The sequence below is a fragment of the Triturus cristatus genome, chromosome 3_2 (assembly GCF_964204655.1).
Source record: "Triturus cristatus chromosome 3_2, aTriCri1.1, whole genome shotgun sequence".
Classification (NCBI taxonomy): Eukaryota; Metazoa; Chordata; class Amphibia; order Caudata; family Salamandridae; genus Triturus; species Triturus cristatus.
The window spans coordinates 757,469,099-757,613,277 of record NC_140584.1 but is presented as its reverse complement, the minus strand read 5'-3'; positions in this window follow the sequence as shown (position 1 = coordinate 757,613,277).

The window sequence follows — 144,179 nt, the reverse complement described above, 5'->3', positions numbered from 1 at the left end:
AGAAATGATAAAAATTAGGATGAGGTTTGCCAATTGATTTGTTGAAGGAGTTGTGCCATCCCTCTATGGCATTGTTTGTTTTTGCTCCTCCCTCTTAGCAGGTCGAGTAACAGTTCCATCACTCCACATGGAAACGTGGTCTCCTCCTGTGACCCGACCTGCTTAGATGACCAATCCATGTGTCTTCAAAATAATTTAGTATAGGTGCCAATTTTTCTTCATTTGTTGTAAAATATTCAGATTCTGTAATTGAAGTGTAGTATTCGTCTACACTGTCAGGAGGCACAAAGCAAAGGGCAGTTAGTTTTTTAATTTCAAACTGTAGCTTGCTATCTGATATATAATCCTCAATTAGGGATGTTTTTTGTAGTTTTCGCCAATATGCCTGAGAAAAGTGAAAGAAACATCCTTGAATTTGGGTATCTGGGTATGTTTTTGTTATTGGACCTGCACAACACCACCGGCACCACCAGAAACTCGCCTGCATCACGGGGTGGACTACAGCCCCAGACTACTCCCTGCTGCCGGCGCGCACGGAGGCGCTGACATCACTTTGCGTGCCAGAAGGTGCATAAATTTCCTCGCGGCTCCCGCTTCTCGGGAACCGCACAACACCACCGGTACCACCAGAAACTCACCTGCATCACGTGGGGGACTACAGCCCCCAGACTGGTCCCTGCTGCTGCCACGCCCAAGGGTGCTGACTTCACCTTGCGCGCCAGGAGGCGCATAAATTTCCTCGCGGCTCCCGCTTTGCGGGATCCGCACAACACCACCGGCACCACCAGAAACTCGCCTGCATCATGGGGGGGGACTACAGCCCACAGACTGCTCCCTGCTGCCGCCGTGCCCGGAGGCGCTGACATCACCTTGTGCGCCAGGAGGCGCATACATTTCCTCGCGCTTCCTGCTTCGCGGGACCCGCACAACACCACCAGCACCACCAGAAACTTGCCTGCATCATGGGGGGACTACAGCCCCCACACTGCTCCCTGCTGCCCCCGCGCCCAGAGGCGCTGATGCTGGAGCAGGGTTTTCTGTTAAAACCCGAACATTAGCTTATATTTTTATATGTCATAATTAAAATTACTAATAATTAATTTCTAGATATTAATTATGTCGAGTTTCTGACTAATCAATCTTACTAATGAAGGAATTACACGTGGGAATGCATTTGCATGGCTTAATTAATACGTGAACTAAGTTGGTGAGCAGATTAATTAAATAGGTGTTGCTAAAGTGCTATTTGTTATGTGTTTGCGCTTTAAAATAATATGCTTTAACGCTTCTTTATGACGCAAATGGCTAGAAAAATACATACACATAAGGGTATTAATGGGAATTAACACTGTATAATCAATACGATGTAGTAACGTTGTTTTGTGTTTCTTTTAATTAAGATTGTCCATTTTGGCCTATTGAAAGACGGCCGACATTTACAGCCTGCATTTTAGTAGATGAAATACGAAGAGAGGCCTCGCTGAATATGGTTGAAAACCTGACCTCGGCCTCTGTCTGTATTAAAAGTTTCCGTGAGGACAGCAGCTCCGGGCTCGACGCCAGCTATACTTGGGAGAGAATAAGAGCCACAATGAACATTTGATAAACTTGCGGTGGCTTCACTATGATTCCGGAGAAGAGCATCCATGAATGTTGCAGATTTAGTTTGTGCCTCCTTCTTCCGTGTTTTTATTTTTGTGATATTCGAGAGCGGAGGTTTTTCTAAATGTTGCGAGTCAACATCCTTTCCTGCTCGCTCTGCTCAACGGACGCTTGGAGCTTGTTTGTAACTTTTAATGTGTAAGTTTTGCTATAAATATTGTTAGACTAGAGAGGGTCTAAGGCCACTTCTTCTTGAACCTATGCTCGAGAGGATCGATGCTGATTGAGAGGACGGCGACTCGGGAGACTTTACTGAGAGACCTGTCCTGACCTAAAACGACATTAGCTAGAATAGGTAACTATGAGAATAATGATTTTGCTATTGAATGACTTTCATTTGAATTAATTTAGATAAAATAACCTTTTGTTTGAATTCCAGTGTCGGGTGGTTATTTCCTTGTCGATTTATTGAGATTTCAGATGTGTTCTTATTGTTCAAATCATGACTCGAGACAAATCAATTAGGTTACATTGACCTCAGTTTAGATGCAGATTGTTTAGGGTTTTCTCTCGTATATTCAGTGTGGATAGAGCAATAGAAGGAATGTTGGTGTGATGGGCCCTAGCGTATGATGAGTGTATGTGTGTATGACTGTGGAATTACTCTGTCCGTGGAAGTAGAGAGAATTTATAAGCTCCGATCTGCAGCAGTTTCCTGGTAGCAGTATGATGGTTTTGATTATTGTCTTGATCTGATAGATTGCTTGTACATAGGCTTCGGATTTATTGATTCATTGATTGATGTTGATACATGTACTAATACTAAATGTTGAGGTCGTCGCATTGGTATTGAGTTCTGTGTAGTGTGTACGGCTTCTGGGACGTAGGGAGTCGGTGACGGTTCCGTAGTAGGGCAGAGGGAAGTGAGTGCTGCTCTCGGGAAAGACGGGATTTTTTGGCCTTGTACGTATGCAGGGAAAGCGTGTGACAATAGAAGTTGCGCGTCGCATTGTCTGGGTTCGGAATCAGTGACATCGCCGTGTGTTACTACAAGACATATTTTCTGTATAAGAGGAGTGTGTATGGTAGGGAAGGTTATCTGTGAAACTCTGGTCTTAAGTCCCAGGGATCCATAAGGTTTGCCGTTAAAGCTTACTGCCGGAGAAGTAATAGGTATTCTCTGAGCTTGTTTGAAGGACTAGGCAGAGGTAAGCGCTGCTTGGTTAACGTGTGTTATAATTCTGTAGTGGGACAGATTGTTCGCTGTTCTCGGGAAAGGCAGGATTCTGTGTGGATGTGTTACATTTTCTAGTATGAAAATGCGTGAATGTACGAGCATTTAATTAATTGTGAGACTCTTTGGAGCATTCCGGGAGGAAGCGGTTAATGAATGCATGTTAGAAGGGCAGAGTAGAGGGATGTGCTACTGTGTCAGCGAGAGTAATAATTCCGTAGGGGAGCAGAGGTAAGCGCTGTTCTAGAGAGAAGCGGGATTCTTGTGAGAAAGACCTTTCTTTACTATTCTATGGTTAGCGAAGCAGACAATGGAGATGTTTATATGTTGTAACTAATAGATTTTGTAGAATCTGAAACAGAGTCTATCGAGAAGTCTTTGTAAAGGAGGGGTAGACGGGTGACAGGAGACAGGCCGATGATCATTTGACTCTGGCTGAGACTTCCATCAGGTCTCCTGACCCACCCCAAAACAGTGATCTGATCTCCCAGATTGAGAAAATGGTGCGCTCCCTATTATTGCCACTACTGGAAAGGGTAAAAATTGTTAACGAAAAAGTAGAACGACTCGAACAAACAGTTTTAGACAACTTTTGCTCTTTGAAAAATGTCATCAAATTAACTACCAAGGATAGAGAAAATCCCCCTAGGATAAATCCCTCCTATTCTGACCTGCCATCTTTGTCCACTGACCATGACGTTTTGCCCAAGGCCATCTTCGAGACTGTTCTTCCCAAGGCCTTGGCCATGGATAATCCCACTAAACAAGGCACTGGCCATAAAAGGGATAATCCCATGAGTAATTCTGACATTCATACTACAAAAATGAGCAGAAGTAATGGAGCTAATATGGAGTCTGGGGCAAAAATTAGTTTATTGCCTAGGGCCCATATTCATCTTCCTCCTGAATCTACACCTTATGTAGCTGTACTGACTGGTGTCCCCGAACTAAAAGAAGGTACTTTGGAACCCTACCAACAACTCAAAAATAAAGTCACATTCTGGCTAAATAGGAATAGACCTATCCCAAATCATCTGGACGGGAAGATCCTTTTTGCTAGAAGGGTTAATTGGGTGGGTCCCAGACCTAAGGACGTCCCTGGGGACTCCATTATCATCAACTTCGGTGATAGACACATAGTGCGCTATATTTGTGACCATCCATCGGGTTACGTTCAGTCTAAAATTGGGGTTCAAGATCTAAGGTATTTTTATAATCTTAATGCCCATACATCCGCGAGATCTAGTGTAGAACAGACATATTGGGGAACTAACGAATTACGTTATTCTCTAGCTCTGGACTGACCGGCGCCTGGGACATCATTCCTCACTACCTCTTCAAACTTAAGTAACTCCAAAGGTAATATAATGGGGGGAGGAAAGGCAGCCCACCTTGTAGTTAATGGGGAGTCTAAAGTAACTGAGTCATCTTCCCCCATATCGGATGTCGAAATCCATAGGGGACCCGAGCAGAGCTATGATAGTCAATTTTATGCATCTAGCCATGGAGTGGCGAGGGGATCACTGATCTCATGGAATGTTGCTGGCCTAAAGTCAAAAATGGAATCTCCAGAATGGTTAGCTTTTATTGGGGGCTTTGATGTTGTATTTTCCAGGAGACTTGGTCCTGCGAACCCCAGTTTATGCAGGGCTTTTTGAATTTCTGTGTCCCTGCAGTTCGGGGATCCAAGGGACGCCAGATGGGAGGTCTGACGACCTGGGTTCGTCAGGACATATTTCCAGGAGCTAATGCAGTTCCAACCAATTCTGACGACATCCAACATGTCAGATTATCACTTGGCTCCTTGGGCGATCTGGATATCTACAATATGTATATGAGAGGCCCCAATAAATCGGGCTCACAGGTTCTGGCACACTTGGCTTCCCTTATAGATCAGCACTCAGTTGGGAGGAGACTGCTTGTCGCTGGTGATCTGAACGTCACCTTCGAACCACTCTTGGATCCCGAATTTGGGTGGAGCGTTGATCCTGTGGAAGACCAACTCTGGGGAGTGCCTGAGCTTGACCTCAAACCCATAAAAAGATGGTCCGAGACAATATTGCAGGTCAACGCCTTCTGTTACGAGTTTGGTTTGAGGGCTTTGAATGGTAGGACGCTGGGTGATAAACTTGGGGCCAATACATTTGACAATGGTCGCCACTCCAGTAGGATTGACTACATTTTATGTAGCCTGAAACTATGGCGTTTTGTCCTAGATATGCTGGTCGAGGGTAGAGTTGAGAGTGACCACAACCCTATTTGTGTCACCCATCAATGGTGGACTCGTAATCGCCCAGTAGTTGAGGCCATGGACCTATGGACGCCGGAAGTTGTCCTTACAAACGATATGCGCAGACTCAAGTGGCGCGAGCTTAAGCTAAACCACTTGGCCACTGCCGACATAGACAACAAATTAGCTGATGCCATATTGGTGCTCGAGGGTATGTCGCCCTCTGAGCCATGTTACATAGCAACCATAGAACTCCATGACAAGCTGTTTGATGACATAGGCTCGTATTTTATGAAGCCTAGGAGGAAACCTAACAAGATCCCACCCAAGAGTCTTGGGTGGTACGACGATGCTTGTAGGCTATCTAGGGCCAATTTGGCTACCGCTCTCCCTAGTGGATCTAATGATTCGGTTCGCCTAGCTAGATCACTATATAAAAAAGCTGTAAGAACGGCCAAAAGGAACTGGGACGAACAACACTGGCTTGATCTAAAAGGCGCATGCAGCATCAAAGACTCCCGGACATTTTGGAACATCATCAAGTGGGGTAGTGGTGCGCGACCTGATAGCCCCTCGAATTATGTTTCCCAGGAGGAGTGGGTCAAATACCTCAAACCCCAATACGCCTGTAATCCCCTGTTTAATTTTGCTTGGGTTCCAATTTAAGTTCCCTTCTCCCTAGATCCCTTTTGTATCCAAGATGCCTTGAAGGCTCTGGGCTCTGTCACCAGTGGCCGTGCCTCTGGGCCAGATAGGGTTCCTCCCGACGTCTTCCTACATGTTAAAGACAGTTGGAGCAAGTATGTTACCTTCTTGGCCAATGCTGTGGCCAAGGGTGCTCCGGTCCCAAAATCTTGGAGGGGGGCTGTCATAATTCCTGTATTTAAGAAGGGCGACAAGGCACTTCCATGCAACTACAGGCCGATCAGCTTGATAGACTCTATACAGAAGGTGATTGGGAGGATGGTCCTGAACCAGATCCAGGAGTGGATTGATGACAACAACATTTTGTCACCCTTCCAAGCAGGTTTTCGAAAATCAATCAGCACAGTGGACCAGGTCTTCCGCTTTGTCCAACTCCACTGGCGGGTGGTGACGCTGGGCAAAGGCAGCCTCTACGCAGCTTTTGTGGATCTGAGAGCTGCCTTTGACCTCGTGCCTCGTATTCGGTTGTGGGCAGTTCTGGAAGAGCTTGGTCTCCCTAGTGAAATCCTGACTTTGGTTATGCGATTGCATGAGTCTAACTATGCTAGGATCCAATGGGGCGGGCCAGGTCAGGTTACCCCTGAGTTCCCGGTTGAGCATGGTGTGCGCCAAGGTTGCACTATGGCACCCACGCTCTTCTCATTATATATCAATGGAATAGTTGATCTCATGCTTTCTGCAAATATTGACGCCCCAAGGTTGGCTGGAGTCCCTATCCCTATACTAATGTTTGCAGACGATACGCTTATCGTATCCAAAACGTCAAGTGGTCTGCAAAAAGCCCTGTGCTTGTTTGACAACTTTTGCCTTGACTACGGTCTGGAGGTTAACGTGACAAAAACAACATTTATGGCCTTTAACCCCCACGTGAGTTTTCGAGGAAAAAAGTTGTTTATGAATGGGCAACCTTTGGAGATGGTAACTAATTTCACGTACCTTGGTATCCAAATATCAAATGATAACAAATGGCGTAAACACATTGAACTAGCCACCCTGCGATTTAAACAACTGACTGGCGCTCTAAGTAGGGAATTCAGTAAGTCATTTACAAAACCAATAAGCCCAGTACTACAAGTCTATGAAGCCAAGGCTTTAAGTTCTGCGCTATATGGGGCGGAGCTTTGGTGTTTTGACCAGTTATCCCCTTTATCTAGTGTTGAAAGCACATTTCTTTGGAGTACAACTGGTCTCCCCCAGAGTACTCCATTGATTCCACTTAGACACGATTTAGGCAGGAGGTCCATCTTGGACATTGCAAAGCTTCGGCCGGTTCTATACTGGCGGAGGCTCTGGACTACTCCCGAGCTCTCCCACTACGCCAATGGTCTTATGGACATTATAAAAACTGATGTTTTCCATAAAATCGTACGGTTAAAGAGCTTACACGAGACACTGAAAGGAATGGGTATGGAGGTGTTATGGCATGACCCGTCGACAGCCCTGTTTCCATCAAAGAGCTCCCTCAAAAAGACATATTGGGATAGGGTAGACCTCCAGGTATTGAATAGAGCCTCAGGGATGTCTGCTAACTTTCTGGAGGCCAAAATTGTCCCTGCTCTAGAGTCATACTGGGACCTGGTTACTAATACGGGGGACATTTCCTGTTTGCTTGTCCGACACTTATTACCCCAAGACGCGTCTGGCTTTCCCCTTTGTGTAAGACACTTGGTACCAGGAGCAGTGCTGTGGCATTTCGAATTCTGCGCACTAGCTCTCTAACAATTGTCTCAGTGGCCCTAGCTAAATATCTGGGTTGGGCATGGTCTTTACGGAGAAAAGCGATCAGGAATACCCCAGGAGCTCTGTTAGGGAACATGGGAACTGGGTTATCAATGTGTGTCGAGCCTGGTCTTTCAGCCTAGTGATTTAGAATGTGTAACTGATAGTGTGTTTTTCTTACTATTTCAAGATCTATTCATCAGCATACTACTTATTTAATGTTTCTCTTAATAGTCTTTTTAATGTATTTATTGGTGTCCGGTATCATTGTGGGCACAATAATTGTGCTCTTGCTTTTATGTTTGTGTCTTTTATGATTCATTAATAAAGACTGATGATGATGACAGGAGTAGAAGCGACTGCAGCGACTACTGACGTCAGAAAGACCGCGCTGTGATTGGACAGTGTATTAGAACAGTGCTCGCGCTGTGATTGGTGCGTTGGTGTGAGCCGCGCAGGGATTGGAAGGAGTACAGGGTGACGTAGACGCTCCGGGATTGGTGCGTTGGTGTGAGTCGCGCTGTTATTGGACAAAAGATCGCACAGTTGCGGAAAGGACTAGAGGGTTGTGGTAGACGCGAAAATGTATTACCAAACGGAGGAAAAGAAAAGGAAATCCTTGTTCGGTAAAATTAAAAAGTGGTTCGACAAGGATAAGGACATAATAACTAGAGAATGTGAATTACTACCTCCGACAAGAACCCCTGCATCCTTCATGGTTGCAAAATATGGGTATCATACCTGTATTTGGTTAGACAATTGGGCTAAGTACACTAGAGAAGATGGTGTTCTTGCGTTCCCGGAACATGGTTCATTTAATCTGGCTGTGTTGAGAAATTTACGGGAAAAAATGATGTGTCTAGAGCCTAGACCAAGGCCGACACAGTTTGAGGCATTGGTAGAATGGGAAGATGAGGTGCATGAGCGAGAAAAATAGAGGAGTGGAGGTAATTATAGGTACATTTTTGGGAGGAAATATGATCGTGAAACTCATCATGATCGAATGAGGAGATGGCGAGATGCTAGTATGTCAGAGGGACTGTATCCTATGAGAACTGTTGAGGAAGCAGAAGGGAGGAAAGGTACGGAAAAGGTACCTGATGCAGAATTAAGGAGGTATGGGGCTAATGATTATGAGGATGAAGTCTTAGATGACATGATTTACAAAAGACCACCTCCATATAGACCAGAACCAGAAGTGAGAACACCAGTTGCTACTCCAATAAGAGATACTTTGCAGATCATTAAAACAGAAGTTGCGACACTTGATTTGAAAAGTGGTAGCTCTTTCACGGAAAGGGAGAGAGAGAGAGAGCGAGAGAGAGAAAATCAAATCGGGAATGAGAAAACAAGAGAATTAGCCAGAACCACATCTGAGTTGACTGAGAGAATTAGAGAATTAACAAAGAATCTAGAAGCTGTTACAGTGCCTGTAACCATAGGTCCGGTTATGCCTATTTTTGATAAGCAAAGAATGGGTGAAAATGGTTTGACAGTTCCATACGTAGGAAATGGTTTGGTTGGTTCTTCGGGAGAGTCAGGAATAAGGACAGAAGAAAATCATTTGAGACAGATGAGACATGACACATGTGGTGGAGGGTCAGATGTACAGCCTAATTCGGGATCGAATACTGGTTGTGTAGGAGGATCAATTTTGGAACCACAGAGGATGGCAGAACGAGTGAGTACAGTGAAAAAGTCTACAGAAATAACGGCTGAGGATTTGAATGATTGGTTGAAAGTTCTCCAAAAGAAGGATAAAGATTCACAGGCAGTTGATGTAGCCAGGTTGCGTATAGAACTGGAGGAACTTATAGCAGGAACAATTCCTACAGAGATGTTGAAAAATCATCATGATGGAGAGTTGTTATTCATGTGCAAGAGTATTACATGGAGGGCTAAGAATACACATGACAGGTTGAAAGGAATAGCGAGTGAAATGGGAGTTGATATGGATAAGGTGAAAGCTTTGCAGAAGCCTTACAGGGTGGATTTTTCTGACAAGGACATCGAGAATCTAAATGATGTTGGAAGAACAGGGCAGATTAAGGAAATGATTTCCTTATTGCGAAAATGGGGTGATGTGGAAAAGTGGAAGGATAGGTGGTACAAGAAAAGGGAAGATTCAGTGGACAGGACTTACTCAGCATTTCCCATGAGAGAAAAAGAAAAAACAATGGATGCCTATCCTATGAGAGAGATTCCTGGAGGAGGATATGTACATGTCCCATGGACTAGACAGGATATTTTGTCATTTACGAATGATTTCCCTCGACTGAGAGAAAACCCGTCGAGTGGTATAGGCAGGTAGACAGGTTTGTGAAATTGTCAAAAGTGCTGTGGATTGACCTGAATAGTCTGTTTGATATAATTGTTCCAGCAGACTTGTGGGCAGAGTGTAAAATAGTCGTAGATTGGCCTGCTAAGGAGTATCCAAGAGATCAGAGAACGGGAGCTCCAGACCCGGAGGTAATGAAGAAGTACGAGCAGGTTATTGTGTTCCTGAAGAATAAGGTACCCCCTAAAGAAACAGACTGGGTTAAGATAGATCGAACACATCAGGAAGCAAAAGAATCAGTTCATGCTTTTTATGAAAGGCTGATACTGGCATTTAAAAAGTTCAGTGGGGATGAACACCTGGGTGATAAGGATTTGAATCATTTTGTATACAGATTTGTATATGGCTTGAGACCTGAAATCAGTGAAAGAATTCGTGAACACACAGTTGATTGGCAGAGTAAAAAGACTGATGAAATCTTGAGACATGCGAAATACTTTAATGATGAAATTGAGGCAAAACAAAGAAAGCTGAAGGAGAAAGCAATGTGGGCTCAAGTGAAGATGGCAGAAAGACAAGAAGCACAGCTGGTTGAACAAGCAAATAATCCAGGGAATAGGCCTAGATATGGAACAGGAAAAGGAAAGGGGAATCTAGAAGAGGCCAAAAAGAAGTTCCCATGTCACAACTGTGGACAATTGGGGCATTGGAGATCCGAGTGTACGAATCCACCATTAGTGAGTAATGAGAATAAATCCTTGAATCAACAGGTGCAGAACGAGGGGTGTAATCATCAGCAGCAACAGCAGAAGGTTGTCAGACAGCAGAATCAAGAGCCAAAACCGCCCTTGCCGCAGAATAGAGGGTCCCAGAAATATAGCCAGGACTCAGGATTCTACAATGATGAGCAGGTAAACAAACCGAGACGTTCAAACCCGGTACAGCAGTACTGGTTAAAGAATGAAGGGAGTGAGTCTGAAGGGGACTATTGACGGTGCCGAAGAGAGGAGGAAGAGTGCATACTTGGAGCAACTCTAGAAATAGACCAGGCAGGACCATTTGTAGATGGGAAAATACATGGGGAAAGTGTTACTTTTTTGGTAGACACAGGAGCGAGAAGATCAACTGTCAGGTCAGCAGATATAAGAAATCTTCCTCTCTCGGACGAAGCAATCCAAGTGGTTGGTGTAGCTAATACACAGATTAAGACTCGTCTTACTGAACCAGTAAGGGTAAGAATAGGGAAATTCTCAGATATGTACAGGTTTGTGGTCTGCGACACTAGTCCAGTGAACTTGTTAGGTAGGGACCTATTGTGTAAAATGAATTGCACAATTTTTTGTACTCCGGATGGAATAGCTTTTGAGACACCGGATGAGGATGTCTTATACAGGATGACTCTAGATAATAGAGAGAGTGAGATTGTAGGAACATATGCTGTATTTAATCCAGATGACTTGCCTCAAGAGTTGAGGAATACAGTAAAAGCAGCAGTTTGGGATTTTACTGGAGAAGACGTGGGATTGATGAATAATGTAGATCCAGTAAAGATTACAGTGAAAGAGGGAATCACTTATCCTAATATCCCACAATACAGATTGACACCAGAGATAATTGAGGGAATAACCCCTATAATTGATAAGATGATTCAACAGGGTGTTTTGAGAGAGTTACTGAGTAGCCCATGTAATTCACCGATAATGGGGCTGAAGAAACCTAATGGGAAGTTCAGGATTGTACAAGATTTGAGAAAAGTTAACAAAATTGTGGTATCATGCTGTCCCATTGTGCCAAATCCGTCAGTGATTTTGTATCAGATTCCTCATGATGCTGAATGGTACACAGTGATTGATTTGTGTCATGCTTTCTTTTCAATTCCATTGCATCATGACAGCCAGCCGATTTTTGCATTTCGGTTTGGGCAGCGTATTTTGGCATGGTGCCGTATCCCACAGGGGTATACAGAAAGTCCATCAATATTCAATCAGTTGTTAAAGAAGTCTTTGGAAAGTTTGATCATGCCTGAAAGTTCAGTACTAGTACAGTATATCGATGACCTGCTTGTGGCATCGAAGACACGTGAAGCTTGTGAAGTAGATACCATAGCTTTACTGAATAATCTGGCAGATGGAGGGTTAAAGGTATCTCCAGCCAAGTTGCAGTTTTGCAAGAAAGAAGTACATTATCTTGGACACAATATTGAAAAAGGTCTGAGAAAAGTGACTAATGACAGAATCAAAATTATCAGAGGAATGAGAGCCCCAATGACCCAGAGAGAAGTGAGGATGTTTCTGGGAATGGTGGGTTATTGTCGTCAGTGGATAAGTAATTTCTCCTTGATAGCAAAGCCACTGATTAAATTGACAAAGAGTGAGGTGAAAGACCCATTGGAATTGGATGCAGAACAAATGGCAGCATTTGAAGAATTGAAAAGCAGATTGTGTGAAGCTCCTGCTTTGGGGATGCCAGACTATGAGAAGGAGTTTGAGTTGTACTGTAGTGAGAGAAATGGATGTGCACTTTCAGTGTTAATCCAGAAACATGGACGTCTGAGAAGGCCAATTGCGTACTTCTCATCAACACTTGATCCAGTAGCTGTGGGTTTACCAGGTTGCCTGAAAGCAGTAGCTGCTACATGCAGAAGCTTGGAACAGAGTCAGGGTATAATAATGGGATATCCTGTAAGGGTATTCGTACCTCATGGTGTGGCAATTCTTTTGACAAGAAGCAGAACTCAATATATGTCACATAGTCGGCTGACTAAATATGAGAAAATCATTCTGGGAGCATCAAATGTGACTCTTGAGAGATGTGTGAATGTGAATCCAGCAACACTCTTGCCAGATGCTGAAAATGTGACTGTGAGAGATGATTTTGATCATGATTGCTTGGATGTGCTTGATTATTGTACAAAACCAAGACCAGACATAAGAGATCTGCCACTGCCTGAGAGTGATCATGTGTTGTTTGTGGATGGATCATGTCTGAGAACGGAGGATGGTGTGCTGAGTGCAGCATATGCGGTGTGCAAAGTCTCAGAAGTTATGGAAGCTTCATCTTTGAAAGGAGTTAGATCTGCTCAAGTAGCTGAATTGGTGACATTGACAAAAGCTTGCAAGATTGGGAAGAATTTGAGAGTGACTGTGATGACTGATAGTCAGTATGGATTTGGAGTGGTTCATGATTTTGGCCAACTTTGGCTACAGATAGGTTTCTTGACGTCGAGTGGAACTCCTATAAAGAATGCTGAAGTGATTGGGAAGTTGCTTGAGACGATACAGCTGCCTAAAGAACTAGCAGTTGTGAAATGTGCTGCTCATGGACAAGGTGATGATTTTGTTACTCTTGGTAATCGCTTTGCAAATGACATAGCACAGTATTGTGCAAAGAACGATCATTCGATTAACAAGGGAAGAGAGAAGGAAATGTCTTTTTGTTCTGTGATGTTTACTAATTTCCTGGAAACATGGGATGAGGTTAAACAGTTGCAGGATGAAGCAGGAGATGAGGAAATGAGAGATTGGATCAAGGCAGGTTGTGCTCCAAGAGAGAAAGATCATGTTTGGATCTATAGAGATGGTAGACCAGTTATGCCTAACTCCATGTTGTCAACAATGGCAAGAATGTATCATGGCCAGGGACACCTGGGGAGGGACGCTATGATTAGGCCTTTTAAACAAACCTGGTACAATGCAAAGTTCAGGCTGATTGCAGAGAGCATCTGTCAAAGATGTTTGATTTGTCAGCAGTTCAATACTGAAAAGAAAACAGTGGTGAGCCTAGGAACAATAGGCAGAGAAGGAGGTCCTTTTACCAGAATGCAAATAGATTTCATTGAAATGCCGCAAGTCAATAGATTGAGGTATGTTCTAGTGGTAGTCTGTTTGTTTTCAAGGTGGGTGGAAGCATATCCGACTAGGAGAAATGATGGAATAACAGTGGCCAAGTTGCTGTTAAGAGAGTTGATTCCTAGGTACGGGTTCCCAGTGACAATTGAGTCGGACAGAGGGGGACACTTCTACAATGAGCTCATGGGTTTAATTTGTGAAGCATTGAGCATACAGCAGAAGCTACATTGTGCATACAGGCCAGAGGCTTCTGGCATTGTTGAACAGATGAATGGCACAATTAAAAACAGAATTGGTAAGATGTGTTTAGCCACTGGAATGAAATGGCCTGATGCCTTGCCTCTAGTGCTAATGACTATTAGATCTACTCCAGATAGAACTACAGGGTTGAGTCCACATGAAATATTGATGGGACGAGCAATGAGACATGCATTCGTGCCTGTCAACAAGTTGATGACAATAACTGATGACATGATTTTGGATTACTGTAGGAGGAGGAGACGCCACCACACTTGAAAAGAAGCAAGACCATGATCTGAGTCCAGGGGACTGGGTGAGAATAAAAGTGCACAGAAGAAGAAATTGCTTAGTTCCAAGGTGGGGAAGGCCAAGACAAGTCATTCTGACTACGACAACTGCTGTAAAGTGTGCTGGTGTGAAGAACTGGGTTCATGCAAGTCATACTCTGAGAGTTCCAAATCCAAAGGATGGGACTGGGAAAGAGTACTTTGAAGAGTCAGATTCCAGTGATGATGCGGACACTGAAACAGTGAGAAGAAAAAAGAATCCAAAAAGGGGGGAAGGAGAGTTGGAAAGAGAGTCAGGTGATTCTTTTTTCTTACCAAGAGAAGCTTCAAGAGAAACATTGAGAGCCTCAGAGGAGAGTTCGGATTCTGTAAGGGTGCCTGAAGTTGTTCCAACAAGCAGTGGAGGAAATAAAGGGGGAAAGAGGAAAGAAAAGAGCAATTCTACAGAGACTACACCTGAGTCGGATGAAGAGATTGAGAATCCACCTGAGATTACTCCTGAAGAAGTAGGGTCAGAAGAAGATAGAGAGGGACAGATTGTGGAAGACCCCCGAGGAGGTGTAGGGAGCATTCCTGATAAGCTAGGTGAAGGAACAAGTAGACAGCAAGAAGATTGCGTGTCGGAGACCCGAGGAGGGACAGTAGTAGGGAAATCTCAATCGGTGGAAAAGAAGACTGCGGAGCAAAAGAAAATTGTTGATGAACAAGAGGCAAATGAAAGAGAATCAGATGAGAGTGAGAATGAGAAATCAGAAGGTCGAGTTCTGAGAAAGAGAACTTGGATCGGAGAAAGAAACAATAGAGAAGTGAGACCGAAAAGGAGTGTAAAAGGAGATCTTTGGCCTAACAAGATAAAGAGGCTGAGATATCGACTGACACGAGCGAGTTCATCGAAAGCAGAACAGGTGAACGAGGTGTCGAGTCAGAATCAGACAAAAGGTGAAAAACAAAAGGAATCGAAAGAACCAGAAGAGATCAAGAGAATAAGAAAACATAACCAGAAGTACAGGTCACCGGAATGGACGTATGTGGCACTGTCTGAAGAAGAAGAGGCAGAGAGTCAAGGAAATCCAGAGGAGACCTTACGGGAAGTGGTTGAGGAGGAGAAAACTGTTGGAGTCCTGAAAGTTATCTTGACTGACATTGGAGAAGAGTCAGATGCTCAGGATATTGAAGATCTGATACAATTTGATGTTGCTGAAGAAGAAGTAAAAAGTGATGAAAATCCAAATTGAGTGAAATAAAGGGGTGACTTGGAGAAGAGTGAAGAAGAAGAGATCTAAGATTAACAGTGTTCTAGAGATTCAGTAGTGGAGTAGTAGAGGCTAAGTCAAAAGACACAGCCAAAGTAGTAAAATGGCTAACACAGAGAATAATCAAAGTAGATGTACCTTTCTGAAAAGATGGTGTAGAATGTGCTGCTGCTGTACAGGATTATTAATGCTATTATGGAGTATACTTGCTTTATTAGTTACTTTTAGAGTTACAATAGATACTTTTGGAATACATACTGAGAATATGACTAACATAGGGAAGAGTTCACAGAAAGTAGTGCCAACTAGAATTAGTAACATATACATACATGAGGATAGGTCAATTAATGATTTTTCTAGCAATGTTTTTTTAAAATTGTTGTATGAATACGTAAAGACAATGGAAGTAAGGGATTGCTACGTCTGTATGCAATTGCCTGCATCCGTTTCAGAGGGAGTTACTTATCATCATCTTCCAGCTACGTATGGGATTTCATGTAGTGTGTTGAGTAGTGTTTTTTACCTGTTAGGGAAAATAGATTATGAGATGTCTAATAAGGATAACATTTTTGGGCAATTGCCTATGAATAAGAAATTGAATCCTGCTAAAGAAGCTAACATTTTTGGTGAGATTTTTATTGAAACAGAAGAATTAACATTAGATTACATTTTTAGAAACAATTTAACTTGTAGTTTGAAGGAAGAAGAAAAGGCTTTCCTGGATATGGTAGAGAAAAGGAGAGTGAGCATGCATGAAAAGGCAGGAGGATATAAAACGAGTGAGACAATATGGGACATTGAGATGGGAAAGGAGTTGAAGAATGGGGCCAGACCAACTTTGGCTTTAGATGCACCACAGAAGGGTAAATTATGCATTACCAGAAGGAAATCCCAATATGATAGCTATTTTGTTGGGACTAGTGAGTGTCATGATACATACTTTATTGCAACAGGATGGGGATTTAAAGGTGGAGAAGATCCGGTTTTCCCGGGAGTGTATTATATTTGTGGGAACAAAGCTTATTACAGGTTGCCTGACCATTGGTATGGCACATGTTATGTAGGCCTGGTCTTTCCAAAGATTTTTCATATGGATAGAATAGAAGATGCAGAACAGATTAATCTACTAACACGCTTTAAGAGAGAAACTTGGTCAGAGATTGTAGGAGATATTTTTGGAGCTTTGATTCCAGCAGTGGGAATTTCCTTGAATGCATATGGAATTAGGAAGCTGTCAACAGTGGTGGATCGCTTATCGACAAGCACCGCTGGTGGGTTTCTATTGGTAAATACGGAGATGGTTGCTTTACGCGCCATGTCTATGCAAAATCGACTTGCCCTTGATATTCTATTGGCCAAAGAGGGTGGAGTCTGTGGAATGCTGAAAGTTCAACATTGTTGCACTTACATTCCGGACGAAAGCAGAGACCTAAAGGTTTATATCAAAAAATATTACTGATTTGCATGAAGAATTAGTACCACTGGAAGCTGAAAGTATCTGGACTAAAATGGCTAATAAAATGATTGCTGTTAAGAATTTTATTGCTAAGATAGGTAGTACCATTTTTGGTAAGATATTATTTCCATTGACATGTGTGATTGTTGCTTTATTGATACTTAGATTAGGGTGTTTGTGTTGTAAAAACAGAAGAGGGAAAAAGAAAATAATAAGGGAAAATACTGAAAAGAAACAAAAGAGGTCAAAGAGATACCCACAAGAAATAGAATTAGAAGAATTTAGGGAGAGTGTGTACCTAGAATCAAAAAGAGTTGATGAAAGAGAGACTGGTGTGTAATGTTACCCAAAAAGACATTTGAATTTCTCCTAGAAAATGGGAGCAACATTTTTTTTTTGGGTTGGTTTTTGTGGTGATATCACCAAAGGGGGGATTGCTGGAGCAGGTTTTTCTGTTAAAACCAGAAACATCAGCCTATATTTTTATATGTCATAATTAAAATTACTAATAATTAATTTCTAGATATAGTCGAGATTCTGACTAATCAATCTTACTAATGAAGGAATTACACGTGGGAATGCATTTCCATGGCTTAATTAATACGTGAACTAAGTTGGTGAGCAGATTAATTAAATAGGTGTTGCTAAAGTGCTATTTGTTATGTGTTTGCGCTTTAAAATAATATGCTTTAACGCTTCTTTATGACGCAAATGGCTAGATAAATACATACACATAAGGGTATTAATGGGAATTAACACTGTATAATCAATACGATGTAGTAACGTTGTTTTGTGTTTCTTTTAATTAAGATTGTCCATTTTGGCCTATTGAAAGATGGCCGACATTTACAGCCTGCATTTGAGTAGATGAAATACGAAGAGAGGCCTCGCTGAATATGGTTGAAAACCTGACCTCGGCCTCTGTCTGTATTAAAAGTTTCCGTGAGGACAGCAGCTCCGGGCTCGACGCCAGCTATCCTTGGGAGAGAATAAGAGCCACAATGAACATTTGATAAACTTGCGGTGGCTTCACTATGATTCCGGAGAAGAGCATCCATGAATGTTGCAGATTTAGTTTGTGCCTCCTTCTTCCGTGTTTTTATTTTTGTGATATTCGAGAGCGGAGGTTTTTCTAAATGTTGCGAGTCAACATCCTTTCCTGCTCGCTCTGCTCAACGGACGCTTGGAGCTTGTTTGTAACTTTTAATGTGTAAGTTTTGCTATAAATATTGTTAGACTAGAGAGGGTCTAAGGCCACTTCTTCTTGAACCTATGCTCGAGAGGTTCGATGCTGATTGAGAGGACGGCGACTCGGGAGACTTTACTGAGAGACCTGTCCTGACCTAAAACGACATTAGCTAGAATAGGTTACTATGAGAATAATGATTTTGCTATTGAATGACTTTCATTTGAATTAATTTAGATAAAATAACCTTTTGTTTGAATTCCAGTGTCGGGTGGTTATTTCCTTGTCGATTTATTGAGATTTCAGATGTGTTCTTATTGTTCAAATCATGACTCGAGACAAATCAATTAGGTTACATTGACCTCAGTTTAGATGCAGATTGTTTAGGGTTTTCTCTCGTATATTCAGTGTGGATAGAGTAATAGAATGAATGTTGGTGTGATGGGCCCTAGCGTATGATGAGTGTATGTGTGTATGACTGTGGAATTACTCTGTCCGTGGAAGTAGGGAGAATTTATAAGCTCCGATCTGCAGCACTGACATCAACTTGCGCGGCAGGAGGCACATACATTTCCTCGCAGCTCCCGCTTCACGGGACCTGCACAACACCACCGGCACCACCAGAAACTCATCTGTATCATGGGGGGGACTACAGCCCCCAGACTGATCCCTGCTGCCGCCGTGTCTGGGGGCGCTGACATCATCTTGCGCGGCAGGAGGTGCGCGGGATGCGCACGGGCATGCCCCGGCCAAGGGCGGGCCCGTCCTTAGCCGTCATTGCCAGGAACAGGCAGGGCAGGGCCACCCCCCTTGTTCACTGTCCAGCACAAGCCTACCCGGGAGGTTGCAATCTTAACAAGGTACTGTTTTGGTGAAAATCCCCATTCCCCTCCTTTAAATTGTGGAAATACCTGATAACTGTCTACTGCCTATCAGAGTTGAATTGTGCAGATCTCTCTAGGGTTCAACATTATTCTGCAGCGAAGGGGAAAAGAAAGACCATGGAAGGGGGAGCGGGGGCAGACGGTGGTACGGGTGGTAAGACTCGTAAAGGGAAAAAGGCTAGGAAGGCACCAAAACATCCAGCAAGTAATTGTTTTTTAGACCGCATTGACACACTCATAGAGAGAATGTGGGGATTTACTAGTAAGTGAGCCAAACTTGCATGTGACGGATAAGTCCCTGAATAGCATAGCACTCCCCACCAGGGATAGCCCAAACAACTGCTCCGTGATCCCCAATATGCTCCTCAAGCTCAAAAAGGGTCTTAAGGTGAGCAAGGATGAGAGCCAAACAAATTCCGGCAGGAAGTCAGTTCCCACTGTTATTGTCCCAAATTTCCTTAAAACTGTTGGTACTCAATCCCTATTATTCGATCCTTTAGTCACCTGTGCTAATAGATACACCATACTGTCTAACCCCCAGGGGGAGGGAAGCATACAGTGTTTGGAATCACCATTGGCTAAAGGTGCAGAGCAGGTTGAAAATCAGGCTAGAAATCATACTCTAGATACACAAGAGGCTATCCTTGTAGTTCACTCGCTCCGGACCGAATTAGGGTCTTTGAAGGCCACGATGGGAACCTAACAACTATGATTAAGATTTTGACACAAGGAAAGTCTTCCAGCACTTATTGTCCAACTTGCAATGCCATCACTTCACGCAACCAGCCACTAGCTCAGGCAAACTCATCTGCCCCCCAAGTCAGGGAGACATTGAGTAAAGTGACCCCCATATGTAGTGAGGTGGTTAAGCAGAACATCCCCTCTACAGCGATCACTACTGGAAGTAATGCACCAGTCAACATCAGAACCACTACTAGCTCTCTACTTAATGACACATCTCGCAAGCAGCTACAGCTGGGTAGGAGTATAAACACTGGCACGCCCTTAATTGGGCAGCGTGTTAGTCATGAAGGGAGGGGGGATCGTGCAATCATCAAGTCACATAAAATCCACAGAATCTTTATGGTGAATGTGCCGAAGTTGGGGCAAAATAAAATAGAAAGCGCAGATTCATTGACCAACAAGGCCATACATTGGATACGGCATGTAAGGGGCTGTCACTCTGTAATAAGGTATGACATCGCAAAAGCGTGTAGGCTTACCTCTCCCACTAACCCCCGGACTGTAACGAATTAACGCTCCAGAGTGAAGTCTAGTTGAAATTTAACTGGCACTTGAATACAGAACCTGTTCCCCTGACCACTTGTCTATCCAGTTTAGGAAGTCTCCGCCTGCTAGCAAGACTAATAACCAGCAAGAGCAACTGGCAACTAGAATAAGTAGTTCCACTCTTGAATGTAATGACTGACTGACTGGTGTACCCAAATCCCGTACTGGTAGTGGTGAAGACTTGCCAATAATTAGGGAAAGTGATCCAATGATGACTCTGTCCTGCGGAGATCATAATAGGCCAACAAAGCCTGTCCAAAATTGAACCTTGCAGCCATCTGAAACCGTGGGTCCTAAAGGGTCTTGCAATTCTCCAATAGGGAATCATATAGATTCAACACATAGCAGCCAAGACTCTAATAGGGACACTCTGTTATCGTGGAACATTGCAGGAATCGGCTCCAAACTATTATGTCCAGACTGGCTTGCATTTATTGACCTTTTTGAAATCTGTTGTTTTCAAGAAACGTGGTCATTAACTCCACAACATCGGGTACGTTTTCTAAATTATTATGTGCCAGCAGAAAAAGGGGCAAAAGGCCGTCCCTCTGGTGGTATGACCATATGGGTCCGGCAATAATTAGGTATCAGTATTAAGGAAGTTCCTTCCAACAGCAACGACATCCAAGCACTAAGATTAAACTTGGGATCGCTAGGTAAAGTTGATATTTATAATATCTATGTGAGGGGAACAAGAGGGGGTAGGTCTCAAGTTTTAGCGGCTTTAGATGTTCTCCTCGACTCCCACTCTCAAGAAAGTAACAAAATTATAGCGGGTGATTTTAGTTCAATGTTTGAGCCACTCGCCAGTGAGGAATCGTTCCTCACCAAAGAGGAAGATGCCCAGTGGGGAATTCCAAAGCTGGAGCTTGTTCCCATAAAGAAATGGACAGAGCCGGTAATACAGATACATTCTGTCTGCCTAGAGAAGGGGCTCAGGGCACAAAATGGTAGGACTTCCCAAGATAGGTTAGGGTCCAACACATTTAATAACGGATTCAGTAAAAGCAGGATCGACTATATACTTGTGAGTTTGAAACTCTGGCATACCATTGATGACATGGTATTAAGGGATCGTCTCAAAAGCTACCACAATCCCTTGTGTGTAGCTTTAAGTTGGTGGCTGCTCGAACAATCGTCCTGTAGAGAGGCTGAATTACACTCCCACGATGTAGTCCCCATGAATGATATTAGACGACTCAAATGGTTGAGAATATATTAAAACTCAGGGTCCCTGGAAAAAATTGCAAAGGAAGCGTATGTTCAAATAGCACAGGTTTGGAGATCGTCACCCAGTCCCACAACAGTCTTTTTTCATACATGAGAACTTATTTTACCAAGCCTCACAAGCCAAAGAAAGTAACTTACTCAGAAATCCTGCCGCTGGTACAGTAAAGATTGCCAGTGGCCAAGAGCTCTTCTCGGGAAGGCCATTGAAGGTGGCGAAACAGCCGCAGTATGTGCCGCCAGGCAGGCATATAAAAACTACATGGCCATAGCAAAACGCTCCTGGGACAAAAAAATATGGCAGGATCTTAAAAAGGCTAGGAATAAGAAAGACTGTAAACAATTCTGGAACATTATAAAGTGGGACAGAGAGGGCACTCCTGAATCACCACATAACCATGTTTTGCAGGAAGAGTGGGTTAAACATTTTGAACCACAATATGCATGTAGCCCACTAGAGTCAACTTTGGGAGGGGCAAGCTATGTATTTTATGTCGATGAGACTTTTAATAGCAAAGACTTAGAGACAGCTCTTGGTGCTGTTGTTGGAGGGAGAGCACTCGGCCCAGATGGCATCCCTGTCGATGTGTTCCTCTACGATAAAACCAGATGAGGACAGTATATTATGCTACTGGCTAATGCAATTGTGCGAGGAGCCCCAATACCGGACTCCTGGAAAGGAGCCAAAATAATCCCCGTGTATAAAAAAAGGTGATAAATCATTGCCGGGGAACTACCAACCCATTAGCCTGATCGACTCTTTACAAAAAATACTGGAGAGATTAATCCTTAACAAAATCCAGGATTGGGTTGAGGAGTATAGCATACTGTCACCTTTACAAGCCGGCTTCCGTGCATACACAAGCACCATCGATCAGGTGTTTTATTTTGTTTTACTACACTGGAAAGTGGTGGTCCTGGGCAAAGGCAGCATGTACGCTGCCTTTGTGGACCTAAAATCGGCTTTCGATCTTATTGCCTGTTCTAGGCTAAGGGCGACCCTTCTAGAACTAGGGCTGCCCATTGAACTTCTGATGCATTTAAAGAGATTGCACAAGGGTAATTACGCAAAAATACATTGGGGCTCCCAGGGACAGGTGACTAATTCTCTTCCCTTTGAGCGAGGGGTGCATCAGTGATGCGTTATGGCCCCGACCTTGTTCACTGTGTTTAATAATGAGATAGTTGATTGTATGACATGTGTGAACACAGATGTCCCGATTTTAGCAGGGATACAAATCCCGATCTTAATGTTCGCGGACGACACTTTGATAATTTCGAAGACTCCGAGTGGGCTCCAATGAGCTCTGACAGTATTTGAGGAATTCTGCTCTGCTTGTGGTCTCGAAGTCAATGTGTCGAAAATAAAACATATGACTTTTAACCAACACAGAATTTTTAAAGGTGGAATTTTCATGAATAATCGTCCCATGGAGCAAGTAAGGGAGTTCACATATTTAGGGGTGAACATACAAAGCGACCTTAAGTGGAACCACCAGATTGATATGGCCACACTGAAACATCGGCAACTGTCGGGGGCCTTACGTCTTGAGCACAACAGGTCCTTCACGAAAACCTATTAGACCGGTGCTCCAAGTATATGACGCAAAAGTGGTAAGTTCAGCACTCTACGGTGTAGAACTATGGGGACTAGAGAACTTGTCTAAACTTAGCGTGTCAGAAAATAAGTTCCTGCGTGGCATTATTTACCTCCCACAAAGTACGCCACTGTGTCCTTTGTTGTATGACCTTGGGAGAAAACAATTCTTCACACCGCAAAGCTACGCATTGTGTTGTTCTGGCGCAGATTGTGGACAACACCAGAACTGGCACCATATGCCAAGGGTTTTGTGGACATTATAAAAGCCAACACTTTCCACTAAATCAGTTGGCTACGTGGCGTCCAAGATATCTTAGCCAAAATTGGTATGTCAATGCTTTAGGATGACCCCTCTACTGTTTGTTTTCCAACAAAGAAGGTATTAAAAGAAAAGTACTGGGAGATGGTTGCATTCAATGCCATAAGAGTCAGTGATTCATCCTCATTAGTAGGAACATTTTTGGAATTCAAACTCACTCCGAGTTTTGAACCATACTGGGACACTGTCACCAAACCACTAGACAGGAATCTTTACTTTCAGCTTAGAGCGGACACGCTGCCCTTAAGGTCTTACAAATTAAGGCGGAACAAAGCATTTGATAGCAAGTGTCCTAGCTGCTTGGCCTGCACTGAATCAGTTGCACATATGTTATTCGCCTGCCCAGTTTATGAAACCCCTCGAAGGGTATGGTTGAGGCCAAATGTAAACTCTTGGGGACAAGAAGTAGCCTGGCAAATTAAAGAATCTTGCGTACTAACACCTCATCCCCAATTATTTTAGCTGTTGCCAAATATATTAGGTGGATGTGGATAATCAGGACGAAATTCATCTCAATTTAAAATGTGTATTTAAAATTGCGTTAACACATTTCTCTGGTTTATTGATTCTAGACATCTACATTCACCTATATAAAACAGTGTTCCCCAGTAGTAAGTATTCCTATTTATAGTGTTTTTTATGAATTCCTAGATTCAGTGTTTTAGGAAATGAGAAGTCCGTGTTAGGTTTGCATAACTGTTAAAGTAGAGATTGCTTCAGGAAACCATGATCTATTGTTGGCCTATAAGATATGTGTAATTGCCCATTGGCTGAACAGGCTTATTTTTAAAAATCTGTGTATGACATTTTTACTGTAAATATTATATATATATTTACGTGCTTTTATGACTATTTGTCGAATAAAGCTTGTTTGGATTGGATTGTTATTGTATTAATCATAGTTCATTCAAAGTCAATTATTACTTTTCTCTGACTTTTGTTGGATGTTTTAGATTTTATCACTGACAATAATTCAGTGTAGGTTGAGGATTGTTTATCAGGAAGTAAACTGTATACTAAGGGAATTACAGTATTGTTAATGTATGCGTGAATAGTGTATATTTGGGTGAATGGATGGGGTGTGCTTTTAACCGTTCCATCCATCACCCAAATATCACTGTTTTCTAATCTTACTAGATTATGGGGTGTGCTAAAGATTATTATTCTCTTTTGAGGGTTTTGGTTGTCATGCAATAGAAAAGGTTCATTAGAATAAGTAACAGAGAGTTCAGGTGGGGTGTTACTCTTTGTGGGTTACTGGTCTGTTTTGGCTTTGAATAATTCTTTGCAAATTAGGTATGGTGGGCATACTACTTGCAACATGTGGGGGAATGTGTTTGGATACCTCCCTTTAAACTGCACCACAGGTTTCATTAAAGGTGGATGCAATATCTTTAATTTCATTAATTCTTTCTCTAACTTAAATCTCTATTGCTGAAGTGGAGTGGTTATGGTATGAGGTTCTTAAAACAGTGCCACCAAGCGTAACCGCTCTGCCATTGCAATGAGTTGAGTAATATTGCACACACCTCCAATGACACCTGGGTTCAGATAGTCTCTCCTTACAATAAACATACCAACTATGGTTCAGTATTCTGTGCCCTCTTTCTGATGTCATGTATTTTGATGGGGTAGACATAATTTTTTCTGAAAAGAGAAAAAGAAAATGATGTTATTTTATTTAATATTTTATTATGTATACCTGTTTAGAGGGAAAATGACAGCATACTTTATATAATCAATTTAACAGTTTACAATTCATCAATTTTGAAGTTCTGTTTAATGTTTTAACTTTGCTGTTTTTCTATCTTTGTTGATTTATTATATAAAGAATCATTTGTTGGATAGAAAAAGATTTCAATTTGTCTTACCTTTGAATTAGATGGTGTTTGATTCTTTTTTTTGGTAAATTGATTGATTGATTTGGTGTTTCTGAAATGAAAAATATTTAATGGGTTATATTATATATATATATAATTTATGGAAACATTTCCTAGGGAGAGGAATATCGTACATTTTTTGTATTTGTTTTTGTTTCAGAAATCTTAGCTTTGTAATAATGTGTAGGTTGTTTCTTGCTTTTGTTTGTGAGTTTGAGTTGTGTTGTGGTCTGAAAAAGTAGAAAAAAAATATTGTTAGTGTATTGAAAATATTTTAAATTATTTGTCTGAAGTAGACTAGTATACTTTTGGTTAATAAACAACAGGTTCAGGTTTTATAATTGGACAAAAGTTTTTCATTTTTATTTGAAGAGATACATGTGTGCTTATTTGCCTACATTTTGTTTAGTCAAGTTTAAACAATCTATTTTGCTGCTATATGTCTTTTTCTGTGGGAGAAAAAAATCAATTTCTTTATAATAATAGAAGTACAATTTTTAATGTAATAATTTATTGATGTGAAAATTACCTTGTTATGTTTTTATTCTTTATGGTCGTTGAAATTCTTGAAAGCTGAAAGAAACATTGTTTATATTTTGTAATGATGATGCTTTTCAATTTGTTTCATTTGTGTTTGTATACTATATCAATTGTTTACTTGTTTTTTGTTGTTTATGTTTAAGGAAATTACCTTGCAGTATGCTCTTCACAACTTTCTCTGGATAATTAGATATGTATTTCCGTCCAAATGTTCTTGGTCTTTTGTTTTTGGATGTAGTAGTAACCTGTTGATATATCAAAAAGATGTATAAATATGTTTAGTTTGTGATAACATTTATTAGGTAGTTAAAATACATCAGCATGTTTTACTGAGGTAAGGTAATGTTTTAGTAGGTTTAGAAATTTAGTTTTGATCAATATACAGTATTTTTACAGAGTTAGGCATGCTTTAGATGAGAAATACTCGTTTTATCTTCATCTCTATTTAGTACTATTTTTGTGGTGTGAATGTTTTGGGATAGGAATAGTAATTTAAACCCCACCACTATCCAGTGTTTTTTCTGAGGCAAGCACCCTTTAGAGTAGGAATAGTAATTTTAACATACCACTATCCTCCACCTTTCCTGAAGCAAGCACCTTTTGGAGTTAGAATAGTAATTTAAAGCCCACCACTATCCAGAATTTTCTCTGAGGCAACCTCCCTTTGGAGTAGGAATAATTTAAACCCCACCACTATCCAGCATTTCCTCTAAGGCAAGCACCCTTTGGAGTAGGGATAGTCATTTTAACATACCACTACCCTGCACCTTTCTTGAAGCAAGCACCTTTTAGAGTTGAAATAGTAATTTAAACCCCACCACTATCCAGCGTTTTCCCTGAGGCAAGCACCTTTTGGAGTTGGAATCGTAATTTTCAACAAACCACTATCCAGCATTTTACAAGAGGCAAACAGCTTTGGGAGTAGGAATAGTAAATTTAACATACCACTGTCCTGCACTTTTTTTTAAGCAAGCAGATTTTGGAGTTGAAATAGTAATTTTAACCCCACCACTTTCCAGCGTTTTCTCTGCGGTAAGCGCCCTTTGGAGTGGGAATAGTAATTTTAATATAACACTATACTGCACCTTTCCTGAAGCAAGTGCCTTTTGGAGTTGGAACAGTAAGTTAAACCCCGCCACTATCCAGCATTTTCTGCCAGGCAAGAACCCTTTGGAGAAGGAATAGTAATTTTAAAATATCATTATCCTGCACCTTTTCTGAAGCAAGCACCTTTTGGAGTTGGAATAGTAATTTAAACCCCACCACTATCCAGCGTTTTCTCTGAGGCAAGAACCCTTTGGAGTGGGAATAGTAATTTTAACATACCACTATCCTGCAAGTTTCTTGAAGCAAGCACCTTTTGGAGTTGGAATAGTAATTTAAACCCCACCACTAGCAAGCGTTTTCCCTGAGGCAAGCATCTTTTGGAGTTGGAATAGTAGTTTTCAATACAGCACTATCCAGCATTTTACAGGTGGCAAACCCCTGCACTTGTCCTGAAGCAAGCACTTTTTGGAATTGGAATAGTAATTTAAACCCCATCAGTATCCAGCATTTTCTCAGAGGCAAGCATCCTTTGGAGTAGGAATAGTAATTTTAACATACTACTATCCTGCACCTTTTCTGAAGCAAGAACCTTTTACAGTTGGAATAGTAATTTTCACACCACCACTATCCAGTATTATATTTGAGGTAAACACTATTTGGAGTAGGAATAGTAATTTTAACATTTTATTATTTTGCACCTTCTCGGAGGCAAGCACCTTTTGGTGTAGGAAAAGTAATTTTAACATACCACTATCCTGCACCTTCCCTGAGGCCAGCATATTTTGGAGTTGGAATAGTAATTTTAACCTCACTATAAACTAGTATTTTTCCAGAGGCAACCACCTTTTGGATTTGGAATAGTAATTTTAAACCCAGCACTATCCAGCATTTTATTGGAGGCAAACAGTCTTTGAAGTAGGAATAGTAATTTTAAGATACCACTATCCTGCATCTTACTTCAGGCAGGAATCTTTTTTATTTGGAATAGTATACTTTATTTTTGGAATATTTTTTATAATCCCAATATTATACATTAATTTAAAAACGGTAAAAATATATATAGTTTTAGTCACTTACTTTATATATATTTTCCAAAATAGAGTATTTTGCAATGTTTTGTCTGATTTTGAAAAGTTTTCGAACAAACTGAAAAAAAGTTAACATACTTTATTTTAGTATGTTTGCTTCTCTAGAAATTGTTAAGTAGTTATACATTTCTATAGTTTGTACTTACTTCATGTTGTGTGTGCAGTCTCTGGTAATCAGGTTACTACAGTTTTTAAAATGGTGGTCAGCTTCTTTTGCAGGTTTTGTTGTGTTGAACGTAATTTGAAAGGAACATATGTTTTGTGCATAATTTTTCTTTGTGTTTGTAATGGTGTGTGAGAATGTAAATAATTATTTTGATATGTTAGTTTTCATAACTTTTTATTTTTGTATGTTATACAGAGTTGTAGGACTTTTGTTTTCCGAAATTTTAAAACTGAAGTTTTCTTTTTTGTGTTGAAATTAGTTGTGTGTTATAGTGTTTTTGTTATGTGAAACTTTATGATTCATTAATGGTAGTTTACTTTGTGTAATTAAGTGTATTAATGATTGTTTATTTGTTTTGTGTTTACATAGTACATTTTTGAAAATGTTGGTTAAACGTATGTTATGTTAAAATATCGTATATAAATTATTTTATATTAATTTAAGTTTGATATTTATTTGATATCTGTTTTATACATTTTGGTAATGTTTAGTAAATTTGTTTTTTTTTTAAACATCATTGGCAAAAAAGTACTTGAGTATTAATTTTATTGCTCAAGTATTATTTTTACAATTGGGTGATTTTATTAAATATTGTGTTATAAAATATTTTTAATACATGTATATAATCTTATTTATTAATATTATACGCAAGTATTGATTTTAATACTCGAGTATTACATTTAATACTTATGCGTTAATTTCCAATATCCACGTTTTAATACACTTCCTCACCCAAAACCCCTATTTTCCCTGAATCCCGCTCCAGGGGTTTATTATACAAAAAAAATGTATATATCACGTTGTAAAAGTGTGCGTTGTTGTAGTATGCATTGTAATGGATCATTCAGTGTATTATACTACATTTGCGTTGTAATGGTATGCGTTGTAAAAACTTGCGATGTAATGTCAGTTGTGTTGTAAAAGTTGCGTTGTAAAAGCATGTGTTGTATTTGTTTGCGTTGTAACGTCATATATTCTGTATTTTATTGTTTATTCATGGTTTGGGGTTTGATAAAGGGGTCTCCTTAGGACTGTTTACAATAGGGCTTTGCTATCTAGTGGTACATTCTCACACTTGTCCCATAGGTGTTGCCCCCCCAGGTCATTGCAGTTGAGGTCTTGTAGATTTCCTGCTCACCTATGTACTCCCAGTCACTACACACACTATGGCAGTTGAACTGATTAGTCTCAATGTAAGAGGCCTTATTAATCCCACTAAAAGGTCTGCAATACATTCTCTTCTAGATCATTCAAAGGGGACATCTGTTTGTTCCATGAGACACACTGATTGTCGAAAGACACCAATAGAATGCAGAGTAGGAACTTCTCACATCAGTTTTGGTTGGCGGGGAAGGGTAAGAAAGGATGGTTGGCAGTGTTGTTTTCTAGTCGCTTCCAAGGGCTTATCACCGGTACATGCCATGAGATTAAGGGGTGCTTATTAGCAGTTTAGGCACAATTAGGCTCGTCTCACTTCACTATTGCTTCCTTGAACTCACCCACTGAAGGCCAAGAGAAATGTATTATGGAGGCACTGGTAGGGATCCTTCAGTCTCCCGATCAGGCATTCTTTGTGGATGGTGATTTTAATTTGGTCATGGATGGGGGGCAGGATCACTCTGGACAACGGGCGAGTCAGACTGAGGCCTTTTCCCCTAAGGGACTGCAATGGCTTGCCGACTGTGGACTGTGTCATGTATGGCATCTTCTACATGCTAACACTCAGGATTACATGTTCTATTTTGCTGCACACAAAACCTATGCACTCCTAGACCTTTTCCTGGCCTCCCATGCTGCTTATGCACAAATTTAGGATTCTAATATTGAACCCCGCTCACTCTCGGATCACGCGCCCATCACGCTTACTTTTACAACATACACACCCCCATGACAACACCACCCTGGCTTCTACGTGAGACACTTCTACACTTACCGGAACGTGTCCGCAATTAGACAGACAATCATTGATTATTTAGCAGTTAATGACTCCACAGTCTGGGAGGCCCTAAAATTGGTTGTTAGGGGTGCCTTCATAGCGAAAGCATCCCACGACAATAAGATCCATAGGGAAAAGAGGGAGGAACAGGGGAATTCAGTTTTAGAGCTGGAATCCATCCACAAATGCATAGGGGTGCCCCTGAATCTGGTGAACACTCGAACAGGCTTGACTTCAATTGAAGCGCCTTGACCTAGACAGAGCGGAATATACCATGCTTCGTCTTAACCACAAATGTCATGAAGGTAATAATAAAGGAGGTCGGATGTTAACACATTGTCTTCGCAGTAAGCAGCAAGTGACCACAATCAAAACTATACTTATGTGTTCGGGTCAAACGACTTTTGATGCCTTAGACATTGCGACGGAATTCAGATATTTTTATGCCATCCTGTATAAAGGCAATATGTTACCCACTCAATCTCCCCAGCCATATATCCAGTCGGCCACAATTACACCTCTCCCTGTGCAAGAATCTGAGGCACTTGACCAACCCATTAAACTAGAGGAAGTAATATCAGCAATAGCAAAGCTGAAACCCATGAAGTCCCCAGGACCGGACGGGTTTAGCTCAGTTTTATATTAGACAGTCTGTCCTGAACTGGCACCCATGTTGACCTGCCTCTTTAATTCCTTTGCAGAAACTGGTACACTGACGGATTCTATGCTACAAGCTACCATTTGGGTAATCCCAAAACCGGGGAAGGACCCTCAACACTGAAGTTTATATAGGCCAATCTTACTGCTTCATCTGGACCCCAAACTATTTGCTGGCATCCTGGCGCAACGATTAGGGCCCTTGATGCCAGGATTGGTTGACCCCGATTAGGCCAGGATCATCCCCTCATGGCAGTGTGGTGACCATACCAAACGTGTGTGCCACCTCATCGATAAAATCCATTGTTTCCAAGAAGAAGCCCTCCTCCTGGCTATTGACGTGGGGAAGGCGTCCAATAGGGTCCACTGGCCCTATCTATTTTCAACCCTTCAGTGCTTTGGTTTGGGTGAACGGTTCTTGTGCTGGAGTCACAGCATTTATAGCGCACCCAGGGCTACTGTCCGGCTCAACGGTTTGAGTTCAGAGGGGTTCTGCGCGGCGCGAGGAACGAGACAAGGCTGCCCACTTTCTCTGCTCCTCTTTGCCCTATACATGGAGCCCTTATCCCAGTGATTGAGGGACGACCCTTCTGGGATAGGCATAAAGTTTGGAGCTGACCACCACTTCATCAGCTTATACACCGAGGACATTATATTCTCGGTCGCAGAGCCCTCTCCTCCCTCCCCGCCATTATTGCTGAGGTGGACGTGTTTGGTTCTGTGTCAGGTTTTAAGATAAACCTATTGAAGTCGCAATTACTAAAACTTTCCCTCCAAACTGATATGGAACAATCCCTGTTCACACGTTATGATTTCCATTGGGTGGAAGACGAGCTTCCATACCCGGCCATTGTACTCTCTCAGACACTCCCGAAAACAGTTCGAGCCAACTACTCAAAACTCATGACCTCTTTCCATGAGTATTTAGATCGGTGGCGACGTTTGCCCTTGTCCTGGTTAGGCAGGATTGTAGCAGTCAAGATGAACGTGCTACCCAGGGCCCTTTTTATTTTGCAGACACTTCCTCTGATTCCAACCCCTCGGGATCTGACCCAACTCCAACGTGACATAGACTGTTTTATATGGGGTGGACTGAAACCCAGATGGCAGGAACAACTTCTGCAAAGTACAAAGCAGGAGGGGGATTGGGAGTCCCGAACATTTTGCGATACTTTCAGGCCACACAACTAAGGTTTATGATTGAATGGAACAGCCCTATGACAGAGAAGCACTGGGTCGTCATGGATCAGACGATAACGGGCTTCTACATCTGTAGAGAGACCTGGCTTCCTCGACCAAATAGATCCTGGGGACTCTATTCCGACCCAGTTACTGGCTCCACACTGAGAATCTGGGGCAAATTGCCATTCATGGCTAGGCTCTCCTCGTTTCCTTCCCTGATGAACCCTCTATTTCCAAATCAGGACTTCCCTCCTGGACTATGACCGGGAGTGGCCAAGCGCTGGCTGGTGGGTGGTTGTAAGAGAATTGACTGCCTTTTTGATCCATTCAATCAGCGAAAATTACAGAACGGCCTTAAAGAGACTGACAGGTACACATACATACAACCTTCCCACTTCTTGTTCCTCCCAGATATTCACCCAAAAGCAAGCAAGCCCATGACCCTGTTTGAAAAATGGCTCTTCTTAAAGTCTGATGATAAGAAAATTACTTCAGACATCAATTGCTTCTGATGAGAGCTTCTGCTCTACACAAGATTCTGGGACAACTCAGATGGGAGTCTGTGCTTGAGTGGTGTCTCTATGAGAAAGACTGGGGAGATATACATTGTAGTACCCACCACACGACATATAACGCAGGGCACACAGAACCGGCTTACAAAATTAGCTCCTATTGGTACTATACTCCGGCTTGTGTCCAGAAATGTAACAAGTTCTGTGACAGTCTATGTTGGAGGGGATGTGGTTGGTAGCCCTGGGACCCTGATACATCTCCTATGGAACTGTCCCAAACTTACAAGATACTGGGAGTTAATCCTTAATGACATAGATAATTGTGTTTGGGAAGGAGCTGCCACAATTCTGGGCATATGTCCTATTGGGATTTCCGAGCGCCCTCACTTACCCGCTCAGGTGCATGAGGGGACATCAGATTGCTATGGTGCTTAACGTCGCACATAGGCTGCTCCTGGCTATCTAGTGGTCTGCCAAAATTACAGACCATAGGCAGTGGCTTCACCAACTATGGTCACTACTAGGTATGGAACGGCTCTGGATAGCTACTTATGTTGATCCCATGCTTTATGTGAGAATCTGGTCACCGCTCATCACCATCCTGTCCAAAGAGATTAGGGAGTTAACTTGTCCAATATACCTACATATCTTAAAGTCATTGCCGCCTTAGCAGGTGGATGAGAAGGCTTTATCAACATGAAGTTGTTACCTCATCCTGATTTTCCTATTAGGATATTACATACTACCTGTACCACAGTCGGAATGGTTAAGGGTGAGGGGTTGGGGACAGGGAGTTTGTTTTTCTTCTTCCTTCTCTTGTTTTGATAAGTTTCAGTTAGGTTTTCTTTGTTTTTCAAGTGCAACAAGTCCTTTACCACACGCAGTGGCCACACCACTGATTTGGTCTTTTCAGCTATAACTCAATAAGTGTACAGCACAAGTGGCACAAGGTTTCCCATGTTCACTATCCCCTATACGCGGCCGGCCCATTCTGGGTTATAGGCGACTTGCTGAGTAACCAAGCTATTAGTTGTAATTACTCAACCTGCCTTTTTAATGCTGATTGACCCATGCAGCTGGCCCGAGTGAGGGTTGTAGGTGGCTTGCTGTGTATGTGATTTGTTTCCTTTTGTTCTGCAGGATCTTAATAAAACAAATGTGATTCTAAACTTCAGAAATATAATTTTAATTTCATTTAAAATATTTACATTAATTAAAGATTTAATAAAAAAATGAAGTTACTAGTGTTCGAGCATTTTGTTATTTCTACAATTAAAATAGATATATACAATGCATTTGCATTGTTATGTAATTTTTAAAAAAATTTTAAAAAATTTCAAGTCATGTAAACTTTTTTTAATTTTCCTTGTACTTCACCATAGGGAGGGTCGTCAGTCAAGTAGATGCTACTACTGTTTTTTTTTCTTCTGCAGGAACTTACACTGGTATGTTTGATTCCCCCCCCCCCCCTCCTTTTAATATGGTGCAGACATGTAAGTCTTCACTTCTGAGTAACGTTCCACTTGGGTTTTGTGGTTGATCAAAGTAGTAAAGTTACTCAAAAGTGTAATTTACCTTTGTGAATAGCTCCAATTACCTCTATTTCTCTTCATATTAACCAATAAGTTGGTGTCAGAGGCAGGACGTTAACTTTTGTTTTATAATGGAAGGATAGCCTGTTTTGTAAAATTGTGAAAAAGACCAGAAAATGTTAACTTTTGTCAACCAATATATTGTTAAATGTAGGACTATAATATAAATCCACTAATCCATAGTGAACATTGTGGCTTCATTTTGGAAAAACTGCTTTATTCAAACAAAAATTGTCTTAATCAACCGATTTATCTTTTTTTCAGAAAATAAGGATATTTCAGTAGCAGTAGCAGTTATTTTGCTGGATGCAGAAAAGGCTTTTGAGGATAATTGGCAATCAATGTACAAATTCCACGGCCACAGTTGTGATAACGAAATGGAAGCTGGATGTATTTAAGTTACAAATGGTACAACACAAAGCTGTCCTATATCACCAACATTATTTTCTTTATTTATACAGTTGTTACCAATTGCAATTTATAACAAGTGCAAGATTTAGTCATCTTTAGTATTGTTTCTGAAACTCAACCACTATGCTAGCGATATTGTCTTATATCTGAAAGTCGATTAGGAGTATAATCATTTAGTATTGGACATAATAGCTACATTTTCCATCATAGTTGGATAGAAAAGTAATGATGTTATAGTTGGAGATCTCCTAGATCTCCAACATGTGAAGACTGCCCAAAGAAAATTCTGAGGGTTCAGTTCAGTTTTAGGAAAGGGTTTAGGTTGAGCGTATTGGGTGGCTCGTATACACACCACCCTGACCCGCCCTCCCCATCAGCAAAGCCATAGACAACTTCATCGCTCACCGTGCTCTCGCAACAAACTATCCTCCTCAGCGACCTCAATTTCCACCTGGATAACCTTGAGGACAACAACACCTCATCACAACTGGATAACGTCACCACCATCAAACTCAAACAACTGGTCACATCCCCAACCCACTCAGCAGGAGACACGCTCAACCCCATCTTCTCCCCAAGCAACAACATCTCAATTAGCCACACCACTGCATCCATTTCTCCTTCACCTACCCACCGTATGCTACCATGCCCACCGCTATCCTCGCCGAAGTTAGAACAGGGTCATCGAAGATCAGCTCACTACCTCCATCAGCAGAACCCCACCACCGACATCCACAAACACCAACATCTAAAGATGCAACCTCTACCATTGAATCTCTGACAGCACTAACACACTGGCTCCCTTCAAGCAACCCTCAGGCAAACAGCCCTCAAAGAAAGCTAACTGGTTCTTCCCTGCCCTCCAAGAGTCCAAGCGCATCAGCAGAAACCTCGAGAAAAGATGAAGGACCAGCAAGATCATGGCAGACCATGCAACCTTCAAAGCCACAGTCACTGCACACCACCACCTCATCAGAACAACATAAAAAGCAGCCAAGCAGGAAAACATCAACACCAATGCACACAACAGCAAAGAATGTTTCACTGTGGTCAAATAATTTGCCAAACCCAGCACAGAGACAGCAGACGTTTCTTCATCTCAAGACCTCTGTGACATCCTCACCACCTTCTTTACTGCCAGATCAAGGAGATCTATGGCAGCTTTGCAACCCAAAACCCACCCAACCGACTGGCAACTGCTGCACCCAATGGCTCCAGACCACAGCAGAACTTAACCAACTGGACAACCCTCACCTCTGACGACACCCTAAGGCTCATGAAGAGCATTCACTCTGGAGCCCCCTCGGATCCCTGCCCTAATAACATCTTTAACAGAGCCTGCACCTTCATCTCACCAGAACTCTGCCACACCATCAACTGCTCCACTGAGTCAAGTACCTTCCTTGAAGACTGGAAACACAAAGAGATCAACCCACTGCAGAAGAATCCTTCTACCGACCCGATGGACCTGAAGAACTACAGACCCATCTCTCTGCTCCCCTTCCCAGCCAAAGTCATCAAGAAAGCCATCAACACCCAACTCTCTCAGTGCAACTAAATGAACTACATCCTGGACCTCTCCCGTTTGGGCTTCAAAAGCAACAACCGCACCCAGACATCTCTCCACGCTGCTACGGAGGACATCCGCACCCTCCTCAACTGAGGCAAGACTGCTGCCCTTATCCTACTGGACCACTCAACTACTTTCAACACCATCTCCCACCACATCCTCTGCGCAAGACTCCACTAAGCCAGCATCCATGACAAAGCCCTAGAATGGATCCGCTCCTTCCTCACAGGCTGAACACAGAGAGTCAGTTTCCCACTGTTCAACTCAGAACTAGGCCTGGTCGCAGTTCACGAAGTTCCGCTAACTCCTTGACGTGGCAAAAAAACTACACGGTGTTCCGTGAGCTGCAAAGTGCAGAACCTCATGCCGTTCACGCTGATTTTTAGCACCAGGTGTTTGTAACATGCTGTAAAATCTATGCGAACAGCATCACATGCAGCACAAGAGGGTGCAGCTTCTTTCTGCCGCTCAGGTAAAAGTTTTACTCAAGCGGCAGTTTCGCCAACGCAAAAGGAAGGTTTCTCAACTCGAGCTGTAGCAACCATCCACAACGGCCCACATTGAAGAATCTCACTGGGAAGCAGTCCAGCTTTGGATTTTCCTTGCGGCCACTCTCCAACTTATCATTGGCGAGCATGAGTGGGGAACTCCACGAGCTCTGTGGAGCGCGGAGAGTGAAAAACCCTGAAAACTCCAGGAACAGAGCAGAATTTACCACCCAGGCCTACTCAGAACTCACAGAGATCAGCTGCGGTTTATCTCAGTGATCTTCCCTGAGCAACACCCTCTTCAACATCTACATGGCCCCGCTTGCAGTCATCATCAGAAGCCATGGGCTCAACATCATCTCCTTCACTGACGACGCCTAGCTGATTCTCTCCCTCTAAGGTGAACCCACAGCCATCAAGACCAACTTCCAAAGTGGGATGAAGGCCGTTGGCACCTGAATGAAGTCCAGTTGCCTCAAGCTCAACTCAGACAAGACCAAAATCCTCATCTTGGATGCTACCCCCTTCACCTGGGCCAACTCCTGGTGGCCCACATTGCTCAGAACCTCCATGTAACCCATAGACCAAGCATGAAACCTTAGCATCATCCTGGACTCCTCCCTCTCAATGAACCACCAAATTTACACTGTTGCATTCCTCCTGCTTTCACACGCTCTGCATGCTTCTTCAGATCTTCAAGCGGATCTTCATCGAGTCCAGGAAAACGGTCACTCATGAGCTCGTCAGCTGCAGACTCGACTACAGAAATTGCAGAACATCCAGAACGCATCTGCCAGACTCATCCCGAACATCCCACACTGCAGCCACATCACCATCCACCTGAGAAACCTTCACTGGCTTCCTTACAACAAAATAATTATCTTCAAGCTCCTCATGCACGCCTACAAAGCACTTCACAACGCTGGACATGCATACCACAACCACCGCCTTTCCTTCTACTATAGATTATCTATATATAGCATCCTTAATTTAAAAAAAGAAAGACAATAGCATATGGGAACACAAGAAAAATGTGCTTTGTTGGCAGCAAAGAGGTCAAATAATATGGACCTGTTACAGGAATACTTAACTGAGACCACTAAGTCTCATCACCCAGGAGAGTGCAAACCGGCAGAAGAGTTGGAGTCAGCATAGAAGAGAAGTGGAGAGAAAGAGAGTAAAAGCATGATAAGGGAAGGTGTACATGAAGGAGAAGGAGGCAGGACCCATGAGGGAAGTCAGTTGAAAAGAATGCATCAAGAAGGTAGAAATTCACTGGGACACCACAGGAAGGAAGTGGCCAGGCGAGAGAGAATTAAAAAAGGACATTGCTTTGGGAGCCTGAGAGAGGAGCAAGGGCAAGGTCACAGCAGTGGGGATTAGAGTGATACCCATGACTGATAGTTCCCTGAATTCCCACTGAGTCAGGAGGATTCAGAAGCCCATTTGTGGTCTGAGTAGAGACCGCACAAGATCAGTGACAGGTGGGGAACTGGATGGCACCCGTTAAAGTTAGAATGAGAGAAAATAGAGAACAGCCGGTTGTAAGAAGGAGAGCAAGAGCATCAGAAGACAAATGCCGAGAAATGTGGAAAGAAAAGCAGAATTAAATGTACTTATAAAAATAGGCTGGAAGCGGAGTTTAAATGGAATAAGGAGCTAAATATACTGAACTTTTTAGCAATCACAAAATTTCTGATGTGCAAAGTCAGAGCGTTTGTCATTGCTAAGTACGTATTTATTTTGTATTAAACCAATTTAATGTGTCAGTAATGATTTACCAGCACTACAAATGGGATTAGAACTGGAAACAGAATTAGAAGGGGCATTTCATAGACATCACTCACAAACTGCGATTGGGTACCATATAGATCTCAGTGGTTTGTGACTAGGACTCCGGTTTCACAGCATTGATAAATTAGTGACTGCCAAATTGGGGCGGAAACTAATTTGAAAAGTGAAAGGAGTTACTGCTAGCAATCAGGGAAAGACAAAATTGCAGGCCCTGCCTAGAAATATCCTCCCCTTCAATAGCAGAATGTTGAGATTCATCCTCACTCTCTGGCCAGCAACCAGATTGCACTGTTCAAGAAGGACGAACCAGCAATCCTCAGCTAAACGGTCTTCGGAGAATTTCTAAGGGTAGCTCTGTCTCTATCCTCCCACATCTCACAGTCTTCAGATACGTTAATGCAGGCAATATAACTCCACTGACTGACATCTGTATTCCATCCTGCATCTTTTGCAGTGTAAAACAACTGCTATCCAAAACTGGTCCTTTCCATCCGATCAACCATACTTTCACATGTCTTTCTACCATCTATAGCTTACATATATGAACATGGGATGTCAGAACAAGAGCCTGGGTATCACATCTAAGCATAACGTTACATGAGTGGAAATCAGTATGCCACACTCCTGATGAACTAGGAAAAAGTTCTGTCCAGTAAAATCCTTAGTGTTGCAACAACTATTTAAATGTCAACATCCCGGGACATGGAAATTAGTCTGATGTGAGTGGAGAGTGTGCACTGTGTCTGTTTCTCTAGGTCACAGAACACATTTCAGACCTTGGAATCACCATGCCTAGACTACCTAAGTGCATATGCGAGATTAACATGTAAACAGTACAAATATAAAATAATATATCAGGTCACACAAGCCAGTGGTACGTGTCAATTTACCAAGCAGGGGACATTCCCATGCCAACAAATCTTCACTGTTTTCTTCAGAGAAAAGTATGTATAATATCTGAACAGAAACACCTCCTAAACTCAGTAATGATTAGGAAACAAATAAGAGAAAAATAAGTTGCAATACCTTGGTGTCAAAGGTAGTTATGACTTGCAAAAAATTACTATAAAGCAGCAGTCGATTTGCAGTTTGTCAAGAAATGAGTCAATATCAACCATGAGAGGATATGAGTACAGAAGTTTATTTAGGAAAATACTTTAGCTCAAATATATAGCTTACCTAATTTGCAGTAGCGAATAAACCAGTTTTCAAAGGGGTAATTATTGAATGTACTAAATGTGAAGACGGTAACTTATTAAGTAGTGCTTCAGAAGTTATAAAACCTGTAGGGAATGCATCTTGCACACCAAAAAAGGCTTTCTCCTACTTTCGATCACAGCCAAAGTACAGTTACAACTTGTATTACAATTTTTTCATTCAAGATATAGCTATCTATGATCTTTGATTCTTTTACATAGAGTCCAGAAAAGATGTTCTAACCAAATCCATTATAAATATTCAAAACGAGAGATACAGAGTTAACGAATAGAATCCTTAAACCTTCTCCAGTACAACATGAAGTATTCTAAGTTGCCAGTTTTCTGATATTTTCTTAGTCCCAGTAGCATTCTGCACAAGAAAGACCAAAATAAATCATATCTACATTCTTGTACATTCTCCTCCTCTGCTTTGCAGGACTGTGATTTGTGCCTGATTTCAAGGGATGACTTACATTAAAAGTAAATGCATAAGATGTTTTACCCTAGGTGGGGAAACTGAGCTTTGTTTAAGCTTATCTGTATCCTTCACTTAGCTCCTCCCAATGTCAATGACTGACAGACGAACTAGAATAAAAAAGTACAACCCTACTAGGTATCCTTTCTTTTCTCTCTCAGGGATAGGGATTCTGACCAGTCTCAGAAAGACTTGCACTTCAAAGGAAGCCATTGTTGGGGATTTCATTTGACTCACGGGCATACAAACAGAAAGGCATTGTCACACATGATGTACTTTTGTACTGGAAAAGCTTTAGATCAGTAATGGTAAACATTTGCCCTAAGAAGAGTTCTAGTGTCAAGAAAACTCATTACGATTGCACTGCAAAATTTCAGCCATCACCAAGAGATTCGAGGTTCTGGGTGAAACCCTTGTTTCTAAAAGGCTGAGAGCTTTGTATGCGTGATTTTGTTTAGCTTTTGTCTAAAAGGCTGGCGAATTGCAACTTGGTAAAGTTATGTTGCAGCAGGGAAAAAAATACATGTTGTCTACTGATTTTTATTTCATTTTTTATATGCTTCAAAAACTCTTTCTCAATTGTTTTTTACACAACGATAGACATAAATAGGCTTTGAAAACTGCACATTTTAAAGATAGGATTTTTTCTTAATTGTAGTTAAAAGTTCAATTTCCATTTTAGAGCTTAGCACTATGCAGTTAGATTTAACTGTCTTAAGGCATAACCACAGATGACCTACTCAGGGGTCAATTCCGATGTCGGACGGACTCAGGTCCGTCCGATATCGGTCAGGAGCCGTAACCGACCGATCTGCTGTCGTCAGTTACGGCCCTGCAAGTACGATGCGACCGAACAGGGTTCGGTCGCACTCGTATACTTCACAATGGGAGCATACATTCCGAGCGGAATGCATGCTTGCATTGTGAAAAGCAGGGGTGCAGTTCATCCCTGCACCCTGTGGCCGTCACCCCAAGGTGCCTGCCGCCTGGTGCAGGGATCCACAGAGTGGCACCATAGTTGCCCCCAGGCCACCCTTCTGCAGCCTCGCACCCATGGGGGCCCTACTGGGGGCCCCCATAGATAGTTTCCGGCTGCCTTTTTGTGCCGGAAAGACCGTCACGAAAAGGCAGTGAAAAACTGCCATCATACTCCCTCGGTGGTAAAGAGGCGGCCGGAGGAGTACTGAGGGATTTCCGGCCTGTGGACGGGCTCTCCGAGCCTGTCGTCAGCCATCCAGAAATCCGAGTCGGATTCCTTTCCGACCGAGCCCATTTGAATGGCTTGGTTGGAAAGGAATCCGGCCGACACGTTCCAATTCGGTCAGAAGGGCTCCGACCATCATTCATAGCCCTTCCGGTCAAAATCAGAATTGGCCCCTTAGTGTTAAACCTACCATTTACAAAAGATGTTCATTTTTACATTTAAAGTCCCAGGCCTAAAATGGATTGGAAACTTTACCGGAACTGATGTCACTGTGTTTTCACCTAAAGTAAGCCACATAGGTTGCTACAGTCTCAAGTGTGAGATTTGGGGCCTAATTTAGATATTGGCGGGACCGTACTTAGATGTGTGCCGGCTGAATCGGGGTCTGCTTGACAGGGTGTTTTCCATTGTTTAAACACTTCACCACTGTCAACGTGGCAGAATTCTCTGCTGGCTAACATTACTCCATCACCATCAAGGTGGCGGGATTGTGCTAAGCATATTTAGATTTCACAGTTGTACTGGCAGTGTTGCAGCAGCGGATTTCCAACGGAGTGATTCCTTCACAGGATGTATCAAACGTTGGGCTATTCCTGTGGTTTTTGGATAGATGGTAGCATCACACATCTGATGTGTTTTGGCTAAATATGTTCCCCTGTATACCAAACCATAAGACACACTCTATATCAGACCATGACTCTTTACCATTCCACTGAAGCACAACATTTTCAAGCAGAACCTTTGCCAGTTAAGTCAGGTTTATTTTTTTGCTTTCTCTGTTTCTTCTCCCTTATTTCTTCTCTCATTTATTTTCTTGTGGGTCATAACATTTATCAATTTTATTTGTTTAATAATAACGGGGAGGAGAAATCCCCATTTTACAGAAGGAGAATTGCCAGTCATGGTGGATAAAATTAGTAGAGAACAGCCATAATTATATGGAGCCCAAGTCCTAAATTCAATCCTATCTCAGAAAAGAAAAATATGGGTCAAAATAGTTGACAGAGTGAATACTGTGGCAAACAACTTGCACAAACAGGAGGAAATTAGGAAGAGTTGGAACGACATGCAGGAGAGAGTGCTTCCCTAGCCTCCTAGAATCACCTGGGGAGGCCCAGAGGACTGGCGGTGGTTCTTCCAGCCTCCTTTACAACTTTTTCCTTGGGAGGAGAAGGTCTTGCAGATCCTACATCCTGAAGTCTTGACAGGAATCCCTGGTGGAGTGGTGACTGGTAAGTTACACTTTTGAATGTGTCACTAAACTTAAATCTCGCTAATGACTTTCAGTTAGCTGTTGCTAATGTGTTTTGCACCTTTTGGAAACATATATATATAAGTAATTGTAATTACTCTAAAACTAGGATGTATGTATATGGGTGTATAAGAAAACTGAAACTCAAAAAACCACCACATGTTATCAAACAAAGACCCAGTGCATGGAACATCTTCATTAGGTGAAGGAACAATACAATCAAACTCGCAAGATGTATCCATGAAAAGATATGCCCCTATTAAATGGCTTAAATGTATTATGGATAGAGGGAAACATACCAGACACTCAGGAAATTGTAGCATAAAAAATCGGAGGTGAAATCACACTATCGGTATCAACCAAAGAACCAATAATACCATCGCCATTTAGAGCTAAGTCAACATTAACTCCAACTGGTCTCAGAGACTCAATTGACATTTTCAATGACCATATCGTAGCCCAGATCAAACAACTACATTATAAAGTGATGCACACCAAAGGCACACACAACAAATGAAATATGGGATACCATACATTAATGAAAAAATTGGAAAATGAAGCTTCAATAGTCATTAAAAACTCTGATAAGGGAGGAAACATTGTTATCTGGGACAAAGAAGAGTATACAAAAGAGGCACTTTCACAATTAAATCATCAAACTTGTTACACCAGAAAAAATGGAACAGATCTAAAGGAAATATATAAAATGTATTATACTAAATTGTCATCGTGGAAAGCAAAGGGGCTAATAACTATGGAGGAAAATCAATTCTTAAAAATTACCATCTATTACTCCATCAATATATCTTATACCTAAAATCCACAAGGATGCGTACAAACCACCAGGTAGACCTATAATTTCGGTGCTGGGTGGACTCTTAGAACATATGTCACAATATGTGGATTTTTATTTACAAAGACATGTACAATCCTTACCATCATATGTACGAGATACCTGTGACTTTTTAAACAAACTGAAAGACTGTGAATGGCAAAGTGAATATCTATTAATGGCGTTAGACGTTACGTCATTATATACCAGGATTAGACATGTTGACGGCATCAGGGCATTGAAACATTATTTAAGTGTGCAACCAGATAGCTTGACACATCACAGTAAGATGGTGATTGAAATGGTTGAATATTGTTTAACGAACAATGTATTCATGTTTAACAACCTACACTACCAGCAAATACGAGGAGTAGCCATGGGAGCCAGCTTCTCCCCCAGCTATGCGTGTTTAAACATGGGCTGGTGGGAGGAGCTGGTTCTTGCAATTGAACATGGTGAATATATACAACGCAAATAATTTTATGGCTTCGTTTTATTGACGACTTATTTGTCATTTGGAAAGGCACCCACTGGGAAGCTCAGGAGTTTGTCAAGTCTATCAATGAAAATTCACTTAATTTACACTTTACTGCCACAATAAGTGAAATGACAGTCAACTTTCTAGATACAAAGGTATATTCCAAAAAAACTGGATAGAGACAAAATTGTACCTTAAGGAAACAGCGGGCAATTCATCCTTACATGCCAGCAGTGCCCACCCAAGACACTTAATAAACAGCATTCCCTATGGGGAAATGCTAAGGTTGAGGAGGATAAATAGCAACCAGGAATCATTGAAAGAGGCCCAAGAAGAATCCAACGCCAGATTCATAGCACGGGGTTATTCACTCAAAACTATTGAAGGGGCCATAGCTAAATCGATGATTCCAAATAGATTAGAATTGATCAAGAATAAACCAGCGACACTTGCAAATCAGCAAGATCAACAGGTAACATTGACTCCTCAAACTAAGTGCAAAACCGAGGAGTTTAAAATAATCATGGAATACAGCAGACAGCACAAAGAATGACGTAACATCATCACACGTAATTGGCCACTGGTATTGAGTGATCCTGTGATAGGGCATATTTTGTCACACAAGGTAGCTATCACACACAGAAGGGCAACCTCTATGAGGGACAAACTCATCAAAACAAATCCAGAATTGATTGAGAGCCACGGCTGGCTGAAGTCTCATAAGGGGTTCTATAGGTGTAAGACATGCAAAGCATGTCAATTAGGTATAAATATGACCTCATACACAACACCGTTCAGCCATGAGGAGATTAAAATCAACAAATTATTTACTTGCAAAACTGAGTATGTTATTTATGATCTAGTGTGTCCTTGTGGGCTACAAAATATAGAAAGTACAAAATTACAAGCCCACAAATGAGTACTTCAACACATCAAAAACCAAGATAACATACCCAGTTGCAAGACATTTCAAGGAATATCACAATTCAAGGAGTCAAGACTTAAAATTCTATCTAAGAGACTCAGTTCCCCCTATTATATGTATATAAGCATTTCACTGGCAAACCGTTTCCACCTGTGAGCAAGGCTGACTGAAAAGCCTGTGTGCTGTCTTCTACAAATAAGTGCATGTTGCTCTGAAAACTGGGCTCGGCACTCTTCTTCATGTTTAATTAACGGGTGCTCCATTCCCGTCTCGCCGATGCCGCCCTGCAGGGTTGGGGGCTCCCATTAAGTGGGTGTTTTTTGTTGGAAATCAGAGGAGTCAATTGGGGAGCATGACCCGCTCGCCCCTACGCCAGTAAAAAGGATTATCCTAAGATGCCTGTGCATGGAGGTGAGAAAGGGACACGGGCAGACTTGTCTCTCGACTTTTTTCATTCTGCATCCATTACCAAAGACATTGTGTCAAAGAGGCCAGCACTGTGTATATTTTATGGATTTGCGTGCAACACACATAAAGTAGTTTGCCTGCTGTCACTCTGTACATTTATGACTATTCATCATGAACGCACCTGAAGGGAATACAATGGCAGCCCCTGAGCATTGCTGGAGTTGCGTCGTGCTTGTGACACGACTCCAGCAATGCGCCGCCCTTATACCATCAGATGTGTCACGCATCTGTTTATCCTTGCGCCAGGATGCGCTGCATTGTAAATGCGGCGCATCTGTGGTGGCGCAAGGGTAAACTTGCGTGACGCATCTTTCCTGGCGTATTCCTGCTGATTTGCAGGGATGCGCCAGGAAACATAAATCTGCCCCATTGTGTCAAAGAGGCCAGCACTGTGTATATTTTATGGATTCAGATTTGCGTGCAACACACATATAGTATTTTGCCTGCTGTCACACTGTACATTTATGACTATTCATCATGAACGCACCTGAAGGGAACACAAATATACAAGTGCAACACAAATGACGCAATTATGTTTTAGCAAAATGTGCACTGCTACTTGTCAAAAAACACCAAATAACATCAATGGTGCTTTCTGGGAACAGCAGTACCTTGTAACATTGAGTCATGTGACAGGGTGACATTTATTAAAGAAAGCATTTCACTGGCACACCGTTTCCACCTGTGAGCAAGGCTGACTGAAAAGCCAAAACGCCTAAGGACATTATAAAGTGTGCTGTCTTCTACAAATAAACGGATGTTGCTTCGAAAACTGGGCTCGGCACTCTTCTTCATATAATTATATATATTTTCAACAATGCGGCTTCAATTCGGATCACTCCACAGCGGGTGCGAGTGTTGGGCCAAGCCAGCGGCCAGGAAACAATTTTCAAGCAAATGACACTCGCACTCAGGAAACTTGACAGGATTTATTGTTTTAACAGAGTCCCCGTCTGTTACACCAACGCGTTTCAGCCATTTTTGGCCTTGTTCACGGTAGGTGATTCTACTTCCTGTAGCATTTATAAAGCATTTCCTATACAATGTTTAGAGCCCCATGGAATTCTGGGATCTGTAGTTTTTTAGATTTTTAACAAAATATAATTGAATTAAATTAATTAATCACCTAGTAACAGTGAAAAAAGACTAATTCGTTTGTTTCTAATTGCGTAGGCATTTGAACAGTTGTCAATGGCAATTGAAATGAGTTAACTGGTATTAGTGACCAATCCCATAATTGAAAGAATGTTTCACAAGTTAATGATTGATAACACAATGTACAGCAGATATCAGTAACTGGTTGCTGCATTTCAAATGAAAAGGAGGGGGGGGGAATGAGAGAGCTGCATTTATAAAATGGGTACGTATGCCAAAATGTCCTTATGTAGGCTGAGTTCTATTGGAGATGTACATAAAGTTCCTCATCCGAGTTCATCCCTCTCGGGTACTTTGTTCGTAATCGTATAATGTATTTGGATTCAAGTTGTCGTAATTTCTTCTGTCGGTCACCCATCCTTTCATTGATAATTATATATATATATATTACCTACTGGCGGTCGCCAGTAGGTAGTAATAGCTAGGACCTATTATCCATAGGAAATCCGCAACATTCTATTTGGAATAACTTTGGCGCCGGTTGACGAATCTTCGAGAAATTTTCAAAACTGGTGGGGCTCTCCGGTCCGCTCCTATCCTGAAAGTCTCGGGGTGATTCATCTAGCGGGGGCCTAGAAAAAGGGGGTCCCAAAATGTGTTTTCCCAATGCAATTTTCCATGGGAACTTTTCATCGCAGCTACAGCCCGAACTGCTGAACGGAATTACACCAAATTTGGCAAAAAAGGTAGCCCTTGGTTCAGAGTCGTGCCTTTTGGTTAAAAGGTGTAAATCCATTCAGTAGTTCCTGAGAAAATCAAAAGTAAAATCACATTTATATCTGGGTGGAGCATAACCACACAACTCATCGTGAGATCTGATTGGCTGTCAGCACTTCATCCAAGAAGTGTTGGCAGCCATCTTGGGACCAATATACATGATAGCCCCTCATTAAAAAGCATTGCAGTTAATAGAAGGTTTTAAGACTTTAGTTACATTATAAATCCTTTGTTGATGGTACCATACTCATTTTAAGAAATTGTGGTGTGTTCTAAGGTGATTTTACCATGTGAAAAAGCCTTCTGCTGGGATATCATGAATCATGTTTGAGAGAAAACGATTTTCTCATGCTTTTCCCACAGAGGTTTGGAAGGTGATCTATAAGCAAAACTGAGAGCATATTTTCTGTAAATTCACATTATCTTTCTCAGTCATGTGAGAATGGAGTCTGACATTCTCAGTAAAACATGTACATCCAACAAGGGCAGAGACTGTCACTTGATTCCTTTGTGTTCTACTGAAGCTTCCCAGAGTGTTCTAAAGAACAACTAGAGCACTAACAGTCCTACTTATGATAAACGTATTCCACACCTGAAGCCATCTTGGTTGGAATAAAGTGGTAAATCTTAAAAAATTTAATTTAAAAAGGAACAAAATGAGGGGGTTCATTTTGCCATAGAAAGTATGATTAGTGCTGCAGAAAGGAAAATGAGGGCACATTTTGAGAGATTTCTCAAATCCTCTTCTATTTCATTAAAAAATTCTGACATGCAGACTGAAACATGCACTTTTAATACCAGCAGCAGACTTCTGTGGTGAGCAGTAGCTTTACTACAGTGATCTAATGAGAAACTATAGTGCTAACATTCAGAATTTATGGCAAATGTGTGACATATCTGAATACCTTCTTGATGGAATCAAAGTAAAAAACTGAAAGCATTTCCTACTGAGGAGACTGCAGTAAATGAGGAAATCAGGAATCTTCATAACAAATAAATCTCCCAAGATGGCCACCAGAGACAAAAGAGTCCAAAAGCAGCACAAATATCACCCAGATGTAGCCCACATGTAGCCCAATGACAGAAGTGTGCAAAACACTTTTTATTTTTTGTGTTTTTGCAGTTTTATATAGTGCAGACTTGTCAGGTATTGGAGTGCTTTACATGAGCATTGGTTACATCACACAAGAACAAATTCATTTTGGTTGTAGACATGGGGAGATTAAGTGATTCGACCAGAATGACAGAATGTCGAGCTGAAGCAGAAACTCCAATCTGGTTCCCCAGTTACAAAGTCTGCAGCTCTGGAAGTAACACCACAGCCTCTCCCCTAAGTGCAACATTTAATCAAGTGGTCAACTGGATAAAAAAACATAAATATAACAAATAATGTGTGCTTTGTCGCTATTTGAAAACTCAGAAAATATGTCCTCATTTTAGTTTTGTTGAGCACTAACCATAATTTTGATGCACATAAGACCCTCTCATATATGTAATTTCTAAAGGAAATGCTCTAGGTATTATAGTTTTGATTACATCAAGATGACGTCAGGCGTTCCACACTTTTGTAATAAATATAGAATGTTAGCAATCTAGTTGTTCATTAGGATACTGTTGAGAGGCAAAGGCCAGGGGCACGGACTCTGAAAATTGAAGGCAGGTAGGAGGGTGCAGAGGCAACAATTTGACCACACTGGGAAGGCAGGAAGGGCAGTGGCAGCACAACAGACTATGGAGGGCAGTGGAAAGGGGGGCAGGGGCAACATCCAACAATACAGGACTGGCAAGAGAGGCTGTGGCAATATAATAGACCATTGTGGGCAGAAGGAAGAGGCAGTGGTAGTACAACCATACATGCCAACAGACCTGATTCAACCAGGAAACGTCCAAAGCTCAAATGGGCTTTTTTTGATCTGTCTCCTGTCTACAATCTCCTTTTTTTCAATGTAACTCAAAGGGAAAAATCAATACCCCAGTTTTTTTCAAAACCTCCCTCTTACCAAGTTCAAAATGTTCGCAAGTATGGTACATTGGATCATGGAAGGCAAGAGGAATTGGGGTAGGGACATGGACTCGGATAACAGAGGACAGGAGGGACATGGAGAGGTGCACCAAACTAACCCTACAGGGCAGGCATCAGGGTTTGCAGCAGCACAATACACCACACAGGGCATGCGTGACGGGAGTGCAGCACAACAATCCATAGAAAGCAATAGGGAAGGGACAGGACCATGCACATGGACAAAAGAGAACAGAAGGGAAAGAGGCAATGGTATCTAGCTGACCATAATGGAAAGACAGGAGAGAAAGCTTCAGCATAACAGATCATAAAGGACAGGAGGGACGGATCAGGGCATTACAATGGAACAGACAAGCCAGGAGGGAGGGAATAGGGGTCTGCACATGGAAACAGAGGGCTGGGGGCAAGGGGGCAGGGCAGGAGCAGCAAGATGACCATGGAGGTCATGCAGGAGGGGCACTAGAAGCAAAACACACCATGGAGAGCAATAGTGAGACTATGATGGCATACACACAGACCATGGAGGGAAGGTGGGAGGGGGTCAGGGGCAGCTAGCTGACCACACAGGGAAGGTGGGAGGGGCTGTGGCAGCACAGAAGACCATGAATGGCAAGCAGGGGGTTTAGTGGCAGCACAATGGCTATGATGGGCAAGAAGGAAGGTGCAGGGGCATGCACAAAGGACCGTGCAGGATTGAAGGGAGGGTCAGGACCTGGGCACAGACAAGAGAGTTCAGAGGAAGGAGCCTCAGAACAGTCCACGCGGGGCAGGCAGGAGGAGCAGTTGCAGCACAACAGACCAGGGAGGGCAGAAGGGAGTGGCAGTAAAATGGACCATGGAGGACAGGAGGAAGGGGATAGGGGCATGGAATGTGGACAGGCAGGGTGGAGGTGGCAGGGACAGGTTACAGTCATCTGACAATGCTAGGTAGGTGGGAGGGAAGTGGCATCTCAACAGAACACTCAGAGTAGATAGGAGTGGCAGGTCCATGGAACATGGTGAGCAAAAAGGATGGAGCAGGAGCATGAACAAAGACATCAAAAAGCCGGAGAATAGGGGCAGCAAGCTAAGCACAGAGGCTAAGCAGGAGGTCAATGATGGGGCATAGAATTGGGCAATGGAGGGTAGGAGGAATGGACTGGTACATCATGCTAAATGGAGGGCAGTGGCAGCACATCAGACCATGCATGGCAGGAGGGAGGAGGCTAGTCCATGGATTCATACAACAGAGGATAGGGAGGAGGTGGATGGGGCAGCAAGCTAACTGTTCAGAGAAGGAGGGTATTAGGAACTTTATTGCTTTTAAAATGTATGTCTGTGCGAACTACTTAAAATATGAACAAGTATGCAGCATAACCTCACTTTTATTCAGGAAGAAGAGGAGGTTAGTGACTGTGACTCCGGGCTCACTTGGCAGAAACACGCCCTGACCCTCCACCCCCATCGCAAAATGTAATGCCCGTGAAAAGGGTAGGTGAACGCAGTGTTATATAGAATATAGTCCCAAGAGCATGATTGAAAATGAAAACTAGATATAGTGTATGGTATAAACTGTGCACCAAAAAGTGTGATATAATATGAACTGGGGCGTGAAATATAATATGCAATAAATTGTGCGCAATGACAGATTCATTGGAGAGTGCGAGATAGCACAGGCATTAGCGCTTGCTATGCGATATGCGCCTTGGAGTGTAATATGCACAGGGCAGTGTTGTGTAACCTAACTAGTCTCTAAAGTTGTGATATAAAATATGTGCTCGGGAGTGTAACGTTGCATATGCACTGTGACAAAGATGAGATGAGGCTACACACAGCACCGACCAGGACACAGTACGAACAGTGCCAGAACGAGCAGCAATGGCCATGAGGGAAACCAGAAACCACATGCCTGTGACTCATAAAGACGGAAGTGATGTACAATCCACGAGCCAATGTTTAAGTGCCCGCTGCCAGAGATAAAGACTACGGCCTATACCAGCACCCATCCAGAGACTGAGAGACCATGCATTTTTCATTACAGCTCTATGGTTTATTCTGTTGAATGTTCCATACCAGTAAAAGTTGGAAGGATTATGAGTGCCAGCCGGTCTCTATTATACTTTGTAGCATGCATGCAGCCTGAGTGTCAGGCATGACCCAAAGGTATAAATAAAGGCTGGGTGATCACACATGGTCACTCGGCGATACTCAGTATATTGTGTGGGTACGTCATGTCCTTATATCCCCAGTGAGATGCATTGTAAGCGACCTGACCCCTGTGGTGCAAGGTCTTTACACATCCTACATAAACCACCCAGTTATCACTTACTGGTGCACTAGAACAGACTCACTGCTAGATAAACATCCGGTGTATTGAGCTCTGTATTTGTCACTAATTATTCTGTTTTGACTCCGGACTGGGTTCTTTACAGTCTTTTGAGCTTTTTTCTGCAGTGTGTGCGCATTGCCCTGTATTGACCACTTGTGTAAACTTCCATATACAATATGGACTCTAATAGGAGGAAGCTTAGGTGCAGATATCTACTTTGAGAGTACCAAGCTCCACCTCACAACTCCTCCACACTCCCCATCAGGAGGCACTTGGATCTGCTGACTCTGAGCACCACGATATTCCCTCCAGGGCGCTGAGGCTATCAACAACACCTAAGAAGTGGCAAAGCGCCGCTCAGTAGCCCGTGTCATGGAGTTTGTGCTCTATGTGCTGTGCTTGATTACTAACCATCCTGGTTTGACACTACATGTGTAATGTGCACAGAGAATCCTCTCTTCTGCAGTAGAAGGGGCACTGGCAATGTGGTCCCAGAGCCTTAGCCATTGGGTGGATCACTGACGAAATATCGAGAAGAAGAATATCGAATTGCCAAAATATCGAAGGAAAAATATAGAATGCCAAAATATCGAAGCCCTATCTCCAAACAGGTAAGTACAAAAATATAGAATCCTAAATATCGTTGTAAAAAATATAGTTAGTCACAATATCGAATTTTTTTAAATGTCTTAAAATTAATGTAAAATTCATTAAATAAAACATATAATTCCCTGAAACATACTTAAAAATACTTAAATTACTTTAAAATTAATAAATAATTAATGTAAGTAAAAAAATAATAATAATGCATATATATTCACTTAATATTTATGAAAAAATGCAATATTTTTTGCGTAGGATAGCGGGCGGGTAACATTTACTATTACCACTCCAGTAAGTGCAATAGTAGGGAAAACATTGGATAGCGGGAGGGTAAAAATTACTATTCCCACTCCAGAGAGTGCAACAGTAGGGAAAGCATTGGATAGCGGGAGGGTAAAAATTAGTATTCCCACTCCAGACAGTGTAATAATAGGGAAAGCATTGGATAGCGTAGGGGTAAAAATTAATATTCACACTCCAGAGAGTGCAACAGTAGGGAAAGCGTTGGATAGCAGAAGGGTAATATTTACTATTACCACTCCAGTGAGTTCAACAGTAGGGAAAGCATTGGATAGCATAGGGGTAAAAATTACTATTCCCACTCCAAAGAGTGCAACAGTAGGGAAAGCGTTGGATAGAGTAGGGCTAAAAATTACTATTCCCACTCCAGAGAGTGCAACAGTAGGGAAAGCGTTGGATAGCGTAGGGGTAAAAATTACTATTCCCACTTCAGAGAGTGCAACAGTTGGGAAAGCGTTGGATAGCGGGAGGGCAAAATGTACTATTCCCACTCCAGTGAGTGCAACAGTAGGGAAAACGTCAGATGGCGTAGGGGTAGAAAATTACTATTCCCACTCCAAAGGGTGCAACAGTAGGAAAAGCGTTGGATAGCGTAGGGGTAATAATTACTATTCCCACTCCAGAGAGTGCAACAGTAGGGAAAGCGTTGGATAGCGTAGGGGTAAACATTACTATTCCCACTCCAAAGAGTGCAACAGTAGGAAAAGCGTTGGATAGCGTAGGGGTAAAAATTACTATTCCCACTCCAGTGAGTGCAACTATAGGGTAAGCGTTGGATAGCGTAGGGGTAAAAATTACTATTCCCACTCCAGAGAGTGCAATAGTAGGGAAAGCGTTGGATAGCGGGAGGGTAAAAATTACTATTCCCACTCCAAAGAGTGCAACTGTAGGGAAAGCGTTGGATAGCGTAGGGGTAAAAATTACTATTCCCACTCCAAAGAGTGCAACAGTAGGGAAAGCGTTGGATAGCTTAGGGGTAAAAATTACTATTCCCACTCCAGAGAGTGCAACAGTAGGGAAAGCATTGGATAGCGGGAGGGTAAAATTTACTATTCACACTCCAGTGAGTGCAACTCTAGGGTAAGCGTTGGATACCGTAGGGGTAAAAATTATTATTCCCACTCCAGTGAGTGCAATAGTAGGGAAAGCGTTGGATAGCGTAGGGGTAAAAATTACTATTCCCACTACAGTAAGTGCAATAAAAGGGAAAATAATAATGTAATATTTTATGAAAAATAAATAAATTATTAATACCAAATAAAAATATTAAAATTAATTACCAATCACACACTATTTAATAATTAATTTATAATAAATACCAATGTTTTTTTATTAATAACCTATTAATAATTAATTAACAACCAATTAATTTTCAATACCAAAAATTATTTCAATAATGAATTATTTACACTTAAATTAATTCCCACCATATTCCCCTATAAACCCACAACCCGCTACAAATAATAAATTAATACAATTAACATAATTATCAATTAAAGAATTAATACTAATTAATTACCAATTAATACTAATTATTTACCAATTAATAATTACCTAATAACAATTAAATTACTTCCCACTCTATTCCCCTATAAACCCACAACCCGCTATGGAATTAAATTACACAAAAATTAAATTACATAAAATTCATTACTTTAAAAATATTCAAACATACATTCCAAAATTTATACATACTTTTAACACATATACTAACACTTAAAACACTATAACATTTTTTTATATTTTTAACAACTAAATTATGACTGTCGATATTACTGACTTCTATATTATTTAAATTGATATTTTATTTCTTACCTGATTTTCGATATTCTTCACCACTATTTTTTGGCAATTCGATATTCTGTCCATTCTATATTAAAAACTCGATATTCTGTCCTATCGATATTTTGAATTCGATATTATGTCTGTTTACCCCATTGGGTATGTGCACTGTACCATCTGTGTACTGAAGTTAGCACAGATCTTTTTTGCACATCTACGTATTGTGGCACAGTGACATTTTAGACTATGGGTCTAGGTACAGCCAGCTGCATTTAAAATGCTCCTCATAGCGTTGATAAAGCAGTGCTAAACAAACTGAGCAATTTTCTTTCTTCTTTATCCATGTGCCTTTCTGAGCTATTTCCTGCCACCATCTATTGTGTTCTTCTACCAGGTGTTTTTTACCCTGCCACTTCTTCTACATTTCTCTGTGAGAATCCCTCCTGTCAGAAGGCTCAAGATTCTCCACAGGGGCAGAATGTTGCTAATTCCCAATGCCCGCCTCCCGGAGCTCACTGCATATAGCAGCTCCTCCAGGTCGGGGGGAAAGGGGAGTGGAGAGAGAAGAGACACTCGTGCTGGACCTGATCTCCTTCTTCTCCTTTCTTGGGTGGTAGCTGGAGTACCTAATGCACAGAGGGAGACAGCACTTAAACCATAAGTCTATAACTGACTTCTACCTTTCTTCTTCCTCTTCTATCACTCTCTTGCTATTCCTACCAGGTTCGGCGTGAGTAACTGCTCCTCTTCTGATGTTACGGGACTTAGCTGCTCAGGCTGGAGCATTTGCTATTTTCCTAAAGCACATAGGAGAGAAAAGTCACTGTTAAACTCCCTTCCTAACTTTCTACCCTACTAATACATTTGGTCTGTCTTCATACCCTTTTTGCTTCTTTGTACTGAGTCTTTCAATTAAGGTAAAATGTCAGATAGTCACTATTAGGTTTGCCTTCTTATCGCCAGTAGTTATACTGTCCTTGTATTCGCCTTATGAATTGTGACCACTGGATTAGTTCATAGTTTTAAAGAGAATTTTTTATGCTCAGCTCTATTGGATACGCGCAAAAAGGAAACTAGGTAAGGATAGAAGGTGGGAGGACAGAATAGGGAAGCACGCATGAAGGAGGGATTGAGGAGACTGAGCAAAAGTGGTCGAAGGCGCCTTGAATACCTTCTTTCTTCTCAGTGAAGTCTTGGAAAGAAAAGTTTACACGCTTACTTGTCTTTGGTCTTCTAGGTTATAACCCACTTGCCCACCCAAGCTCCACGGTAAGCCTACCGGAGCGAGGAACAGCAGGTTGCCTCTGAAGACCTTGGATATGGTTAGTGCTTCAAGTGTCTAAGGTGAAAACGGCTGCTCGAAACTGTGGACACGGCTCTTTTCGTACACCCAACTATAGTTTTCACTTTGTGAAGTGACTCTGTTAGACTTTGACAGGCGCTACAGGTTTATCGAATTGTAGCACGACTTCAGGAAAAACATCCTCTCTCGTCAGGATTCAAATTGAAGTGCGCAGTAGAACGCGCTCGCGCTAAAGAAGAAATCTCACAACGCGCGCGAGATCTGCTCATGACGGGTGCGAGTACATCACGAGAGTGGAGAAACAGAGCGGCCATCTTAAAAGGGTCAATACTGCCTCAAACATTAACCCAGCAGTTGCAACAAGATGGTTTCACAATGACTCTGCGTTTTCCAACTTGATTATTCACCATAGAAATGACGTTTAGGAGATTCCTGACAGTACCCCCTCTCAATGACCGATTTATCAGTCTTGGTTTTAATGGGTGTTGCAAACGGAAGCGTTTTATATATACTGGAGCGTGAACCTCTTCTGCAGGTTCCCAGGATCTCTCTTCAGGACTGTACACTTTCCAATCAATTAAATAGAATAATTTTCCTCTAATCTTTTTAGAATCGAAGATTCCTTTAACTTCGTACTCTAAATGTTCCTCGACTTTTAAAGGGGGTGGTGGTTTGCCAAGTCGGTGATTTGATGCCACAGTCTTTAAAAGGGAAACATGAAAGACTGGGTGAATTCCTAAGTGGGCAGGTAGTTTTAATTTGACAGTTACTGGACCTAATACCTGTTCAATGGAAATTGGACCCACATAACGAGGCTGAAGTTTTCGGTTGCCTTTCAATCTGAGGTGATGTGAAGACAACCAAACAGAATCTCCTACTTGATATTTTTGTGCTCTCTTTCTATGCCTGTCTGCTTGTTTCTTATAACTCTCTTTTGCTTTTAATAAGTTAGATTCTGCTGACCTATGAGCTGAGGATAATTCTGTGAGTAGGTCTTTAACCGCTGGAACACCAAAATCTCCTTGAGTTGTGAAAGGATTTGGATGTCTGCCAAAGTTCAAGTAGAATGGGGAATATCCAGTGGAGACATTCTTCGCATTGTTTTGTGCAAATTCAGCCATCCACAGCAAATCTGACCATTCACCTCCCTGATCCAGAAGGAACAGCCGAAGGTACTGTTCTAGCTCCTGATTTACCCTTTCGGTCTGACCATCTGTTTCTGGGTGGTAACTAGTGGAGTGTCTGACCTCCACTCCTAAACCTTTCATAAAAGCCTTCCAGAAATGGGACACAAATTGGGGGCCTCTGTCTGAAATTAAAATCTTGGGGATCCAATGTATCTTCACTATATGATCACTAAAGAGCCTAGCTAGCTCTGAAGCTGAAGGAACCCCTTTTACTGGAATAAAGTGGCTCATTTTAGTGTAGGTGTCTACTACTACCAAAACAGTGTTGTAACCTCTACTCAATAGTAGGTCCACTATCAGATCTAAAGTGACAGTATGCCAAGGGTGTTTTGGGATAGGTAAAGGTTGCAGTAACCCCTGTGGAGCCTGTCTACTAGATTTCCCTCGGGCACAAAGCTCACACGAATTTACATATTCTTTAATCTGAGATTTCATGCTTGGCCACCAGAAGTAACGTTGAATCAGATCTGTAGTTTTCAGGGTACCCTTATGCTCAGCCAAAGGATGATCATAACAATCCTTCATCACACGTTCTCGAATCTCAGCAGTTGGCACATAGAGGGCACCATTATGATATGGTAAAGAGTCTACAATCTCCCTTCCTTCTTCCTGACTTGCCCACTCCGCCATTTCAGATGAAGACATGTGTTTCCCAATCTCTTCCTTGTAATTAACTAATGAGAGAACACAAACAATCTTTGATTCTGGAATGATTGGCTGTGGATCCACCGGGTGTTCCGTGACTTCAGTCTGTATCGGGGATAAGGCATCCGCCTTGCCATTCTTGTTTCCTGGGTGGTAAGTAATTACAAAATCGAAATCTGCAAAATAAAGGGACCATCGCAATTGGCGAGGAAAAGTTCTTGCGGACTTGAGGAATTGTAAATTCTTATGATCGGTAAAGACTGTAACAGTATGCCGAGCCCCAAGTAAATAGTGTCTCCATTCAACAAAAGCATCTTTAACTGCCAATAACTCCTTCTCCGCAATGGTGTAATTAATCTCCGCTGGACTTAGTTTTCTAGAATGATACGCCACAGGATGCAATTGCCCAGTGGTCTTGTGCTGCTGTGACAAGACCCCACCAATAGCTTGATCTGAAGCATCCGCTTCCACATAAAAAGGCTCGGTTGGGTCTGCATGAAGTAAGATTGGGGCTGAAGTGAAACTTTTCTTAAGATACTCAAAGGCGTGTTCTGCCTCAGTTGACCACTGGAACTTAGCACCCTTCTTGAGCAATCTGGTAATCGGTACTATCTTCTGTGAAAATCCTTGAATAAATCTGCGATAGAAATTGGCAAAACCTAGGAAGCTCTGGATCTCTCTTAAATTCTTAGGTGGAGGCCATTCTACCACAGCTTGAACCTTCTTAGTGTCCATCGTGATTCCTTCTGGAGACATGAGGAATCCCAAAAATTTAACCGACTGCACACTGAAGGCGCATTTTTCAAGTTTCACATAAAGTTGGTGTTGACGTAATCTCTCCAGAATGGCCTTAACATGTCTTGAGTGTTCTTGAGGATCTTTTGAGAAAATCAAAATGTCATCTAAGTAAATGACAGCTATCTTATCCAACAGATCTCCCATGATGTCATTGATGAAGTGCTGGAAAGCCACTGGAGCATTGCATAGGCCAAATGGCATAACTTGATATTCATACAATCCATATTTGGTCCTAAAGGCGGTTTTCCATTCATGCCCCTCCTTCATACGAATAAGGTGATAGGCCCCTCGTAAATCTAACTTGGTGAATATCTGGGCATCTTTAATCTGGTCAAGAAGAAGTGAGATCAACGGCAGTGGATAACGATTCTTGATGGTTGCCCGGTTAATAGCACGATAGTCTATGCATGCTCTTAAGGACCCTTCTTTCTTCCAAATGAAGAACAGCGGCGAAGAGACCGGTGACTGAGACGGTCTAATGAATCCGTTGGCGAGATATCGATCAAGGTATTCCTTTAGATAGCCATTCTCAGCTTCGGTCAAAGCATAAATCCTACTGCAGGGCAGGGGTGCTCCTGGTTCAAGGTCGATGGCGCAGTCATAGGAACGATAAGGTGGTAACTTCTCTGCTTCTTGTTCACTAAATACTTCCTTGTATTCTTCATATTCTTTTGGAATCTCCAAGGTATCGATAACTCCAATGGATTCTCCACCAAAGGACAACAGAGTGGCTAACGAGGGCTCCAAAGTTTCCTTAGGGTGAGAGAAACAATGTTCTGAGCAAAAGGATGAATCCATGTTGACTGTCCGATTTTCCCAATCAATGTTGGGGTTATGCAAAGAGAGCCACGGAATTCCCAAAATAATCTGAAATTGGGGGGCATCAATTAAATTAAATTGGATAATCGCTTGATGACCGTTAGATTGGATTAGCTCCATCAATTCCGTATGATGAGTGATAGGGCCCGAAGAGAGGTTGGTACCATCTACCGCTCTAACTGATTCTTTGCGTTCCTTGAGTTCTGCTCGAATTCCCATCTTCCTGGCATATTTAATATCGCAAAAATTGCCAGTGGTACCAGAATCGATCATGATTACTACTCCTGTGATTTCTAGTTTTCGGAATCTTACTGTCATTTGCAAAGTTAAATGTGGTGTTTGAGTCTGAAGGGTATTCATGATTTGATGACTTGCAGGAGCCTGGTTCTCTCTTTTCACCATCTGAGGGACTCCACCTACAGATGGTTTTGGGAGTTTCCCGAAACTGCAGTCTTAGGTCTCTTGGGACACTCTTTCACGAAATGTCCAGTGCCCCCAGTGCCCCCACAATACATGCAGAGCTTCTTTAGTCTTCTTTGTTCCTTCTCTTCTCTGGTTGAAGGACCGCGAACAGATCCAATCTGCATTGGTTCTCCTTCCACTAAAGTTCCTGAATTCTTGCTCTGATCAGGTCTTGCTTTATCGAACCGTGGATAATTCCATCGCCAATCTCTTGACTTCTTTTCTCCCCTCCTCTCCAAGCTTCTGAAGTCAATTTCAAGACCTAAATCGACTAATTCTGAAAACTCTGTTGGTGGATTCGGAATCTGTGCTAATTTATCCTTTATGTCATCACGTAATCCCCTGTAGAAGAGGGCTGATCTTTTTTCCTCTGGCCAATTCGTTTCTACTAAAAGTTTATTGAACTGAGTCGAATATGTTATAAGATCTTTGGATCCCTGACGCAGCTCTAACAACTCTTTATCTGTAGCTTGGGAAACTCTACGTCTATCAAAGATCCGAAGAAATTCTGCCTTGAATCTCTCAAAATCATATAAAAAGGGATCATCCCTCGAAACTAAAGGCATAGCCCAATTTGCAGCATCCCCACTCAGATAGAATAAAATAAATGCTACTCATGACTGAACTTCCTGGAAGAGGGTGGAGCGACACATAAAATGTAGAGAGCACTGTGTAAGGAAGAGTTGGGCCTTCTGGGAATCACCACTAAATCTTTCTGAGGGGGGCCAAAGGAATGAGCGGAGAAACTGAATGCACAACCTCTGCTACTGTGCGTTGATCTTGATGGGTTATTAGGCAAGGTTTGTGAGAGGGTAGCCCCTGTTGTGATTTCACTAACTCTCTTGGAAAGTAACATAGTCTCATGGCGGGAAGCTAATATATCCTGTCTTAAATTTTTGTTGTCTTCACTAAGTGTCCCATTTTCTCGCTGAATTCCCTCCAACATCTCTCCGAAAGCTTTTAGACTAAAACCCTCTGCCATTCTGCCCGGGTGAAAAAATTTTGTGGGCACTTCAATCTGTCAGAAGGCTCAAGATTCTCCACAGGGGCAGAATGTTGCTAATTCCCAATGCCCGCCTCCCGGAGCTCACTGCATATAGCAGCTCCTCCAGGTCGGGGGAAAGAGGAGTGGAGAGAGAAGAGACACTCATGCTGGACCTGATCTCCTTCTTCTCCTTTCTTGGGTGGTAGCTGGAGTACCTAATGCACAGAGGGAGACAGCACTTAAACCATAACTCTATAACTGACTTCTACCTTTCTTCTTCCTCTTCTATCACTCTCTTGCTATTCCTACCAGGTTCGGCGTGAGTAACTGCTCCTCTTCTGATGTTACAGGACTTAGCTGCTCAGGCTGGAGCATTTGCTATTTTCCTAATGCACATAGGAGAGAAAAGTCACTGTTAAACTCCCTTCCTAACTTTCTACTCTACTAATACATTTGGTCTGTCTTAATACCCTTTTTGCTTCTTTGTACTGAGTCTTTTAATTAAGGTAAAATGTCAGATAGTCACTATTAGGTTTGCCTTCTTATCGCCAGTAGTTATACTGTTCTTGTATTCGCCTTATGAATTGTGACCACTGGATTAGGTCATAGTTTTAAAGAGAATATTTTATGCTCAGCTCTAATGGATACACGCAAAAAGGAAACTAGGTAAGGATAGAAGGTGGGTGGACAGAATAGGGAAGCACGCATGAAGGAGGGATTGAGGAGACTGAGCAAAAGTGGTCAAAGGCGCCTTGAATACCTTCTTTCTTCTCAGTGAAGTCTTGGAAAGAAAAGTTTACACGCTTACTTGTCTTTGGTCTTCTAGGTTATAACCCACTTGCTCACCCAAGCTCCACGGTAAGTCTACCGGAGCGAGGAACAGCAGTTTGCCTCTGAAGTTCTTGGGTATGGTTAGCGCTTCAAGTTTCTAAGGTGAAAACGGCTGTTCGAAACTGTGGACACGGCTCTTTTCGTACTCCCAACTATAGTTTTCACTTCGTGAAGTGAATCTGATAGACTTTGACAGGCGCTACAGGTTTATCAAATTGTAGCGCGACTTCAGGAAAAACATCCTCTCTCGTCAGGATTCAAATTGAAGTGCGCAGTAGAACGCGCTCGCGCTAAAGAAGAAATCTCGCATCGCGCGCGAACCGCTAATGACGGATGTGAGTACATCATGAGAGTGGAGAAACAGAGCGGCCATCTTATAAGGGTCAATACTGCCTCAAACATTAACCCAGCAGTTGCAACAAGATGGTTTCACAATAACTCTGAGTTTTCCAACTTGATTATTCACCATAGAAATGACGTTTACGAGATTCCAGACACCTCCTCCATAATGCTGGAAACCTCCTAGAAGGGGGGCTGCATACATTTGTGCCCCAGCAGCTTAAAAAAAGGCCACCAGCCGCAGCTAGTGGGCACATAAATCTGCAGCTATTCTTTCAGGTAGACTGGCCTAAGACAGTCATAAATGAATGAACGAGAGCCAAAAGCATTTATAGTAGTACAAGAGAGATTTGATTTCTCCTGGCTATACATATGATTGCCCCAGGAACAGTGTACTGTAAGAAGTCCAAATGTATTATTTGTGATATTAAAGAATAGAACAAATTGCAATAGTCAAGTTGAATACCCACAATCATGCTAGCAATCACGTTAATTTGACAGCCTAGAGGGAAAACTTTCATTAAAGTTCACCTGAATCCTTTTAAATGTGTCCTTAGGAACAATGAATGTTATTTAGAGTTTGATGAACATGGTTCCCCACCACAAGCATGGCAGAGTACCCTGTCCATCAATCTGTCAGTTTGCCTAGTCTTTAAAGTTGGGCAAACTGTCATGATTCTGTTAGTGGATTCCCCGCTGGCTCAGATGGTTAATCCATAGAACGATGACCCCATAGATATGGGTCTTTTAGTTTATGTACCTCTGACTGTCCACTCCATTTAGGTCTCGTGTTCTTTTTCATGATTAGGGCTTCCAGGAAAAGCTTGGCAGCCCCAAACTGAGCAAAATGACCCCACAACCTGGTGTAAAACACCCAGGGTTCCAAAGCTGTTAGTGTTTTGTTTTTCCAAATAAAACTCTGGGTTAAGAACCCAAAGCTCTTTTTCAGTTCTATTTAGAATGAAATACCTAACATCCTTCCATTCTTGGCTTAGCCTAAATGCCTCTTCAATCATTTTGCTGTCAGCTTCAGCCACAGATAGGTTGACTACCTCTTGGATGTCATCACAATGGTAGTGTAATTTACCATTACGTGATAGGTCAATAGAGGGGTTTACTTAAATGTTCAATACTATGTGTTAGAAATATGAGCTGCAGGCTACTCCAAACACTTAAAGTTGACATTGCATTACCTACACAGACCTGGGCAAATCTATCCTGCCAGGATCCACTTTGACAATCTATCTACCGGTGTTTGGACAAAATATAGGATTGAAAATATCGAGATACAGAAATATTGTGTCAAGAATATCGGGACTTCACATATATCGTGGACAGGAACAGCAAAGGAAAATATATTGATGTAGGAAAGATTTTTGCATATGATATTATCTTTTTATGTTAATTAGTATGTAATGTGTTGTATTTATTTGTATTAAATTTGTCTATGATTGTGTGATTTGTTTTTATATTAGTTATATTTATAAAAGTAAAATAATAAATGTTTTAAATGTATTAATGTTTTTAAATAATTTGTAATTTTTTTTTAGTATTTAGTAGCGGAATGTAGTGTTATTGGGGGACAAGGGTTGGGAGTATAAAAAAATATGCATTTAAAAATAAAAATGTAAGTTAATTGCTAATTATTTTTTAATTTAAAAAATATATTGTATTATAATAATATTTTGTAAGTCAATTACATACATATTAAATAATAAATACCCTTTTGATGTCAAAAAGTCCAAGTGGCCTACAAAAGCTGTTAGATAGGTTCAGTCAGTTTTGTGATGCACGGAGTCTAGTGATTAATACCACCAAAACAAAACTGATGACATTATCCCCATCCAAACGCTTCAGGAACGGCATCACACTTAATGGCATGCCACTAGATATTGTAGAATCCTTTGACTACTTGGGCATTCGGATCAATAATTCGATGAAATGGAACAGTCATCTAGCTAAAATGCTCCTTAACCATAAGAGGGTGGCAGGGGCAATCCTAAGAGAGCAGCGGCTTTCCATCAGTAGACCAGTAGTCCCGGCCCTCATGATCTACGATGGGAAAGCTCTAGCTTCAGCACTCTACGGGTCGGAATTATGGGGGTTTGAGAACATCAGTGACCTGGAGAAATACGAGAACCATTTCCATAGAGGTCTGGTTTCTCTTCCACCTTCCACACCCCTGATACCACTTCGTAAGGACCTGGGAAAGCGTTCTATTAAAGATATTGCAAGATTGCGCCCGTTGCTCTTCTGGGTCCGCTTGAGACGCATCCCGGAATTGGCCAGCTATGCCGCTGCATTGAATGAAATCAATAATTTAGACATAGGCAACAAGATCAAATGGATATGTAAATCAAAGCAGTTGGTCACAGAAATTGGCTATGTGGAGGCATGGTCTAGCCAGATTCCACCTGCAAAGCAAATAATCAAAAAAGCATACTGGGACTGGGTGAAGGGAGAGGAAGCTCGAAAACCCGACCGAGGGATCCTCACTGAACAGTTTTTGGAGCATAAGCTTGACGACAAACCAGAGCAGTATCTCGACTTCATACAATCTCCACGAGATAGAATGCTCTATTTGAAGCTCAGGTTAGGTACCCTCCCGCTTAACGTCTTGGTAGCAGGCTGGAAAAAACAGAGCGTAACATCCGCCAACTGTCCTGGGTGCCAGGCCCCCAATGAATCCATCCCCCATTTCCTCTTTGTGTGCCCGGTCTATAGGGCGGCAAGGAGGAAATGGCTTAGACCAATTTGTAGAAATCTGGGTTTTGTGGAATTTAGGGTGGCGTTACGTACTTTTATAACCGATGCCTCTTCCCTCGCAGCGGTCTGTGGGGTAGCCAAATTTCTGGGGTGCGCTTGGTCGACGCGTACCAAACTGCTAAGGCAAAGTAAGAGTTAGGCCATTTAGAGATCAATGTTGGATTTGTTCTGCTTCAATAGGAAGTGTTTTATACGGTTTTTATTGTATATTTTTTTTATGCATATTTCTATATTGCCACTTGTTGTATATAATGATGTTTTTTTATTGTAGAACCAAATATGTTTGTACTTTTATGATATTTTATATCGAATAAAGTATATATGCATACATAAAAATATGTTAATGGAATGTATTAAAATATATTTTTATATTACATTTTTGGAATAAATACAGTTCTTTAAATACATTTTTATTATGTGGACATTTTTGGGAGATATTTCAATAAAAAATATTTTAGAATTTTTTAATAATTGATAAACATTAGAAATGTGCAAAATATTTTGATGATTTTAACAATGTAGATTTATTAACTGTTTTTTATAACAAGAACACAATAAGACTCAATAAAAGAAAAAGGGGACACATAAATTATAAAGACAATTGATGGGTCATAATGTCACAAGGAAGAGAACATGCATTCATGTAAACATACAACACCAGAGTAAAGAATTTGCTCAACTTAATTGGATAAAAATAAAACAGCAAAAGGGAAATTATAAGGATGAAGTGGGAAGGTCACTTCTTTTGCTCAAAGTATCTATATCATTCCTAAAAATGCAAATAAGGATTAGCCATACCAGGTTTTAAGGTTTAGATTTAGGGGGTTATTATGAGTTTGGCGGTCCGAGCACCCGAGAACAGCGCCCACATCGTCCACCCCACAGCTTCACGTCTACCACCCGCCATATTATGAGTTGTGTTGTGTGAAACGCCTACTGAAGCCACGTTGGTCCACTTGGTGGGACTGCTGTGGTCTGAAATATTGGCAATGTGTTCAATCCGCTGAGCGTATTACGAATGCACAGTCATACTCGCGGTCTCACAGTAGTTCTCAACAAATGGCGGTTGTCCAATGGCGGTCGAACACTGTGGTACATGCCCCAAAAAAACCACAATGTAGACCATAATATGGATTTAAAAACTACACACTAGACATGCTTTGGCAAGTGCACATGCCTGCAAATCACACTGTAATCACACCCCATCCCTGATCAGCATCCTTTGCTTTCAAACTGCAGCATAGCAAGACAGAGAGTCATATACTGCAATTTTAAGATAAGGCACCCCTTTTTTCAGCTTCATATATAGCACTCGCCAACACCTGCAATAGTTCCTACATTTTTGGCAGCTTTTTAGCTTTATCACATGTTTCTTCTTCATCCACATACTCACTCACATTTTTGTCCTTTTCACCATGCCTGCAAAACAAAAATTGCTTCCCTGAGAAATAGTTGACAGTCATGGTGGATGAAATCACTAGAGTAGAGCCACACATTTTTGGGTCCCAAGTCCAGCAGACACCTCTCAATAGAAAAATAGAAATGTGGGACAGGATAACCAACAGAGGAAATGCTGCTGGTAACACCCTGCACACACAGGAAGGCATTAGGAAGATGTGGGATGACCACCAGCTGAAGGTCCGTTCCAAGTACAACAACCACCACTTGGAGGCAGAGAGAAATTGGTGGTAGCCCTCTCAGTGCACCATTACAACTCTTACCCTGGGAGCAAAAGGTCTTGGCCACACTGTATACTAAGGGCTTGTCAGGAATAGAGTGGGGAGTGGACTCTGGTAAGTTAGATTTTGAAAAGTGCCACAATATCACAATGTCATGTTTGCTATGTATCTGCTTTCCTAATGTGCAAAACTCAGAGTATCCAAGATGTGTGTTTGTCTGTGGCAATGCGTATTGTTGCATATAAGACCACATGTATCCAACTCCAGGACATGCCAGATGTTTAAATGCTAAAGGTAAGTGCATTTCCATTAAAATATCCATCCAGGACACATGATATGTGTACAAATGTTAATGTATGGACCATCCCTAGTGCATGTTGCCAACAGCTATGATATACTGATCATTGGTAAAGTGTTGCTAAAGGGAGACTGAAGTGACTACGACTACCATGAGGCCTTGTCACTCCTACTGTAACCAAGATGCTACACTCATCTTGCCTCTTCTCACTTGGCTCCTATGTCACTGCAAATTTTACCGGTTCATGCAGCTTACCGTAAATCCAGTGTTGCTAAAGTGGCATTTATCAAATATGGCGCAACAGGTTTTGGGCGACTTTTCGATATAGTCCGTTTTTTATTTTGTTTATGCGGGCTCACGGGTTAGAACGCGAGCCGAGTGAAGGGAACTAAACGTTTTCTCTTCGTTCAGAGGCAAGACGACAACTTTGAGTCAGGTATGTGGGAAGATTGAGTTAACGTGTCAGCCTAAAAGGGTGAACTTGGATCTGTTTCCTTGAAATTTTATCGAAGGATGGCAGGCGGATGAGTTTACTTGATGCTTGCTTTTCCGCTTTCCACAATTATAGAGAATGACTCATTTCGAAAACAAACACTCCCTCCACTTTTTAATATCTACGTGAACTGTACGCCAATGCCGGTTTTTGACTAGTTTGAGCGGCTATCTTCCCCGCAAACATTTCGTTTATATTTTAATAAATATGCGAACTGGGCGTCAATGCCTGCTTTAACTAGACTGAGTAGCTATCTTTCCCGTAGACATTCCTTTTATATTTTTTAATATGTACGTGAATTGGGCGTGAATGCCTGTTTTGACTAGATTAAGTGGCTATCTTCCCCGCATTTGGGGAATGATAAGACAAAGGAGACCGTTTGCTAGAGGACTACATGAGCTATATGGGGCAAGTATAATGACTCTTAAGCATATGGACTATGAAATCATTTGCTATCGTTTTGTCCAACACCTTTTGTTATATATAAAATAAATGCAAACAGCTCATAGAGACACTTTATACTTGTGTGTCTTTTTAAGAATATAATTGTTTTTACCCAACACCAGTTTTGGGATAAAGGCCAACAATATTTATGTTTATTATGCATAGGTTTATCATGACCTGAATAAGGCGATCACAGTAACGCAAGACACATGATCCGGGGAGCTCTGATACCAGTACAAATCAAGGAGTTTACAACACCCGGTTGGCCTGTACTGTCTCTATATGTCCGATGAACTATGGATATAATCATTGGACTCATCAACAATTGTTAGGTGAGAGAGAATGATAAGAGGTCACTTTTTCCTTTCTCTTTTCATGTGGTGTTTGGTGGTGGTTTCGGTTTGTTACATCATGAAAGACACCCTGGTCCTTGGTGGTGGTCATCACTCTGTAAGGGTGAGCAAACATGGAATTTGTTTGTTATAAGATAGTAAAGTGGTGATGTTATATTTTGAATTTCTTTGAATACCAAATAAGAGCCTTTTTCAAAAAAAAGGACATAACCTTTTAAATGTTTTGATACCATATTCAAACGATGACTATGATGATAATGAGTAAATATAGGTTTTTTGTAATCGTTACATAGGGTTGGTTATTGTTATAGATTGTGATTGTTTGTTTATGTATTGTTTACAGCCTTGAAAATGTCCTTTCGGACAAAACACGTGTCGGCTGTTTTGTACACATATTTGGTCTTTGAAAGAAGATATAATAAAGAAACATGTAAGGAAAATTTTGAAGCGACTTATGGACTCCATTCAAACAAATTGTGGAAACCAGCTTTTCTGGTTCAGTACAGTTTATGTGTGCCTCGGCAAGTGCGTGAAAGATATACCTATGGATACTTTGCTTGAAGGTGTTCTGGACCCATCAACTCCTATCCCATCAACTCAAACTAATCATGGCATCAGTGACACCATAACAATGGTGTAACCCCAAGATATGTCACCCATTAAAGAAACTCAGTTGATCAGCAGTGCCAGATGACCCCTGACTCTGCACTTCTCACATGACGAACAATGCTAAATTCATCACCAAACCAAGGTGCCGATTCCGATCCATTAAAAATATTCCCCGTACGAATCGTATCCGGATTTTTTTACGTACGAATCGTACAAGTCCCGTACAAACTGGCAAGTACGATTCGTATGTTAAAAAATCCATACAAATCGCATTGGGAAAATTCCCCAACACGTCCTCGGGTCGGAAAAAGTGTCCAACACGTCCCCGGACAGTTTTACGTACGAATCAGGAAACTGAAGTCCGAACGCGCAAGTACGATCCGTCCCGTCCGTCCGAATGCACAACCGTATGGAAAAAACACTGTACGGAGCGAACTCCCATAGCAACCATGGAGACGTCCAAACATGTGCCCGCGGTGCGGTGCGTACCCCCAGCGCATAGCGCTGGGGGTACCCACCGTACATACAGAGGGGTGGGGTACCCTCCGTACATACGGGGGGTGGGGGTACGCTCCGTACATACGGGGGTTGGGGGTACGCTCCGTACATACGTGGGTAGAGGTACGCACTGTACCTATGGGGGTGGGGGTACGCACCGTACCTATGGGGGTGGGGGTACGCTCCGTACCTACACAGGGTGGGGGTATGCTCCGTACCTACGGGGGTGGGGGACACTCCATACCTACGGGGGTGGGGGTACGCTCCATACCTACACGGGGTGGGGGTACGCTCCGTACCTACGGGGGTGGGGGTACGCTCCGTACATACGGGGGTGGGGGTACGCTCCGTACATACAGGGGGTGGGGGTATGCTCCATACATACGGGGGTGGGGGTACGCACCGTACCTACGGGGGTGGGGGTACGCTCCGTACATACGGGGTGGGGGTACGGTGCAGACATGGGGGGGTGCTGTGGTACGGCGCGGACATGGGGGGGCTGGGGGTACGGTGCGTACCGGGCCCCCTTTTTGCTGTGCATCATGGCGTACTTAGCTTTTCCGGCACTTTTTGGGTCCCTTAAAAATATTGCCGTGCGAAGTGCTGTGGGTACGAATCGTACTTGCTGGTCCGTAAAACGCTGCCTGACTCTGTGCGAATGTCGCGTACGCGGTGTCCCGGATCGGAATTGTGGGTATATTTTAGCCGGTCGGTGTTTTTTACGATTCGTACGGAAATGGTGTTTCTGTACGAATCGTACTTGCGGGTTTGTAAGGTGGTTTTCCCGGGTACGAGTCGGACGGAGAAAACGCTCCGTCCGACGATTCGTACCTGGTTTTTCCAGGATCGGAATCGGCCCCCAAGTGTCTGTCTGTTTTAGACACATGTAGGACTTGGAATGGACAAATATACATGTTAGTACCACATTGTGTTACTAGCAGAGTTTTGGAGATGTCAGGTCTATCCCATAGCCCAAATGCCACAATAATGCACAGCTAATGAGCTGTTGAAATCTACTATATATATTGAATGTCCACAAATGTATAGTAACCAACTTCAACTCCATGCAAATCCATAACAATACTAATCTCTAATTATTTAGTTCCATTCTAGGTCCCCAGTTACCTTCACACAAATAACATAGATGTAGATACATCACTTAACAATGTTCTCTATCTCTCAACAGGTCAATCCACCACTGCACCTGCACAGAGGTTGGAAACCAAACAGAGTGCCTCTCCCCCAAATGATGAAGCCCTCAGCAATGACAAAGCTCATGAAGAGTTGGACGTGGATGACGGTCCTAGCCCATATGGGCGGCATGGCAGACATCAAGAGTGAGGCTCACTGTGCCCACTATAACACATCCCACCACAGCTGCAACATCACAGCCAACCTCTGCCCCCAACCTGTGCACCTGGCACAGTCAGTACCATACTGTGACCCTCGGTCCTGGATTCTTCGATGGACAACACCCCCCAGTCACGGAGGAACCAGGACCCAGTGGGACGGTGCAGTCTGCGTCAGGGGCACAGGGCCCTGGGGGTTGGCATCATGGGAGGGTGAATATGGGCCCCCAGAGTGAGCCCACTGATGCCACGGTCATCCAGGCTGCTATCACCCAAGTCTTGGGAGTCTACCAGGACTCCCAAAGTATCATGGGCCAGGTAGTGGCTAAAATCCAGAAAATTAATGACCTGCATTGAGACACATACAAGGAGGTTACTGACATCCACCGAGGTGGCCAGCATCCACACTAAGGTAGCTGGCATCCTCACTAAGGTTACCAGCATCCCCACTGAGGTTGCCAGTATACACATTGAGGTTGACAACTTCCGTGCCGAGGGGGCCTCCCTTGTAAGGGTGCTGCAGGTCAGTAGCACCACCCTCTGCAGGGCTTTCCTACCTGTATCCAACCCTTCCTGTGGTCTAAGTTCATCGCCACCATCAACATCTGCCACAGCCACAGGAAGGGAGGCCCTGTCTTAGGACGACACACCTGCAAGTGCCCGTATCGCAGTAGCTCCAGATCCCCCCTCCAGAAAAAAGAGGGGACATCCACCCAAAAGCCAAGGAGCTCAGGATGGCAAGATACCCACCACCGCCAGTATGTGATCTCGGCCCTAATGGTCTCATGAGTATGCTACGCATTCACTTTGTTGGACTATTCCTGCCCAATTTTCCATATCTGATGGGAGGCGTATGTTTGACTTTGGACTCAAGATCGTTTGGCCTGTATTACAACGGTAACATCCACTGACTGAAAAATGTACTTATTGTTTGCACTGTTAAATTTTTTGTATGTTATTTGACATTATTCACTTCATTAAAAGCACACGTTAGCAAAGCATTGTCTCCTGGTATGAGGTGAACTTTGCAATGTCATATCTAGGGATTACAGGAAGCATGGACATGTTGTATGTAAGCAATGTTCAACTCAGCATCACTAGCATGCCACAACAGCCCATACATACAAGTGTCTGGACTTTGTTACATTGTTCAAATCATAGGCTGACATGATGTTAACCCCTTCCATGCCCATGACGGAACGGTTCCGTCATGAGCATCGGTTGCGCTGTGCTCATGACGGAACCGTTCCGTCATGGGCCCGCCCGCGCTCGAACCCTTCAGCACCGCGGGGGAATTCCCGCAGCGCTGAAGGGGTTAAATAACGTGGCAAATAAGACATGAATCTGTTAATCTAGGTCACTGATTACATTATCACTTGCAGACTTTCACAACTTGGAAGGAGGGGATACAACAGCAGAGTTTTTCCCCTACTCGCGGTAAATTGACAAGTGCGAGCTGCCGCTCGGGTAGAATTTCTACAAGAGTAGCAGGAAGACCAGGTCGAACAGTAGTTTGCACTGCACTCTGCCACTTGCGGAACTCCGCAGTTTTTTTGTCACTTCGCGGAGTTCCGCTCAGCGAAACTCCACAAACTATGCCCCGGCCTGGCCAAGATGAAGGCAGGTCAGCGTGAACTGAGCACAACACAACATTGTGTTAGATCACATGATGGATTACATTAGAAACAACACACCACAAAGAACAAGCTCAATGGAAGCTAATTAACTTCCATCCAATCGCTGAGCAATCTGTCTTGGTACTGGCTTTGTAAACCCAAACTCTGGGACAGACATTCCCAGTAACAATCCTTGTCAAATTAAAATTTCAAATTCAAATTCTAATAAGCTTTATTCAATTTCCAGGTCAAAAACCATAAAAGCGTACAATTGTTTTAAAAACAGTTCAAATGTTACCGTACACTAATAAAAATTGATATCAAATTATCAACTGTATACAAAATTTGAGTTGATTTTTACACGGTTTCAATTACATATAGTTTTCCTGCACTTAATTGTACTTTTTAAGAATGAAGCAATACAACTTGATAAACATCCATTTTCTAACAATTGCAGTGCTAAAATGACTGGGCGGCGTTGCCTCAAGCTCCACAGTTTTAAAATACATTTAATCCACCTTCTCCTTTGTGCAGTATAAAATTTTCAAAATAAAACTAAATGCATTGATGATTGCGTAGAAACTTCGTCACACCGACAATTTCTTAATGTTGTGAACCAATCATTTACAGTGGGGAAACTGACCAAACGGTGAAAAATACCAAGTCTAAGAGGGGTAAGGACGAGTCTATCATACCCATATACTAACTAAGTACGGCTGGATTCCTGGAGTACTTAAAAGCAACTGATTTGATTGTACCGTTGGTCGTGCTGCCTCCTCAACAAATCAGATTGCCTCCAAGAGAGTCCTGCACTGTTTTTTAAAAGTCTTTTTTTAGAAATGGAACACATGGAAGCAGGATCATCATAATATTCTGGTTGGCCCAAGTCAATCATGAAGTCTTTTATGTATTTTAACCAGCGTATCTCGAGTGCACGTTCCGTATTTGAGGGTATCTCTTATGATATCACGATTAAAGGAATTTTTAGTTGAGGATCAAATCTGATGCCATAAAAGAAACGGTTGGGCTTTTATTAGATATGAGATATACGGTAACCCTAGTTCTGTGTGGCAGACGTATGTTGAAGTGCTAGGTGGGACCGCCAGCAAGAATCTTAAAAAGGTGTTCTCAACCTTCTGGATGAGTTTTACATCACAGTATCTCCATATTCCGGCACTATATATGGCCGTACTAACACATTTAGCTTGATAAATGTGGAGCAGCTCAACTGGGGGTCTTCTTCCTAGTTTCCTCGAGAAGTTAACCAGGGCTGCTGTGGCTCTCATAAAGAGTAGTTTTCTAGTCTTGACAGCCTGGCACCATAGTCCTTTGTGGTCAAATAGTATGCCTGGATAAGGATATGTGGTGGTTGTTGCCCCATTTGTAAATATCTCCGCAATTTGCATTGCCTTTCCCACATTTAATTATAAAAGTTTTTGTGGTATTCACTCTCAGTCCTAAATTTTTCATGTATTCAGTATAAATGTTAAGAGCTCGCTGAAGACCCAATTCTGTTCTGACCATTAATACTGTGTCGTCCATGTAGAGAAGGGTGGGTAGGGGGCAACCGGATGTCTGGGGTCAGTCTTGACACTTCTCTACCATGGTTTGCTCCAAACCATTGGTAAAAAGTGTAAATAGAAAAGGTGCCAGGACACAGCCCTGCCTGACCCCCTTCTCCACGTTGAATAGCACAGTACATTCTCCTTTGGATCCAAACTGAACCCGAGCCAGCGCATGACTATACAGCTGCCTTAGGAACTGAATTAATGGTGCTTCCACAGCCATGTTGGCTAAGGTGTTCCATAATCTTTCATGGACTACAGAATCAAAGGCGGCCGTAAGGTCTATGAAGGCCAGATATAGTTTTCCCTTTTTTGACAGCATATACTGTCCCATTAAAGTAGTAAGGTTAAGTCCTTGTTCAAGTGTACCCAAACCCTCCCGGAATCCAAACTGTGGATCAGATACAACATTATTATCTACTGCCCATTCTGAAGCCGGTTGAGAACGTTGCGCCCCGCCACCTTGACCAGGGATTCCAGCAACGATATTGGGCCGTAGCAAGCTGGATTCTGCCTGTCACCTTTTTAAAAATAGGGACCATAATAGATTCCAACCGGCTCTTTATGAATCCAGCTGTGCAGCAAGCTGCTAAAACCTGTGTTAAAATTTGGCCCCATAAATCTATATTAAATTTAAAAAGGTCTATTAGTACTCTGTCTGGGCCGGGAGCCTTAACTCCCTTACGGGCATTTATTGCACGATTTACCTCATCTAGGGTGAAAGTTAAAGCTATAGGGTAGTTTACCGGAGGCATTTAAAAAAAAATTATTGCAGATTTTATAAAGAGCGAACTAGACCCGAAGGTATTGGAGCGCTTTACATGAGCACTGGTTACTTACACATTCAGGCACGGGGAGATTAAGTGATGTGCCCAGAATCACAGGATGTGGACGCGACCCCGAGGCTTGAACCCTGGTTTCCAGCACCAAAGTCGGCAGTCTAGCTGATCGACCACATCCTCTCCCCAAGCATTGTTACATGTGGGACCAAACAGGAATCTATGCCACCCACCACCCCTTCTCATCTATACATATTAGAAAAGTACTCCACCCATTGTCCTTCATCTACAGCAATCTCAATGCTTGAAGTATCTTGTGCTATTAAAAAGGGAGTTTTCACCACGCCCCAAAAGGCTGTGCTATTCCTATTCAGACTGGTTTTGTGTAAATTGGCCAAGGCCTTGTCTTTTATTTCACATTTACGCAGTTTCAAAACACGATTATATTCCTTCCTGCACTCCCTGATTTCAGTTCTGTTCCTTACTGCCATATGTAACGCATATTTTAATTTTGTAAAAACTTTCGTACATTTGGAATCAAACCACCCCTTATTATTCTTATGAACTTTATTGGGTTCTACCTTTAGGGTATCTCTTATTTCCTCCGCAATCTGTACATAGGACTCCAAAATGTGTCATGTGGCATGGTCTCATCCGAACAAGTTAAGAAGGATTTGTAGTGGTTTTCTACGACATTTTTAGTAACCTGATTTGGATCGACCTTGTCCCATTTTAGGGAGTAGCCATTTAGTTTATCCAATACTATGTTCGGGCCACATGTACTAGTTGACCCTGAGATTTTTGCGCTTTAATGGGGAAGGATAAAATCCCACTCAGAGGAAAATGGTTACTCGTGGCTTTCTTATGTGTGCTTTAGCGTAAGAGTCGTGTCGCATATCTATTTCGAATGATTATAAAATCTATAATTGAACTCAATCCTCTCCCATTGACCGTCAGTGTGAAAGGGATTGGTGGAGAACATAATACATTTGCAAAACCCAAATCAAAGGCACATAACATCTCATTTAGAAAATCCCCATAAGTTGAGTGTGGAAAGTGGGGAAAAATACTGTTATCATCATCTAATAAACCGCAAGTTACATCTCCATTCGATGAACACGGAGCAATGTTAAAGACGCCACCCCATTCAAAGAAAACTTCCTCTACAATTTCGTTCTGTATCTTGTACAAATCCTTCATAAGTTGCTTCAAAATTACCACTGCATATTCTTTTGGGGCATTTTTATAGAAGTTGATTAATACAAAACAATTGCAAATGTCTGTATTCATGATTAAAATTTGAAAATAGGTCTCTGAGATCATTAAGGATATTTTAAATTCACAGAAAAAACCATAGGTTTCACACACGTTATAGTTAGGAATTAGCATTTTAAAAAACTTGCAAATTCACTGAAAAAAGACTTAACTGTGTAAATATCTGTATGTGTCTGTGTGTTGGTGTCTAAGTGGCTCCATGGTTTTGTGAATAGCTATATGAGTGTCTATATGGGTTATTGATTGGTTGTCTGAGTATATGTATGGGTGCCTGTGTGTTTGTGTGGGTAGGGTGTGTGTTACTCTGTGCATAGATGTGTGAGTGGGTGATTCTATGGATGCATGGTTTTAAGAGTGCATCTGTGAGGGACTGTATGGTTGGATAAGTGTATGTATGGGTGTGTTAGGGATTGCATGTATATCTCAGTGGTACATGTGTGACTAACTACATATGTGAAAGGCAGTATATATGTGTGTAAGAGTATATAAGTGGGTATATGTGAGAGTGTGTGATTGTGAGAGTGGCTGTATGGATGCGTGTGTGCTTGTATCAATGATTGTATAAGAGCGTAAGAATGTGGTACTATTTTTATGAGTAAGTGAACTTGAGTGTGTTTAACTGTATAGGTGAGTAAATAGGACTGTGTTTAATTACTTGCACGACTGACTAGGTGTGTCAGTACCTCAATGGATGATTGGTGGTGTGTGAGTGTCTATATAGGTGTGTAAATGCATATGATAGTCTTGTATGGAGTGACTGTAAGTATGAGTGACTAAAAAGGTGAATGAGTGGAGTTGTATGTAGACCTAAGAGCTAATAAGTAAGTATGCAGTTATATGTATTGGAGTACGTATGGTTTTGAGAATGTAACTGAAATTTTCAGTCGGTGTTTGAAAGGTTATGTTAGGGTGTGAGAAGATGTGGTAATTTTTCACATGGATGACGTCATCAGTGATGTCATCAGTGATGTCATTTGAGATGCCATCAGTGATGTCATGAGTGATGTCACTGACCATGTCATGAGTGATGTAATATGTGACGTCATCAGCAGTGGATTGCGGGTGCGCGAGTTATAGTTAGCTGAACTAACTATAACGGGGGAATTTCAATGGTTTTGTACGAGTGAAATGTCCAGCTAACTATAACATGTGTGAAACCTATGGTTTTTTCAGTGAATTTGCAAGTTTTTTTAAATGCTAATTCCTAACTATAACATGTGTGAGACCTATGGTTTTTTCAGTGAATTTGCAAGGTTTTTTAAATGCTAATTCCTAACTATAACGTGTGTGAAACCTATGGTTTTTTCTGTGAATTTCAAAGGTTTTTTTAAATGCTAATTTATGAATGTTTTATTATATTATTTATTTATTTTGTAACAATATGCTACCTATGTATATAATTATAGATTTACTGTATCCTGCAATATGGAATGGCTCACCTTTTTTGAAAAATGTTTAGATATAGTTGAATAGCATAGTTAATATCTTCTAAAAACCTGTAAACACTTTTTTTTTTAAAGGCTTTTTTTACCGTGTGCGCACCGTAAGCTTACAGTGCACGCACGGTACGGTACAAGTACGGTGCGCGCACGTAGTTTGCGTGCTCCGTCTGCGCATGCATGCGTGATTTACGTACGCATGCGTACTTTGTCTGCGATGCGTACACGCGTGCTCCGTACGAGCATGCGCGCGTGTTCTTTTTGCGCATGCGCGCATGCTCCGTACGTGGGTCTGCCGTACGCGCATGCGCGCGTGCTCCGAATGAGCATGCGCGCGTCTTATCTACGCGCATGCGTGCTTGTACCGTAAGCGTACAGTGCACGCACGGTAAGTCATGTGATCAAGAAACAACACTTTTCATTGGTTTAAAGTACTTTAATTTCCAGAAACTTCCAACACCACACCCATTCCCCTGATTATTACTTCTGATTCCCTGGGAGAAGGAGCTGAACTGTTTTTGTGATACAATGGCAGAGCAGCAGTCATCTTCTTGGAGTGACCAGGAGAGCCTTGTCAGACAGAGACAGAGGAAACAGAAAGATTCTTTTGTCTGGCAATTTTTTACATTTCCACAGGGGCAGAAGAAAGTGAATGCTCCCAAAGTCACCTGCATTCTTTGAAAACGTGTCTTAACTAGAGGAGATCCTAAGAAGAAGTACTCTTTTAGTATCTACACTATGATCAGGCACATTAGGGATGTACATCCTGTGACTTATGCTAGAGCTACTAGAGAAAACCCTCCTGCAGCTCAGCCGAGTACATCATCGGCAGCTCAGCCGAGCACTTCCTCTGCGGTGGCAGCTTCACCTTCTTCTGCTCCTCTGGACATTCACCCTCTGTTTGAGAGGGTGCATATACGTTGCAATACGTGTTATGCTCTTCTTGCTTTGGGGGAGACCAGCATTCACCTAATAGAGAACAAGATACGGCAGCACACGTGCGGCACCGTATAATTTTTGCCATTCTTTCCTTCCTCTGTCCCTCTATTAACACAACGGCTCTTTTAAGAGCCACCTAACATCTAAAAAATTATTTATTTTTTTACTATTTTTTTTTTTTTTTTAATTCCCCGCCGTGCGCGCACGGTGTGCGCACCCCTTGTGTTTTTTAATAAAATAAAATGTTTTTTTCACCCTTCATGGTCCTTCAGGTACCTCCTGTCAAAAGGTAGGGGGTCAGGAACTCTGTACCCTGCCCCCTTTTCACGTTCTCCACCTTTTTTTTAAAGTGAAACACACTTTTTTTTTGTTGTTGCATATTTTAACCCTTTCTAAATGATTTCTACCCCCAACATGACTTCTGCCTGTTAGCATAGCATTAGATCATGTAACAGTTGTGTGTGCAGAGATGTCAGAAGTTCAGCACATAATGTTTCTAATACAAACAGCAAGAGAACATTTCACAGATGAAGGGAACAGAGTCTTCCTCTTGATCTTTAGACACTGGATCGATACTTACTTATAGGTACCAAAAAACAATCAATTAACACAATGGCTCTTTTTAGAACCAACCAACACCCAAACACTTAATCTTTTTTTTAATTCTATTTTTTATACGATTTTTTTGTCGCATCTCTATGCTTCCCCTGCGCAGGCCTACAAATTGCAGCCATGCGCCAGCGCAGGTTCCCTTGCACCATGGTACAAGGATGCCTGCATGGTGGGGAGATTGTTCGTGTGCAGGAAGGGACACCTTCCTGCACAAAAACAATCACAAGAGGCTTGTTCCTCTTTCAATGTGTGCTGTAGAATGGAGGACGCACTAAAAGAGGAAAAAACGAGGAGAAATAAAAACATTTCTCCTCGTTGTGCCTCGCAACACCACCTCTAGGGTGGCGTAGCATTCACACGCATCTCCAGAGTTACGATTTCTCGTAAACCTGGAGGTGTGTCTAGTTCTTTGTGTGTTGCGTGGGAACATCCATATCAACACCCATGGAACGCCCCTTCAACGCACAGTGCTGCGTGTGAAGTGGCTGTATTTATGTGGAGAGGAAAAGTCACGCAGGGTGGGGTTTTCTCTCCTTGTAAATATGGAGGAGCTCCTTGCGCCACCAGTACGTTATGAAAAGTGACGTAGTGGTGGCACAGGGGGCTTGTTAATCTGCCCCAGAGATGTAATGGAAATTAAGGGTAAGACAGACAAAGGGAGAGAGACAGAATCAGACACAGAGAGCAAGGAACTGAGGAGTAAGGCAATTAGAATGACTTAGACACATGGAGACAGGGAGAGATAGATGTTTGAAAAAGTAGTGATGGAGGCAGTAAACCTAGGGGAGTAGTAGAGAAGGAGTGAGGGAGTTACGAAACAGCAGTAAAGGAAGAATACAGAGAGAAGGGGAATGAGAAAAGCAGAGTGAGGAGAAGTGGAAAAAAGGGAGCATGAAAGTGAAGGGGTGAGAAATACAGATATTTCAAACTTAGCTGATTAACAAAATAACTTAATTATAAATAAATGGTTTTTTTTAATTGCTAGAAAAAAGGATTAATTTTCCTAAATTTTCTTTCTCGATCTGAAAAAAAAGAAAAAAAGTATTAATATTTAACAATACAAATTAGAATATAGTTCACATATTTTCATATTTAACAAAGTAATTTTTTGCCCTTTTTTGCTGTTTTCAGAATATATTGAATTTCACTGCAAATTGTGAAACCAATTGCATTCATCACTTAACAGCGGGAAAAAAAATTAACAATCTGAAAGATTGTTTAAAAAAAGCCCTGAATCTCTTCTCAGTAAAACATACCTTGATAGAAATGTAACATATATAATAAAAATATCTTCTAAAAACAATAACTATTTGCAATAAATAACGTCTGTAAATCTTGTTGCTTTAGCACATACACCAAAATATTATGTCAAAGAAGTCCACAAGAGAAATTTTTACCTTTCCATGAGGCCAAATGGTAATTTTTAAATTCTTTTTTGGAGAAATAACCAATGGTAATCCAATAAAATCGAAATAATGGTTTATTCAGATGCTGCAATTTGTATCTAAAATTTTGGTTTTAGAAAAATTAAGTAGGAATTTGGTAATTCTACAGGCAAACGTTGCTTGAAAATCAATTGAGAATCCTTACACAGTGTCCAGCCTTTTTCACATTTTAGATAAACTGTGTAATGAGCAGAAGTTATAGAAGGTCCATCATGGAAAATTATTGCAACTGCAACAAAAGTTTTTCCAGATATTGATAATTGATGTCCTGTAAACTTCTTTATTAAAGTGTCCAATTTTGTACCATCAGCTCTACAACGTTGCATCATTAAAATTACATACTGTCCATATTTATTTAAAAATAACGTTGATAACATGTCTGATTTACATTGAGAACATTCCATGTTGTGATTGGCATCTTTAACTAATTTACTAAAAGTCACTGATTTACTCTCTGGTAATGTTAAATATATGAACCTTTCAGAATCAACATTAGGGCTGCATGTATTCAAACAGTTTTCACAACTATGTTCCCATTTATAAGAGAGACCAAACAAATTTTCTATTTCTACCCCTTTATCTTCCAGTACCATAAGCATATACATCAAGAATTCCTGTGCATCTTGCTGGACATTTTGAGTAAACTGTGTACATCCTGAACATACATCTAAAAGTGTTCTAACATCAGAAGAACTTTCTATTTTAGTTTTATCATTACTCAGCTTCTCAAAAAGAAAACTCAGCAGAGAACAGAATCTTTTTTCATGATTTAGTATTATCTGCTCTTGCAAACTTTCAAGATAAAATACAACATTCAGCACTACATAAGCGTAGCAGTTGAAACCAGAGCTATTTTCAAAATGACAACCAACAACCTCTTCAACATTGTCCTTTTTCTTTTTGCTTGGAATCACATCACTCTCCTTTTGTTTTCTCTTCTGTACATCCTCATTACAGATATTCTCAATTCTCCTTTTCCGACAAACAACACGTTTTTCAAACACAGGATACTGACCTAAATGAGGAGCATAGCTTCTTCTTAATCGATTATATTCCTTTACACAGTTTGCATCAGCACTAACTTTTGACTCATCAAAGTTTATCATGTATACACCAGATATTTTTTTTACGCGTGACAAAGCAACATATGCCATACCTTCTTTAAACACAGTAGATCCAATGTTTACAAAAGCACTATCTACAGTTAATCCTTGAGAATTGTGAATAGTTACAGCATATGCTAGAGAAAACGGAAACTGCTTCCTACGTACATATAAGTCTTTTACAAGCAAGAAACGAACTGAACAACGACAAATGTCTTTAACCTCTTCAATCTGATCAAATTGTATTTTTAAAAATTCAATTCCATCTTTTTTCTGGTAATTAACAAAACCCACAACTTTACCCATAGCTCCATTAACTAAACCTTTTTCTACATCCAAATTACGTCTTAAAATTACTCGACAGTTCATACATACATAAAGATTTTTTTCTAAACCATTTTTGAAATGTTTTTCTCTAGAGAATCCAATTTAGTTGTCAATTTGCTTGTCAATATAATAGTTATTCATTCATGTTGTATTTTATCCACAGCTTCCAGTTTGACAATCTCTTCATTTTCCAATTTCAAAAGTTCTTGATTGAATATAGAGCATTCATGTAATGTTGCCATTAAGCAGATTATAGTATTTTTTCCAGCAATTTTCTTCTATATTTTCTCTGGAACAATTTGTTCTGTTGGGAACAAATTACATAGCAATCGACTCTGTAAAGCTTTTCTGCCATGTTCTGTGAGTAGTCCAATTCTGATATCTTTGAGAATACTTGCATAATCATCATCATTTGCCTGCTGCATATTGGTAATGAGTACTGAAAGTATGTCCAAATATTCACATTACCTATACTTCCTAACGACTTTTTCGTGTCTTCATGTGTAAGAGTTTGAAATACTGGTTGTCCTTTAACTGGAGTGAGCTGCAGAAGATCCCCAAAAACTATAACATGTTTTCCTCCAAATAGTACGTCATAGTTTGTCTTTAGAATTTGCTGCATTCTTAAATGCACAAAGGCAAGCATTAAGTTTGATACCATGCTTACCTCATCAATGATGAGAACTTTCATTTTTTTCAATACTGTTGCAACTTCAAAACATGCTTCTCCTGTTAGCTTGTGGTATTGTATTTTGTTCTCATGCTCTGCTGGTAACATTAGCAAACGATGGAGGGTAATTCCTTTTATGTTATATGCTGCTAAGTTGGAGCAGTAACAAAACAAGACAAAGTTGAATCTGTTTTTTTCTGTAGGTAGCTTCTAATTACTTTAATCAAGAAACTTTTTCCAGTTCCATCTTGTCCGCTCACATACATTCTGATTGGTTCAAATGATGTGCATGAGCACTGTTTATTTTCATGTAGTAATCCATGATCAATTTGTTTTGTGACTTCCTCATGAATTTTTTGTTGTTCATCATTCAGCTGCTATTCCAAACTTGGTAAGTTTATTAAATCTTCCTGAGCTTGATTCATAGCTGTTTCCACTTCAGTCATGGCTATTGCAGCTTCATTTTCTACGATTGGTTATCCTAGGGGATCTTGACTGAGCGTCCCAGAACTTTGACTGTCTTGAGAACTGTCTCTAGCTACTTCAGCTGCAATTCTTGCTTCTTGTTCAATTTCTTCATTTAACATTTCTACATAAGTTGTGAAAGTACTGCATTCGATGGTATCTTTGCATGCATTAAAGGAATCTTCATAGCTTTGAAAATGTCCAAGTAATTCATCCTCTGAGCGCCATGGTTTAAACAACTGTAAAAGTGCTAAGTGGTAAAATTCCTTCTTGTCAGTAGTGTAGTGTCGCAACTTAGCTTTCTGTGATTAATCAAACTTCCTTTTGTTTGTTTTACCAAACATCCTTCCTCACCAATGACTTTATATTTTCCATTGTTGATGTCTTCTGTTGCATTCCGTTTATAAATGTAGTTCTGCAGCACTTCATAAAGACACATGTTCTCAAGATGATGACTTCTCTTTGGGTAATATGTGTCCAACATGTTTGTTCTTAAAATGTCTGTACTTTCAGGTTCGAACTCTGCTAAATATTCAATTTCTCGAATAGATTTCAGTACCCGATTTCTCATTCCTGCAAGGCCTAAACTTATAAAATTTGGCTTTCTTCCTATATTTTTTCACATCCTTCAGCAAATTGAACATCACTCTTCTCTCAAACATTTTTCTACGAATGTTTTTAAAATGTATTTTTCTTTTTAAGTCATTCTTTCTTACTTCTATTTGTACATTAGCATTTAGTATATTCTGTCGATCGTCTGGTTGTTTTCTACTTGAAACACTATTTCCAGTGGATATAATTCTTACATTTTTTCTTTGCTTGAAGATATTTTTTTTTAAATCCTTAGTCTGCTTACCAGACGGCTTTTTCTTTTTTCCAACATGAGGTTCTTCAACAATTTTTTTTTGTCCAGTTGTCTTCAAATATAGATGTTGTTGCTGTTCTTTTTTCTTTCTTGATTTTATAGGCATCTTTAATTTATTTCAGTGTTGTTCAGCAATACCTGAAAGAAACTAAAAAAAAAAATACCTTTATGTGATTTATATATATTACTATATTTTTTATGAGCTTTTCAAAACATATCATATGAGCTATCCCTTTCCTACGACTGCAAGTCTTACACAATAAAAGCGACACAAGTTAAATCTCTGACAATTCCTGTATGCACACAGACTCATGGTGTGATTCTAGGCAGAAACCAATATTTGATTTGCAATTTCAAAACACATTTACTACTGTGGTTGAGCAAGTGATAATTACTGTAAGAGTCTGACACATTTTCATTATAGTTTAGAGAGGCAGAAAAGAGCACATGTCCTAACAGCTACTTGAGAGCATGAGCATGTGGAACCTGGATGAGAGTAGACTAGAGCAAAGGAAATGAGCCTTGGTGATGTTGAATGTGGTAGCGTTACACACTACTATCTGAAATACCACACAGTGCTGAATACTTACCATGGGAGTGCAGGAGAAGCAACTGCCTGTGTGCTAAGAGCGTGCTTCTGGAGACTGTGTATTGTCAGGTGTAAGAGAGAGCTGCATGGACGCTTGCAGAACTGCATGAAGACTGCACAGATGTATGTAAGAGTACATGTGGGGTAAGGGTTAATTGCAGTTTTGAACATGTAGGATCTACCTCACCCATGGCAGGTGTGGAAGGAAAATCTACCCTGTTGTTTTCAAATGTGTTAGCATTTGCCTCTCATTTGTGAGATAGTGATTTGTGCTGAATGCAAACCATCACAGTTCAAGAAAACAAGATGCCCCTTTCCTACGAATGCTTTACGGAACCAGACCAACACGAATTAAATCTCTGACAACAAATTCCTGTCTGCACACAGACTCATGGTGTGATTCTAGGCAGAAAACGATTTTTCATTGACAATTTCAAAGCACATTTACTGCTGTGGTTTTGCAAGTGATAATTACTGTAAGAGTCTGACACATTTTCCTTATAGTTTAGAGAGGCAGAAAAGAGCACATGTCCTAACAGCTACTTGAGAGCATGAGCATGTGGAACCTGGGTGAGTGATTAGACTAGAGCAAAGGAAATGAGCCTTGGTGATGTTGAATGTGGTAGCGTTACACACTACTATCAGAAATACCACACAGTGCTGAATACTTAGCATGGGAGTGCAGGAGAAGCAACTGCCTGTGTACTAAGAGCGTGCTTCTGGAGACTGTGTATTGTCAGGTGTAAGAGAGATTTGCATGGACGCTTGCAGAACTGCATGAAGACTGCACAGATGTATGTAAGAGTACATGTGCGGTAAGGGTTAATTGCAGTTTTGAACATGTAGGATCTACCTCACCCATGGCAGGTGTGGAAGGAAAATCTACCCTGTTGTTTTCAAATGTGTTAGCATTTGCCTCTCATTTGTGAGATAGTGATTTCTGCTGAATGCAAACCATCACAGTTCAAGAAAACAAGCTGCCCCTTTCCTACGAATGCAAGTCTTACAGAACCAGACCAACACAAATTAAATCTCTGACAACAAATTCCTTTGTGCACACAGACTCATGGTGTGATTCTAGGCAGAAAACGATTTTTCATTGGCAATTTCAAAGCACATTTACTGCTGTGGTTCTGCAAGTGAAAATTACTGTAAGAGTCTGACACATTTTCCTAATAGTTTACAGAGGCAGAAAAGAGCACATGTCCTAACAGCTACTTGAGAGCATGAGCATGTGGAACCTGGGTGAGTGATTAGACTAGCGCAAAGGAAATGAGCCTTGGTGATGCTGAATGTGGTAGCGTTACACACTACTATCTGAAATACCACACAGTGCTGAATACTTAGCATGGGAGTGCAGGAGAAGCAACTGCCTGTGTGCTAAGAGCGTGCTTCTGGAGACTGTGTATAGTCAGGTGTAAGAGAGATCTGCATGGACGTTTGCAGAACTGCATGAAGACTGCACAGATGTATGTAAGAGTACATGTGGGGTAAGGGTTAATTGCAGTTTTGAACATGTAGGATCTACCTCGGCCATGGCAGGTGTGGAAGGAAAATCTACCCTGTTGTTTTCAAATGTGTTAGCATTTGCCTCTCATTTGTGAGATAGTGATTTCTGCTGAATGCAAACCATCACAGTTCAAGAAAACAAGCTGCCCCATTCCTACGAATGCAAGTCTTACAGAACCAGACCAACACAAACTAAATCTCTGTCAACAAATTCTTGTGTGCACACAGACTCATGGTGTGATTCTAGGCAGAAAACGATTTTTCATTGGCAATTTCAAAGCACATTTATTGCTGTGGTTTTGCAAGTGATAATTACTGTAAGAGTCTGACACATTTTCCTTATAGTTTAGAGAGGCAGAAAAGAGCACATGTCCTAACAGCTACTTTAGAGCATGAGCATGTGGAACCTGGGTGAGTGATTAGACTAGAGCAAAGGAAATGAATCTTGGTGATGTTGAATGTGGTAGCGTAACACACTACTCTCTAAAATACCACACAGTGCTGAATACTTAGCATGGGAGTGCAGAAGAAGCAACTGCCTGTGTGCTAAAAGAGTGCTTCTGGAGACTGTGTATTGTCAGGTGCAAGAGAGATCTGCATGGACGCTTGCAGAACTGCATGAAGACTGCACAGATGTATGTAAGAGTACATGTGGGGTAAGGGTTAATTGCAGTTTTGAACATGTAGGATCTACCTCAGCCATGGCAGGTGTGGAAGGAAAATCTACCCTGTTGTTTTCAAATGTGTTAGCATGTGCCTCTCATTTGTGAGATAGTGATTTCTGTTGAATGCAAACCATCACAGTTCAAGAAAACAAGCTGCCCCTTTCCTACGAATGCAAGTCTTACAGAACCAGACCAACACAAACTAAATCTCTGTCAACAAATTCCTGTGTGCACACAGACTCATGGTGTGATTCTAGGCAGAAAACGATTTTTCATTGGCAATTTCAAAGCACATTTACTGCTGTGGTTTTGCAAGTGATAATTACTGTAAGAGTCTGACACATTTTCCTTATAGTTTAGAGAGGCAGAAAAGAGCACATGTCCTAACAGCTACTTGAGAGCATGAGCATGTGGAACCTGGGTGAGTGATTAGACTGGAGCAAAGGAAATGAGCCTTGGTGACATTGAATGTGTTAGCGTTACACACTGCTATCTGAAATACCACACAGTGCAAACCATCACAGTTCAAGAAAACAAGCTGCCCCTTTCCTACGAATGCAAGTTTTACAGAACCAGAGCAACACTTTTTAAATCTCTGACAACAAATTCCTGTGTGCACACAGACATATGGTGTGATTCTAGGCAGAAAACGATTTTTCATATGCAATTTCAAAGCACATTTACTGCTTTGGTTTTGCAAGTGATAATTACTGTAAGAGTCTGACACATTTTCCTTATAGTTTAGAGAGGCAGAAAAGAGCACATGTCCTAACAGCTACTTGAGAGCATGAGCATGTGGAACCTGGGTGAGTGATTAGACTAGAGCAAAGGAAATCAGCATTGGTGATGTTGAATGTGGTAGCGTTACACACTACTATCTGAAATACCACACAGTGCTGAATACTTAGCATGGGAGTCCAGGAGAAGCATCTGCCTGTGTGCTAAGAGCATGCTTCTGGAGACTGTGTATTGTCAGGTGCAAGGGAGATCTGCATGGACGCTTGCAGAACTGCATGAAGACTGCACTGATGTATGTAAGAGTACATGTGGGGTAAGGGCTAATTGCAGTTTTGAACATGTAGGATCTACCTCACCCATGGCAGGTGTGAAAGGAAAATCTACCCTTTTGTTTTCAAATGTGTTGGCATTTGCCTCTCATTTGTGAGATATTGATTTGTGCTGAATGCTAGCCATCACAGTTCAAGAAAACAAGCTGCCCCTTTCCTACGAATGCAAGTCTTACAGAACAAGAGGAAAACGAATTAAATCTCTGACAACAAATTCCTTTGTGCACACAGACTCATGGTGTGTTTCTAGGCAGAAAACGATTTTTCTTTGGTAATTTCAAAGCACATTTACTACTGTGGTTTTAGAAGTGATAATTATTGTAAGAGCCTGACACATTTTCCTTATAGTTTAGAGAGGCAGAAAAGAGCACATGTCCTAACAGCTACTTGAGAGCATGAGCATGTGGAACCTGGGTGAGTGATTAGACTAGAGCAAAGGAAATGAGCCTTAGTGACATTAAATGTGTTAGCGTTATACACTGCTATCTGAAATACCACACAGTGCAAACCATCACAGTTCAAGAAAACAAGCTGCGCCTTTCCTACGAATGCAAGTCTTACAGAACCAGACCACCACAAATTAAATCTCTGACAACAAATTCCTGTGTGCACACAGACTCATGGTGTGATTCTAGGCAGAAAACAATATTCCTGGGTGATGCCAGTACACCTTTACTTATGGTGAAGACATACTCCATAATATCTGACAAGTTCAAGGCAGTTAAATATCTTCCAAAACATAAAATATAAAACACCACTTTAAAACAAGAATCTCATTTCTATTTTTTATATCATAATGCACCTCATACATCCCCTCTCAAATTCATAACTCACCTTTAAAAGTAGTTAGTTGAGGAAGAAATGTGGCACTCACACAGCAGATTATCAGAGCCAGAATCTCTGAACTGTACACCTCTCAGCAGAACCAGTAAATGGTAATGTTTCCCTCTCTTTTTTCACACATATACATGTTAACTTCAAATCACAGTGCTTCCCACATTTTTTCAAATGGAAACACACATTTCTATTGGTTGCAAATTCCAACCCTTTCCAAATGATCCCTACCCCCCACATGTCTTCTGCCTCCTACCATAGCAACAGGTCATGGAACACTGGTGTGAGCAGAGAGGTCAGAAGTTCAGCACACAATGTTTCTAATCCAAAGAGCAAGAATGCTTGACTTTTCAAACCTAACAGCAAATCCAAAGTAATGTTCTGTGGGAACACATTTTTCGGAACCAATACAAAACATGCTTTTAAAAATTTAAACATACGGCCTCGTATTTAGTGTTGAATGGTCTGAAACAGCCAATGAGTTCTTTTTATTTTAAAAAAAGTATGTAAGCCTCCATTTTACAACTATCTTTCTTTTCATATTGCCATTCTACTGAAAAACACCTTCTGAGTGCATCCAGATCTCCTTGAAAGATGTTCACAGTGTGGATTGTAGGTCATAGCTATGTCTTCTGGAGTTAAAAGTATGCAGAAAAAAGATGTATTTTCAAAGACCTTGCTTTGCCAAATGTAGACATTAAATGGATTGGTCAGAGAGGGTTAAAGTGGCACCAATTAATGCCCTTGGTGAAATCTTTTCTACATCTCCCACAGCCTGACCTTATAATTGTGCACTGTGGTGGAAATGACCTAGGCACTTTAATTGGGTAGGTCTGGAAATGCTTGTTAAGGACATCTTTGTGCAATTGATGTCACTTTTTACACAAACTACCTTTGTATATTCTAATATGTGCCAAATATTGTCCACAGATTGACAAAGCAAGAAAGCACGTCAATAAGTCTGTTTCTGCTTTCCTCAGAGACTATGGTATGGGTTCTATATACCACAACAACTTGCGTTACAACATGCAAGGCATTTATAGAGGGGACGGTGTTCATTTCACAGATGAAGGCAACAGAGTCTTCCTCTTGAACTTTAGACTCTGCATCAGTACTTACTTGTAGGTACAAAAAACACTCAATTAACACAACAGCTCTTTTTAGAGCCAACCAACATCTAAACACTTATACTTGATTTTTTAATCTATTTTTTTATGGGTTTTTTTCCACCGTGCGCACATCGTGCGCACACCCCGCGATACTTTTTTATATATTTTTTTTTTTTAGACCTAAGAGGTCTTTCATGGTCCCCCTGACAAGGCCTAGGGGGTCAGGGACTCTCTACCCTGCCCCCTTTTCACGTTTTCCACTTGTGTTTTTTTCTCTCTTCTACCTCTAAAATTCAAAATGGCGGCTGGGGGTGCGCGCACTGTGCACGCACCCCGCGATTTTTTGAAAAAAAATAAAAAACATTTTTTCACCCTTAAGGGTCCTTCATTGACCCCATAACAAAGGCTAGGGGGTCAGGAACTCTCTACCCTGCCCCCTTTTCACGTTCTCCACCTTTCTTTTTCCCTGTCACACACACAACACACAAAATGGCGGCCGACACTTCCTGATTTCGACCGATTCAAATGTTGACTGCCGCCAATCAGAATTACGCTCCCGCACGTTAGGGTGCGTGCACGGTGCGCGCACGGTGCGCGCCTATAGATATGTATGTGCTTTTAACTGCACTTTTCTCAGGAACTGCTGAACAGATTGACTCCATTTATGCAAAATGCACTTCCCTGACCTGAGGACTACCTCTTTGCCAAATTTCATTTAATTCTGTTCAGCCGTTCGGCTGTACCTTCGACTAAAGGTCCTATGGGAAAATGCATGGGGAAAACGCGTTTTGGGACCCCCCTATTTTCTCAGCCCCCGCTTGACGAATCACCCCGAGACTTTCAGGGTAGGAGCTGAGCGGAGCGCCCCATTCGTTTTGAAAATGTTGCGAGGATTCGTCAACCGGCGCCAAAGTTATTCAAAATAGAATTTTGAGATTTCCTATGGAAACACGGTCCTAACAATAACTATCTTCTGGCGACCACCAGTAGATAATACGTTCACCATATTTGACACGTATATACTGAGCCCACCCTTCGGCCTCCCATGTGCAGATGGAATTGCAGGCATATGAAAAGTCTTAAATTGATTCATGTGTATTGCATCCACTATCCATGTTTCTTGGAAACAAAGTATGTTGAATTTACCAACAAGTTCATACCAGAGGTGATTTGTCAACTTCGATCGTATCCCCACAATGTTCTAAAATAGGACAGAAATACTATTCATATTTTCAATACATTCATTTTCCCTGCGTGATAGTACAATAGTAAGCAGGGATACCTCATGCCTCTGGCCAGTATGTGACGCAAGTCCTGCCTCCCACCCACAAATAGGAGTATTGGATCCAATAGGGATTTTTTCTACAGAGTGATCTCTATATTCCTTATCTATACCCCTATCTGTTGGGGATTCCTTCTTAGGGCTAAGGCCAGTTGCTTTCACGGCTGTTGTCAGATAGTCTGATACTCTAGTTTGTTCACGTGAGGCATGTTTGTTTCGTCAGTCTACCTCAACTAGGGAGGGGAGAAGTTCAAAACAGTTTTTCACCACAATGTTATATGTGTGATGGTTTCTTTCGTTTGTGTCCCTTCTATTACTTCTACACAGATTAGAAGGTCGTTATGATGTTATTACCTGCCTTCCAAAGGATATTCTTCACTTGGTGAGGCATCTTGAACGTTAAGATCACACAAACCCGTTTAAAGTTTTCCGATCCCTACCAAGCCAACTAACTCTTCTGGCCATCTTAAATTCCATAAAAAGTGCTTCCATTAACCCTGTCTTTGCACCCAGCCAGTGCAGAGACTTATTTCTTAATGTGTCCCATGCTTCTGTTTCCCATTGCCTCATTCTGGGTACATTTGGAAGGACAACTGTATATGGAGTAACAGCTGGTGGTAAGTCCAAGCAGATTGATTCAGATGGGGCTATCCTAGTGGGAAGGGACACGCTACAATGATTGTTATTTATTTGGCTTGAACTACCTGTTCATGTGTCAATATCCTTGCTACCCTGTTTATCTTGTGATTAGATTTATGGCAAACCAGGGGAGTCGTAAGAGAATCTAAGGTGGTGTTTAAGACTGCCTGTGTATAGGGCTTGTTAGATTGAAGCCCTGTGGCCATTCTATTCTGAGAGGCGATTAGCTGTTTGTTGTACATTTTTATTCTCTTTGGTCTATTGGGATCTCCTACTCACTCATGGCTACTATGTTTAATTGTATAATTGACCGCTCCTTCCTTGGCCAAAAAGTTGGCCAGTATTACTTCTATCTGGCTGACTCTATCTTTTATTGTGGCCAGTGAATTTCTTAGAAATACGTAAAATTGTTCCACTAGTGAGGTTAAATTCCCAATTTCATTAGCTTGGGATTTAGTCTTAGCCCTATATCATACTTCTGGTGGTGCGCTTTTTTTATTGGGTGTAAGCAATTTAATACATGGGTTTAGTTAGTGTGGGCCTATTTACCATGCTAGTTTTGTCACCTTCATCAGCTCCCACATTTAGCTTGCGGGCAACTACCGGATTTCTTTGACGTTTCAGAGGAGGCTGTGGGATGGATTCATGGTCACTGAGTATTATGTGATCCGACACATTTTGTATACAGCCGTTCTTGGATACAATGTCTTTTGGGGGGCCAGGGGAAGGACCAACCAGTACAGCTGTTTCCTCATTTAAACCATCAATTACCCCCAATTTTTCTAAATTCAGTGTCTCTTCAACTGTAGATATCTGCATTTCAATAGCCCCCATTTCCCCTGTAAGATAACTCATGAGAGTTAAGTGTGTTTTCCTGGGTACTTTTTTTGTGGGTGGAGGCTGATTAGTTATAGCCTTTCTCTTTTCAATTTTGTATTATCAGATGTATATAGCGAGGTCTATTAATGTGGATACAGAATAATAAAACGTTTATATATGCCAGTTGTTTGTCATATACAAATATGACATAAATACACACTACAATACACTGTAGAAATACGCAATTATAAATATAGATGCCAACACTTCCACACCCCAAATGACGTGTGTCTATGCATGCAGATTGGAACTTACACCTGAAATTAAGGAACGCTTCACTGCTATTAAAGGGATCCACCCCGTCTATCTAAAAGTCTGAGCCCTCGCTTGCCTCACCTTTATGCTACCTATATGTAGCAGTCCCACTTGAAACATCAATGGGCCCGCCCTCTCTGGCTATTTAAGGTGCAAAAACCTAGAAAGAATAATCACGGGCAAAGAGAGTGGGCCCAGCCCAGCCTCCTCCAGGCTATGACGGGCTAAGACAGGCCCGTCTTGGCCCAGTCTTGGCCCGGGCTAAGCCCGGGCATGCCCTGCATGCATCCCGCACAGCTAGACTGCCACATTGCTATTACGGCCTTTCAGCCGGTGTCCCCTCATCTCAGCAACAACAAGGGGCAGATGAAAAGAGCGCTGTGCAGGGTCCCGAGACCAGGGTCCAAATGAAAGTGGCGTGTGCAGGTCTCCCGTGCAGCGGGACTGCTGCGTTGCTTTTACGGCCTTTCATCCGGTGTTCCCTCCTCTCAGCAACAACAAGTTGCCGATGAAAAGTGCACTGTGCACTGTGCAGGGTCCCTAGGTCCAGGGTCCAAACGAAAGTGGTGTGTGCAGGTCTCCCGCGCAGTGGGACTGCCGCGTTGCTTTTACGGCCTTTCAGCCAGTGTCCACTCCTCTCAGCAACAACAAGGGGCAGATGAAAAGTGTACTGTGCCCTGTGCAGGGTCCTGAGTCCAGGGTCCAAACAAAAGTGGTGTGTGCATGTCTAATTAGTATGTCAGAACAGCATCATATCTGCTAATGTCCCAATTTTGAAATGTCCACATTAAGATGAACGGTGAAGGTGCCTAAAACAGACCAAGACAGAGAGATTAACTAAGTAAACATACATATGACACACATCACATTGTCAGCTTCTGGAAAACATAGTCCAAAACAACATGTACAGCTGAACACTGCTGCAGCAACAAAACAAACACCTTTGCCAAGATATTCCCAGACCCATATATTCCTAGTAAGTAGGATTAACATCCTCCTCACAACATCACTGCAAGAGTTGCAAGACATGTCAAAGTCATAAAATCTCACACCAAACTTACAATCAGGAGAAGCAGTTCTGGAAGAGTTCCTGACATAACTCACTTCCCTGATCTTCACCATTATCATCATCTTCATCTGGCATTCCAAGGTCTCCACCCGGTGGGTCTTCATGGCCTGCATCCTCTGCACTGAAAGGGATGTTCCGCCACAGGGCTTTGTTGTGGAGAATGCAGCAAGCCACATTGATCTTCTACACTTTCCATGGTGACTAGAGGAGGGTTCCCCAGTCCAGTCGAGACATATGAATCTGGCTTTCAGGAGCTCAAAAGCCTGCTTCACTGGCAGCCAAGTCCTTGCATTAGCCTCATTGAAGCAGACTTCCCCTGGCATTGCAGGATTCCTAAGCCGGGACATCAGCCATGGCTGGTTTGGATACGCTGAGTCTCCTAGATGGAGGATAGGCGCATGGTCAACATTTAGTTAAACAATTTTAGATCATGCTACCTGACATTTCAATCACAAAGTTAGGACACATCACACTTACCTACAAGCCAGGCCCTCTCCGGTAGTAGTTGTGACATTAGCTGGGGTGTGCTGCTATTCCGCAGTATGACACATCATGGGCAGATTCTGGGAACTGGGTATAGATATTTGAGATTTACAAATCCGCTGGGCAGACAACTTGCACGTTGATAGAATGGTAGTGTTTCCTGTTCTGGTAGACTTTTGCCCTGACATGTAGTGGTACTAAGCTAATATGGGTGCCATCGATAGATCCCTTCACATGTAGGATGTGACCAAATCCATAGAAATCTGCCTTCATAGTAGCTGAATTATCATGTCTGGGGAACTGGATGTAGCTGCCCACATGTCTCAACATTGCTGCTAGCCCCTCTGTTAGGACCCGACTGAAAATTGGTTGTGACATTCCACCAGAAATAGCAACAGTGTACTGAAATGAGCCTGTGGCCAAAAAATGCAAAACTGAAATGAGTTTCACTAGTGGTGGTATTGATGTAGGATTATTTAGCTGAGGTATGAAGTCAAGCTCCAAATAATGACATAGATCCACAATTATTTGCCAATTTAAACAGAACTTCGTGATGGGAAAGGCAGGCCACAGAGGAGCTTTATTTAAAAAAAAGGCATATTACTTTATTCTTACATTATTGTTGATTTTGTTCGAAATGTAATCTATCTTTGCTTGCACTGTTTTTTTAATATATGCCCTCAAACAGCAAATTGGAATTTGAAAGCTGTTATGCTTTTTCACTCATTCCCTGAATTATTTTTTCCTTACATGAGCTCCTCGGTCGACACGGCTTAGCTGATTGAGCAGAGGGATCTCAGGGAAGATTAGGCTGATTGCGGTGATATTGCTACTCTGCGACGACTGCCAATCACTGTACGGCAGCAGACTAGCTGTCACTGCCTTTCAGGATAGATTGCAAGCCTGGCACTGATGCGCAGTGGACAGGCAGGCCACAGTGGAGCTCATTTTTTAAGAAAGCTTGTTGCTTTAATCTTACATTTTAATCCAAGAAGCGCTAAAGGCAGGCCCGTCTGTACCTGTCTGCACCCCTCCATCGCCGGGCACCAGGAACCCTGCATCTCCACCCCCAGGGGCCACTCCGAAATCAATAGTACACTACAACAGTAATGATTTTTAACAAAACTCAGATGTAATTGCTCACAATGCGCTCCCCATTCCCATGTTTCATATGAAGGCCCTTTTACCGGCCACACATGTAGGTTTTCATGCTCCATTACCAAATCTACTACATTGATTGATAAGAGGGAAAGTTGTCCCCATATAAACAGATGTACAAAGCCTCTATGAATTTCACCTCCTCTGCATCAGTTCCTCCCATCAAATCACAGAATCTTCCCTCTGCGCTCAAATGCATATATCACAATGAAAGATCTTTTCCCAAGCACACGGTAGAAATTTGGGACCTTCTCACTTCAGCACAACCTGATTTGTGTTTCATAACAGAAACATGGCTACACTCATTAGCCTTGCCTTGTATTCCTATTGCTTTCCCAACAAATTATAAATTAATAAGGCAAGACAGGGAATCCAAACCAAGGTAAAATAGCTGCAGCCTTCTGGTACTCCCTCAGAGTTTAAATCCTTGATTCCATACTCACCAATAAGGGTGGGCGGAATTCGCAGAGGTGCACTATGCGGAACTCTATAATAACTGTGGAATTCCCTGGAGTTACGCAAGTGCAGGGAGGTGCTCCACTCGCCCACTCCTGGCCTTTTGAGCAACATCATAAACGTGCCAAGAAGCCCGCGGGCATACTTTGGACCTATTAAGCGCCACTGGTACATCAGGTGCAACACCCGCAAAACTGCAGAGAGCACCAGAGCGTATAGACTGTGGCAGCAGCATACATATGCAAAATTGCACATGAGGCTCGAGTGTCCTGTGTCCAGCAGAAAGGGGCACAGACCATGGCACAAGTGCAGTAGTGCGGTGAAGGCTGCACTTGTGCTGTAGTATGTTGCAGATAGCTAAGTGCAGTAGCAGGAGGCAGGTAGGGCAGGGGCAGGCGAAGTGACAGGTGGAAGCAGCAAGGGCAATAACCAGATGCATTGCACATGCAGAAGCACAGCGCTGAGAGGCAGACAGTACTTGTGCTGTGGTTAGGGGCACAGCAACGCAAAGAAACAGTACCTCTTGGACCATGAATTGCTTGTAATTTTGGTTTCGAAGGTCTACGCTCTTTACCTTTGTATATGTTCTAAATATGAACTGGCGTTATTTCAATGTCCACTTGACCAGGGTGTCGGCATGCAAAATCTTTCTCAACATATGCAAAGAGGTTCATGCAAAGATTATCTTGTGTATTCATCAATACGTATTTGACTTCATTTTTTCGCTTAAGCTTTTTTTGAAATCACATACATAATAACATGATCATATCATCGTTTACATACTTGTGCTTAACATAGAGACTTTATATACAGTGCAAAAATTCCAAAAGATCAACAAATACCAAATTAAGAATTCCGGAATTAGTGACCAATATTTACATGTAAAACCTTAATACAAATGTGTTATGTCCGAATTCGTTGGATGTATGTACCAGGATGATTGGAATTTAACTATCCTCGGTACTAGTCAATTGTCGGTCCAGATGGTGGAGAGGTCAGAGCATGTCTCGAAGTTCTTTATACATAGGAGGGAAACCGTCTTTCTTTGGCTAGACCTCAGTTTGTATGACCTCGATTTCAGTTTGGTTTCAAAATGGAGACGGAAATGCTCTTGGCCTCAGTGAGGGGATGATAGGTGTGATGGCGCGTTTCAACCTTCGTGCGGGCACCGTGAGGTTTCAGAGAAGGTTTTTCTCAGGGCTGGGGACTTAAAAGTGTAGGTCGCTGTGATTAAAAAAGAGGGAAAGTGTGTTAGTGTCTTGTTCTAAATTCTAACTAGGGTGTAGGACTTATAAACACCAAAAATGTGACATACCTACTAAGGAGCGAGTATTCTCTTGCACTGGCAGAACAGTCACATTTTTGTTGTATAGCTCATTGCTCGCTCTGGTAGAGCTTGTGTCGCTATGGAAGAGGATGGAAAGAATTATGTCAGGTAGGTGAATACTTGTTTGACGCATGCAGGGCTTAATTATAAGGGATCTTTGAAGTGCTTCTAAAAGGGTGAGAGTAGGTTGTCTGTACCCGTTGCTACTGGTTCATCAGTTCAGTCTCCTCTCGCTCTAATGATAACATGACCAATAGGGCATTTCTTGTCAGTGCAATGTCCTTTTTTGTTATAGTTTCTGGTGAGGAGAAAAGGACCACGCGCCCTATTTTTTTAGAAACCAGATTTTATATAAGCCAGCCGTGGAATTTTGTTAGCATTATCCAGTGTTAAGCAATTTTTCAATATAGTATGGTTTAGGGAGATTTCTTCATTCAACCAGATCTTTAGCCAATATATCAAAGGAGCAATTTTGATTTGATCAGAAACAAATCCAACCCCTACTTCAGTATGAGTGGAAAAGGTGGGGGTGGACTGGGGAACAGAGAGGACTCCTCTCATAAATTTGTTCTCTATTAACTGAATTTTGTCATGGTTGGTGTAACCCCATATTTGACAACCATACATTGCAACGGCCAGGCATTTGGCTTTGTATACCTTTAGAAGAGCTTCTACTGCTCTAGCCCCCAACTTTTTAGTGAACCCCATAAGTCCTGAGACGGTCCTTGCAAACGCCACACTACGACTGTTGTTTTGTGGGCGCGAAGTTCCTTTTTCGTCAAAGACGACCCCCAGATAAGGGAATGCGGGTACCCTGCAGACCACTTCCCCACTACAGAAAAAAGTCTTAACTTTGGTTTTCAACTTTACCCTCCCTGCAATCAGAACCTGGGATTTTTTGGGATTTATTTTTAAGTCCAGGTTCTCCATGAAATATCCAAAGGCATCCAACAGTTTTTGTAGGCCTACCCCAGTGCGTGCCAGGAGGACGGCATCATCCGCGTAGAGGAGGACCGGTATAACCAGTTCCCCTATACGTGGCGTGTCCAAGGACACCTCCCCCAATTGTGACTCAAGGGCATTTATATATAGTGTGAACAGCAGGGGCGCCAGAATACACCCCTGTCTGACCCCCCTTTCTGACCTAAAGTGTCTGGTGCTTCGCCCCTCAGTATTGACTCTGATTTTAGCCGAAAGGTCCGAGCGCAAGTCTGCTAAAAAGTGTACGAAAGGTGCATCAATTCCCATATCTAAAAGTATATTCCAAAGCTTTGACCTATTTACGAGGTCAAAAGCAGAGGAGAGGTCCATAAACCCCATGTATAATGACCCCTCCTTGGCCACCGTATACTTACTAATTAAAAGATGCAGGTTTAGACACTGGTCAATGGTACTCCGTTTTGATCTAAAACCACATTGGGCGTTAGACAATACCCCTCTCTCATCCAACCACTCACTCAGTCTATGCAGGACCACTTTACCTAGTATTTTTACTGAAGAATCAATTAAAGAAATAGGTCTATAACAAGAAGGATCCTGCCTAGCACCTTTTTTGAACACCGGGATAATGACTGATGTGGCCATGATGCTGGAAGACTATTTGGCCCGATCGTGTTGAAAACATTAGTTAAGATCTTTGACCAGATATTTGGGGCAGCTCTGAACAGATCCGCGGGGACCCCATCGGGTCCGGGAGCCTTGTTTTTTGACATTTCCCCTATAGCCCTTTCAACTTCAGAAACCTCAAATGTCAAAGGGGGCAGGACGTTATCGGGCAAATTGGGTAAAGCACATTGGCCCTTTGCAGGGAGGTTGTATATCTTTTCAAAGAGGGCTATCCAGACCTCATCCGCGATGTTACAGTCCAAAGGGGAATTATCATCGTTTGTAAACAGTGGCTGATTTACAGTTGCCCAGAATTTCCCACTGTCTTTCAGTACTTCAGTAGACAAGAGTTTTATCCAAGCTTCATCCCGCAGTTCCCGTTTTCTTTCAGTTAGTGCTTGTTTGTAAGCTCGCCTACGAGTGGCTATAAGCCCCCTATCCCTGGGAATGGCCTTCAAGGCCTTCAGAAGGGCAGCATGGGACTGTGAACATCTTTTGTTAAACCATCTTTTACCGGTCTGGGATTTCTGTTTCCCTTTAATAAGTAGACTTTGATTTACTTGTACACAGACACTATTAAAAGCATTAATAATATCAGGGCCTTGAGCCTCAGCATCTAAACAGGTATTAATCTCTACCTCTACTGTGGATAAGATCTCCGATAAAAAGGTCTCTGGGACCACTTTTGCCCATTTCAATTTTCTCCCCTGATCCGTTAGGGAGACCTCTCTCACCACCTTTTGTGATGTGGGCCTAAAGAATAATGGGTCCCCCGGAATCAGTTCGAGTATCACTGGGTTGTGGTCGCTAAAAGTAGAAACCTCTGTTAAATATCTTAAAACTTGAGATAGCATAAATGAGGTTAAAAATACATAATCAAGGATTGTACCTTTGTCTTTCCCCTTAAATGTCGGGATCCTATTTTCAGCCTCCCCACAACCCGACTCATAGAGGTTCCAGTTTGCCAAAAAAAGTTCCAGTTCCTCCCCCTGTTTCGAATGTTCAAAATGAGATGGTGCAGAGAACGGTGGGCCCTCATAGGCCTTACCCCCACACAGATTGTCACAGGGATGAATATTTAGGTCCCCCATCAGAAGAATATCAAAATAATTTGACCTCAGACTATAAGTTAAGAGAAACTGTTCTAGCAAATCTAGATTGTTGTCTGATTCCATGGAGTTATAAATATTAATAAATAATACTTTACTTGTGTCGGACACTGAAAGTTCCACTACTAGACAGTTATGGCATCCTGCTTCGAGCTGCATGAGAGAGCCCTTTATCTCTAAGGAGAACAAACTAATCAGCCCTCCCTTCGCTCTCCCTGCAGCGCTTTGTCTTGCTGGAATATAGAAATGACAATAACCATCCAGAGAAAAGCAGTTTTGAGCATCCCATGTCTCTTGAAGGGATATTATGTCAAATGTTTTTAAAAACCCCTTCCATATTATATCACCCGTTTTGGCCCTTATACCGGCTACATTCCAGCTCATAATTCTGCAGGATAAGGCTGGGGTCCCTTCTACAGGTGCCTGATCCTGAGGGTTACTTAGTCAATCGTTCCTGTCCATTCCTGAGAGTGCAGAGAAGCGATTGGCCAGTGTACACCCCAGGACATTAGAGATCTCCATGTTTGTGCTTACATCCCTGAGTGGGTTCCCGCCCTCTATCGTGGGCTGAGAGCCTTTATGTGCATGTATTAGGGATACTGGTGCTCTGTCCGGTGGTCGCACCACTAGGGCAGAGGGGTACCATACCCTATTTTGAGGGGGTGGATAAAAGTAGCCATGGGCAAGGGGCCTAATGCCTGAGTTTAACAAATCAGAACCGTCCCAAAAGAGGCGTTGTGCCATGTGACAAGATTTTAAATTAATCACCACACAATCCCCCTCACGCGTTTTTCTTCTGGGACCAACCCATCCTACTCTTCTGACCATATTTATGTTGGTGTCTATGTCCATGTCCCCGCTACAGTAGTTTTTGCACCAGGTTTTGGTTCTCTCCATTAAGTCTTGGGTACTTTCACTCCCATTATTTTTCAGTGGGGGGACCCCTGTTAGCACAGCCACTAAGGGAGCAGCTTGTGGCGGTAGGTGTACATTAAAGTGGCATGGCAGCTCAACTGGGTCTTCAGTAAAATGTTGTGAGCCTGCCAGGGTGGAACTCCGCGAATTTTCTGCTATACTACCACTAGAGAGGTGAGACCTAGTAACCCCCTCAGGAACCGGCCCGACTACCACACTGTTTACTACAGGTACATGTGCAATCTGATGTTGTTCCCTTAGAGTGGCATTATTTTTATTCACACCTTGCAATTGATTCCCTGAGTCTAGGGTCGGTGGAAATGGTGTTCTGTTTAAGAGCTCACGGTATTCTTGGACAAAGGTGTCTAGGGCATTGCATCTCTTTAACAGGCCCGCTACACACGTGTTTAAAACATCAACAATGTCCTTGGCAATTCTAGTCAGTGCCGGCTCGAGATGCAGGTTAATGAGCCCTTCAATTTTGTTACTAAGTCTATTAACCAGTTCATCTTCCATAGCCTCCGGTGTTTTATCAATGTGCTTAGTCTTTTTATTGCACTTCTTCGTTTGCTTATCCCCCTTGCCCAGTTCGGGTGGTGGGGTCTGTATATTCTCATGAGATGATGGGGAAGGCTGACTGCCTTCGGTTGAGCCTGCTATATCCAGCAATACATTGCTTGGATCCGGGTGGGGTTCAGATTGTGTAACGAGTTGAGCGACTACAGACTCTTGTGTGACCCCCTCCTGGTAGTGGCCAGCCTCCTCGGTTTCTATCAAAGTTATTCCAAGTTCTTTTTCTGCGGTTGCGATTTCCTTTGTAATCACTTCCACAGCAGATGTCAGATATGATAATATAGTATCTGCCTTTCGTGGTATCTTTGCCTTCTTGTTCCCTTGGCCCCCATTACACAGGTGTTTCCGCTTACCCATAGTTGATTTTTAGGGGGGTGGCCCATCCCGACCCCTGTCGTCCCCGGACAGCCACAGACGGCCCGCACTTTGCCCGGGCTTCGCCCGGCGTTGCCCGCGCGCGTCCGCGACGCGGATGGAGCAGCCGCTGTATAAGCGCCTCCGGGCGCGCAGTGAGCAGGAAGTGGGCGGTGCTGGCAGGTGTCGCGACACTGTCTGGGAGCTGTAGTTCCCCCCCACAGCGGCCGTGCAGTTCAAAAAGCTACGGTGGCGGAGGGAACACACAACGTCGGGCCCCATTAGCAATGTTCTCCCAGGTGTTGGTGGTGAGTCGGCCTCGACCCTCGCAACATTAGCTTTGTCCCCCCTGTCTGTATGCATCGGACATGATATTTTCACATGAGGACATATCTGCGTCGTCTCAATGTCTGTGTTTTCTGTTTTCACGTGTACCCCTTCATGGCAATGTGTGTGATCTGTACATTTGACTTTCCATGTGACCTGTGCGTCTAGCTTGCCGTCAGCTGTCTGTATGAGATGACAAAATGCAGCTATGTGGATGTATGTCACTCCTGTGATGTCTCTGGCTGTTCACTCAGACAGGCCCCAAGCTCATTTCAGGGCATGTCATGTAGACTTGCCAATCAACGGGTGTATCTGGCTTTTTGTAGGAGTATCACCAAGCTAGCAGACGTGTCCTGGATGTATTGCACACACCAGACTCTGTATTTAGCAGATGTGTAGTAGCAGTTGAGCATGTGCTCTGTTCATTGACATTGATGTTGTTATGCTCTCAATCTTCGTCATTCATCACTATTTTCTGCAGGGCACCGCCTGTCCCCCGACCAATGCCAGACTTGGGTGCCATGAGGGAACGTGCCTGCATCCGATGTTACAGATTCACTCAACAGTTGATAGAGGACTTGACCGCCAAGGTGGCACCACACCTCCAACCGTGGCACAGGTATCCCATTGCGCTGACCCCCAAGATGAAGGTGATGGCAGCCCTACTTTTTTTTGCCACAGGTATGTTTCAATTCACCATAGCTGATGTTGGTGGCATGTCACAGACAATGTTCAGCCGTGTCCTGCGTGATATTTTTGCAGCCATGTTGGAGCACCTTGATGAATTCATCCATTTTCCAACTCCTGAGGAGTTGACAGGTGTCAAGGGTGATTTCTATGCCCTGGGAGGGATGCCCCATGTCATTGGGTCCATTGATGGGAGACATGTGGCTTTGGTACCACCACAGGCAGAGGAGGTAGCCTATCACAACCCTACATATTACCACTCTATAAATGCCCTTGTGGTGTGTCTTTCTAACATGCTGATTTCCCATGTCTGTGCACGTTTTCCAGGGTCAGCACACGATGCCTACATCATGAGGTGTAGCAGGGTGCCACAAATGATGCTGCGGCTGCACAACGAACGAGCATGTCTTGTTGGTGGGTATACTTTGTTTGTCCTGTGTGTTGCGTTATCTCTGGCTCTTACGGCATCTCCTGACCCACTTATGTACATGATGTTTCCATGTAGGGGACTCTGGCTATCCCAACATGCCATGGCTGATGACGCCTCTCCGCAACCCAAGATCAGCTGCAGATCACCGGTACAACAATGCACACGGGCAGACCAGGCGAGTGATTGAGAGGACGTTTGGCCTTCTGAAGAGCTGATTCCGGTGCCTTCACAAGACAGGCGGTCCCTCCCATATGCACTGGCGAAGGTCTGCAAAATCTTCATTGTGTGCTGCATGCTGCACAACATGGCAGTGGAGAAGGCAGTGCCGCTCATCCTGGAGCAGGATGAGCAGGAACATCCACCCGTGGAGGATGAAGGGCTTGGTCACGAGGCAATTGATGAGGAGGAGGAGGAGGATATCCGGAGTCAGCTCATACGCAACTTCTTCTCATGATGGTGAGTCACTGGGTCTGAGTGTGCACGCTTGGAGGCTTGGGTGGCATGTGTTGCAATGTGTGTGTCCAGCTGACTGTATGCTAAGTGACTTAGATGTGTGTTCTGATGTGTCACTCGAGTGATGATGTCATTCCACACATTTTAGCAGGGACACTTTCTTTTAAATTAGCATGGGTACAACATTGTTCCTGTTTAGTAAATGACCATGTATGCGGAGAAAAATCTTTTAGCAGACTTCTTGTGTTTCTGTCATTCCCAGGTTCTTGCGCATGTTGTCTGCTCGTTTCATCGTTGTCCTCCTGCTATTCCTCATGAGTATTGCAACGTGTGCTGAATCAGCGTTCCATGCACGGACATAGGGAAATTTCATTTTGGGTAAGGATTGCAGCAAGGCATTTTGGGGGTGGTACATGTTTGGAATGTGTGGGGACTGCCTCTGTGCATGTTGTGTTACCATGCATACATGTTGACTCACCATGGGGCACATAACATGTAGCATGACTCCCATGAATTGACAGTCACCCTTCGTGACAGTGTTGCAGGGATTCTGCTTTTGCACAGAACTATGCACAGGAGACCAGGACCTCAGAGAATTGTGGTGTACCCGAAAACTCCCCTCAGAACCCAGAACCCCTTATCCGACTAGCTTAGTATCCCATTCATTAATCTAGATCTAGCTAGGTGGTCCCAATGTATAGACAAACCAGAACAAGCGACTTAGATATTTCTCAGGAGTGGTGGGAATCCGAAATACCTGTTCGTACTTATTTGTTAGTCCACAACATAATAATACAGACACGGTAAAGTTTAAAGAGTTTATTTTATAAACCTCGCGTCCTAAGATGCAGTACTTTGGCTAACACTAGCAGACTAACAGTACAGATCAGAATCATGAGCATTATTATAATACCATATAGAATGAAAGGAGCAATCATACTATTAATGACAGTGGTATACGGCCACACTCCTTTCACTATAATCTAATGCATTATTATTATTATTAGACTATTAGAAGGTCTCTTAGGCTAACAGGGGGGACCCCATACCGTATAGATCAGCTTAGTAGAATCACATCAAAGGATCAGCTCTCACAGCATGCATCAGCTCTTCTTGTTCGAATGAATGTAAAACCAAACTGTTCTGCAATATTAAAGACGCTTGTCCTTCAAATATTGGCAGCTGTATGCATGATATGTCTAACAAGTGTCTACGATCAATCTAAACACAACACTCTGTACCTTCTAGTGACCCAGACGCGTTCTTTGCATGATGTACAGACCAAGGGCACATTTCACGGTTAAGAATGTGCAACAACAGTTTGTTATCCTGTAAGGCAAAGTCGAGTCAGCATATTACAAAATGAAAAACACATAACAACAGTGTCGTGTGCAGCGCAGCAGAAACGACAAGATTGCTTGTTAACTATGATCACGGTTATGCTAACTTAGTGTTGTAAATAGGGCGTGGCTTAGTCCATCTCACACCCCCCCATGATCGGAGCACTAACCAATAGGGATACACTTATCAAGAACGCCGAGTTCAAGTGATTTAGAACGGAACTAAGGTCATATAAGGTAAGTGTAAAGTCCGAGAATAAAATAAAAAAAATGTTCGTTTAGAAAATGAAAAATTATGTGGTAAAAAATAAGCAAAACTTTCGTAGAAAATTAACAAATCTGCATGCAAGCTGCATTGACAATGTCAATTAGTCAATCCATGAAGGTATATGCACCGTAAGTTGCGACTGCTTCCAAGAGGAAATCATTGGAGCGTTCCGCAAAAGTATCTGCCATCCAGTTGAGTAAGGGAAAGGAACACACATGTTCATCAATTATCGGAGCATCCAGCACCATGATAGGACAACTGTCAGTCTCCTCAATATAACTCCTTTCAAGGAAATCAATAGCTGCCTCTCCGATATCCCAGTTTCCAAGGACTCCGTGTGCAGCACCCAAAGCCATAAACCCGACACCAGAACAGTCGAATTCATGAGCCACTAAGGGACACATTAGTTCATCAAAATCCGGGTCAGGTGACGCCAAGTTTGACAGGCACTAGTCCAGAGCCCATTGGAAGGGACAATCTAGGCAATGAAAGACAGGTTGCACACACGTAAAAAAGGGAAACCGGAAAGACAATCCATACTTGACGCTTAATACCGCCAGTGGTAAGGTGCCGTAGAAATCAAGCATCCGGCTACGAAGATGGAGCAAGCGCAGCATTCTGTCTTGCAACTCCCGGTGTGCAGCCATATCGAAGTGCGCAAATCAACACGAGGATCCCAGCCACCAAAGCGAGGAGCAAGGGGAACCCTCCGAAGACACTCGAAAAAATAGAATGTAAAAATGCGGGGATCACACCAAAAATAGTCTGGAAAGATGTCACGAGGCCAGAGCCCACAATTTTAAAAAAATGAACAAGGTCAGTCGTAGACGAAGCATTAAAGATAGTTTGAATCAAGGTTCCAAAATGGAGGGGGAGGTCGGTATTTAAAAGAGCTTGTACCTCAGTGCGTGTGTTCGCAACATTAAGAAGAAATTTCTCACGGGATGAAGTCAACGCAACCTCTTTTTTAGACAAAAGAGCCCTTATTCTGCTCATCCTATTGAACTCTGCGTTCAAGGTTGGAATCGCTGGCCAGATGGATATGTCGAGTCGGCCTTGCGGGGGCGGGAAAAGGACGTTATTACAGCAAACTACTTTTTGTGAAACAGTCACTATGTAAGGAATACCCACTAGCATCCCACAGCAAGCTTCACTATTTAAAAGCAAATAACTACCGTTGGCAAGCAGCTTAAAAGAAGACGTTATAACTGGCATTGGAATCCCCTTTAGGACACAAGCTAAATTAGGAGCGTGTATATTGCAAGCGCTATGTAATTGTGTATGTCTGCAAACAACAGAGTGATCAGGAGCGGAATTGCATTCTTCACCTTTTAAGTAAACTTCCTTGCCATCCCTTACGCATCTGTAAGTGAACGGAAGTGACCAAACTTCATGCAGAAACGCATCACCAAGTTGTTCATATCTGCCGATAGCATAGTGTTTCATGCACGAACTAAACTTGAACAAACTGAACGGTAAAGTTACTAATCCGTGAATTAACCACACGGCTGAATTTAACTCAGCTACAGAAAAAGGTAAAGGTTGTAATTTTTCAATGTGCAGTAATGCATAAGTTGCATCTTTCATGGACATGAACTGCTGTTTTTCAGTCAAATTAAACGGAAGGAACAATGATGTAATATTCATGTAATCCCAAGGGACTTTCCCTGCCTTTAACGTTTGCAATGTCCATGCAAACTGCATAATTGAACGCAACTGATTTTGACCATGATACAACACAGATACATCATCTTGCACAATGTCTACAACAGAAGAAACAATATTATCTAATGTATAAATTCCAGCAGACAATGTATTAATACTATTATCTATCACAGCCAATACTTTTTCCATATTGGCCTGGTCAATAGCACGTAGTCTAGAAGCAGCTTCAATTTGCGACAACTACCAAATTTCATTGTAAATAGCATAAGCCCATCGTTTAGATCTACCATTTACAGGACCCTTAATGAAATCATTCAAATCTATTTTTTCATTTAAACGTGACAAATGAAGCTTAACAGAAGTTAACGTGGAATGTTGCAGCCATGACTGACATAGCTTGCCTACAGAGTAGGTAGTCACCGTGTGTGAAGATGTGAAACGAGGGTCAACCCTAAGTTGTGTATACCCCAGAGCCAAATCCAGAAATCGACGTTGACAGGAATCTGAGCTTGTTTGCCATACCAACCAACCCTCAGGATTCAATGTTGAAATATTGAAGGTGCCATTGGAAACAAGCGACTGCAACATAGTAAGGGACAGATCTGAGTTATTTTCCCAACCAGGATAAGCACCCAGATCAGGGATCGAGGGGGAAATTAATTTTTTAGATATAGCCAATCCAAAACAGGTGGTCTGAAAAATAGATGAATTCAAAAATAAAATATGGTTAGGGATAAGACAGGCACGATGCAAGGCTTCTGTTCCTTGTACCTGCCACGGTTTAGTTCCCCAAACCGATTTAAGATCGATAGTAGCTTTTCATACGTCATAACCTCCAATAGCCAATTCCTCCATAATGGATTTGGAATATAACAATTTTGTGTGTGTCAGTCTGACCTTAGAAGTGGGTTCTACCGCTAACTTAAAATAAAAAGAGTCAGGGGTTGACACACTAAAATCCGAAAAGTATGTGAATTTTTTCAATAAAGTGGCAGAGCTGCCAGGCATAGGGACAGGACAATGTTCCCATTGGGTGAAATTAACAACATTTCTAAAAGTATTTGCTCTGTGTAGGAAATGTGTGCCATAATGTTAAAAACAAAACTGCTCATCATAGTTTGCAGTATTTAAATACAGATCTTCAGCATCAAATGCAGCATAATATTTCAAATCAGAAAACAGTGCTTCTATTGCTTGTACATCCCAATCATCTGAGCGGATGTTTTGTTTAACTACATCACCCATAGAAACACGAAAAACAGTTGGCACATTAATAACTTCGGTGGGACCATGAATTTGAAAGTTCACCGCATCCCAAGCAATCCCATCACGTACAGGCCAGGCGGTGATGTTCACAAACGTCTGGTCTCTTTTCATGATGTGTGATGAGGAATGGGGGGCCAAAGTTCCATCAATTAATTGAATTGTAGAACGTTCATTCAGGTAGTGTCCATTGATAAGTCTAAAAAACACTACCACAAAGCCAATTGTCATGAATAAAAAAATACAAACCAGCACCAACCAGATGTAAGTCCAAGGTGCAACCAAAAAATGTCTCTTGAACCAGGCAAAAAATATAGAGATTTTGGAAGGGACAGTGGAAGTCAATGATTCAGTTTCAAAGGAAGGCTGGGACTGGGCAAGTGTTGTTGTATTTAAAAGGGGCAAAGCGACTTCTGTAGGATAAGCATACTCAGGATCAGCGGGCAAACCACCAGCAGTAGGTGGCGGATTAGTAACTGTAGTCATCTCAATGGAAACTTCAGGCACGATGATAGAGGGTGGCAACACAACAGAGTTTCTCAGCATTGAAGGGCAGGAAACCGAAGGTGTCATACTATGGAGAATCGGCCACCCTGTGTAGCTTGACATTTTCAATTGAAATGTACCTTTTTTCCTTGCGACCAGGAAGTGGTGGTAAAACAACTGTATGTGTACCCAATACTCCAAGCACCGGGACTGGTGCACAATAAGAGGGGCCAAACTCCTTCTTGTTCTCCACCTTCTCACGGACCAGATCACCAACTCGAGGCAGCCAGCCAACCACCGGAATCAGGAGCGCTTCTTCAGATGTAGAGGGCACGTGTTCCTTTGCTAGAGTGTCTCTTGCTTCTTGTAGATTCTCTAATACAGCACAGTGGTCATCGAGGTCAAAAGGCGCGGCAGCTGCCGCCATGTCTAGACCATCAAGGTCCGGAACAAACATTCTCACTCCAAAGAGCATCATGTACGGGGTCCGCCCACCCAGAGACCTTCTAGGTAGATTATTAAGTGCACGTTGGATGTCATACAAGTGGGCAAGCCAGTTCCGGCCTGTACCTAACACCTTGGCTGTCAACGATTGCTTTAGGTCACGGTTCATCCGTTCCACAACACTATTGCCCTCAGGCCGGTATGAAGACGAAAATTTGACTTGGACCCCCAAACTTCGCATAGCCTCTTTGTAAGCCTTAGAGGCGAACGCCGGGCCCTGATCAGAGTGAAGGGTACCACACGCAAAACTCCCTATAAAGACACGCAATGCTTTGATGACAGTCCTGGCATCAGCACTCCTTTGTGGCCACACCCACAGAAAACGTGTGCACGAATCCACTGCAACCAAGATGTACTTGTACGCAGTATCAGAGGTAAAAGGACCGCAGTGATCTAAATAAACACACGCCAGTGGTTGATTAGATATATGCAGCTGCGTTGGAGGTGGACGCGCAACAGAAGAAGGTTTGATCTGCTGACAAATGTCACAATTAAGTACATAAGCCCGCGCTTGTTTATACAAATCGTACCACCAGTAACGTTGCTGCAAAAGAGAGACAGTTGCTGACACTCCAGCATGCGCTGACGCAACTCCTTCGTGGGCAGCTGTTATCAAATTTGGTCTGCAGTCCGCGTTGGGAATCAATCTATCACCAACGTCGTTAATCCTCACTAATGGGACGTTATCAGGACGTAAGTGATAATGGTATCGAGAAGGGAAACCCCGAGGGAAGTTTGTCCCTGTCTCCGAAGCAGCTATAGCTGCTAAGATGTCTGCATCTATCTTAGATTTTGATCTTGTAACTGCTGCTACTAAATATGTCGCCACTGCTGTTTTAGCTGCCTCGTCAGCCAATCTGTTACCGACAGCATAGACACCAACTCGTTGGTGACCAAGAGTGTGAATTACATCCACAAGTGGCAGACTCCCTTTGAGTTCTGACACTCGAGCCCAAATCGTTTTATGCTTTACTGAGCAACCTTTGGAGTCACGAAAACCATTCATAATCCAAAAAAGTATATTGTCGTTGTAAGATTGAACACAGTAGTAAGAGTCACTCACTATAAGAGTAGTGACTCTGTGATCAGCAAACTCAAGTGCAAGCACCAGAGCACGAAGCTCCGCCAGTTGCGCGGTACAATCACCCAATGACTGCGTATGCACTGCATCAGATTTGAACTCTCCATTCACGAAAGTACCGACTACAATTGCGCAAGCCGCTGAATAAGCGTGCCTTGATCCAGTTGCGGGTTGCACTGACCCGTCTGTGTATATGACACAATGGTATTCCTCGATAGGGCGCAATGACTGTGGAGCTGGATGAACGAATTCATACTCCAAACTCTCTTGAGTCTGCAATGCCGCGTCAAAGATGTATTCGACGTCAGGCGAAGCTAAGGAGGTCGCCCCTTGTATCCACCTTGGATGCAAAGCCTTAGAATTTGGTACACTAGCTTTAGTGACTGCTTCGAGAGCAGGAAACGGTGTTACCACCAGCATGCACTTTCCTTGTGATAGCGCTCGTTCTTTCAGGATCGCCATCTGAACTGCTGTCAAGACTTTTTCAACAGTGGAAAATCGCAGCTCTGCCGAAGTGTACAGATGAGATTTGTAAGCAATGGGGACTGTGTCACACTCATTGAACGTTAAGTACGTGAAACCTTCCGCGCCTGGAACAATTCTAATGACCAGGTTGGTGTGGTTGTCACGAGTTTTTAGATATTTAGCTGTAAGAAGATCAGTTTGCAAAGTATATAATGCCAACGAGTGCTCTGGCAGCCAGCAAGATCTGGTATAAGTTGGTTGTATCAAGGCATAAAGCGTCTTGATAAGCTGGGCATAATCAGGAATGTAGGATCGACCAAAATTCAGAAAACCCAGCAAGGATTGAAGTTTTTTCAGTGTCGTAGGGATACGAAGGTTTGCGCATTTCTCAAGGAACTGCGGTGCCAAGCCTCGACCTTCATTATTGAGTTTTTACCCCAAGAACAACACTGTAAATTCAGCAATGTGCGACTTCTTAAAGTTAAACTTGTAACCGAAGTCTGCAAACATAGTCACTATGTTATCCACACGAGCAAGGTGTGGAAGCAACTCGTCGTCTGTCAGATAGATGTCGTCGACATACGAGTATGCTTCCGGGTCTACCATCTCTAAGAGAGAGACCACGCGAGCGACAAACACTCCAGGGCTGTTTTTATAGCCCATCGGGAGCCTCTTGAACAATTTTTGTTTGCCACCCGATGTGAATGCTGTCCACTCATAACTAAGAGGGGCCAGATTATGGCAATAAATTGGATAAGTCGAGCGTAGTTTTGAAACGTTTTCTCACAAGACTATCTACGAGAGCCGAACTATGAGTATTGTGTACCGCACACGTCCGGCAATGTGAGTTTAAATGCCAGTACTCCAAAACTAGGCGGTACGAGCCGTCAGGCTTCGTTACAGTGAATAAAGGATTATTCATGGGTGACACACATGTCTCAATCACTCCTTGATATTCCAATTGGTCAAGGATGGACGCGACGTGAGGTCTAGCCTCGCGACGCATGGGATATTGGGGTTGAGGCTGGGGATCGGATAGCAAAGGAATTTCGTGATTGGGAGAACATTTATCCCAACCAAACTGATTACGATATAACGCAGGTGCAAGCACCTGTGCCCACTCCCCGGCTAACCTAGTAGACTGCTCCATGGGCACTGCATGCCCAAAGGAAGGAAGAATAACTTCCTCTCCCCTAGGGGCGTCCAAAATGAAAGCCGGAGGCCAATCTTTCTCCGCCAAAAGAATATCATATGTGGTGGTAAGATTATCCCAAAAAACACTTTAATTTTGCGTTGTATGTCACCCTCAATATTAAGGACTATTTCAAATAACCTTTCGGGGGGGCTACGCGAGTATCAGCAGTTTCAACTGTCACATAAATGTCAGTTGCTGTCGCCTCCAGAAATGGACGCAATGCTTCCCGCACTACTGTAACTTCCGCCGCCCTGTCTAGCAGCGTTAGTGCCCATGTCAGGTTCCGAAGCTGTGTCCTGACCATCTGAGGCATATCTCGCTGGGATCGCAGCAACTTTCTTTTTCTGAAACGGTGGACGTGGTCTGGCAGCGTCTTCTTGTTTGCCTTTACCGTCAGTCTGGCGGGGCTGGTCTCGATCTTGGGTGCCCCGTCCCCTTCCTCGATCTCCACCACCAGAGTGCGAAGTCGATGTTTCCTGTGAAGAACGAGGAGAGCGTTGTTCAGAAACCTGAAACCTATCAGGTTACTTAATACGAGTACGATCGCGCAAATCATAAGTGCGTTCACCATACGACTGAACTGGTGAGGCTGGACGAGAAACCTGTTTCTGTTGCTGCTTCTCTTGTTTTTTGGCTCGCCAACTCTGCTTAGGAAAGTTGGGCTTTTCGTCTTTTGTAGACGAACTCACCTTAGTTTGTTGCACTACATCTGGAATTTTGATGGTGGGTTTCACACCTAAGGCACTACGTCCAACCATCCTATAGGCTTTCGCGATAATTTTTGCGAATTGCCTAGGCTTATCGGCATCAGCCAGAAGCTCCAGCATATTGCCAACTTGGAACTGCATGGCATCTCCTTTGAGGTTGCCCATTACCATGGAACAAACCACATCGAAACTGTCGACAAGCCTCATTCCCAACTCAATAGCTGCCTCCGCACCATGACTTTCTTGAACTTTCTTGATGACGGAGGGTAGTACAGCCATAGACGGAGTGCCGTAGCACTTCGAATATGTCGCAGCAAAGACCTTGCCCCAATTGTCACAATCCACAAGTTCAGGGACTAGGTCTTTCGGCAAAGTAATGGTGAGTATCCTGTGTTTATCCACAGGTGTAGTGTTTGGAAACACGGCTTCTAATTGATCAAATTTTTCCGCAAGCCAGTAAGGAAATTCATCCTTACTGAGGGGGCGCTTGCCGACAACCGCGTTAACCATAACAGGGCTAATCACCACCGCGTGATGGTGATCCGCCCCGTGTCCAGCAACCGCAGGTGCTCCCACCTGAACTGTGCGTGACACATACTGCACTAAAGCCCTATGGACCGTAATCAGGGCTGTGTGTAGCGTGCGTAAATCACCCACTCCCACCATCAGGTAGCGTGGGTGTGGAGTATATCCGGCCAGTACCGGCCATGTAGCCCCTGCAATTGACAACGGGCCCATTCTCGCCGATACGACCTCATGGGGGAGGGCGCCATTAAACCAAATTGTATGCTGCCAGGCAGAAATAGGAATTTACAGAGTCCGATATGGGGCATAAGCCGCAGGTACAGCCGAGGCTGTATATTCGTGGAACAAATTATCGTCTGTATCCACCTCCGCAAAGGTCACCCATGAGTAAAACAACTCATATGGGTAGGTGGTATCAGCACTGACCACAAAAACTACGGACATCCCGTCATCAGGTACCCCATACGCCCTCAAATGAGCACGCAGAGGAACCCTACTATGAGCGGGAATATTCACCGCCATAAGGACTTCTTAAAAGAGTATCAAAGATATTCACAGTAACACTTGGGCTCAAAAATTATAACCTTTTTAATTTTCAAGCTTGATAGAACCTTTAGTCTAAACCTAGGTAGGTTAAACCGTCACTCAAGTTTTCCGGAAACGAGAGTGAGGGTAGTTGTGGACTAAAACTAGTACTACTAAAGCGTCTCAGACGTTAAGACCAAACGTTAGGTGCGCCATGTTGCAGGAATTCTGCTTTTGCACAGAACTATGCGCAGGAGACCAGGACCTCAGAGAATTGTGGTGTACCAGAAAACTCCCCTCAGAACCCAGAACCCCTTATCCGACTAGCTTAATATCCCATTCGTTAACCTAGATCTAGCTAGGTGGTCCCAATGTATAGACAAACCAGAACAAGCGACTTAGATATTTCTCAGGAGTGGTGGGAATCCGAAATACCTGTTCGTACTTATTTGTTAGTCCACAACATAATAATACAGACACGGTAAAGTTTAAAGAGTTAATTTTATAAACCTCGCGTCCTAAGATGCAGTACTTTGGCTAACACTAGCAGACTAACAGTACAGATCAGAATCATGAGCATTATTATAATACCATATAGAATGAAAGGAGCAATCATACTATTAATGACAGTGGTATACGGCCACACTCCTTTCACTATAATCTAATGCATTATTATTATTATTAGACTATTAGAAGGTCTCTTAGGCTAACAGGGGGGACCCCATACCGTATAGATCAGCTTAGTAGAATCACATCAAAGGATCAGCTCTCACAGCATGCATCAGCTCTTCTTGTTCGAATGAATGTAAAACCAAACTGTTATGCAATATTAAAGACGCTTGTCCTTCAAATATTGGCAGCTGTATGCATGATATGTCTAACAAGTGTCTACGATCAATCTAAACACAACACTCTGTACCTTCTAGTGACCCAGACGCGTTCTTTGCATGATGTACAGACCAAGGGCACATTTCACGGTTAAGAATGTGCAACAACAGTTTGTTATCCTGTAAGGCAAAGTCGAGTCAGCATATTACAAAATGAATAACACATAACAACAGTGTTGTGTGCAGCGCAGCAGAAACGACAAGCTTGCTTGTCAACTATAATCACGGTTATGCTAACTTAGTGTTGTAAATAGGGCGTTGCTTAGTCCATCTCACAACAGTCAACTGTAATGGTTTTTGGATTCTGATGAAGGCATCAATGTGTGTAACAATTCCCTCTGAAACATACGGGATGCTACAGGTGGACATAGTGTGGGACATCCCCATAACAGGCTCAATGGGGGATTGCAGCCTCTCCATGTGCAGCAGGAGGTGTTTGGCTCATCCCCTTAACTTGTCTGCCAGTTCATTTGGATTTACAACATCCGTGTTGTGAATGGGGCGTCCAGCGTAGGTCCCACATGTTCAGTCAAATGACCTGTGAGTCTGTTCATATTGATGCATTTCCCTCAGTGTGAGCTTGAGTAATAAAGGTGTTCCTCACCCTCCGAAGTGCCTCATCTCTGTCAGTGCAGGACTCTTGCCACTTTGCATGCGTCATCTCTGGCATAGTTGTCAAAGATTGTGTATATGAGTGTATGTGTAGTTCGGCAACATGCATGCAGTTCTTCATGGATAATAATCTCTATTGTGCATGAAGTCCATGGTTGTGTATGTATTTGTGCAGGTTGCTCCCACCAACGGGCCGTCTACGCCTGCTGAGGGTGTGTCTCCTGTGCGCGGCACGGCCTTCTGTTTCCTGATCCTGTGTCAATCATCTTTTGTGATTGTTTATCCATTTTCTCTGAGTGAGCCATGAGTAACCTGACACACCTTCCTTTACATGCACCTGTTGCAGTTGTCCTTTCTGACATCCTTGTCTTTGTGTGCTACTTTTGGCCTAGTTTACAGTACATGCTGCCTGCTGCTGAGGGGCCTGCGGCAAGGGCCAACCAAGTTCCCAGATTCTGCAACCAACACGCCTCCAAGAAGCTCCTCCCTTCCTCCCTCCACACATTCATTAGGCTGTCATCAGCTTGTCTGTGCCACTGTTGCGGCCAGGCGGTGCCAAAGGCAGGACCGTCAGCGCATGCAATGTGCACATTGCACGACCCTCATGTCCTTGCATGACCCACATCACACAACAGTCTCATGTTGCAGCCACCCTCGAAGCAATGTCCAAGCGAAAATCAACCGCCTGCTCTCAGGCATATCCTAAGCACACACACCACACCTTTGCATGCTGAGTGTGCAACTCCAACTGCCTACACATCGCTGCCCCACATTCCTGGCCCTGTCACACCAACCAGGTCATGTCCCTCCTACTCCACACCGGCTCCATCCAACAGCACGGCATTGGACTCTGTTACCTCCTCAACACAACAGGCCCACACATCACCATCATGACAGTGACCTGGATGAAAGCATCCTCAGCACACAATTTCTTCATTGCCATCTCACGGATACAAGAGCACCCGCAGGGACGGCACTAACAATCCCGGAGGATGAATTGATATCTATTCCCAAGTACGCACTCAGGGTCACAAATCCGGTTTGGCACAAACCCCCTGCAAACCCTCAAAGTAACACTCATCTACAGATCTCCAGGCCTACATCCACAATTCCTCTAAGCCATCAACACATCCATCATCACGCACGCCCTCACATTCACAGGATACATATGACTGTGGGCCAGGAACTTCTGGCTGGATGAGAACCACACCAGCATCCATCATTGGTCCATCCACATTAGCATCCACGTCGGGCAACACACTGCCACACACCCCGCTGCCAATCCCCCAAAGATGCTTGATGTAAGTCAACACAGACATTCTGTGTGGGACACTGGAACCAACACCACTGCCACACCCTGCAACCTCACACACTGGATCAGCAACTGATCCAACAATCCAGCCACGTTGACGGACTTTCCTGTGACGCACATCAACAATTAAGCCACCTGGGACAAGGCAGACCTACTGGACTCATACACGTCTAGCAGGACTCTTGTGCACAGCTTGCGACACAAATTACCATCAGTGGCCTTACAACCCTGGAAAACGTTACACACAGTCATCACCATATCATCAGCAAGGACAATTGGAGATCCTTCAGATGGGGACGAGGCCAAAAAACAGCACGACATCAAGGAGGTCATCAGCATCGCGAGTGCACTGACATCAGCTCTCCATCCAAAAGACACCCCACTCTTGCAAGGCTGAGCCAATACCTTGCTACTTACTACCACTGCAAGCTCATGGACATACACGCAAGCCTTGGCACCCAGAGGGAGAACGCACTATTATACGCGTGACCAACCACCCTCAGGTTTTGGACTGCCATCATCAGCATATACAACACCCGGCTCATGTGCAACATCCCCTGGGGATCTCCATCAGGACCCTTCCCACACATCATCTCAACCACATCATTCCCCATCCTTGTGGCCCCCGTCCAGCACGTCATGTATGTATCTTTGGAGTTAGCCACATTCCATGGTAGATAGAGGCATGCAGTGACCCAGGCCCTTCTTAGACAATGGACGGCAGGAATGCTGGCTCTCAAGGAACCTCAACGTGCTTCCCTAGCCAGCAAATGTAATCAGTTATACAGTCAACGAGCAACTGACAAACTTCCTCCATACAAAGAGCTCCAGGCAACCTGTACAAGAGCGTCTTCCACAGTAATCACCCCACTGCAACCGTCATCATTGCCACCAACACCGACAACTTTGCCCTGCTCAACAATGGTGAGGCCACCCCCCCTTGACCTCTCCACAGCATTATGCACGATGTGGTCACACACTGTCAGCTCACACATCTCCAACAATGGTATCCAGGGGATGGACCAGGATGAAATCACCAAGTGGCTCACCAGCAAGGCCATGGAAGTGGGACTCAAGCCTTCAGCATGTAGTACAGTGGCGTCATCTGGCACATGGCCCAGGTCTCATCTCTCAGCGTGTCAATCTTCAATGTGTCCATGACCCCCCTCTCCACCATCACATGCGCACACAACCTCATCATCATCTCGTATGCCTTTGACAGCCAGCAGCTCCTCACACTCACCAAAGACACAGCCATTGCCAGTTCCAACCTTCAAGAAGGCATGAGGTCCATTGATATTTGGCTGAACAACAGCCACCTGAGGCTGGACTTGTACAGGACTGAGGTAATCATCTGAGGATTGTCCCCTTACAGCTGGGTCAACTCCTTGTGTCCCACCCGCCAGGGCACTGCACCAGCACCCAGTGGCCACGCACACAAGATGGTGTGCATCATGGACTCGTCGCTCACAATTGCCATGCAACTCACCAGCATCTGCACCTCATGCTGCAACACCCTCCGCATGATGCACATGATCCACAGATAGATCCACTCCAAGGCAAGACAGACCGTCCCCCAGTTCCACGACACCAGCCGTGTCAACTACAGCCCTGCCCTCTATAGAGCAAGTACAGCCAAACTCCCGGAAAACTTGTCCACATCCAGGGTGCATCTGCACACCTCAGCTTCAACATCCTGCGCCCCAGCCACATCACCGTCCACCTGAGATAGCTGCAATGGATCACTGTCTGCTGCAGGATGACCTTCACACTCCTCACCCACACTCAGGAGGCAGTCCACAACCCAAGACCCCAAACCAACCTTGGACGTCTGTCATCCAAGACCCCGTTGGGCCAACTCTGTGCATCCGACCTTGCCCTGGCCACCATTCTTCACATCCACCGAACTCCAGCATGCAGGACATTGTTCTGACACCTGGCTAAACATACCTGGGACTCCCTTCCCGGGCACCTCCACATGATCCATGACCTCTACACCTTAATGATGCTCTTCCAAATTGGTCTGTCTGCACAGTATTGCAAGCCCCCCCTCAGCAGCTTGAGGCCATCATGGGTGAGTATTGTGCTCCATGTCTGTATTGGATGATACATTGTGACACATGTGTGTCCTGTACCCGACTCAGATCCCAGGGTATGGATGGCTGGAGTTAGTTCAACACTCAGGCATAGTTTGACATTTCCCCACATGTATGTTGTGGACTCATGCAAAATGACTGCAACATCTAATTAAAGAAATGTAGTTTTATTCTCGGTGGGGGGGCGTGTTTTGTGGGCAAAAATAGGTGCTATACAGTGTGCCTAGAATCCAAAGTTCACAGGGGGAGATGGGATCCTTGGCATTTGAAGTCATCAGAGTCCAGACCACAGTGTTTGTCATCATTGGTCAGACTGTGACCAGAAAGTCCATGTGGCAGAGAATGTCAGTGAATGAGGTGCTGCTGTTGCACATGAAGGCCAGGTGCCAGGCCAGGTGACCTGGGAGATGTGGATGGCCCGCTGCCTCTCGCGGTCTCTTCCGTGGACGACCCACCTTCCTCGCGGGACCCTCAGATGCAGGCCTTGACGATGTTTGGGACGCTCCGTCGGACGAATCCTCCTCCTCCTCCCTCCCTGTGGCTGGTGGTGGTGTTCACCTGGTGGCACAGGGAGGGTTGGCCATGTTGTCGGCGATCCAACAGAGTGAACGGCTTATGTCCGTTTGCACCGCCAGGAGCTCAGCCAGTCTTGCCTCCATCCGTCCTTGGTGTTGTTGTTGACTGGCGTGTTGCTCGGCCTGCTGGTTCTTAATCTCTGTGAGGGTCTCCACTACCTGGCTGATGGCCCTGGTGTCACGCCGGTATGCGTCCATGATGTTGCGTATGTGTGACATACCGGTCCCTTCAGCTGGCTGGTCAGGTTCTCGCCTCCGCCTGCCTCCACTCCCACCACCCCTGCCCACACGAGCCTGGCCTGCCGTTGTGGGCACATCGGGTCTAAGGGACCCCTGAGGGATGGCAGTTGCGGGTTTGTCTGCCTCCTCCTGGGTGCCCGGCGAACCTTGTCCCTCCAGGTCAGACTGGCTCAGTTGTTCAGTGCGGGCAGGGCTCCTGGGTGTCTCCAAGAATGGGGGTGGTGGTTGGCACAGATATACCTGAAGCAGGTGCTGCAGGGGCTTGGACACCAGAGGGTCCAGGTGGGTTGGGGTCATCCGTGGAGTGTTGAGAGGCGTCGCTGCCGGTGGGTTCAGGTTCCTCCCAAGCCTGGGACTGTGATTCTTCCCGCCCATTGTTGGGGGGAGATCCATGACGTTGCCGTGTGTGTGAGAGAGAGACAATGTTAATGCTGTTTCATGCAACATCCATGTTTCATACATATTCAAGTTGGCACAGTTCCTCCAGGTAGTTGTATGTGCCTAGCATTCCCCTCAATGTTCACTTGTGGATGGGTATGTTGCGGGTGACAGATTAATATGTTCTTCTGAGTGTTTGTCATGTAGATTTTTGGCTTGGATGCTTCTTTGGCTATGGATTGATCTTGTTGTGTCACATGTCCATTGTGAGAGTGGGTAAATCCATTGCCTGCCCTGGGGGTGTGTGCTTGTGTAAGGGGTGTGTGTCACAGGGCCTGCTGGTGGGTATAGTGTGATTTGGCTGTGGTTCTCCCAGGTGATGTATCTGTCCCCTCATGGTGCATGCTGGCATGACAGTAAGTGTGAGTTCCTGTCCTAGAAATCTGAGCTTGTGGTGTTGGTGTTTGAGTTTACAGTGGTCACAGGAGGGCCTTGTGCTGGCTACTACAGCAGGGCCAAGTGTCAGCTACCTTGTCATTACTTTGCCAGTCCCTGTGGATTGAGCATGGTGCATGGGTATGTACCTGGGCCATATGGGCTGAGGGCAATGGTGTCTGATTCAGAGTTGAACAATGTGTTTTGTGAGCCCCACCCTCCCAGCATCCCGGACATCCAGTCTTGGATTTGTGCTTCGTGTAGCCTGGGACATGGCATGGCCTTGCTTTGTGGATGGAGCATACACATGTTAGTGGTATGAGCGTTGTTTTTGAGTGTGGTGGTGTCCGGTGAGGGCTTGGGGGTAGTTGCGTGCATTTGGTGTAGTTGGGGTGTGGATGCCATTACCCCCATGTTACATAAGTTGTTTGTGTACTCACCAGGCTCTGCAACTCCTTCGACTCTGTGTACTCCCACCGGCGGAAGCAGGGCCATCAGCTTCTCCTCCCAGGGATGGTAATGTACCGGTCTGCGGGGCAGCTTACCTCCAGTGATGTTGCTCTGGGCGTAGTCCTCATTCATTTTGCGCTTGACTGCCCTCTGCAGATCGTACCACCTGGCTTGGCATTCATTCCTGGTCCTTCTGATGCGCACACCAGCATTCACCCTATCGACGATCCTCTGCCACAGGCTTGATTTTTCAGCTATGCTGGTCTGTCTGACCAATGTTCCAAAGAGCTGTGGCTCGAGTCTGATGACTTCGTTGACAAGGATGTCCAGCTCCTCCCTTGTGAACTTTGGATTCTTGTCTGTGGGCATTGTGTGGGGTGAGGGTGTAGATGGTTGTGGGTGTGTGGGTGTGAATGTGAAGTTGTGTGTTGGAATGTGGAGAGGGGGTTTGTGTGAAGGAGTGTGTGTGAAGGTGTATATGTTGGGGTGTATGGGTGCAGTTGTTGGGGTGTGCTCTGTAGCTGCTGTGTGTCTGTTGCAAAGGCTCATGGTTTGTGTGTGTGGGCCCTTTTTATTGGTCCATTTGTGGGCGGGCCTGAGTTTGAATTTTTGGTGGGTGTGTTATAAGAGGTGGTTGTGAGTTTGGGCCTCTGTTTACCTGTTTGGATGTGCCAGGTCAGTCATTTGGATGTGTTTTGTACTGTAGATGTGTTTTGTGGTGTTGTGTGAGTCTAATTGACCCTCCTTGTGCTGTTTTACAGTGTCCTGGTTCAGTACGAGTCGTTTTTGCGTATGTAAGGTGCATCCATACGCGATGTTGTTGTACCGTGCTCGTATACGCAATGTTGTTGTAAGGTCAGTACATACGCGATGCTGGGGGACGGTGCTGGGGTACGGTGCGTCCAAGTACGGGGCTGGGGTACGGTGCTGGGGTACTGTGCGTCCATGTATGGGGCTGGGGTACGGTGCGTCCAAGTACGGGGCTGGGGTACGGGTCTGGGGTATGGTGCATCCAAGTACGGGGCTGGGGTACGGTGCTGAGGTACGGTGCATCCATGTACGGGGCTGGGGTACGGTGCATCCAAGTACGGGGCTGGGGTACAGTGATGGGGTACGGTGCGTCTAAGTACGGGGCTGGGGTACGGTGCTGGGGTACGGTGCATCCATGTATGGGGCTGGGGTACGTTGCGTCCAAGTATGGGGCCGGGGTACGGGGCTGGGGTACGGTGCTGGGGTATGGTGCATCCATGTATGGGGCAGGGGTACGGTGCGTCCAAGTACGGGGCTGGGGTACGGTGCTGGGGTACGGTGCGCCCAAGTAAGGGGCTGGGGTACGGTGCGTACAAGTACTGGGCTGGGGTACGGTGCGTCCAAGTACGGGGCTGGGGTACCATGCGTCCAAGTACGGGGTTGGGGTACGGTGCTGGGGTACAGTGCGTCCATGTATGGGGCTGGGGTACGGTGCGAGTACGGGGCTGGGATACAGTGCAGGGGTACGGTGCGTACAAGTACGGGGCTGGGGTACGGTGCTGGGGTACGGTGAGTACAAGTACGGGGCTGAGGTACGATGCATCCAAGTATGGGGCTGGGGTACGGTGCTGGGGTACGGTGCGTCCAAGAACAGGGCTGGGGTACAGTGCTGGGGTACGGTGCGTTCAAGTACGGGGCTGGGGTACGGTGCGGGGGTACGGTGCGTCCATGTACAGGGCTGGGGTACGGTGCGTCCAAGTACGGGGCTGGGGTACGGTGCTGGGGTACTGTGCGTCCATGTATGGGGCTGGGGTACGGTGCGTCCAAGTACGGGGCTGGGGTACTGTGCTGGGGTATGGTGCATCCAAGTACGGGGCTGGGGTACGGTGCTGAGGTACGGTGCATCCATGTACGGGGCTGGGGTACGGTGCGTCCAAGTACGGGGCTGGGGTACAGTGATGGGGTACGGTGCGTCTAAGTACGGGGCTGGGGTACGGTGCTGGGGTACGGTGCATCCATGTATGGGGCTGGGGTACGTTGCGTCCAAGTATGGGGCTGGGGTACGGGGCTGGGGTACGGTGCTGGGGTATGGTGCATCCATGTATGGGGCAGGGGTACGGTGCGTCCAAGTACGGGGCTGGGGTACGGTGCTGGGGTACGGTGCGCCCAAGTAAGGGGCTGGGGTACGGTGCGTACAAGTACTGGGCTGGGGTACGGTGCGTCCAAGTACGGGGCTGGGGTACCATGCGTCCAAGTACGGGGTTGGGGTACGGTGCTGGGGTACAGTGCGTCCATGTATGGGGCTGGGGTACGGTGCGAGTACGGGGCTGGGATACAGTGCAGGGGTACGGTGCGTACAAGTACGGGGCTGGGGTACGGTGCTGGGGTACGGTGAGTACAAGTACGGGGCTGAGGTATGATGCATCCAAGTATGGGGCTGGGGTACGGTGCTGGGGTACGGTGCGTCCAAGAACGGGGCTGGGGTACAGTGCTGGGGTACGGTGCGTTCAAGTACGGGGCTGGGGTACGGTGCGGGGGTACGGTGCGTCCATGTACGGGGCTGGGGTACGGTGCGTCCAAGTACGGGGCTGGGGTACGGTGCTGGGGTACGCTGCGTACAAGTATGGGGCTGGGTTACGGTGCGTCCAAGTACGGGGCTGAGGTACGGTGCGTCCAAGTATGGGGCTGGGGTACAGTGCTGGGGTAGGGTGCATACAAGTACGGGGCTGGGGTATGGTGCTGGGGTACGGTGCATCTAAGTACGGGGCTGGGATAGGGTGTTGGGGTACGGTGCGGACATGGGGGGGTACGGTGCTGACATATGGGGGTACAGTGCTGACATACGGGGGGGACGTGCGGACATATGCGGGGGGGCTGTACAACTCGTATCCCGGGCACAAGTTTACCCGGGATACGAGTGGTACAGAGTTCGCTCCGTACGGGGTGTTTTACATACGCTTGTATATTCGAAGGGTGTTACGGATCGTACTTGTGTGCTCGGACTTTAGTTTTACGATTTGTATGTAAAACTGTCCGGATATGTCTCGTAGGCCTTTTCCCGAAGCGATTCGTATGTATTTTTCACATACGGATCGTACTTCACCGGTGGGACGGGACTTGTACGATTCGTACGTAAAAATATATGGATACGAGTCGTACGGGAAATTTTTTTACCCGATTCGAAATCGGCACATTAATAAGCATTTTTACTATATTTCTCAGTGATTCCTATGGGGAGATAGTTTTTTTTTTGTTTCATTTGGTGGACATTTTATTTACCGCTAACTTCTATTATGAGTTGGCTTTTAGAGGAGCTGACCGTGGTGTTGGGACCACCGTCTTCAAGTCTGCATAAATGAAGGATTTGCGATGCATACTCACCCCTTTCCTGCTCTTCCCGTCAGAGTTTGACATGGATCCGTTTCTCCATGTCCCCTCTTCACAGTAGCATTTTCACTCCAAAGAATGCAACCCTATTTGTGGTGAAGTACAGGTTACTCTGACATTGTACTGTGCAACTGGCTGTTGTTTATCGACACCGACACCGATATTGCAAGTCCCAAACGGCGCCGGGAGACAGTCCAGCGAGACGCGATCGGCTGTGAGGAGGCTGTGTGAGTGTATGCTTTTGTGGTGCCTGTAACCACGGCCGCACATCAGGAACGAACCCGGGTGAGAGTCAGCCAGTGTGTGAAGTGAATAATTTTAATAAACAAAGGTCCTTGGCATAAGAGGAAATGATACGAATGTTTCAACATAGACTACAATGAGCACTATGGAGGTTCTTCCAATGTCCAGCCGGACAGAGGAATATTTATTCAGGCAAGATAACAGGATGGGCAAAATACAAAGCACAACAAGGATGGCGAACGGCACAGTCCTGTACCGAGCGTTAGAAAAGAAGGTGTAGGGAGTATAGACACAAGAAGGAAAAAGCAGGCAAAAAAGGGAGAGAGAGAGCAAAAGGCGGCTTACATTTACATACTAATACTGTGTAAGCTCAAACCAACAAACAACGCACTCATTTTGTCACAGTGGTTAATTAGTGGTGTTTGTTACAAAGGTCGACGTTTCGATCCCTAGCTCTCAATACTATGGGATCATCATCAGGACTAGAAATTGAACTGTTGCCTGATAGATAGTGTCAAGGAGCCTGTAGGGTAGTAAGACAGGAAAAAGAAACAACAAAAAAATGATAAATAAAACAATAAAGCAAGTCCACCTTACTAAGAACAAAACTAGTCAGGAGACCGTTAGAGGGGTGTGACAATTCGCTACGTGAAAAGGGTGAGTATATGTACATGCGAGAATACACATGCGGTGGAAATTGGCAACGTTGTTGGGTGCTATGGCGCACATAGTCAAGATAGAGAGGGTCAATGGCGGTGAGGAGACAACAGGAGACGAGAGAAGTGCCCATAATGATCAGTGGGAGAAGATGCTAACGATGCGTGACCAATTAAAAAGGGTAGGATGTGTGTCCTACCGATGGAGGAGGATAAAAACAGAATTGGTGAAACGAAGGGGATGGCGCAGTGCTGTTGGGAGCGAATTAGTGCTGGCGAGGCGAGAAACAGGGAAACAGGGCTAATATGTGGAGGAGGGGTCTGTGCTAACCTGGAGAACAGCTCACAGTGGAACTAGTAAGGCTCGGTGGGAGCCAGGGACAACTCGATGGGTGCCTGGGGTACGTTGGAATTCCGCGATGCTGGAAAGAAGGATCTCCGTGTTCGTGTTAAGGGACCGTCGGCGACTGATGAACCAAGCGATCAGAAAGACTGGAGCTGGGAAAGGCAAGGAAAATATTGGCAGGGCCCCAACCAAAATCGACTGGTGATTTCCGGGGCCGTTTGAGGAACGGGCTTACCTTAAGGATACAACCAGGGCGCAGGGGGCCAGAACCAAGTGTTCAAGGGCCTGCGGTGGACAGTCTAGGCAGCGGAAGGGGCTGCCGGGTAGTGCGGGACCGGAGCTAGGGGAAAATGAATTAATGTGATTATATGGGAGAGCACATAGTATGCGCTCTGGCGGCTGGCGTTTGGAGCAAGGCTTACCTCTCAAGGAGTAGCTGGCGGCCGGAGGGAGCAAGAGTCTGCTTCTCTGTTGGGCGTGATAGCAATGAACAGGTGGGACTGTGGGAGTTTTGAGGCGGGCCCGGGGAGTGGGCGAGAGCAAGGAAGGACTGTGATAGAGAGCGAGAAAGGCCGGCGGCCATGATGGAGTGGGAAGGAAAGTGAGGGGCTATGTGGGCATGCTTATCGAAATAGCGAAAAAGTCACTGGAAGATGGGAGAAGCCGTAGAGCAAGGGTGCACATAATTAGTGAACACATTTTACTTAGAGGTTGAAGATAGCAAGTGTCAACATGGAGGAAAAAGGCAGCTGAATGTTGTTTGCATAATATTACAATTCAGATTTGAGCATGGAGTTCCAACAAGGGTAGTCAAACCAACTTAGAGTGACTGGAGCGAGGAAAACAGGTGATTTACAAATCGCACATGATTACAGTAAGGATGTCCAGTCTTCTGTCCTATTAAGTCCATTGTTGATAGAATTAAACAGAATGATTGTCTTTAGTTCCTCTCTGTTTAAAAGTTGAGCCATATTGCCACCTCTTGGAGGTAACTTCAGTGATTTGAGTACAGTCCAGCGCAAATCATCTTCATTGTGATTGGCCTCAGTGAAATGTTCAACCAGGGGGGCGTTCTGTGTATTGCATCGGATACGGCTTCTGTGCTGACAGATTCTGGTCTTGATTTTTTGGGTGGTCTGTCCGATGTATATTTTCAAACAAGGGCATTGGATAAGGTAAATGACATTGCAGGAATTACAATTTGTGAAAGCTTGACAATGCACTGTAATGTTATCAAATGTGAAACTTTTTCCTTCAATGGTGAACACACAGACATTGCACGTGCCGCATTTGGAATGACCAACAATGGGGGACAGACCCCAACTGGCAAGGAGAGTAGTATTGGGAGCGACAGGTAATGCAGCCCTGACCAGGTGGTCCTTCAGATTCTTGCTTTTCTTGAAGGCAAATAGTGGTTTGTCAATAGTGAGATTCCCTGCATTTAGAATGGGCCAGTGGTGCAGTATCGTTTTTCTCAATTTGTTGGATACCAGAGAGAAAGTGGTCACACAGGCGATTCTCTGCAGTTCTGTTTTGGGTTTAGGAGTCAAAAGCACCTCCCGGGGACAATACCAGGCTCTTTTTGAAGCATTTTTTACGATTCTTTTAGGGTAGCCCCTGTCTTTTAATTTGGAAGCCAAAACAGCTGATTCTCTGAAATAATCAGCCCTACAGGAGCAATTTCTCCTTATTCTCAGAAATTGAGAGTAAGGCAATGAATCCCTTAGAGCCCTAGGGTGATTGCTGGTGTAGTTTAAAAGGGTGTTGCGTTCTGTGGGCTTGCGGAAGAGGCGTGTGAGTAGTTCACCATTGTCATGGAAAATCGTAAGGTCTAAAAATGCTATGGAGGCAGTGTCAGTGGTGATGGTAAAAGATAAACCAGAGCAGTTGTTGTTCAACCAATGTAAAAATTGGCGTAGAACATCGACGTGCTGTTTCCAAATGATGAAGATGTCGTCGATGTATCTACGCCAAAACACGATGCCTGGGAAGAACGGATTGGAGGAAGTCAGAATAACATTAGTCTCCAATTGGTCCATGAAGAGTATTGCCAGATTTGGGGCAAAAATAGCCCCCATTGACGTACCTTTGATTTGTTGATAGAAGTTGTTATTGAAGCTGAAAAAATTACGGGTTAAGCAAAGTTCAAGAAGCTGTAGTATGAAAATGGTGGGGACGGCATGTGGGCGTGGACGTGAGTCTAGTGTTTTTTGGATTACCAGAAGGGCAGCAGTCTGAGGGATATTAGTGTACAATGACTCAACATCCATAGTACACAGAGTTTCAGTCACAGGATCGAATGGATGATGCTCAACCATGTTGATCATTGCCATCGAGTCACGGACAAAGCATTGAGTGGTGGGGATAAAGTCTTTAATGAAGAAATCTACATAAGAACCCAGTGGTTCTAAGATTGAACCGCAGGCAGAAACAATGGGACGGCCCGGAGGATTTGAAATATTTTTGTGGATCTTGGGAAGCGTGTATATAACGGGTGTACGTGCTGACTTAACGTTGAGAAAGTTAAACTCCTTTTTGGAAAGGAAGCCAGCGTGGAGACCCTCTGTGGTTGTCTTGAGGATCAAACCCTGAATCTCTTTAGTAGGATTCGATGCTAGCCTCAGGTAGTGTTCTGTGTTGTCAAGTTGGCGTTGGATCTCTGATATGTACGCTGTTTTTTCCTGAAGCACTTCAGGAAAAAACAGCGTACATATCAGAGATCCAACGCCAACTTGACAACACAGAACACTACCTGAGGCTAGCATCGAATCCTACTAAAGAGATTCAGGGTTTGATCCTCAAGACAACCACAGAGGGTCTCCACGCTGGCTTCCTTTCCAAAAAGGAGTTTAACTTTCTCAACGTTAAGTCAGCACGTACACCCGTTATATACACGCTTCCCAAGATCCACAAAAATATTTCAAATCCTCCGGGCCGTCCCATTGTTTCTGCCTGCGGTTCAATCTTAGAACCACTGGGTTCTTATGTAGATTTCTTCATTAAAGACTTTATCCCCACCACTCAATGCTTTGTCCGTGACTCGATGGCAATGATCAACATGGTTGAGCATCATCCATTCGATCCTGTGACTGAAACTCTGTGTACTATGGATGTTGAGTCATTGTACACTAATATCCCTCAGACTGCTGCCCTTCTGGTAATCCAAAAAACACTAGACTCACGTCCACGCCCACATGCCGTCCCCACCATTTTCATACTACAGCTTCTTGAACTTTGCTTAACCCGTAATTTTTTCAGCTTCAATAACAACTTCTATCAACAAATCAAAGGTACGTCAATGGGGGCTATTTTTGCCCCAAATCTGGCAATACTCTTCATGGACCAATTGGAGACTAATGTTATTCTGACTTCCTCCAATCCGTTCTTCCCAGGCATCGTGTTTTGGCGTAGATACATCGACGACATCTTCATCATTTGGAAACAGCACGTCGATGTTCTACGCCAATTTTTACATTGGTTGAACAACAACTGCTCTGGTTTATCTTTTACCATCACCACTGACACTGCCTCCATAGCATTTTTAGACCTTACGATTTTCCATGACAATGGTGAACTACTCACACGCCTCTTCCGCAAGCCCACAGAACGCAACACCCTTTTAAACTACACCAGCAATCACCTTAGGGCTCTAAGGGATTCATTGCCTTACTCTCAATTTCTGAGAATAAGGAGAAATTGCTCCTGTAGGGCTGATTATTTCAGAGAATCAGCTGTTTTGGCTTCCAAATTAAAAGACAGGGGCTACCCTAAAAGAATCGTAAAAAATGCTTCAAAAAGAGCCTGGTATTGTCCCCGGGAGGTGCTTTTGACTCCTAAACCCAAAACAGAACTGCAGAGAATCGCCTGTGTGACCACTTTCTCTCTGGTATCCAACAAATTGAGAAAAACGATACTGCACCACTGGCCCATTCTAAATGCAGGGAATCTCACTATTGACAAACCACTATTTGCCTTCAAGAAAAGCAAGAATCTGAAGGACCACCTGGTCAGGGCTGCATTACCTGTCGCTCCCAATACTACTCTCCTTGCCAGTTGGGGTCTGTCCCCCATTGTTGGTCATTCCAAATGCGGCACGTGCAATGTCTGTGTGTTCACCATTGAAGGAAAAAGTTTCACATTTGATAACATTACAGTGCATTGTCAAGCTTTCACAAATTGTAATTCCTGCAATGTCATTTACCTTATCCAATGCCCTTGTTTGAAAATATACATCGGACAGACCACCCAAAAAATCAAGACCAGAATCTGTCAGCACAGAAGCCGTATCCGATGCAATACACAGAACGCCCCCCTGGTTGAACATTTCACTGAGGCCAATCACAATGAAGATGATTTGCGCTGGACTGTACTCAAATCACTGAAGTTACCTCCAAGAGGTGGCAATATGGCTCAACTTTTAAACAGAGAGGAACTAAAGACAATCATTCTGTTTAATTCTATCAACAATGGACTTAATAGGACAGAAGACTGGACATCCTTACTGTAATCATGTGCGATTTGTAAATCACCTGTTTTCCTCGCTCCAGTCACTCTAAGTTGGTTTGACTACCCTTGTTGGAACTCCATGCTCAAATCTGAATTGTAATATTATGCAAACAACATTCAGCTGCCTTTTTCCTCCATGTTGACACTTGCTATCTTCAACCTCTAAGTAAAATGTGTTCACTAATTATGTGCACCCTTGCTCTACGGCTTCTCCCATCTTCCAGTGACTTTTTCGCTATTTCGATAAGCATGCCCACATAGCCCCTCACTTTCCTTCCCACTCCATCATGGCCGCCGGCCTTTCTCGCTCTCTATCACAGTCCTTCCTTGCTCTCGCCCACTCCCCGGGCCCGCCTCAAAACTCCCACAGTCCCACCTGTTCATTGCTATCACGCCCAACAGAGAAGCAGACTCTTGCTCCCTCCGGCCGCCAGCTACTCCTTGAGAGGTAAGCCTTGCTCCAAACGCCAGCCGCCAGAGCGCATACTATGTGCTCTCCCATATAATCACATTAATTCATTTTCCCCTAGCTCCGGTCCCGCACTACCCGGCAGCCCCTTCCGCTGCCTAGACTGTCCACCGCAGGCCCTTGAACACTTGGTTCTGGCCCCCTGCGCCCTGGTTGTATCCTTAAGGTAAGCCCGTTCCTCAAACGGCCCCGGAAATCACCAGTCGTTTTTGGTTGGGGCCCTGCCAATATTTTCCTTGCCTTTCCCAGCTCCAGTCTTTCTGATCGCTTGGTTCATCAGTCGCCGACGGTCCCTTAACACGAACACGGAGATCCTTCTTTCCAGCATCGCGGAATTCCAACGTACCCCAGGCACCCATCGAGTTGTCCCTGGCTCCCACCGAGCCTTACTAGTTCCACTGTGAGCTGTTCTCCAGGTTAGCACAGACCCCTCCTCCACATATTAGCCCTGTTTCCCTGTTTCTCGCCTCGCCAGCACTAATTCGCTCCCAACAGCACTGCGCCATCCCCTTCGTTTCACCAATTCTGTTTTTATCCTCCTCCATCGGTAGGACACACATCCTACCCTTTTTAATTGGTCACGCATCGTTAGCATCTTCTCCCACTGATCATTATGGGCACTTCTCTCGTCTCCTGTTGTCTCCTCACCGCCATTGACCCTCTCTATCTTGACTATGTGCGCCATAGCACCCAACAACGTTGCCAATTTCCACCGCATGTGTATTCTCGCATGTACATATACTCACCCTTTTCACGTAGCGAATTGTCACACCCCTCTAACGGTCTCCTGACTAGTTTTGTTCTTAGTAAGGTGGACTTGCTTTATTGTTTTATTTATCATTTTTTTGTTGTTTCTTTTTCCTGTCTTACTACCCTACAGGCTCCTTGACACTATCTATCAGGCAACAGTTCAATTTCTAGTCCTGATGATGATCCCATAGTATTGAGAGCTAGGGATCGAAACGTCGACCTTTGTAACAAACACCACTAATTAACCACTGTGACAAAATGAGTGCGTTGTTTGTTGGTTTGAGCTTACACAGTATTAGTATGTAAATGTAAGCCGCCTTTTGCTCTCTCTCTCCCTTTTTTGCCTGCTTTTTCCTTCTTGTGTCTATACTCCCTACACCTTCTTTTCTAACGCTCGGTACAGGACTGTGCCGTTCGCCATCCTTGTTGTGCTTTGTATTTTGCCCATCCTGTTATCTTGCCTGAATAAATATTCCTCTGTCCGGCTGGACATTGGAAGAACCTCCATAGTGCTCATTGTAGTCTATGTTGAAACATTCGTATCATTTCCTCTTATGCCAAGGACCTTTGTTTATTAAAATAAGTTATTACCCGAGGTCCCTAGGCTACCAAAACGGGTTCCCTTGTTCTTTTCTCTAGTGTGTGAAGTGAAAGCACCGGTTGAAGCTGATCTCCGTGCATGGCACGGGTGAGCAGAGTGAGCACCGGATCGTCTGCACATAGAGCCAGCTGTTCTTCAGAGGCTCTACCCCCGATTGGGCTCTATTGCAGTTAGAGAGTGATCAACAGTTTAGATTTGGAGTCTCAACCGCTTTCCTCTGCTGGGACCCTTCAACACTAGCAAGCAGCAGGAACCGTGAGCCTTGTAAGCACAGCGTGAGTGCAAAGAAGCGCCAGGAGCCGTTTGCTTTTCCTTGCACCGCGTGTGGGCAGAAAAGAGGCAAAAGACATTTTTTTCACTTTCCTTCACCACGTGTAGGTGGAAAAGTGGCAGAAGCCTTTCGTTTGTTTTCATTCACTGCTTGTATGGTGGAAAGCGACAGGAGCCGTCTATTAATCTTCATTTACCGCATGTGTGGCTGAAAAGTGGCAGGAGCCGTTTTTACTTTTTTATTTCTTTTTTGGCTATGAGTGTGCAGTTGTGGCAGGAGCTGCCATGTATCTTCCATCTTTAAAGCTTATACAGTTAGGCAGCACTACAAATAGAACAAATGGAACCTCCATTATCTTTGATTTTTATCACTAGCTATTTTCACTCAGTTTTTTCTTCTATTTCAACTTCCTCAGCTACTTTTCAAATATATTTTACCGCAAACATAGTAGCTGTTGCTGAGAGCGTGCCCCAGGGATGCCCCCGGGTGACCACGGAGGCGGCAAGGCTAGGTCTTGTCCTGGGTGTGGCTAGCGGCTCTTCTAGGAGCACCCCACATGCTTACCTTGGTGTGCCTCATTCACTCAGTATACGGCTGCAGGGCAAAGCTGAGGAAAACCATCCTCCGTCTAAAGTTCAGCACATCAACACAGGAACACTGCTTGCACTGAAATAAGATTACGCTTTAGATATGCAAAGGCGCAAAGGCGAAGGGTGCAGTAAGTGCTCGTTAGACCTCAACAATCCACAAGGTGACTCCTTCACTTCCCCTCAGTAATTTATAGTTATGGCCTTTAAGCAGCTCAGATCTCACACAGTACACATGAAAAGACTTGGCACAACACAGTCCATGAGAAAGAGCCCACATAAAACACCCCACATTGGAGCAGTCCCAGGAGTAGTAGATATTACAACATGTTTTACTACTACCCCAGAACAGGTGACCAAATTGCACCAGTGGAGCAGAGGTCACAAATTGAAGAAAAATAGAAGACAAAGGAAAGGGACTGTGCTCAAGTGCAATCAGTGGCCAGTAACGGCAACCCAATGATAACTAAACAAGATAACAAACAGCAAACAGATCAAAAAAAGGAAGCGGCCAACGGGGGCACCAGAAACAATTTCACCTAAATATAGCCCAGGAGCTTCCCCCTGCAATTCTAGATATCGACTTCACTTTACCAGACATAAACTTCTCAGTGGGTCTTTCTCTCCTGTCTCCTTTAATTCATAAAGAGACTTCACAACCTCTCAAAAGCACTCCAACTAATGCTATGGTCTACACGGAAAATTAAAATAATCAACATTCTTCAATGCACCTCAATGCCCGAAAAGACGAGAACCCATATCTAGCACTTTTTTCTCATTACAGAGAATTTTGGAATCTATATTGGCCCTTGTTAGATCTGGGGGTCTCTAGTTGGCAGGGTAGGTACCACTGTCCAAGTAGGGACCCTTGCTTCTAGTCAGGGAAAGGGGGATACACTGTTAAGATAACCCCTGCTCACCCTCTAGGTAGCTTGGCCTGAGCAGTCTAGGCTATCAAAGGCAATGTGTAAAGTATTTGTACCAACACTCACAGTAACACAGTGAAAACACCACAGATTTACTCCACACCAGTTTTAGAAAAATAATGTATCTTTACTAAAAACTTCACAAGACCAAATACTACAGACAAACCAACATATAATTCAAAAAGGTTACTTTAAAGATAGTTCAAGAGTTTGCAGAAAGTACTCCAGGATGTAAAAGTCAGTGTCTTGCACAATGCGACTCTCAATGCACAAAATGCGACACTTTCGTGCCCAACAGTACCTGTAGTTGCGATAAGGTTCCCAAAAGCTATAACAAGGAAGCTTGCAAAGGCGATGCGATACTCCTGAGATCCTGGGGAGGCTTTGCAGCAGCCCTGCTTCACGCAGCAGAGGTGGATGCGCCGGCTCCGATCTGTAAGGGGAGGATGCGATGACTTTGGCCTTCGTTGCGTAGGTTTCTTAGGGGGAAGCTTCACGCACCGGTTCGATGCAACACTCTTCGATGTGGTGCGATGCGTGGCGCAGCGTGGCCTTCCGGCGCCGCAACTCTCGATGCGCCACGGAACGGGACTCTGCGTCGACGCACGCAGCGGCTGGAGACTTTTCACGCACCGGCAGTGGTGCGGCCCGCAAACTGGTTCTGCGACGACCCTCGCAGCGTCAGGAATCTTCTCGCACCGGGACGATGCTCGACGCACTCGGCGATGCGGGGACCCTGCGTGTTGCGATGGTGCCGCGATGAAAATTTCCTCGCACTCTCGTCTTGCGACACGCAATCGGATGATGCGTTGGGTACCAGTCACTCTTGTTCACGCTTCTGCTTCCCAGCTCCCAAACACAGCAAAATGACCTCCTGAGGCCCCAAGACTGGGCAAGCACTCCAAGGCAGGTCAGAACTCTCTCAGCAGAGTTCCAGGGGAGCTGGTGGTGAAGTCCTTTTGTTCCTGGGACTTCTTAACAGGGAGCCAGCTCTTTTCAGGCCCTTGGAGATCAGAATCAAAAGAAGGGGACACAGCAAAGTCCTTCCCCTCTCCTTGGCAGCAAAGCAAAACAGCAAGCAGGCAGTCTTCTCCTCTTCAGTCCTTTCAGCTTTCTCCTTGGCAGAGGTTTCTTCTTAGTTCCAAAGTGATCTAAAGTTTTAGGTGTCTGGGGTCCTCTTCTTATACCCCTCCAAGTCTTTGTCTCTCTTTGTTCCAGTGGGGGGATTCCCCTGCTCAAACTGGTTCCTTTCAGAGTGAGGGGCAGGGTCGTTAGACGCTCAGCAGGAGGTGGAGCCTTCTTTGTGCCAGCAGAGGCAGAGTCCTCAGCCTGGCCAGCAGGGGGTGGAGCCAGCTTTGTGTTTGACAGGGGCAGCCCTATTCAGACCCAGGGACTACTCCTCCCACCCATCTAAAGCAGATCTCCCTATTCACCCTGCTGCTGACTCATCCAGGCTCCTGGAGCCACCTAGCGCATCACCTGACACCAGTCAGCCAACCAGCACACAGGCACACAGGAAGGTTAAACAGGAGAATAGCTACTTTCTAAAAAGTGCTATTCCCACACAGTGAATTTAAAAACCATCTTGCTAAAAAGATGTATAATTAAATTCTGAACACAGAGATACCAAACTTGGATTTTCTATCTTGCCCTTATGGGAAGATAGGCATGTAAACAGCCTTCCCCATTCTATCCTATGGGCAAGATAACCTCTCAGCAGTGAAAAACGAAAATGGCTGTAATTCACTACCAGGGCATGTTACACACCTCAGTACATGCCCTACCTTTCAGATACACTGCACCCAGCCCAGGGGGGTACCTAGGGCCACCATAGGGATGCCTGACATGTACAGAAAGGGAAGGATAAGGCCTGGTCAGTGGGTGCACTGGCCAGGTCGACATGGCAGTCCTGGACTGCACATAGGCACTGCAAGCAGGCCTAAGACATCATTTTAGCGCTACTCCTGTGGGTGGCACAATCAGTGCTGCAGCCCACTAGTAGCATTTGAATCATCAGCCCTGGCACACGCAGTGCACTTTACTAGGGGCTAACAGGTGAAACAAATATCCCAATCATGGATAACACATCAATACAACAATTTACCTAGGGAGCACTTGCACTTTGACACTGATCAGCAGTGGCAAAGTTCCCAAAGCATCTAAACCAGCAAAAACGAAATCCAGCATAGCATCAAAAAACACAGGAGGTAGAGGCAAAAAGTCAGGGGTAACCACGCCAAAGATGCCAGGTCTAACAGCCCTGCTCGAGAAAAATCTAGACAACTCGGATATAATTCTTGAAACAAAAACTGGAATTTTACAATACAGAGGGGCCGATTCCGATCCGGGTCGGAAAGCACTCCGACCGACCCGGTTCCGGAGTGTTTTCCGACCGAGCCGGAGTCCTGCAGTCCGACCGAGCGAGTACGATGCGGCCGTATGCTGCCGGACTCAGTTCGGTCGGACTCCCATAGAAGTCAATGGGAGCCGGTCGTACGACGCATACATGGGCTCCCATTGACTGAATGGGTACGTCGTGGACAAGTGCGCCCCCTACAGTGGGTACGCGTCAGTGCCATCTGCACCGTACATGCCTGTGTTGGGGAGACCCATGCGTCTCCCCCTGTGTCAGAGTCGTAGGGCTGCGGGTGACAGGGGGTCCGACGCGGTCCCCCAAAGGCAATCATACGGATGATTTGTGAGCCGGACACTCCAGCTCGCACCGGCTGTCCGACGCATGCATCGTACTGGCTCGGTCGTGAATCGCATCCATTGCACGCCACGGTTAGCTTACGACCGAGACGTACGGAGCGGTTTCGGACCCGGAAACGACTCGGTCGGTGAATTTCACATAGCTCGCATCGTACTTGCTCGCTCGTACAGCTGTGCGAGTCGGGCAGAAAACACGCGTACGGCTCGCAGTTTTTCCGACCAGATCGCATTCGGTGCCCTTCCGACCCGAATCAGAATCGGCCCCCTAGTGGAAAAAAAAGAAAAAAACAACTCAAACAAAAGTCCAACATTATATCAAGTGATACAGGAAAAGGTACGAGTCGAGAAGAAGATCTTCCAAATCTACAAGCAGCTAACCACCTTACAGGAAAAGTACAAAAGGCAACACAAACAGAGGGATCCACTTAAAAAAAGTGAAAAATAGGCTCAGAGAAGATGAAGAAGTTTACTCTTTATGCAAGATATTCGAGGAAACCAAGGTTGAAAGCATTCTTCAACCCAAGATACCTTTATTTCCCATTTTTAAACAAAAGAATTAGCAAAGAATACTAACCCAAACACAAACGCATCTGGAAAAGGTTCCTATAAACTTTTCAATATTAGAAGAACCAAAGCTCATGTCAAAGCCAAAGGAAAAAAGACATATTAAAAAGGGGAGGAACAGTAAAAAAAGATCAAAATGAAAAATCTTGAGACAATGAAGTATGAAAGTAAAATTACCGCAAATACCAGAACACATAATTCAGAGGCGTGATCCAGTTATGGAAAATCAAGAGTTAACTCAAACCACAGATAAACATTCTCTTTCATCTGAAACTAAAAGGACACAGGGGAAAAGAAAATTAAACCCTCCGGCGCAAACTTTCTCAGGAAAATATGTAAAGGAATGTCAGGAAAAAATATACTGGGAGGAAATAGGAATTTATTTCCCAACTATAAATACATATGGAAAAGATGACCAAACTGTCTCTAGTATTGTGGAATTGATAGACCTATTCCCTAGTGATACAGATCCTTTAAATCATGGGAGAATTTTAAAATCATTACATGAGATATCTCAACTTCATTCACTTACCTCTTTAGGAATAAAATTAGTAGTGTTCCCGAATAAATCGAACCTAACGGTGGCAAACGTGGAGTTTTGGTCTAATGTTATCCTGACTATTATTTTAAAAGAAAGAGACAAACTTCATAAAAATGGTTTCGACATGTTCAAAGCTAAAACAAACATAAAGCTCAAGAGGTCAAAGGATAATATGGAGAGTAAGACCTACCCTGAGCATAATAACTCGGATAGTGTGCCAAAACCTCAAATGAGTATGTCAGAAGGATCCTTATTAATATCGGTCAGTCAAGGCGAGCGCCGAATTTGGAACCAGACATCTCCAAAAATTGCGCCACAAGAAAAAAAAACATGGTCATGGATATCTGGAAACTTGAATAGTAATAAAGAAGGGAACGCACTCACATTTCCTATTTAGCAAAAGCTTAACGATTATCTCCTGGAATATTGCTGGGAAAACTCGACAAATGTTAGCCCATACTCTTGAAAAGTCCCCATCGATTCTTTTTCTACAAGAAACTTGGTACGTAGACACTTTTATTCCTAAAAATTATTTTGTGTTTGACATTGCAGCAGAGTGTACAAAAAGGGGGCATGCAAAAGGAGGCCTTGCTATTCTCCTAAAAGAAGAAATCTATTGGGATCTAGAAATTATTGACCTGTGTCTCCAAAATGCTCAGTGCATCAAGATTAAACATCAAAATAAAAGTCTGAGCATCATCCAGGATCTATTAATTTTTAATGTTTATATTCCGCTGGGACGTCACTATGACTCTTTACTAGTAAAAATATTTGAATAGATTGAAATGACTATGGCCCATAAAGGCTACCCACCAGTATTAGTTTTTGGAGACATTAACGGGAAAATATCTAAGGGGGTCATTAGTATGGCAGGCGTATCGCCACCGCCTGACAGGCGGTGGTGATCCACCCACCAAAACACCCCGCCGGACGGCCTGTTACCCCCACCACATAAGTATGGTGGGGGGTACCGTGAAGGACGGAAAGACCGTCTGCTGCTTTCCCGCCGGTAGGCAATCATCACGATTGCCTACCGGGCGGAGAAAGCCCACAATATGGTGGCGGTGCCTTGCAGGCACCGCCATCCATATTATGATAATGGCGGTTTCATGCCTTTCCTTGGCGGAGACTTCGCCATGGAAAGGCATGTGGGAATCGCTTTGGGGGCCCGTTGTAGTCCGTAGGGGAGTGGGGGGGTCGGGGGCTGCACTTGGGGGGTAACCATGGTACCCCCGTACATTGGCATTCACAAGGTGGCAGGCACCTCGAGTGAAACTTCTACTCTTCCATGTTATTGCAATGAATGGAGTAATCATAAATGGTAGAGTAGAAGTGAACATTCTGGACGCCTATACCAGATCAGGTAATAATAGCTTATCCATTTTAGAATATGTAATTTGTAGCATAGACCTCTTTCAGAAACTGCAATCATTGAATATACAGTGTGCATATGAAAGTGATCATGCCCCTCTGTCTTTGGAAATAGAACTCTCATTGCAATCTACTACCCCGTGGTCACTTGACTCCTGGAATGGCCATGCTAATCTAGATCATAAAAACTGTAGGATCATCTGGAACTCAAAAGCAAATGAGGGAATGAACACCGCGATTTCAGCTACCTACTTAAACCCGCTTAAAAAAGAATCTAGCCCAATAATGAATTATAAAGAGACAGTGTCTACAGTTGTTGCATCTCTTCAGGAACTTTCACACAGACATGAGAAGAGAAGGAGCCACCAAAAAGCACAGAACAAAGATGACAAATGAGTAAAATTAAATAGCCTGATTCGACTGCAGTTTTTAAAATGTCTGGGTCAAGACAGGAAGAAATAAAAACGTTGAAAAATCTACAACAACGGAAAAAGCGAAAAAAACTGCGAGAGGAAAAAGACAAGAACTGGATGGACATTGAATTGGCAGTTAAAAGTAAAAACAGCAAAGTATTCTGGAGCCTAGAGTCCAAATAAATGGGCATTAGGAAAACAACACAAGCACTCCCAGTGCCAGCATTGGCCTGGGAAACATATATCCAAAACTTATATAAACTAAATACACAGAAGGCAAAAAAATGGAAGCAGCTGTCTGCAGGAAAGGATCAGTCAAGGGACAACGTGATAGTCTTAACAACGAAACAAATAGCTTATTTTATAAAGGCTGCAAGATATACAGCAGCAATGGGACCGGATAAGATACAGATTAAGGTCCTATAATCAAACCCAGAGGAGTGGAGCTAATTTCTATCTCCCCTATTTTTCTACTGTTTTAGAACAAAAGATCTCCCAAAATCATGGGGGGGAGCATTGTGGTCCCTATATTAAAAAAAGGCTCCATAACTAACCCAAAGAACTACAGACAATTAGCCCTACTCAATGCAACTGGAAAAATCTTTGCAGCCTGTATTTTAGATCTTCTTAAAGACTGGGCCTTTTCCAGTGGCACAATCCCTATGTCCCAAGCAGGATTTCGTCCAAAACACTCAGGTATAGATAATATTGCAATTTTACAAATGATTCTTGACAAATATGTCGTCTCAAAATTGCAAATTGTATACTGTGCTTTTAATTTATTGATCTCACTATGGCCTTTGATAGGGTAGATAGTAAGGCTGGGCGTAGTTCGCGAAGTAGCACTTCGCGAAGCTACGCAAAGTGAAGTTCGCACTACGCAAGATGTTGTTTTCAATGATTGCACAGTGCGGACAAGCAACCGGCACTGTGCAATCATTGAAAATGGCATCTTGCACAGTGCGAGCTGTAGTTTTCTGCTGCTCGAGTAGATTTTTACTCGAGCGGCAGCTTTCTCAACGCGAACTGGTAGTTTCTCATCGCGAGCGGTCGCGAGCATACGCGACCCCTCGCAATGAGAAACCTGACCTCCTCGCGTTGGGAATCTCGCCGGGAGGTTTATTTTCCATGCTCGCGATCGCCAACTTGATGTTGCTGATCGCGAACAAGGAAAAAGTCTCGCCGGGATGTCATTTTGCTTGCTCGCGGTCGCCAACTTGACGTTGAGGACCGCGAGCAAGCAAAAAATGACCGCAGCACTACGCAACACTACGCTACGCGTGTTCGCACTGTGCTACGTGCAGTTCGCGTAGTGCGAAGTAGCGCGAACTTCGCAAACTACGCGAGCGTAGCGTAGTGCTTCGCCCAGGCCTAGTAGATAGGCCAACCCTTTGGAAGAAACTGGCGAGGTTGGGAATCCCAAAAATGTACTAATTATATCCCTCCACACAGAAACGTAGTGTAGAGTTCAAATGGGAGATTCGAAGGGTCTAACTAGACCAATCACCATGTCAAACGGCCTAAACCAGGGATGTCTCATGCCCCCTTGCTATTTTCTTTGTATCTAAGTGACTTACTAGAGCACTTTACATATGTAAAATATTCCCGCCGAAATTTATCATCTAGTGACATATATATTTTAATGTACGACATCGTGATTGTAGACCTTACGCAGCAGGACTCCAAAGAAACTTAAATGCATTAAGCAGCTACGCAGATGTTAATTTTTTATTTCCAAATATTTTGAAAACCAAAATCCTAACTTTTAGGGGGAAAAGAGATTGCAACACTTCAATTAGACATTGGGGGGAAAACCACTCGAGTCAGTTAAAGAACACATGTACTTAGGTTGGATTTTCACCCAAACCCTACAGAACTCCTCCCATCTACAACACATAGGTCAAAAGGCAGATGCCCATGTAGGAGCACTGTTGAGGATACACTCCTCTTCAGGAAATAGACATTTACAACCAATTTTACAGGTATATCGCATGAAAATCCCGCCTATATTAACCTCCGGTCTAGATTATATGCACATAAAAACCTGGAAATCAGTAAAAACAAGAGAAGGGAATTATTTACGGAGACTAATAAGAGTAAATCAAGCTGTCCTGGGCCAAGCATTACTCCTTGAATTCGGCTTAGTTAGCATATACGCAAGGGCCATCTCTAACTTAATAAGATGGGCTCACCCTCTTTTACACTGCTGACTCTGGTAGCTTAAGGCGTATTTTAAAATTGGAATCTTTTAGAGAAGAGCCGTCGCGTTACACTTTTAATAAGAATCTTAATATAGCGTTTAGCCTATCTCATTGCACAGTAGCACCTTTAGAAATTTGGACACTGGCACTTTTGAAGCTCTGTTTAAAGAATCTAACCTCTAAATTAAGTTTCGACCTGGACGTAAAACATTGTCTTCAATTAAAACACTATATAGAATATACAAAAACTATAGTGTATAAATCCCCTGAGAAATATACATAGTTTCTATTAGATCACAGGATTTGCCACTGTATTCTCTTACTGAGGTTGGAAATCCTCCCTCTGAATGCACGTACAGCAAAGTGGAATCATTATGAAAACACAACAGTGCTCGGGGATATGTGTAAGGGAGGAATGCAAGATCTAACTCATGTATTAGCGGTTTGCCCAAATCTAAATTTAGTAGAAGTAAGGCGGAGGCATCTAAGGCCTATTGGAATCCGATACAATGTTCCTTCCGTACAAAGCCTAATCACCCTCTGTAAATTACCACCAGATGAATTTGTTTTTTGCCAACTGTATACATTTTTAAAGATAATTTTAAAGCTGTTTTAAAGTTTATGATGCTAATGATTTTAAACATCTAAACATCGAAAACGGATGTTATGGCCTATCTATAAGAGATCCAACCTTATTTACTTATAAGGTCTATATAAATCTTGAAAAGTAACCACTGGACGAACACAAATGCTGTAAATGTTATAACTCTTAAACAGATTTGAGTTAAAGTTGTCTTAAAAAGCTATGATGAATGGATTTAATATCTTAAATGCTTAAAGTTGATGATATGAGTTTTATGTTAAATGTTTTAAAATTGTGTTTGTATATTTGTTGACCTCAGTTGGGGTCTATATCAAATTAAAAATAAACTCGTAAACTTGTAAAGTACAGGTAAGTCCTTTTTGTGTCATATACCCATTCCCTGAACTCCCCACATATGGGCCAGACTCCAAGAGTTGGTAGGTGGTATTTTCCCACATGTCTCATGCATATGTGTACATTCGACACATGTGCAGTCAAAATGCTCACACAAGCAAGACTGCCACAGAAACACCACAGGCACCATGTCCAACTCGTAATACGACGGATGGAAGACTGCCGGCACTATGGTCTTCTAGAGGCCGCAGGTGTAGGGCAGTCAGACTGCCAAACTTGTAATCATGCCCTTAGATGTGTTTTCGTTAATGTTTTGCCCTGTTTTGTCATTTGTCATTTAATGTGATGTAAATGTATGATTGGAATGTATATTTTGATGATTAAGTGGTGTGTATTTGTACATTTGGTACTGTTATCTATTATGCAGGTGGGTTTTTAATTTTGTTTACACGTTTATGTTTTCAAAAGATTTCTTGTGGAGTTTGGAGTTTTACATTTTTAAATTTTTCTTTTAAAGAAAATCTGTTTTGGTTTATTATAAACATGGAGTTTTTTACTTAGACTTCCTTTTTTCAGGTTTCCTGGAGCGCTTCTTTTTTTAAAATACATTTTCGGGTTTTAATGTAACCTACAGATTTTGGACTGCTTTGATGGATTTTCATCTTTTTTTATGAATTCCTATTTTTTATCCTTTGGGGATGGAAAAGATCTGCAGCAACAAAACTGTAAGTTTTATTTTTATGTATTTTGTGTGGGGGAGAAATGTGATATATTATTTATGCTATCTGCATGTTATTCTTAAGTGGAATTGTTTTGAATATCTGTTGTATTTATTTACTATTATGTACTGGATTTGTTTACATTGGTTCATGGATTATTGTTTGTTTTTTAAAATATTCATTATATATATTTTATTATATCAGCGCTTAACACCTTGGTGATTTTATGTATTTATTTCACTGTTTTCACAAAATTTTTATGTTCATATTAAAAAAATAATATAAAAAAAGGTTTTGATTTGGTGATTTTTTGTAGTTTTTGAGGTTTTTTGCAGGTTTCAATTAAATTTATATTATGCTTTTGCCCATCATCTCTAAGTAATGTAGTCCTTTGTTAGTTATGAAAAGTTTTACTAAGTTTTAGCATGTTGTGTATTCCTTTAGTTTGTTTGCTTATTCTAGTCCTAATTTGGGTAATGGATTGCTCTTCTCTTTGTAATGGTTCTACATATTTGTATATTATATGGTGAGTTATGCCTAGTGTGGATTTGAAGGCATAGTGCAATGCTTCCACTGCATTGTTTGTTTTGGCATCCTGTGCCAAGGTGCTGTCATAGACATTCCACCATGGTATTTAGTTTACCAATGCAGTCTGCCAACCCATGTATCTTTGAAACAGTCTGTTAGGGAACATAGGGCCTGATTAGGATGTCCGCCTGCCACTCTATCATATACAGGACTGCCCAATAGGCTGTCGGCATTATGATGCGACCACCACAACTGCGGTCACAATGTCTATTTTTTGCATTGCGGCAGGTGCTTTCCATATGGTGCAGGGATATATAGGGGGGCACCTCAGGTGCCCCCGAGTGCCCACAGCTTAGGGCCATGGGAACAGGGGACCCACAACGGGCCTCTAAAGTCCTTTCTGCCTTCCTGTTCATGGTGGATTAACCGCCATGAACAGGCAGGCGGAAAGGGCCATCGTGATGCCTACAGTGGTGCCTCGTAGGCACCGCCATCATTGTAGGAACTACGAGCCCCTCTGCTGCACCGATGGCCTCAAGGAGACCGTTAGATGTGTGGTGGTTGGTCTTTCTGACTGCCAACACGCCGCCCGCCATCGTAATGTGGCGGGCGGTGATTTAGTCTCTGATGGCAGTGGAACCGCCACCTATGGGCTGTCGTTAGCGGTCTTACTCCCATTGAAATAGGGCCCTAAGTTTCTCTTCATCTTGATGATAGAAAGGGTTTTCTATTGGTAAGTCAAAGTGGTTGACTACCTGTGTGACATTGGCGTAGGCTAGTGCTATCATTTTTCGGATTTTGAAAGCAAATTAACTGTTAGTGGAGTACTCAACACTTGGAGGCTGATTACGAGTATAGCGATGACACTGCCTGCCTGCAGTGACAGCAGTCAGGAGAACGACGCCAAGTCGTAGGCATTTCGAATGTCGCATTACAACATTACATTGGCGGTGTTGCGGCAGCACGGTCAAGGTGGCGGCATGCTTCAGCTCTAGGAGAGAGCCTGGAGCCAATGACGGCCACACTGCTGTGCCCCATACATGCCAGGCATACTGTTTCCATGCATCGTGCATGAGAACAGTGTGTACACCGACAGGGGTGGCATGGGGGGCACTACATGGGCCCTGGCCACAAGTCACATGGGCTTATTTGTCCAGTGGTCCTGTTCTGTGATCCTTAACCTGCCTTTCCACTGACCTTTTATCATGGTGGTATCCCCGCTATGAAAAGGCCAGTGTACACGCAAGTCGTAATAAATATTGTGATGGCTCTGCCCGCACTGCCACCATTGACAGAAACTGTCCCCACCACCTCTCTCGGCTTACATCTTGGCAGGGGAGGCTGTCTGGATGCAATCTCCCCATCAGCATCATACTACAACGGTCGGATCACCAGATATGTGGGCTGTTAGATCACCAGGAAGCAACGGCGGTTCCCAGATCAATAGAGTTATAATCAGGTCCTTAGTGTGGCTTTTTGTAGGTGTCTCCATATACTTTGATTAAATTAATAGTAACAGCCTTGAATGATTGTGTGGGGGTATATATTTAGAAATGTTTGAATAATAGCTTGTTTACAATCTATGACTATTCTTTGGGGGTAGTAGTTATTTTTATGTTGTATTATATTATTTAGGAGTTCATTATAGGTGCTGCTTTGACTGTTTGGTAGTGAAGCATATACAAAAGGGATATTGGTATTTTCATGTTAACCATGTATGGTGTATATTTGTGTGACATTTGGGGGTGGTTGTGCTCTCTTACCTTTATTACAAAATTATATTTTGTAGCTGCCCTCCCAT